A 134,012-nucleotide genomic window follows, 5' to 3' on the forward strand; every position below is an offset into this window, starting at 1 on the left:
ACAGCCCTCTCTCTGCCCTCTTCCTCCAAAATGGTTTCACGTGACCCCAATTCAAAACCAGCCTGCAGTGTACATAGCACAGGCAACTGTGCAAAACCCCTGCCCCCAAGCCTCCAGCCCAGAAAAGCTCGTGAGTTGGCGAACTGCTTGTTAGAATCCGAAGGATAAGATGAGGTCAGAGGTGGCCTGTAGAACGAGTTCAAACTGGCAGGGTCTTCCTTTGGTCTTGCATTCAGGAAGGACTCAGTACCTATTCCCAACATGGGTCACAAGAGAGGTCAAAAAGTGAGTTGCGGCGAGACCGGATGGATGGGGCTAAGGTTGTTATCATCCTTCCAAAGAAAAAGGTTGGAAACCAGAACTGAATGAGCACAACCTCATGGGACATCCTAGTACAAGTGTACAGGCTGTCTGCTTGTCTGGTGACTTAGATACACATGCTTATTGGAACTCCATTCACTGTGACCCAACGTTAAATGATCCCAAAGGAAAAAGCTGCCCGGGGTATTAGCTGATGTCCGGGCTGAGTGGTGAATCTTCTGTTCACTTGTCCAACAGAGACGTCAGGGAGCTGCTAAGCAAAATCAGGAGTGTTCACCTTCCCGCCCGCTTCCTTCTCCCTGCCCCTCGCGCACACGGGGCTTGCCATGTAACTGCACGCTGTTTGCAGATGTCACTGCTGAACTCTACCTGGAGCACGAAACCTGGATCTGACTGCTTTGTCATCTCCTGCTTGGACTTTTGGGATAGACTCTTTAGGAAGAAAAATTATACCTTTCTTGTAATGATTATAAATGCCTCACATGTGTATTGTGAATTTTAAGGGGGGACAAACTCCAACCCACAATCCTACTACCCAAGACAAGCATTATCATCCTTTGGGATATATCTTTTGGTTCTCTTTGAGATAAATGCACACATGCACATACACAGTTTGTTGTGGGGTGTTTTTTTTCTAAACAAAAACTAGAGCACATTGTATATATATATATATTTACTCTTTAATAACTTACTTTTCAAAATGTGCATATTTTAGAATATGAAATACCTACACAGACACAAAATTCAAAAATTACAAAAATCTCTATAGTAAGAAGTAAATCTCCTTCCCACCTCTCCGCCAGCATCTAGTCTCACTCCTATATCCTGTAGATCCTTCCGGAGGCATTTAAGCATTTTCAAACATATGTCCATGGTAGCATATGGACGCACGTTTTTGCACCGTGTGCTACTTCACTTATTATGTCAGGAGCATAACATCTTTACACCTTTTTTGCGTGTCTCTCGAACTTTTCAACATCATTCCCATTCTACAGATGGGCCCTTATTTGATAACCAATCTCCTAATAGTGGTTATTTCATTTGTCCCCAGTCTTCGTTGTAAATAACGTTGCAACAGACATTCTTGTAGCTAAACTGCGCACAAGGAAAAGATTGCTTGGCTATCTTTAAGAATTTTGATAGAAGCTGCCAACTGTCCTCCAGAGTTTGTACCAAAGCGCTCTCTTATCTGCCGCTTGAGAATGCCCTGTTCCCTGCACCCTCACTCGTGTTGGGTATTAGGCCTTATCACATCTTCACCAATTTGATAGAAAAATAATAGGATGTCAATATTGTTTAAACTTGCGTTTCTTTGGTTATTATTGATGAACATCTTCATATGCTTATTGATCAGTTGTACTTCTTTCTTTGTGAAATTTCTATTCATTTGATATTGGTATGTTTACCTTTCATATCAACATGTAATTTTATTACAAATATTATTTTTGTCAAGAAACACTGCAAATGGGCTTTCCAAGTGCTTTGCTTTCTAATTTTGCTTATGGTGCTTTTTGACATACATAAATTCTTAATTCTGCAATCAACTTGTTCCTCTGTTGCCAGCTTCTGCCTGTGGCTCACTCTCCCATTTCTGCCAGGTGGCCCTTCTAAAGCACACGGATGGTGTCGCTCTGTAGCTTGAACATCTGTAGTGGCTCCTCATTCACTTTAAAAGCCAAACTCCTTAGCATAACACATAAGGGCTGTCATGTGATTTCCCCCACTGGCTCTTCTGGGCTCACCTGCTGGTCTTCTCCTCAGGGGCCCTACATTCCATTGCCACACAGCTGCTTGGCATTCCCTGGACCCATGTTCGGGGTCTCTGGGCCTCTCCATGCTGTTCCCTCTGCCTAGCTGCCCATGCCTTACCCCTCCTGCTCCCTCTTTGCCTTGCTAACTCCGTTCGGACCCTAAGCATCACTCCTTGAAAGCAGTCCCTGACCCCTTAGTCTGCGCTCCTAAAGCAACGCGAGCCTACCTCTGGCCAGCATTTGCTACAGCGACTTGGAATTTCCTGTTTATGTGTGTCTCCCCCGCTACCTGGATATCAAGGCAGGCGCTGTGGTTTGTTCATTTTTGCAGCCAGAACGTCTAGCACGACGCCTTCACATAGCAAGCGCTCACTAAATGTTGAGCATGGAGCTTGGCACCGATGAATAATGGATTCAGTGGCAGATGTTACTTGAGGTAAATGCAGGGCCGGGCTGGGTCTGTGCTTCTGAGAAGTGAGGAAGTCCTAGGAGACTTGGGTTATAAGAGAAGCCAGGTGCTCCACTGCTGTGCTTTCCGAAACATCAGAATCACTTGAAGTAGCTTTTAAAAAATGCATCATCTCAGGCTCTGCCTTAGATCCACTGAATCAGACTCATGGGGATAATGCTCAGCATACGATTGTGTGTGTGTGTGTGTGTGTGTGTGTGTGTGTGAGAGAGAGAGAGAGAGAGAGAGAGAGAGAGAGAGAGAGAGAGAGAGAGAGTCCTAAAGTGTTTCTGATGACCAGCCAGGTTAAAAAGCTGCTGCTGAAGTAGTCCAGCAGATAAATCAAAGCCCCTGGCTCCACTATCTCAAATCACGTGACCTTTGCAGTGGATAGATGGAGCTTTATTCGAACACCAGCTTTGACATCTGCTGGCCGTGTGACCTCAGGGCAGTTGCATGACTTTTCAGGCCCTCATTAGCCTCACTTAAACATGAGGACAATATTATGCGCCCTTACAAGGGCGTTGGGAGGGTTAAGAACTACCTGTCTCCCAGCTCCGTGCCTAGCACAGACTAAGCATGAAACAGAACATTCATTTCCTCCCCCCCCTCCCCCCAGCCTCAGTTTCTTCATCTATAGTTTGGCCGCTAATGCCTGTATGTTTGCCTTCCGCATTCCCACACCCAACTCCAGAAGGTACAGGACCAGGACTTGGGCGATGCAGGGGGCAGAGGAAGCCCCTTCTCCCACCGCATGCTCTCTCCCAGCATAGCAGAGAATGTATAGCAACCACCTGGAATGATTCTGATGCTTTTCAGACCCAGTTGTCTTTTAGTCGCATCCAAAGATCGACACAGTTTTCTTCCTGTGGCTCCGCCCAAAGGCCAGTGGCTTTTCACCTCCAAAGTGAAGGCGATTGTCAGAAGAGAGTAGTCATTGCCTGCTCCCCTTCCCACACCCTGGGATCCTCATCCCATGCCTCAGGGCTGGAAAGACAAGACTGAATGTGAGGTCAAAATAGCTCATCTACAGCCACCTCGATCAAGATGCCCCTGGTTCCCATTCCCAATGCCTACACACTCTCGCCAGCCCGGGGCCGGCAGCCGAGGCAGGGAAAATGCCTTCAGTCCCTCAGGCCTGACAGAGTTCAAATTACCGAGTCAGCATGAAAAGTCCCACTCTAAATGGACTGAAATTGGATTCTATTAAAAACCGCACTCACTGAGGCCCTTGGCTATTAATATTTGCTCCAACATGGAGGAGCGGGAGGAGGCAGAGGCTCCTGCGAAAGGTTGGAGATTGCAGCTGTTCCGTGGAATTGCTTTTCTGGAAGCGAGCCTACATTTGAAAGCTAGATGTGCCCTGTTTTCAACCGTTCACAGAATATTAGGGCTGGAAGGAGTCCTGAAGCTCCCTCGTCTTATAGATGAGGGATCAAGTCCAGAGAAGGCAAGTGACTGATTCAAGGTCACACGGCTCGTCAGTAACAAAACCAGAACTGGAATGCATCTCAGTTTTCTGACAACGAACTTAATACTCTTTCCACTGAACCTCCAGCAGATACACTTACAAAGCATCTCTCTCTCTCTCTCTTTTTTAAATGTAATGCTGTAAAATTATTCTCTTCTAAAGAAATGTAACCTAAAAATAAAAGGCCAAAGTAAGAGGCAAAAAAGTATTTATTTGAGATAAAAAAAAGAAAATAGCTACTCAAAAAGCACTGATTCAGGAAGAAACCCTAACTCAGATTTGGGCGGAAACCCAAATCCAAACTCCTCAGCTTAGGAGACAAAAGCAAGAGGTATTTATGAAAAAGGGGACAATTCTATCGCTTGAAGGAAGGCATTTCTACTGGTGCAGATAAGCTAACAGAATGATGCTAATTCAAAACAATGTTTTAATTTTCAGTCCAGTAGTCATCAGCCCAGTAGTCATATCTGCTTCTTGTTATCCTTGCAAGCAGTTCTTTGGGACACAATGTTGTCTTAGGCCCAGTGCAAAGGTTCCTTTGCTGCTTTAACATCCAAAGATTTGAGGCATAAGACATGCAAGGAGGATCCTCTGGGATGGCAGCTCCATCTCCATTTTAAAGTGTCTCCATGTATATGATAGAAAGAAGGGACATAGTACTCATTCATTCACTCCTTCACTCGATCTTTATCATTCCAGTCACTTCGGTATGGGCGGTTCAGTGGTTAACAAGGTATTTTCTCTGCTTGACAAGCTTACAGTCTACATCAAGCATGTCAAACTCAAACGCTAACACGGGCCAAATAAACAAGGTTTAAGTTTCTGTGGGCCGCAAAAAACACACAAAAGCTTCAATTTTCATAGAAACGTAGCTTTATTTCAATAGAGACATGCTGAACACAAAGGGCTGAAATAAATGAGTAATCGTTAACATAAAATAATAGAACATTTTAAGAAAAATTAATATTTTTTCTTGAACATGAACTTACCAGACACTGAATAACTGCACAAATTAATAAGCGTAACACAAATAAACCTATTTTTCTTGTTCTCCGAAAGCAAAATATTTCCTGTTGCGCACACCAAACAAGTCAGGCCAAGACTAATGACGTGGCAACCGGCTGCTAAAACATTCGCTGCTAGCCGTAACCGGTTTGGCTCAGTGGATAGAGCGTTGGCCTGCGGACTGAAAGGTCTCAGGTTTGATTCCAGTCAAGGGCATGTACCTTGGTTGTGGGTACATCCTCAGTGGGGGGTGTGCAGGAGGCAGCTGATCAATGTTTCTGACTCTCTATCCCTCTCCCTTCCTCTCTGTAAAAAATCAATAAAGTATATATTTTAAAAAAATATGCCCTAACTGGGTTGGCTCAGTGGATAAAGCATCGGCCTGTGGACTGAAGGGTCCCAGGTTCGATTCCGGTCAAGGGCATGTACCTTGGTTGCGGGCACACCCCTAGTGGGGGGTGTGCAGGAGGCAGCTGATCGATGTTTCTCTCGCATCGATGTTTCTAACTCTCTATCCCTCTCTCTTCCTCTCTGTAAAAAGTCAATAAAATATATTTAAAAAATAAAATAAAATAAAATAAAATAAAATAAAATAAAATATTCGCTGCTAGTATTAGTGGAGAGAAATGGTGCGCCTGTGCATAAGGCGCGTAAGGGAAATGAATGCAACACGATTATAGTAATCAGTCATTAGCAAATGTTGTAGTTTGTTATTAATAATTACGTAGAACAGGATATTGTAAAAATTAAGTTACGAAATTTTTATTAAAATGTTTCTTACATACCGTTATAATGGCTGGGCCGCAAAAATATTCGTTGCGGGCCGCATGCTGCCAGCAGGTGGTGAGTTTAACATGCTTGCTCTACAGGGAAGAAAGAAAAGAAAATAGGTAACTTCAAATCTGTCTAATAAAAACACCAAGGGCACCATAGAAGTAGCATCTGTGGCCGTTCTGGAGGATTGGGGAAGATTTTCCCGAGAGAGTGCTGACTGGCGGAACAGAAGTGTGAGAGACGAATCAGCTTCAGTCCAGGGACAATGGCTGGGGTCTGCCTCTCCTTTTCCAGGTTGTAGTGTGAAAAGATTTGACAGCTTGAGATCAAGTGCTGTCTTTTCTTATCTTTTCCCTGGTTGTTCATGCCTGAGCTCAGCCGATGTCATTTGTTCTACCCTATGGACCCAAAGGTTGAGAAGTCACAGAAGACTCTGGAGGTTATATCTGATTAAATCCCCTTGGAATAGAACAGGGACAGTGGCTACATGCATTATCTCTGAGTGCAATCAGACGCTCTCCAAGACCTGTGATTTCCTTTATAAGCAAAAATTCCAGACCAGGTTTTACAAATATAGTCACAATGCCATAAGCAGCCTGAAAATCTCCTATTGTTTTATGTTCCTTTGTTTTCTCTAATTTCAGCTTTTTTATTCTAAAATTAGTGCCCCGGTGCACAGATTCGTGCACATTGGAAGGAAATTAATTAGAAGGAGGCCTGCGGGGCGGGACTAGGCGAGAAGGGCCGGACACACCCTGGAGCCAACCTCCCATTGTCCCAACCCAGCCGGCCACACCTGGGGCAGCGCCATGGCTTGAAGGGTGTCTGCAGAGTGAGCAGGGTCCCTCTGGCAGGTGGGGTCCCTCGGCCTGACCTGCGGGGATCAGGCTGAAATTGGCTCTCCAATATCCCCTGAGGGGTCCCGGATTGCGAGAGGGTGGTTCTTGGGTGACGCACGCCCCCTGGAATTGGTCTCTCTCCTCTCTGGTTCTGGGGTGCATCACCCAAGAACCGCTGCTGCCAAGTCACCGCAGCTCGGCAGCTCCTGCGTTGAGCATCTGCCCCCTAATAGTGCGCGTCATACCTACCAAACGGTTAGATGGTTGGATGGTCCAATGCAGGGGTTGTCTTTTCAACAAACTGTGCTGGGACAACTGGATAGCAGGTGAGAAAAAATGAAGTTGAACCACTACTTCACACCATATACAAAAGTTTACTCAAAACGGATTAAAGACCTAAATGTAAGAGCTAGAACTGTAAGACTCTTAGAGTGTAGGTGTAAACCTTTGTGATCTTGGTAAGTGATGGTTACCTGGATATGATACCAAAAACATAAGCAACAAAAGAAAAAAATAGATAATCTGGACTTTTTCTCTATTAAAATGGAAAACTTCTGTATTTCAAAGGACACCAACAAACAAAAAAGCAAATGACAGCCCACAGAATGGGAGAAAATTTTGCAATCACATATCTGATAAGATATTTATATCTAGAATATATAAAGAACTATCATAACTCACTAATAAAAGACATATAAATTGACCACAAAATAAGACCCAAAGCATGGAGGCATTGAACAGACTGACACACCTCGATGTGGGATTGGAGGGACGAGAAGAGATAAACCAAAGAACTCATATACTTATATGCATGGCCCATGGACACAGGCAAGAGGATAATGAAGACTTTGGTGGTGGTGGTGGTGGGGGGGGGCGGTGATATGGGAGACATATGTAATACTATCAACAATAAAAATATAAATATTAAAAATAAAATTTAAAAAGACAAATGACCCACTTTAAAAATGGACAGACTCTGAATAGACATTTTTCCAAAGAAAACATGAAAATGATCACTAAACACATTAACAGATGCCCAACATCATTAGCCACTAAAGAAATGCAAATTAAAACCACAATGAGATGCTACTTCACACCCACTAGGATGACTGTCATCAAAAACACAAAAAACGCCTGACGGTTTTCATGGCTCAGTGGTTGAACAATGACATATGAACCAGGAGGTCACAGTTCCATTCCTGGTCATGCCCAGGTTGCAGGCTTGATCCCCAGTGTGTGTGTGAAATGGGGGGTGGGGAAGGGGGTGCAGGAGGCAGCTGATCAGTGATTCTCTCTCATCATTGATGCTTCTGTTTCTCTCTCCCTCTCCATTCCTCTCTGAAATCAATAAAAATATTTTTTTTAAAAAACAAAACACAAATAACAAGTGTTGGTGATGATATAGAGAAATTGGAACCCTCATAGGCTCCTGGTGGTAATGCAATATGGTGAAGCGGCTGTGCAGAGCAGTCTGGCAGTTCCTCAAATGGTTAAACATGCAGTGATCTTATAGCCCATCTGACTAAGAATGACACACTATAAAATGCACAGATCTCCAGTGTCCATTGATACATCCTAAAAATGAACACATTCCTGCAACCAACATAACAATCATAACATAGAGCATCGCCGTCACCCTATAACAGTGATGGCGAACCTTTTGAGCTCAGCGTGTCACCATTTTGAAAAACCCTAACTTAACTCTGGTGCCGTGTCCCATATAGAAATTTTTTGATATTTGCAACCATAGTAAAACAAAGATTTATATTTTTGATATTTATTTTACATATTTAAATGCCATTTAACAAAGAAAAATCAACCCAAAAAATGAGTTCGTGTTTCACCTCTGACACGCGTGTCATAGGTTCGCCATCACTGCCCTATAAAGTTCTCTCATGCCCTTTCCAGCCAATCTCCTTTGTGAAACCCTAAAGGTAACTATTATTTTGATGTCTAGCTCCATGGAATAGTATTGCAAAAACCAAATTCATATAAATGGGATAATCTAGTATTGTGACATTGTATTTTTCTCTTAATGCACAATTGTATCCCTATTAAATTTACTCCTACTGATTTCATTCTTTCCATACAGCTTGTTGTGAGCATTTTCATCTTGATTCCATCATCCATATCCGCTAATTTCCCCAACTTCATGCCGTCTATACATTTGATAACTCTTTGTGTCCTTAATCCAACATAACACAAGAACAAAAATGGAGTCCAGCAGCGCTTAAGTAGAAACCTCCCATCCAGGTTTAGGAATGAGAAGCATGGTGGAGGCGCAGGTCAAAAGGAGGTGGGGGTGGGCGTGGGGAGAAAAGCCGTGTTGCTGGAGAGGCCTGAGTTCTGCCCGGAGTGGTTGGAAGAGGGAGCTGGTGACAGGCTGTCCAGTGGGGCTGTGTGCTGGGGAGCGGGCAGGGCGGCAGGGGAAAGGCTGAGAGTCACATGCATAGGAATGAGCACGAGGTAGAGGGAGGGGAGGAGCTCCCCTGGGAAGAACCAAGGGCCACTCAGTCACCGGCGGTGGGTAACATGAGGTAGGTAATATTATTCCCATTTTCACATGGGCAAACTGAAGCTCAGAGACTGCGTTGAACACCCAATTGGATGATTCCCTACTTTTTCTTCTCTGAGACCCCTCTACCCACCCACCAAGGTGGGCTGTGGCTGGCATGGTGGTACCCAGCATACACCACCACTCTTCGGGCCAGGGTGGAAACTGACCCTGTGCGCAAGGTTGGTGTCCGTTTCTCAGAAAAGTCGATTTGGGTCGAGAGACACTTTCCTCACTGGTAGGCCCTTCCCCAAGGTGGGACTGTACTACGGAGTGCAGCCATGGGTGCCGGGAAGGCCAGCCGAGAAAAGGGAAAGGACAGATGTGCTGAGTGAAGCAGGAGCAGAGAACTTCGCAACTTCTGAGGAGAAGAGGAAGAAAGAGGCCACACCTCGGTCCGCCGAGGCTTCTGGGTCTTCCAAGAATCTCTCCTATTCCTCCACTTACGTGCTCTATTTTGATTAAGATAAATCGAGCGGCTTTCAATGATTGGTAACCAAAGGGGCTTGACTCAGAGACGTTAAGTAACTTACCTGATGCCACGTAGCTCCAGAGGGTGGAGTTGGAGCGGCAAAGCCCGCACATTACTTAACTGCCCAACCGCTTAGACTGTGTCTTCCCCCCGGGCTGGCTGGCAGATGTAAGGCATGGCCTACAGGATCACTCCGCCTCCGTGTCCCTTCTTTCACACCCAATATGCGTTCCCAGGAAGCCCCAGGGCAGCCCCCATTGAGAAAATAAGTCACTTAATGATGAGAATGTCTAGGAGAGGCAGCACCATTTCGGTGGGTGGGAGGGGGCACCAGGGGGCAAGGTCTAGTCTTTACCAAGTCCTGGGTCTTTGCAGGAGCAGGTGGAGCCATCCCCTTTCCTCCATGAGACCCGGTTAAGCAGATGGCTCGTGCGAGGAGGGGAGCGGCCAGGAAGGAATGGGGACAGGTCATCGTTTGGAGAGGGCACTTTGTCCATGTCCCTCAGGAGAACGGAATTTAGATTTGCCCCAAATGTGCCGTCAAGCCAGGTGAAGCCCGAAGAAAAGTGGGCCAGGCCTTCCCCGGGCAGATCCATTAGAGGTAGCTGCTCCCTCGGAGCCACTTGAAGCCGCGGCTCCTGGAGCTCCGCTTATTGGCTCTGTTTATTCTCTAATTTGTCAAGTACTGTCTGCGAGCAGTGAGCTTGCCTCCTAAGTGCTCGGCTCCTACCTCGCCTTGCAGGCGTCGCCAATTTGATTAGCATACTCTGCACTCCATCTTTTGAGTCATTAATGAAAACCCTGATGAATACTGGGCATAGTCAGATCCCTGGGAGGCTTCTCCTCCTCTGCTACCTCTTCTTGCCAAGCCAACAACCTAGCAGGGATGACCCTTCTGATCAGGCCATTTTGGCCCATTGTTCAAGAATGTCTGCCCCCTCTTTTCATCCATTTATTTATTCAATCACTCATTCACTCATTGTGCTAGGGCTAGAGGTTTACCACAATCCCTGGCAAATGCAAATTCACGGAAAATGCTTTATGAATGCAAGTTATTATAACCGTGAGGTGTTGTGGGGAAGCAAAGATGCAGAGGACAGACCCCAGCCCTCAACAGTAAGTATAGGGACAAGAATAATAGCTTTGCCCAGCTGTTGTGGCTCAGTGGTTGAGCATCGACCTATGAATCAGGTCACAGTTCAATTCCCTGTCAGGGCACATGCCCAGGTTGTAGGCTCTATCCCCAGTATATGTTTCTATATCTCTCTCCCTTTCCCTTCCTCTCTGAAATCAATAAAGAAATATTTTTTTAAAAAAAGATAATAGCTTCCATTTGCCTGGGCTGGACTAAGTATTATGCAGATATTGTTCAGCCTGTGGTGGAGATTAGCCACCCGAGGGAGGCAGCTCTTGCTAACGATTAAGAGTAAGAATTCTTAAGTTTTTAGATTTGCCTTCTTGCAAACTGCTGGTGGGGATAAACTTACCTCCTAGGATTGTTATAAGGGTTTACATTATTAAATAAGTTGATATAGAAAAGGCACTTGGAGCATTTCTTAGCACATAATGAGCATTCAGTAAATGCTAGCTATTACTATTATTTCATGCAATAAATGCAACTACCCAATATGAGGTATTATTATCCATGTTTTCCAAGCAAGAAAGCAGAGGGTTAGGAGGGTAAGTAATTTGCCCAAAGTATGTCAGCCAATAATGGAACTAGGGTCCAAGACCAAGTCTGTTTGATGCCAAATCCCATTTGCTTTATTATCATAACCTCAAAAGGAAGAAAACATGCATAAATACCATTTTATAAGATAGAAAAGCAAATGAGACTGTAAAGTGCAGTATATTTTCACCTCACAGAGTAGATTCTCAACAAATTCTACCAAATGATGATGATGATGACAAAATTATAAGCACCATACTGAAGTTTTAGAAAAAAACAAAAACTGTTTTAGGGTACCAGAGGAAGGAGAGAGCATTTCTGAGCAGGGGACTAGTTGGAGACTTTCAAGGAGAAGGTACCATTGGAGTAGGCCTTAGCAGATGAGTGTGAGTTGGACTAAGGGAGAAAAGAACATGAACCCCAAGAAGCAATCTGTCGAAATGGGCTTCCTGTGGCTAACTGGGCCCAAGGTCACAACCAGAGTCTAGTGGCCATGGCTGATAGAAGCTCTCACACACTCTGCATTTCAGGAAAAGCCATGCACTGAGCTCTCAACCTCCTGTAGTTTGCTCCTGCTATCTGAGTCAATTATAAGGGAGTTCCTGGTTTTGTCATTTCACCAGTGGACTGACACCTGCCCTGTCCAATCAGAATTCACAATTACATCCTCATTTGCATCTAAATTGACCAGTCAGAACTGCTGTATAAAGACCAATTAGAACGCACAATACTGACTAATCAGAACTGCACAATTCGAGCCAATCAGAACAGTACAAACATGGAAACCACATTTGCATAAAATTGAACCAATCAGGAACCTGGGTGTGAAATTTCTCTGTAAACGGTGGCCTCCCCTTTGTCTCCGTGGAGGGCACTTTTTGTTTCCACTAAGGTTGCATTTCCCTGGTTTGCAAACTGCTGGTGGGGATGAAGTTTCTCCTTTTTCTGCATCTCTGGGAATTTTTGTCAACAAAAGAAAAAGACTCTCTTTATACAGGAAACTGCATGAGCAAAGGCATGAAGATGGGAAGGTTTAGGGTGTGTTTGAAATAAAAAGGCAACAAGAAGTTCCATTTAGATAGTATGTGATATATTTAAGGAAATAGTTGGGAATGAATTAGAAAGTATTGGTAAATGAAGTCTTGCCCAAAGCACTGGCTGACGTAGTGAGATTTCTCATACTCCAAGAGTCTCCAAAAAACACCAGGAAAGCACCATCGTAGGGCTTTGGGGCTGAGGACGGGGATTTCTCTTTAATATTCAGGCGAGAGTAATTGCCAGAACTGTGCAATGGGGCTTAAGTTTGAGGTAGGGGCAAAGCAGGGGTGACATTCAGCCGATACATGGGTGCAAAATGAGTTGTCAAAATACTAAAGTGTTTGAACCTTGAGGACATTATGCTAAGCTAAATAAGCCAGTCACAAAAGGACAAATACTGTATGCTTCCATTCATATGAAGTATCTAAAGTAGTCAACATTATAGCAACAGAAAGTAGAAAGGTTGTTGCCAAAGACTGAAGGGAGACAGAAGGGGGAATTATTGCTTAGTGGGTATAGAGTTTCAGTTTTGCAAGATGGAAAAGTCTGAGATCAATTGCACAACAATGCAAATATATTTCACACTACTGAACTAAGCTCCTAGAAATTGTTAAGATGGTGAATTTAACATTGTGTGTTTTTTACAATAAAGAAAAAGTGACCACCAATCCCCCCCGCCCCCCCAAAAAAGAAACACATTAAAGTGCTTTCCATCCGCTGGCAAATGGCACTGCCCTGGGCCACCCGAGGCCCCTTCTCCTGGACCCTGGACTCCTTGACATCCTGCTATAAAGGGATTAAAGTCTGGCACTATTTTGAAAATCGTCCCTGGGGCTTGGGGACTTGGCTGGAAGAAGCCTTTGCACAGCATTTTTCTTAAGATGGAAAAACACAACAATTGTATCAATGAAGGGGGGAGGCGGGCAGAGTGGGGGCTGAAGAGTGTTGGAAAAGCAAACAGACCCAACCACTGCACTCTGGCCTCATAGTCCTCAGGCGGGACCCCTGCAAGAGAGGAAGCATTGCGGGAACTCTTTCTGCTGAGTCACTGGACGCCGCCCTGCCCCCCATGAGACTGCTATGTGGAGTCTGGAGGTACCGACCCTGGGAGTCCCTTTCTGGCCCCCGGGGACCACAAGAGTCCATCCACATCAGGGCATCGGGCACTGCCACCACTAGGCACACACCGGGCTGCCCACTGTGTGGACGCCGGGTTTTCCTGCTGCCCTCAGCATCGGATTGCCCTAATCTCCCCACTAGCTTGGCAATGCTGTGGAAAGTGCCAGAAAAAAACAACCCTAAAGAGTTGGTTCTTGGCAGCTTTGGCTCAGTCATTTCTCTTCCTACTGAGCCAGTGGAGAGCTGGATCGCTCCTTGCCCAGCGCCCGATTCACCGTCTGTGAGGCGGTCCGGCTCCCTCCAAGTGACAGGAGGGAAGGGGAGGCGGAAGCTTGGGGCCTGCTGTCCCTTCTGCTGCCACTTTCCTCCTCCTGCCCCAGCAGTGGCCCCGCTCACCCCTGCATTTCTGCCTGATGACTCCACTCCCCATAGTCACCTCCCTCCTACCCCTGCCCTTAAGGAAAAAGTGACCGCCCTCCCAATATATTAAAGTGCTTTCCATCCAGCTGGTAATTGGCATGGCCCTGGGCCACCCAAGGCTCCTTCTCCTGGACCTTGGACTCCTTGAAGTCAGGGCCTCCCTTCCCTCCCACGTAGAGAAAACTTAGAAGACACCCGAAGCCTTTTCCAAGGGGTCTCCCCGGGCAGGGGAGAGGAGAGCCCAAGAAGGGCAGGGAGGGCCTGAGCAAGGGAGGGCGGGGAGGAGAATGTAGGGGACCGGTTGTGACGGTTAAAATGGTCTTTATTGGCATGTCAGCCCTCCACATGCAGCGAGTGGCCACCCGTCCCTAGCAGGCTCCTGAAGAAACATATGTGTCCATCTTGGCCATTTGAACGCCCCCTGCAACAGCACGTGCTCTCTGTTCTGCCCTCGCTAGCCTGGTGCTCAGCCCAGAGTCTGCCGAGGGCTGGAATGACGCCACACCTGTCTGTGTGGAGCCCACCTTTCCTCCCCTACCTCGGCGCCTCTCTCCACAGCGCTCCCAGGTCTCAGGTGGCCTGTGTTCACTTGGGAATTTGTTTCAGCCTCTCTTGGGCATCACCACCGTTGGCCTGGCCACCCGGTAGCCTGGTGACGCTGTGATGGCCCTTTAGTCAGCTTGCCATGGCTGAAAGGGGCCTCCCCTCCATGCAGAGAACTCTTAGCCACACTTCATCAGTTCATATTTACATGGATAACAACACCTAAGTTTTATAAAACGTCTCAAGTGCCATGCAGGTGTTTGTATGCGTTACTCACTTAATCCTCGCAATTCCACGAGGTCTAGGCTACTGCTCGCCCTGATCGACAGGCCCAGGAAACTGCCAGGAGGCCACCAGAGTACATAGGACTGGTACCCAGTCCTTTCCTGGAACAGGCGGTGATGGGATGGACGGAGAAGCTCATGAGGAGGGAGATACATGAAAGAGGGAGGGGAAAGAACACAGAAGGGGGACTGGAGCCAACGGCCACGGAGGGACTGGGACTCGCTCTCCGTGTTCTCCAGGAGCCGGCTCTGACAAGTGGCAGGGTGTGGGTGCGAGTGAGGAGAAGAGGAATCGAAGCAAGTGGAAAGAGAGTAAGTGAGCAGAGGCACCTAGAGGCAAGGATTGGGAGACATACAGAAGGTCAAGGAAGCACAATGGGCCCTGGCTGGGTAGCTCGGTTGGTCAGAGCATCATCCTGATAAGTCAAGGTCGTGGGTTCGATCCCTGGTCAGGGTAGATACAGTAAACAACCAATGAGTGCACGAATGAGCGGAACAACCAATCAATCTTCCTCTCTCCCTCCCGCTGAAAAACAATTTTAGAATTAAAGAAGCACAGTGGGTGGTGGAAGCAGAGAGCCGGCATCACCCTGGAGGTGCTGAGCCCGTGTCTGGATCCCTGACTCAGTGCCGACCAGGCAGTCGCCAACTTTGGCTCTAAAACCTGAGAGCAATCAGTTCATCATGGCAGGCTTCTTCTTGACCAAGGTTCCCCAAGGCATGAGATGCCAGTGGCTTCTCAACAGGGTGCCCCAGGTTCTGGGGAAGAGAGGGCTGGGGAGGCCAGGAGGGAAACCAGACACTACCTTCACCAGCAGGGCCAGAGGATGCCTGGCAATGCCATCCCCTGGCCCCGCAGGCTGCCAGGATAGGCCCAGGCCGGGCAAGGAAAGGGAGGGAAGCCACCCCAAGGCCCTGGGGACACCTTGTCAACAGGCCAGTGTTCTTTGGCAACACTCCAGACCCAACAGCAACAGTGAGACAAAGGATTTCCTTCCTCCTCTGGCGAGTCACCAATTCCCTCGGGCTCTTCCAGGAGCCACGGGTCTGTCATCATAAAGATCCTCCTCAAACTTTTTCATCCACCCTGCGAGCAGGAAAGGGGGAAGGAAGCAAGATGGAAAAGACGTGTCAGCGTCTGGCCTGTGGCTGTGGTCTTCCCAGCAGGCTAGACTTCCTTACTGAGCAGAGTGGGGTCAGGGCCACAGCCTGGAGCAAGCCCATCCAAGACCCTTCCTGCCCTGTGATGTTCTCCCACCGTCTGAGGGCTGGTAGAGCGGGGAGAGACCTCGTTGCTCATCGTACCTGTAGAACCTGGGGCCCAGGGAGGGGAAGTGATTGCCCGAGATCACACAGTAAGTTATTGGCAACAGAGGTGCCAGAGACTTCGGTCTCCAGTGAGCAAACCTACCATCTCATTGCTACATGCACCACGCTGACTCCTGAGGACATGGGACAGGGGATGCTTCCAGAATGGCAGGTTTCAGTGGGAGGGGCAGGGTCACAAGAGAGAAGGGGCAGACAGACCACAAGGGTTTTGCGCTGTGTGACTTAGCAGAGCTGTGGCTGTAGGGCCCTGTGCCCTGTGCATGTTGTCGGGGTTAAGAGTGCCAGCTCTGGGCTCAAACAAATATGGACCTGGATTTTGTGTGACCCTGGATAGGTGACTAAATTCTCTAAGCCTCAGGTTCTTCTTGTGAAAAATGAAGATGAAAAGAATCCCTCCCGGGTTTGGGGAGGGGATTAAGTAAAATGATCCACGTAAAGCACTTAGAACATTTGAAAACTGGCCCTGAGCGGGTCTGCCTAGGGCCAGCCGGGAGTGTGTGGGTTCTTGACCTCGTGCAGGAAAAATTTCACAACACGAGTCCAGGTGACTCTGCGGGAACGTTTATTAAAGCTGGGGACAGTGAAACAAGGAAGAGCTTAGCACAGAAGAAGCAACAGCAGGGAGCCTAGGCTGAGCTGCCTTAGCTCCCTGGAAGTCAGAGAAAAGGGGGCCTTGGAGACGGGTTAGCCCAGGTGAGTGGCTGCTGCCCATTGCTCCCCTGGTTGCAAGTCTCATGGGGTCCCTTAGAGTTAGGAGATGCATGCCCGGGGGGGGGGGGGGGGGGCGGGGTGGAGGTTGGGGAAGACAAAGGGAAAGGGAATGTGCAGGCTGCTCCCCAGAGGGAGAGCATGAGCTGGACTCTTTGGCTGGAGGCTTTTCTCTCTTGCAGGCGGGAATCTTCGGGGCGGCTGCAGGAGGGCTTCAGCAGAATATTCATCAGTTTTCCAGGTGTGCTCTTTCATGGTTGTGGCCTCTACTGATTGGTCAGTGCCTGGGCAGGGGGTCATCAGTCACTGCAGCTGGTCCTGGCCTTGCCCACCTGGTTTTGCTGCTTTTCTGAGCCTGGAGCTGAAATACAACTGAGGCCTAGATGTCATCTCTATGGAGGTGACCTCTGCATCTGCGGTAAATGCCAGCGTGTAGAGCTACCTGTCTCAGTTCCCCTGTTCCCCTTGTCCTGGCTGACTGGCCTGTCTATGCAGGCTCTGGGCTCAAACAAGTGTGGACTGGAATTTTGCGTGACCCTGGATAGGTGAGTCAACTTCTCTAAGCCTCAGGCTCCTCTTCTGTAAAATGAAGATAAAAAGGATACCTCCTAGGGTTTGGGAGAGGATTAAGTAAAATAATCCACATAAAGCACTTACACATCTGAAAATTGGCCCTGAATAAGCACTTGATCTATGTTGGCTCTGGTTTTTATCTACAGCAGTTATCTGATTTAATTCTCACACCTTTCTTTTAAAAAAGGGAGGATGTAGGCTCAGAAAGGCAAGTTACTTGCTCAAATTTATCTATCCATTCAGATTCCTTAAGCTCATGCCAAGAGCCAGACACTGTTCTAGACGTGGGATACAGCAGTGAGCAACGCCGGCAAAAGTCCCTGCCTTCATGGCACAAAATGTGGCCCACAGCCACCATTTCCGGGCTGGGCAGGGCTGTGGGTCGCATTTTGCGCCATGGGGTCTTGGCAGTGTTGGCTGCAATTTGGTGGGGTGTCGCTCCAGGACACTAGTGTCCCGGTGCACAGAAATTAATTAGAAGAAATATTTTAATATTGCTATTCGCCCTTTCTCTATAATAGAAGTGTCAACCAAATTCACGATCAACAATGACAGATAGAAACACACATGTGCAATTGGCACCAGCAAGAGCTTTATATGTATCATGTATGCGCGAGTCAACTTAGCCTTTTATATATATAGATAAACTTGCTTAATTAGACCTGCTTTCTGATTTAGCTACACTTTTTTCAGCCCAGTGAAGCACCCCGACTTCTCTTTCAGGTAATTGTCAGCAACACAGCAGTAAATATCAACACGAAGCACATTATTGTAGATCATGCAGGGAGAACAAAGGGTAAAATATTTACCTGCAGCAGTGTTTGACTATATTCTGTGCAGTGAGAAAACCTGTAGTCATTTTCAAGGTCCACCATTTCTTACTTCTTTTCAGTTGGGTCAAGTTTCCAAGCTTTCTAAATCTCTGTTTTCCAGCTAATAAAAAGAAAATAGGATTCCACCGAGTCTCCTATCTACCTACTCCAGGACTTCTGCGAGGATCCAATGAGATGAGGCATGGGGAAATGCTTCACAAACATTTGGTTGAACTATAAAATGTTTGCACTTGGCTATATAGCAAGTTGGGTTCCTGGGCTGAAGAAATTCCAAGGAAGCTAGTCGCTAGGGAGAGGAAGCTGGGCATTGCTACATGACGTCATTACCGGGCACCCACAGCAACTATTTCCAGGCTGGGCTGGGCTGTGGGCTGCATTTTGTGCCATGGGGTCTTGGCAGCATCGGCTGTGATTTGGTGGGGTGTCGCTCTGGGGTATTGGTGGGGCCTGTGTCCCACTTGGGGGAAGCCAAGTGTTGGTTTGTTGGCATCAGGGTCCTGGTGCCGTTTATTTTTAAATAGCCAGTGCTCATCATGGCAGCTCCTGCATTGAGCGTCTGCCCCCTGGTGGTCAGTACTCGTCATAGCTACTGGTGGGAGGGAAGGATGGACACTTAGCCTTTTATATATGTAGATAGCACAAAGACCCGCAGCTATTTTACCTTTATCCTCCTCTTCTAAGGAGCACCTGAGAAGCTCCTTCATGCCTGGCGGGGGGGAAACTGGGCCTCTTTAAAATCCTCCATCTGCTGCAGTAGCAGCGAGGTCCAAATGGGCGGGAGGGGTGGGCCCAGAGGCCTGGAGATCTGGTCCTGACTTCGGGTCACTCTCCGGAACCTCCGAGGAGCTTCATGGGCTTCCACCCCAGCTCCCCACCTCTGAGGACATTGCTAGGAGGATCAAAGAGAACCGCTTGGAAGGGCTGGCTCCCATTGCAGGTAATTGCCAGGTAAACACACAGGCCCTCGGCCTTCGGCCTCCGTGATGTAATGGGCCTGCGCTGGCAGAGCGAGGAGATGGCTCACTGTGGGGCGGGGCAGGCCCTCTTCCAGGCCATGATGGTCGGCGAAGTGAGTTGCCTTTGCCAAAGTGAAATGGTTCCCTCGTGACTTGAAAAGAGAACTGTCCTCTACTATTTCATAAAGCATTTCAGTTACCTGGGCGGCATTCCTCTTCTCTCTCCATGAAACCTCTGCGGCAGAGTTACCATACTTCTGGGAAAGCAGCGCGAATTTCAAAGAGGGTGGGAACTCATATGGAAGGTGCGGTGGGTGCAGAAGAGGCTGCTGCGTAGCTACGTGGGGACTCAGGATTTTACCCGAGAGCACCCTGTACCCAGGTTCCAGTCCTGGTCATTTCCTGATCTCACCCATCAGCTGAGCAACCTTGAGCAAGTCAGTGATGACTCTGGCCCTCACATTTAAAAAACTATTTTTTAATTGATTTTGAGAAAGAGGAAAGGAAAAGGAGAGAGAGAGAGAGAGAGAGAGAGAGAGAGAGAGAGAGAGAGAGAGAGAGAAACATCAATGTGAGAGTAGGAACATCGATCACCTGCTACTTGCACGTCCCCTGCCAGGGATCGAGCCTGCAACCTGGACACGTGCCCTGGGCGGGAATCAAACCAGCAACCTTTTGGTGCCAGCCACATCGACCAGGGCTGGCCCTCAGGTTTCTCACATATAAAATGGGGAGGTAATTGTAAAGTTCACTTTCAGCTCCAAAATTCTGTGACTCTAAGAGGAAGAGCTTGTAAATGATACAGCCAGAGCCTCAGAAAGACTGGGGGGATGCATTTGTAATGTCTGGGATGGCTCACTGATCCATCTTTGTTTTAGGCCCAGAAACCCCTTCTGAACATGATTGCTGCCGGCCAGACTGAGGCCTAGACAGGGATTTCACATAGAAAGCAAAATAACAACAACAACAAAAACAACCCCCCCCCCCCCCCACACACACACACATTAAGGGGGTGGGGGTGGGGGAGCTAGGGGTTATCATTTTCGCTTGGAGCTTGGAGGCCCAGAAAAAAAACACACAAGGTTAAGGCTAAGGACACACACACACTCAGCCCCTGACTTTTAATATCAGAAGATCACTCTCACAAGCTCCATCAACAATTCAGTAACCCACTTGGTGCCAACTAAGCCTTCTCCCTTAAGGACATGCCTAGAGCACTGCAATTTAAAACCCTGGCAGCCATGTCCTATGCCATTAAAAACACACCCACCAACACACAGGCCTGCCTTGAGCCCCTAATATTTTGTTAGCGTTTGCCCCTGCTGTTCTCCCACCCCTCCCGCCCCCCAACACAAGGCTCTTCACCAAACAGCTCCGTCCCCTGTTCCTCAATGCCTGCTCATCACTCTCCAGCCTCCGTCAGAGGCCCAAGGTCAGGTTCCATTCACATCCACAGATTTGCTGACTCCCACCCGAGTTTCCAGCTCACTGTGCTTCCACTGTTCCCCATCTAACCGCAGTGTGTGAATGTGTTTTTGTTCTTGATTGCATACTCTTATGCTCCACCAGCTTAGAGACCAAGTATGTCTTGTTCAGCTTCGTTGCCTCTGCACCTGTCACTTAGTGGGTGAATATTTATTAATAAATATTCGTGGCAATAAGAAGGGCAAGAAGGTAGGGAAGGAGGGGAGGAGAAAGGGCAGGCAGGAGGAAACAGCATCCCCACCCAATCTTTCTGTGCCTCTGGCTGTATCATTCCCGCCTTCATCTTCATATGGAAAACCTGTCATTCCACTTGGCCAATTGCACGAATAGTTTTACTAGAGAATGAGCTCAGTGAACTCTGAAACATTTAAAAAAGTCTGTGGTGAAGGGGCGGCATGAAGATGTCTAGATTTCTTCAGTATTGACCTTGCGTTTTTCAGACAAGTCCCACTGAGGGTAGGAAGCAGGTCTATTCCAGTCTCTACTGTAGACCCAGCCCCCAGGATAGTGCCCAGCACACAGATACAGGTTCCAGTGTTTGAGTGAGTGAATGACTAAATATCAGAGGGAGACACGTAAACCCCAGCCTCATTACACCCACTTCTCTAGCACCTCCTAAATCAGGGGTCCTCAAACTTTTTAAACAGGGGGCCAGTTCACTGTCCCTCAGACCGTTGGAGGGCCGGTTTAAAAAAAACCTATGAACAAATTCGTATGCACACTGCACATATCTTATTTTGAAGTAAAAAAACAAATGTTTTCGGCGGGCCGCATGTGGCCCGCGGGCCGTAGTTTGAGGACCCCTGTCCTAAATCTATTCAGAAACCCAGCCCTCACCGCCCCCCGCACACACACACACCTTTTAGGGGCTAGCTCCTTTGATTGCTGGCCCAGTAAAGACTTCACTTCTGGAAAAAGACTCCACTCCTTTGTCAGCTGTTTCATATGGCCCTTGAAGGAAAAATAAGTCTGGCTTCAAGTTTTCCCAACACCCACTTATAGTTCCTCACACATGTATACTATTTTGTCTTCTAATTCTCTCAAAGGTAACCTTCTCTCCACCCCCACCCTGACGACTCCATCCCAAGGACCTCCTCCCCCACTCAGCTTCCAGGGGCCTATGGGAGCAAGCTGCTGACTGTGAGGTTTCCACAATGCACTCCGTAATGGAATAAATCTGCCTAAATTTCACTCTTAGACCCCAGAGATTAATGTTATCTTATTAGCAACACAAAATGGAAAAGACTGAGAGCTTTCAGTTTAATCTGCTTAGTTGCCGAGGCTGCAGGGAGCTTCTCCAAGGAATGTGCTTGGCTTTTGTTAGAGGAAGGGGGGAAAGTCCAACATATTATTTGGCATAAATCTGCCGATCTAATTTAGATTGTGAAAACCCAACTGATTAAGCCCTGGGCCTGTCTTTTTTTTTTTTTTTCCTATGGAGTCTACAAATATCATTGTTATTAGGAAATCTCATACCATAAAGCTCACTATTGCAAATTTTATTCTCTCTCTCTCTCTCTCTCTCTCTCTCTCTCTCTCTCTCTCTCTCACACACACACACACACACACACACACACACACAGCTGCTCTTTATTCTCATCAGTGCCATCTGGTGGTGATTCAAATCCTCTACTTTTAAAAATATTGATACCAGAGTGCCTGTGTATGTACGCATACAAGTTGTATCTATCTTATTTATCTATTGTATTCAAAAATAAAACCCAGAAATTAAAAAAACAGATTCATTAAAAATCACCATAATAAAACCATTAAATGTTTATTAAACATTTTAATGAAAAATAACTGTATGTTCCAAAACAAAAAATATATATGAAAAAAGTGTCATTATTTTACGGTTTTGCACATCCCTTTAGTGTCTGGCTTAATAAAAGACAGCCAAATCCTCATATCTGTTTCTGCACTCAGTCTGTTTCAATATCTTGTTTTTGGTTGAAACATATGAAGAATATCTGACCTCGAGGGGTCCCTCGAGCTATAAAAGAAGAGGCGTGGCCACCTCCTCTCCCAGTGCCTCCGGATCTGTCTCTTGCTTCTCTAGTGTTTGGACAAAACAGACCCAGGGACGCCTCCTACCACCTTCCAACCTCTTTTCCAGTCACCACGTTGGGAACCACCTCAGTCATGCTCAGTGTCCGAGACCAGCCAACACCATTTTTTGAACTTAACTCCTTATTGTTGAACAACCGTGAGCTCCCAGATTCATCAGGATTATTCCTCTGACGTGGAGGCTGCTGCCAAGCGCCCGGTGAACCTGCCTCTGTGGGCCTCCAATGGCGCCCTCTCGCTGGGCTTCTGTTTCAACCGCCCGGATGTGGCACTGGAGGACCTGGGCCACCTCTTCCTCGAGCTGACAGAGAAGAGGCGTGAGGGAGCCCAGGGTCTCTTAAAGATGCAAGCATCTCCCCTGTGCCGCCCGGGCTTCGACTGCACATGTGCCTATATCTCCCCTTTCTCCCCCCAACATTCCATACCGGATGGGGGAGGGAGGGTGTTAACCCCCTAGAGAGACAACGCTGTGTGAAGCTCTAGCTTCCTGGGGACGCTTCCCAGGTGACCATGCTTACAGTGTCTGACTTTCTTTTGCTCTTTCCTTTATTCATATTAACTAGCCAATCATGACAATAACAATATCATTTGCTCCGAGATGGGGGTCAACAAAAGATCCCCATACCCAGAATCCATCCCCTACACCCTCACCCCACCTGTTATTTTCCATGGCTCAGTGTCCTTTCCTAGAAAGTCTCCCGAAAGGCACTGGTTTTGTCACCACAGAGCACACTAGGCTAACATTTATCTTTTCTCTTTCTCTCCCAGTTATCACCTAACCCTAACACTTATGAAAAAGAAAAGACTTCAAGAAAAAAGCATCCCATGAGGCGAGAAATGCAAGATAAGCAAACTGGCAGAGGGTAAAATCCCCTTGCATGGGCTGCTTGCAATACTTGGAATTCCCATAACCATGACCACCCAGTGACTGTTTCCATCTTAGTCATCTTTCAGGTCTCAACATAGACATCTTTCTTCCTTCCTTCCTTCCTTCCTTCTTTCTTTCTCTTCTTTCTTCTTTCTTTCAATTTATCTTCATCTAGATAGATAGATAGAGATAGAGATGGTGCTAGAATGGAGTCACCAGCAGAATATAGATATAGGTACATAGATACATACACACAGACAGTCTCTGGCGCCTTAATTGTCTGTTGCCTTACCTGATTTTCCCCCACTAGATGGTCAACTCCAAAAAGGCAGTAATTTTCTATCTCAATCACTCTCGGGAGTTTTAAAACTTAGGGGGGATGGTTTACGGATTGTGTGTGTGTGTGTGTGTGTGTGTGTGTGTGTGTGTGTGCATTCTTCTTTAAGCGGGTGCCTCTAAATGAGGCATGCCTCTCCATTCGCCACAGTCCCCCCTCCCCCCGCCCCCTCCTGTTGTTATAAGAATGCATCACCCATTGACCTGCCTGGCCCTGAGTGAATTGGAATTTGTCAGCCACACTGCATCCCCAACCGGAGTAGGCCCTCCATAGTTATTTATCAGGGGACTGGTTCTGTTCCTTCAGGCTGGGTAAAGCTTCTTGAGCTGGATGGGAGTCCATGCTTCTTGAACTGGCCCCCCTTCACTAACCAGGGCCCCAGGAATCCCTTTGTGCTTGGTCAACTGCTCCAGTGCATCCCAGCACAGGAGGTCTCACCAGGGAGTCTGTGACCTCGAGGGCAGAATCCAAGTCTCTCTTCCTTTCTTCTTTTTCCCTCTTTCTCTTGCCTAATTCTCCCTTGCCTTCTCCTACCTTAATTCAACCACTTAATTCTCAACCACTTAATTAGGTTACACTCAGCTTAGACACCTGGGTAAGTAGCAGAGTGTCTGCTCATAACGAGGTTGTCTGGCCGGTGTGCTCAGGAGGTCACGGTTGATTCCCAGTCAGGGCACATGCCTGGGTTTCGGGCTCCATCCCCAGGAGGGGGCGTGCAGGAGGCAGCTGGTGGATGTTTCTCTCTCCCTCACCCTCTCCCTCTCCCTTCCTCTCTCTGAAATCAATTTTAAGAAGAGAGAGAGAAGATCAGCTCTCTCAAGCCGGGGGCCTCTGCTCCTGGAAGATCAATCAGGTCTTATGGGAAATAGGAAAGTGTGCAGTCTAATGGGAGGGGAAGGGCAAGGGGGCGGGGACATTGCGGTAGGAGTTTGGGAAGGGAGGCTGGGATCTGACCAGGTTGGGCCCTCCAGGCCAGGCTAAAGAATGTGTATCTTTTCTACAGAAACTGGAGTGGCATGATCCGACCTGTGTTCCATGGGCCCATTTTCTAGGGCTAATCTTCTATCCCAACCCTTCCCTTTCCCCTCTTATCACAGAGATGTCTCCAGTGCCTCCCACGGAGACTGCGTAAGGGCCCCTCCTGATTGGGTGGCTGCAGTGTGACCGTGTGTGTGTGTGGGGGGGGGGGGGGGGAGACAGGGCAGAGCCACAGAGGCCCACCCTCACCACCACCCCACTTTCCTACGCCAAAACACCTCCAACTTGAGCTGGTCGGACTAGATTGGGTGGGGACCCGAGAAGGATTAGCACATCAGTCCCAGTCTTAAAGAGGCACATTCCATAGTCAAGTAAACAGGGTGTGAGCACGTAGGCCCCACCCCGCTCGGAGGAGAGTGAGCCTGTGTTGCCCTCTAGGAGACCTCCCTGGTACTTCCTCTCTTAGAACGTCCTCTGCCTGTGCCCTCACTAGATTCTGCTTGCATTCCGCAGGAGACTGCCCAGCACTGGGGAGGAAGAGATGAGGAAATGGGGAAAGGGGAGAGCCCATTAGGACTGGAAGCTGGACTGGCCCGGGCCCCAGTTCTACCTTCTAAGAGCGGGGCTTCTGAAGTCACTATATTGCTCAGGGCAGGGGCAGCCTCGAAGCCAGTGGCCTGGGCTTCTGGAACATCTGCAGAGGAACCTGGCATCATTGGAAAGTATCCAAACTACTGTATTCATCATTGTTTGGCTCAATGTAACAGTAACATGCATTCATTCTTTAAAAAAAAGTCTTAAAAATTCCAAAAGCAAAAAAGCATTTTTTAGATCATTCATCATACCTTTCCATAAAGATAGCAATGACTGGCTTTCTTCCTTTTTCTTATGCCTCTCAAGTGTATATTTTTTTAAAGGTGGAAAGAAAAGGAAATATGTTTTCTGCATATAATTAGGATAAAATTGTTTTTTGAATCCTGCCTTTTAACTTAGGAACATTTCCTTATTTCCTTAATTATTCTTGAACAATCTAATTCTAATGGCTATATAACACCATAGATGGTTGTATCACAAAACCAGAAATAGGAACCCAGCATGAATCATCACAGGCCATCCCCTCCAAAATAAGACAGACAAGCAGCTGAGTATGAGAGGGCGTCATCTCCTGTGTGAATGCTTTTGCGCCCCTCCATCCCTTGGGACTCAGCTCAGGTGTTGTAGCCTCCAGGCAGCCTGTGGGTCCCCGGCTCAGGCTGATGCCAGTCCATGACGCACCCTCTAGTTCCCCCATGGCACCAACCACGTTATATTAAACAGATTTCTGTATATTTCAATCTCTCCCATCAAACTGTGGGGAACTGTGAGACCTGGGCCCCATCTGAACAAGCTTTGAATCTCCAGTGTCCAGCGGGTGTGTGGCACAGAGAAGACAATAAATGCCTTGCAGAGAAGTGAAGTGTAAACCTCCTGTGGGGAGGCATTTAGAAGGTTCCTGATTTGTGAAGAGCTTCCATGCTTTCACTTTCTCAGATCCTATGTTGACTGAGGGGAGAGGGTGGAAGAAGACCCCAAAATCTCCTTTGGGTCCCTGGTAGTCACTTGAACTCTCCTGTAAGTAATGTTGGGATGGCCTGTAAATGAATCTTTGTTTGTACCCGACTCATCCTCATGATACAAGTGCAAATTCCAGCCCTGCTATTGGATAGTGTGGCCTTGGGCATGTTCCTTGACTCTAATCCTCGTTTTCCTCATATAACATGGAGATAATAATGAGATCTACTCTTAAGGATGCTGAGACGTTGTAAGTGAGATGATGTAGATCAAGTCCTAGTACATCATAGCTAGTTTTTATTACTGAATGGCATTTCTGGGCCCATGTTATAAAATGAATGCTGCATGGCCATACTGCTTTCCAGAAACATGGGACAACTTATACACAGGCATCTTCTTCAGCAAGGAGTTTGGTCAATTTTTCACCTCTGCCCAATCTGCTTTACAAAGGTTATGTGGGCCCTGGACCTACCTTGAAATTCAGCAAAAGGTCCTCTTTCTCTTCATAGTCTAAGCATCCGGCACTGTCACCCCTCCCGGGGTGCAGGGGAAAGGTATGGAGTGAAATGAGGGTGTCAATATTGAAGTTCAGAAGCCATTTTTCCACGTGCAGCTAAATGATGAAAAGGGGGACTAAAGAGGCGAAGAATGGCCCCAAACAAAATTCTTCCTGTCTGTTTTCACCCACATCCCACCCAACCCTCAGTCAAAGTTAGAGCACAACAGCTGTGCTATGATCAGCTTGCTGCAGAAGTGGCCCAAAGAGGTTAAGCATCTTGCCTAAGGTCACACAGCTCATAAGGGCCATTAAGACTATCAAGACCACAAGGAATCCATGACTCAGAGCCCACAAATCTTGTCTATAAGTGTCAAACCCCATCTGTGTTTGTCCTCTTAACCCCATTCACAACTTCACCAGCAATATCAGGGTAGAGGATGAGAGACAACACACACTTGCTAAGAGCTCTGAAAGCCAAAACCCATGACCTGTTCTAAAGTCAGTTACGAGAAGAGACTCAATCACCTGGACAGACGTCACTCAGGGCCATGCTTCAGAAAGGCCCCTGTGGTCCAGCTGGGGGTGCTAGGACCTTCAACGGGGGGGCTCCTCTCCCACCTCTTCCCTGCGCCATATCCATTTCTCTCTGGTTATTTTTTCCCTACATGTGGAAATTCCCAGAAACAGCCAGTTACTTGGACATCTTATTTAATTACAAAGAAAAGAGGGGCAAGGACAAATGTATAAAGCACCACAGTAAACCAGAAGTCATTGCTATACCAGTTTTATTCAAGTTTGTGTGTGCTCTGGTGGTGAGACCAGGCTGAGACCAGCATTGCACTGTAATACGATAAGAGGTTTAGCCATTGAACCAAGCCAGCTTGGCATCCTTAGTCAACAATTTACAGTACCTGGAAAACAAACAGCCAAAGGAAAGAACCTGAAAAGTTTCCTTCAGGACTTTTCTATTTTTAATATTGTTGACAATATTAACAATAATTTAAATCCCAAAGCAAATGGGAACTCAAGGGCACAGGGTCAGGACACACGGACAGGACACGGAGCAGAGAAGACCTAGGGATGAAAATTGGTAGCTAGTTACAGAGAGCAAAAGGAACGCGTGTGCAACCTTTCACCTTACCCAGACTCAAAGGCTCGAACGGGGAGGCGAATCCCAAAGAAAGCGAGATAAAACCCATCTTCAGCTCCTTTCCTTCATTCTCTGAAGACAGACACAGTGTCAACTAAAGGTTCGTGTAGGCAAGCGTGCATGTGTGTGTGTGTGTGTGTACAGGGTGGGTGATGAAAAAAAATCAGAGAAAGCTGACAAGTTCATCAACTCCCTTCTTTGCTACAACTGGGTACCAAGAGCACATGGATCTAAATGCAACAAAAGGCAAAAGCCTGACTTCAAGTTCCCAGTGAGGAGCTACCATAAGGTTTCCACACTCAAAAGACTAGGAGGGAGGGGAGGTGGAAGCTGTGGCTAAGAGCAGTCATGGGGCCACTGGGGCTGACAACACAGGAGCGAGGCCCACAGGCCTTCCATGGTGCGGGGAGAAGGGCTACGGGATTGATGTGTTCAACCCTTGCGTGGAACAAACCCCCGAAAAATGGTGGAAATGGTGGAGAGAGCAGCCAGGAGCAGAGAGGGAGTCGGCTGAGCTGGGAGGCTTCAGTTCCTGCTGGGTGAGCCCAGGGACGAAGGCAGACGGATTAGCCACAGGATATGCTCCCCCTTGGACACAGAGCCATCTCAAGGCTTGGGGGGCCTACACTAGGCACATCTTATCCCAGGGCTTCTCAACAGTGGCACAGCTTTGGAGCCAAGCAGTTCAGTAATGCTGCTTCCTAGCTGTGTGTGGGACCTGGGGCACGTTATAGAGTTATCTGAGCCTCAGTTTCCACATCCTCAGATGGGGGTCATACCTTCCCTCCCAGGATTATTGTGAGTCAAAATAATAATAATGGTAATAATAATACCTCTAGGACACCGCCTCCCACATAGAGGAAACGTGTGGTTTCTGATTCCTTGTTAGCCACGCAGAGACCAGGCTAAGTCTATGCTTCACTCTGACAGTGACGGAGAAAAGAGCCACAGCCAGCATGGCCCTGGCACTGGAGGTAGAGATAAATGATGAGAGTGAAACAAAGATGAGAGAATAATAACGGCAGTGAAAAGGAGATGGCTGACATGAGGAAGGCTCGCGGGGACCCAGGCACAGTGCGCTGAACACGCTCCAGGCATGCAAGGGAGTGAGGACGCCTCCACCCACCTCAGTCCTTTCTGAAATCTGGGAGAGAGAATGAGTCCGATTTATTCACATCTCTGGGAGTTCCGGGATGTCCCAAAGAGACGTTAGGTGAGAATCAAAACGGCCCTCTCTACTGTAATCGCCTACTTTGCCCCTAAAACACACACATACCTCTAAGTGGCCTCAGGGTTTGGGGGAGGCTGAAAGGAAACTGGAGAACTTCAAGGAAAAGTCACCCCCAATTGTAGGTCCAAAGATGAAATCTGCCCTAAGATGACAGTCAGCATATTCCTATTTAAACACAAATACTACCAGAAAACTCCTTACACGGGATGCAGAGCAAGGGCAACCAGGAAAAACAGAACAAATCCTAACACCAACTTCACAATTCTGCCCCAGCGGCTCAGCAGACCCAGTGAGGTACTCCCGTTGGATGGAAAATTTAAGGGGGTACCCACGACTCAGTTATCAAGATAAGTTGTATTTCAGTGCAGTATTTTAAAAAATTAAAATTAATGGGAAAAACAATCCACGTTGAGCACAATATCAGAATTTTAAATAAAGCCAGGACCTGTCCATGCAGGAGCTTAGGGATGTGGGCAACATATTCCCTCTGAAACGGAAACTTGGTCTTACCCTCCAGCAAGTGCAGGCAAGTGACAATATCCACGCCTCCCCCCCCCCCCCCCCCCCCCACACACACACCGGACTCTCCTTCATCAATCACAGCTGACCTCTGGGCTCAGAATTCCTGGATGTGAGCCTCATGTGCGATCGTAGAAAAGGGCTGGAATGTATTCCAGTGTTTTGTCCTCAAACACCCGTCTAGTTGTCAGGTCCACGCCTGCCAATCGGTCTCGTAAAACTAGGTTGTGGGTGTTTGCAGGGAGGGTGAGACCAGTCAGGAGGGAAGATGGGTCAGGAGAAAGGTGGGTGTTTCCAAGAGAAACAAAGATGTGGAAAAGCTCCTGGCTCTGAGAACCCACTGGACCCTTCTCTATTCATTGTCTGTCTGTCTGTCTGTCTGTCTCTGTGTGTGTGTGTGTGTGTGTGTGTGTGTGTGTGTGAGAGAGAGAGAGAGAGAGAGAGAGAGAGAGAGAAGAAACATTGTTTGGTTGCCTCCTATAATGCACCCCACCTGGCGGGGGAGAGAGAGAGAGAAGAAACATTGATTGGTTGCCTCCTATAACGCACCCCATCCAGAGATTGAACCCACAACCTAGGTATGTGCCCTGACCGGGAATCAAACCCTGCCACCTTTCGGTGTATGCAGCAATGCTCCAACCAACTGAACCAGGGCTCATTCTAGCTGCAGTTGTGACCTAAAGCAAGGCTCCGGGCAGGGGATGCAGGGAAGCAGGGACCAGACTCTGAGAATCAGGACGGACCAGTCCCACTGGCTCCAGATTAAGGAGGGGCCCAGCCTTTGGAAGAGCACCTGCCAGGGCTCCCTCAGAAGCCCAGAGGCCAGGCTGCTTCCAGGGCCCAAGCCTGGAAATGGACAAAGGCGGGGGTATGGCTGTCACATCTCCTCAGGACAAATGGAAAACAGTCAACAGTCTGGGCAGTCTAGGCTAGGAGGGGCTCACCTGGCCGCACAGCCAACCCGAGGCCCAGGGCTGGGTCAGGTTAATTGGGCACCTGAGCCCTGTTAATTAGCCTTCATCAGCCAGGACTCCAACGTCTGCCGCCCACCTTCCAACACAGGTGCCTGAGTTGGTGAGCTCCAGGCAGCCAGGCCAGGAACAAGCCGGGGACTGAGGAAGCAGCAGTAGGTTGTCCTCTGGTACGTGGATTTTTATTCATTTGAATTGCTGACCTAAGGAAACAATGATTCATCTGAAGGAAGAGCGGGGCATTTGGGAACGTGTGACTACAACTGTAGCTTCACAGGACACCATCCTCAGGCCTGCAGCCATGGAGCGAGGCCGATGGTCTAGCAGGTGGAAGCATATGAAATTGCTTATTTCCATATGTTTGGGGTTTTTTTTTACCTACAACCACTTCCCCTCTCCCCCAACACGTATATAATTTTCTCCAAAGAGAAGCAATCCAGCAAGGTGAGACTTATCAGCGCTGAACCGGGGGCTCCAGGACCACACAGCTTAAAGTTAGAAGGGCTTCGTGCTTCGGTAGGGGCAGCACTGTCCTCAGCTCATGGCTGGGCTGAGGCCCACGGACAGGAAGAGACATCTGCAACCTCACGCACCTAGTGTATGGGCAGCTCAGATCTCCGCATTCCTGCAGCTCCCGTGGCCTCCCTCACTTCCCATCACAACCACCTTGAGCTGCAGGCTGTTCTCACCTCTGACCCAGGGGTGCAGTCTCTGACAGAGGCCTCGGGAAAAGCCCGGCCTCCCCAGCCTTCCCTTCCGCCCCCGAAAACTTGGCACCTGCTTCTTCCCCCAATCCTTCAAGAGGCAATAATGCATAAGCCATGGAGACCGCCTGGGGGAGGGGGGGCCAGGGGCAGGTACAGGGTGAAGGGAGTCAATGGGGAAAAAAGGGGACATCTGCATACTTTCAACAATAAAGATAATTTTTTTTTTTTAAATGGCAATGGAGTGTTTCTGACCTGCCTGAGGATGCTACACACCTGAGTCAAAGGCTTAATGAAAGGAAAAGGTCCTGTTCTGCGCTGAGGGGCCTGCCAGAAGTGAACCATTCACAGCCATCCAGTCTTCAGTACCCACTGCCCTGTGAGCTGTTAACAGCAAGCTTGAAGAGTTAGGGGTGCTCAGGAGGTGTCTCCCTCCTTGCAGGGGAGGTAGGGGGGCTCAATGGGGGGGCTTTGGAGCAAGAGTGTTGACAAGAAGTCAGGCCTTGCCCAGCTGGCAGCCTAGCTCAGTGGTTGAGCATCAACTTATGAACCAGGAGGTCATGGTTCGATTCCCAGTTGGGGCACGTGCCCGGATTTTGAGCTCAATCCCCAGTGTGTGTTGTGCAGGGGGCAGCCGATCAATGATTCTCTCTCAGCACTGATGTTTCTATCTCTTTCCCTCTCCCTTCCTCTCTGAAATAAAAAAAAAAAAAAAAAAAAGAAAAATCAGGCCTCGCTGCCCTTCAGTGCCCCACCATGTCCCTGAGCAATCGTGGTCTGAGGGAAAAGGGCTGTGTGAGGAAGCCCACACCATGACACATGTCCCACAGGCCAGCTGACCTGTCCCGAAGGTTCCTCCAGGAAGTGGCCTGATTCCAGTCTCTGAACAAATAAGACTCTGGGAGGGACTCCAAGAAATCAGAGACCCCACGCTGTCATTCCGATGCTGCCCCCAGCCACTTCCTCCTCTGGAGACACTAGTGGTGGAGACGATCAGCCGGGCACGGTAAGTGGGGGAATTTGGAAGGAGGCTTGTAAACATCAGGTGCTACATAAATGCAGTAGAAGAGCACGGGCCTGACCATGGGCCCTGTTAGTCACGCAAAGCCAACCTCCAATCACTCCTCTTCCAGAAGACAAAGAAGGAGATGGCAGGCAAGTCCCTAGAAGGAAAGGGGGAGAACCACACTGCCAACCTCAGCAGTCCGTCCTCACTGACCTGCTGATCCTGTGCTCACTGCCCTTGGGAGGGAAGCGGGGACGGCGGCCTTTGCAGGAAGGAAATCTGAGAGTGAAGAGACAAGCCCGAGGTCAGACGGCAGAAGCAGAGTGAGGAACAGAGCCAACGTGTTCAGGGCTCAGAGCCTGGTGCCCGACTCAGAAATCCACCCAAGCAGCTTTTTTCATTTCTCTTCACTTGAACCTTTGTCTTCAAGCATTTCCCCTTCTCTACCAGCAAGGGCATCAAATGTAGAAGGAAAGTGATGTAATTTTGTACTAGGTCAGGAGGAAAGGTTAGCAATATTCCGAGTCATGCAAATATAAGGTAGCACCACCATCATCATCATCATCATCAACAACCACCACCAAACCCTCAGGTAACTAAAGGATGGGAAGTTAAGAGCACATACCAACGTCTCTTAGAAATAACATATGAGGATATCTAGGACATCTACTCAGCCCCAGCAGTGGCCTGGATGCCCCAGGAGGTAAATGAAGGCTAATCTGTTTAGCATCAGTGGAAGGAGCCAACAGCTCTAAGGATAAGGGGCAGAGAACAGGGTCTGTTTCCTATCAGCATCGTCCATGTAGTGAGCACCAGCCAAGAGTAAGGGGAAGTCTCTGAGGAGAGAGAAAAGGGGAAAGGGAGGCTATTGCTGTCGCAGAGGAAGCCTGGTCCCCAGGTTCAAGGCCTGAGCCTGGCCATGACCACAGAGGCCAGGGAACCTGAATAGACAGAAAGTACCTCAAACCTGCTACCCTATAGGATCCTTATCCCAGGGGCCCAGCAGAGAGAGACGGTAGCTCCTTCATCATCATGGAAACTCACGGAAGCATTTTCAGAAGAACCCCGCTGCTGCCCCTGGCAGTTACAGTGCTTTCCTCAGCAGAGACCCAGCCTCTGGCTCCCTCCTGGATGGAGAAGTAAGAGCGGGGTTCAACTGTCACTCAGTGGCAAGTGGCCGTCACTCGGTTTATGCTGTATTGGTTACACTTCCAAGAAAGATGGCTACCACCTAACAAAATGGCTAAAGGTAGAACATGAGCAAAGGAAGCATCCCTGCCTCACACCACAGAGCGCCATCCAGAGTCGGCATGGTTTGGATCACGCTGCAGGCTGCACCCACCTCCCCCCGAGAGCCGCTTTGTGGCTTACAGGTGTGTTGGTGGCTGGGACTGGAGCTATGCAGAGTTCAGGTAGGGGCAGAGAACAGACCACCTGTGTCCCTCTCCCACCAGGAATGAAGAGAAGTCCTGGCTGGACTCACAGTTTATCCCTCCTAGCTAAGGAGTGGGGAATCGGGGCAAAAATCATCTCCTACATGTAGGCTTCACTGAACAAAGACAAAGAGAGGATGAGATGCAACAACAAACCCTGGGCCACAAAACCAATAGTGCCTCCCCATCCAAGACTAGGTGGGGCCCTTGAACCAAAGTGCCAGTGGGCTCATAAAACAAGGAACGATTTGAAAGCCATCCCCACGGCAGGATGTCTGTCACAGGTGCAGAGAGAGAGCAGTGACCATATCTATCACTTGGACCTGCTTCACCGCTCTCCCTGTTCTGACATTCAGGCAGCAAGAGCAAGGAGCCTGCAGGCTGGCCACCAACATCTCCAGAGGAACGTTCCACGATAAAAGGCGGTGGAGCAACACAGAGTCTTGAGGGGGGAGGAGCAGGACCTAAGGACTCTAGTCCCAATCACGCTGTTTCCCCCACTCAGAGACAGCTGTTCCCACGGACGCAGGAGGCCTCACTGATGCAGGAGGCCTCAGAGTGAGTGGAGTAGTGAAGACACGTAAGAGAAAGCTCCAGAAGAAGCTCAACATTCAAGTCAAGGAATCAAATTCCAGAAAAGTCAGGGTTGGCCACTGTTGTCCTTCCTACCTGGCTCCAGAGTCCAGCATTGGGGCCATCTGTGCACAGAGACAAGAGCCTTGGCCAGTGGCCAGTGCCGGGACTTGGAGGTTACTGTACATTGGTGGCTCACGGAGCACCTTACAATCATCGCCGCCGCACTCATCCATTCACGGAAGGTACTACTAAGGGCTCTGTTTTGCTTCACGGGCATTTCAGAATGGATGGCCTGGCTGAGAAGGAACACCCTTGCCCAGTTCCAACCCCCAGTGTCGAGGATCCCCCACCCCCACCCCATATGCTATTCTGGTGCAATGCAGAGGTATCTACCAACCAAATACGGAACCCAAAGTCCACTATTTCCAGGGACTGGAGGAAAGCTCGCGGGAAGGGAATGACACATAAAGATCAGACAACAAAAGGGACAAACGGAGGAACTTGGTCTCTGGCATCCCAAGCAACTGGTCGTGGGATGAGCTTATGTTTGTATCGGAACCTGGCCTGACCATATGTGGACCCCAGGGAGGAGATGGGTGCCAAAAGGAACAAGGATGGACAGGCTCCGTTACCGTCTTTACTGCACCTAACTGTACTTTCCCTAACACCCTTCCTGCCCCCAGCTCTCACTGAGGCAGCTCCCCTACCACGGGCAGGCTCACATAAATAGGTGGGCACCTGGAAGTGCAGGGAGGTAGTGCCGGGTCCATCCGTCCCCCAGCTGGCATGGAAGGGCTTAGGACACAGAAAAGCTCACATCAAACAAGATTCTGATTCATGGGTGTTGGGGAAGAATGTGGAAGAGAAATAAAATCAATCACAGAACATCCAATACTGATGCTTGGGAAGGCTGAACTCAGGGCTAACAGGGCCCCCAGGACAGGCCCTGGGCATACCCAGGGGGCTGAGGAGAGGGAGCAGCAGACAGATTTGGCTGAGTGACGCCACAGGGTCACCCTAAAGGCGAGGAAGACTGTGGAGGGTGGGGGACATGCACGTACCCCCCTCCCCTACAGCCAGAGCTGATAGCCACAGCCCCTCCAGTGGACACAGGTAAAAGGCCCTGCAGGGCTAGCGACCCTCTGAAGTGGCTCTGCTTCCATCCCTTCCGTCTTCAAAGTGCATTATCAGTGCAAGAAGTGGGACTGGATCTCAGGGGTCCAACTCTGAGAAAGGGCTGTGCCAGCCAGCTCCCCCATCTCCTCCTGCGTCCCCCTTGCCCACCCTGAGCCTTCCCATGCTAAGACCAGAACTCTTGCTGGATCTCATAAGAGGCAGGCCTGTGTGCGCTCAGTTCAGCTCTACACAGTGGCACAGTGCTGTCCTGACTCTGGCCCTCGGCGTCCAGGTCCAACAGCGTCCGCTCGGTGGGGGGCAGCGGCCCCGCCTGGAACGGGAGCAGGGCGGGGAGCCCAGGCCGCTCCTCCAAAGTGCTGCTGCTGCTAGCAAGGCAGGAGTCCAGGTTGCTGGGTGTCTCTGTGCTGGAGCTGTTGGCCGGGGAGGCGCTACGGGCGTGGCTGGGGGACACAAACCACCAGGGGTCCAGCCGTTGCCGGCTGGCGGAAGGACGCGGCCGAGGCAGGAACTCCAGGGTCCTGGGTCTCTCCAAGGCGGAGTCCTGCTGTGTGTTCCAGCGCCTCGGGGTTGGGGGGAAAACTACATTGGGGTCAGGGAGACGGGGGAATTCACCTGGGTCTCGGCTGGGGCTGGGGGTTTTCAACATTCCTGGTCAAAAAGACAAAGGGAGTGGCATCAGATGAGGGTCCCTTGTTTCTGGGCCAGGTATACTCTGCTCCATCCCCACCTTGCCAAGGCCCTACTCACTTGGGATAACACAAACAACAAGTACTTAATGAGCATCTACCATGTGCCATGCAGTGTGTTGGGAGGCCCTGGAAAATACAACAGTGAACTAGAAGACCATGGTCACTATATCTGACAACAACAATGGGACAGATGGGGGTTACATCTATAATAAAATGACTTAAGGCAGATGCTGGCAAACTACAACTCGCAGGCCAGCCACCTGTGTTTGTAAATAAAGTTTTATTGGAACAGAGCCACACCTACTGCCTGCTCTCCCACTGCAGCAGCGGAGGTGAGCAGTTACAACAGACACTGTATGTCCCACCAAGCCTAAAATACTGACCGTCTGGCCCTTTACCAAAAACGTTTGCTGACCCATGACTTAAGGAAATGTCTGTTTATTCCCAGTTCATCCATTTAATAAACATGTGATGAGGACAAAGCTAGGCATCAGAAACCTAAAAAAAGGGAGTAATATAGGGAGAGGTCACATATTTATGTTTAACAAAAAAATCTTGCCCTAACCGGTTTGGCTCAGTGGATAGAGCGTCAGCCTGTAGACTCAAGGGTCCCAGGTTCGATTCCCGGTCAAGGGCATGTACCTTGGTTGCGGGCACCTCCCCAGTGGGGGGTGTGCAGGAGGCAGCTGATCAATGTTTCTCTCTCATCGATGTTTCTAACTCTCTATCCCTCTCCCTTCCTCTCTGTAAATAATCAATAAAATATATTTTAAAAAAATAAAGGATGAGTTCCTTTATAAAAAAAAAAATCTGAAGAGGGGAGAGACAGCTGAATGGGCGAATACAATGATCATTTACAGGCAAATCCCCTTGAAAAGTACTGCATCGCGTCTCCTACTGGATTAGAGGCAGCTTCCAAGTCAGACTCAGGTCTTCTGGGAGGAAGGGCTAGTGATGGGACAGACCCAGGAAGGGTGCAGGCGTGCTCAGGTGTCACCGGTGTCAGATGGAGAAGGCAGGCCCCTGCGCAAGCACAGCAATTTACCTGGACACACCTCCACTTCCGAAGAGTCAGGCATGAGTCAGGGGTGAGTGGTGAAGGGCGGCAGGCCTGGGCGGAGGCTTGCTTATGAGTGTGCCTGTACTAATGCTATAATGAGGCGAGAGCACAGCTATGCGGCAAAAAACACCCGTCCTAGTTCAGGGCAGGCTCCTTCCGGTAACTGCAATCTCTTCTGCAGGGAACAAGCAGAGCTAGGCTCCCGCCCTCCTGTACCCTGACGCTGGCCTTCTGCATCCAGGCCCAGAGCACTGCCCTGTGCTCTCCCAGGCCCAGGGCCCCAGCGTCCACAGGAGCCCAAATCCCAGCTCTGGTCCTTCCTAGAACCTGCCTCTCTTGCTCCTCAGGGAAGACCCCCTGAGGCACAGGACAGACCAGCCATCTGGACTGGCTGAGTCAGAGGAGGAATGGAGTTCACGCTAACATCCCTACCCTTGGGGAAGGCACAAAGGCAGGAAAGAGAAGAGAGGAGGGGGCAGGACTCACCTGCTCCGGGGCTGGGGCCCAGCCCGTTGCTGGAGGGGCTCCTGCTGGCCAGGAGAGCCGCTGGCTTGAGGGCCCCGTCAGAAGGGGTCCGCCGGTGACCACTGGGCTGCGTGGGGGCTGTGAGGGTGACGTGGGTGGGAGTCAGAGATTGGTGAGGGTCCCGTTTGAAGCGCTCCACTCGGATGTTGACCAAGGGGTTGTGGGTGCAAGGGGTCGGGGGTGGGGCCTCCACCGGGCTGACGGGCATCTCATACACCACGATCTCATCGCTGTCGGAACGCAGCAGGGAGCGTGTGGAGTTGCACTCGGAGATGGAGGAGAGAGACAGCAGCGTCAGGGAGGCAGAGGGGTCTCCTAGCAAGAGCATGGGCTCCTCCTTCTTGAAGAGCTTCCGGGATGGGGGGCTGGTGCTCCGTCGAGGACGACTGGCCCTCTGAAAAAGTCCCTCGCGCCTCTTCTTCTCCTCCCGGGCTGGTGGCTCAGGCTCCTCTGGGAGAGGCAGCTGGCACTTGCCAGCTTCCAGCAGGTCAAACCCTAGGCCTGTGGCTGCGAGAACAGCGCCACAGCCAAGCAGAGCCACCTCACAGCGGCGGTGGTGGGCGCCGCCCCGCTTGAGGCTGTTGGTTGGCGTCAGCTGAGGGGTACTGGTGGCTGAGTTGACTGGGGTGGGCTCCTCGTGGGCTGTGTCACTGGGGGGGCCATCCCCATCCTCTCCACGAGGGAATGGGATACAGAGGTAGGACTGGTTGGGTGAATGCTGTAGACGACTTTCCCCACTCCCTGGGCCTTCGCTGTCCTCATCCTCTGTGAAGTTGAGAGTAGACGGGAAATAGAAAATGGGAATGCAGCAGCAACAGTAAGATTCTGGTCCTTCTCCCCCACCCAGGCCTCCTGGCTCAGTGTCAGGGATGCAGAGGTCAAATAGTCAGATGGGCGAGATGGGGGACTGGGCATTGAACCAACAGGGCTTTACCCCTCCACACTCAACTGTGACCAGCGAGAAATCACTCCCCATTCCAGAGCTTGTTTCCCTACTTGCAGAAGCAGATCTGCCAATTTCCTACTTCTTTCCTAGGGACCCTCAACACAAGAAGAGCAGCGAGTTTCCTAGAACAATGGATAGACAGAAACATCCCTAATTTTTTTGCACTTTGGAATTGCAAGGGACCTTGGGTTTCTAGAATGACAGCCTAGAGATTTGTCTTAAGACTGGACTCTTGCAAAGGATTAGAATCCCCTCCATGGGTGAAGGCCAACCTTCTCTATAGACTGACCTACTATGACCTTGGGAATCTACAGAGATAAATAAGAGGCTGACTCTCTGAGAGAGAGCCTGGAGAAGACCTTACCCACTCAGTGATCTCCCTTAAGAGGAAGACTGCGGCAGCCTCTACCACCATCTCTTGTTTTATGGACATCCTACACTGAAATATGAGGAAACAGACCCAGAAAAGGGAAATGCCTGATTTAAGGCCTCACCCTTCTGCACTGCCCTAAGGAAACCCTCACTGGCCCCTTGGGACAGAAGGCCAAGGGCAGGCTCCATGGCAGCAGTAGTGATTTGGGAAGATTTAATGAAATGGGAATAGGGCAAACGAAGAGGGAAAAAGGTGGGGCGCCAGGATTTGAGTAAAAGAGGGGACGACCCCATGAAGTAATACTGAGGACCCTACACAGTCCTAGGAGCTTGGCAAGAATTCCCTGGGGGAACAGGGAAAGAGTCTAGACAAGGGCAATGCTTACCCATCTCCGTAAGGCTGGTGAACCCCGGCAGGGCCGGGCTGCTCCGAGGGCCCTTCCCCAGGTTGGGGGCACTGGACGACCACTGTTTGTATCCATCTACCAGGGACTTGAGGCTACAGAAGGGGAAAGGAGGAAGCTATTAATACTGGTTACTGCCCTTACTCCACCCTCAGCTCCATGGGCCTGTGGAAATGTGTCTCCCTTCATGACACCGGAGCCCTCTAGAGCCTTGGGGAACAGGCAACAAACCTTACTGAGCCCACCTGCTTCATTGACAAAAGCACACATGCTGCAGGGAGAGAAAAGCAGTGGCGTGACCCACCCCCTTCACATGCTGCTAAGGGCTGTGGAAGGATCTGATGGGCGGGCCGGGAAGAGGACAGAAGGAATAAGGACTGCCCAGCACCGGCCAGGATCTACCCTGAGCCCATCTTAAGGGAGAGGCCATACATCCACAGACACTGAATACCACACACGGGTGACATCAGAAACACTGCAATGCCATGCCAGCCAGGCCCTGGGCAGAGGAGCGGGCAGAGACGGCCAGGTGGCTCCACTCACATCATTTCTCAATTCCTCCTTCCAAGCTTATGGCATGCTCAGGCAACTGTCAAAGCCATTCACTTTCCAAAATCAAAAACCAACCAACACAGCTGCACCAACCCAGTGCACTTTGGGACAGACCTATGTGGGGAGGACGTAACGCTGTATGCGAGCCCTCGGTTTGTCTGGGACTGGAGAGCAAAAGGACAGGAGCTCGCTTTCATCCCTGGAATCAGCTCACACTAGCAAGCCAGCAACTCCAGACACAGACTGGGAAGCCCACCAACCCCCTGATAGGTGTGTGTGTGGTTGGGGGCGGGGTGGGGGGAGTCAGGGGCCCAGAAACACTGGCCTTTCCCTTGAGGACAATGAGAGGAAGGACAGGAATCTGCGCTGTGGTTGCCCTAGAGATACCTGTATTAGAACCTGAGGTGGCTCTCATTTTTGGGCTAGAAAGCCATTCAATGGAAGCCCACTCTTCCCAGTTTCTCTTGAGGGAGAGAGAAGAACCAAGTTTTTCCATGACTTCAGATCTGTTTCAAGTGCCATCACAAATACCAATGAACTAGAATACATTCTAGCCACCAGTGGTGTGAACCAAAATACACCACAAGAGATAAGCAAGCTGTTAGAACCCCTAGCCTGAGACTTCTGCCCGCTAACCTTAGAACAACACTGCCTCCAGCTCTGGGTCCAAGGAAATCCAGGTTAGCATAGTCAGAGCCAGTGCTGCAGACCAAAGGGTACATACTATGGTCTCCCTAAAACTAAGGGTACCAGGAGAACCCCAATAACCAGAGTGATCAGGGAAGTGAAGAACAAGGTAAAGTCAGACCAACACAGGAATTTTCCCAAGGTGCACGATGGTACTGCTTAAAATAAATAAATAAAAGGTCAGCACAGCTTGGCAATAACGAGGCTGGATTCTATGAGGTGCACTGTGAGAACAAGGAAATGGAAGGAGGGTTATTGCCAATACATTTGAAAGGGTGACGATGAGACTCACCCCAAGTGGAAATGTGGAGATTCTGATGGGGTACTTAACCCGTTAGCTTTCTCACGTCTCTGAGGGGATCTTCAATGAACACAGAGAATCAGTAGTGGGTCGAGCAGGTATATCCAGCTCAGCCTCTCCTAGAGGAGACCCCTCAAGGCTGGACTCGAGCTACGTCACCAGCCACCCTCCCCTTGTCCAGTCAGCAAAGCCCACACCATAAAAGGATCTTATGAAGAAGGCCCAGCTTGAGCTGCTACACATCAGGATCACCCAGTCCCTGGGACAAAGGTCCCTGGGCAGCCACAGCATCATTCTACGGGGCCTGCAAACTCCCCTACAAATGTGGACTATTATGTTTTTAAAATATAGAGATGCAGATTCACTTAACATTACTAAATTCAATAGAGCTTTATGCCTATATATTTTCTTTAGCTGACAGGGACCAAATTTAGAAATATTGTCATATAGAGGCTCTTAAAATTTGCTGACATTAAAGAGGTTTTTTTTATTCAAGACTGGGTAGAATCCATTTTATTTCTTAGATAGGAATTGAGAATCATGAAAAATGAAGTCACATATTTTGAACTGCTTCAAAAGTCTCGAGGGCAGCCCTGGCCGGGTAGTTCAGCTGGTCAGATCGTGCTCACCATACGCCAAGGTTACAGGTTCAGTCTCCAGTTGGGGCATATATAGGAATCAACCATTGAGTGCATAAATAAGTAGAAAGACAAACCGATGCTTCTCTCTCTTTCTCTCCCCTCCCCTCTAAAACAAAACAAAACAAAAAACTAGCCAGGTGGCTCAATTTGTTGGAGCATCATCTCACCCACCAAAAAAGTCGCAGGTTCGATTCCTGGTCAGGACACATACCTTGGTTGCAGGATCGATTACCGGTTGGGGCATGTACAGGAGGCAACTGATCAATGTTTCTCTCCACATCGATGTAACTCCCCCCCCCCCCCACTTCCTCTCTCTCAAAAATCAATGAAGGTATATCCTCGAATGAGGATTGGAAAAAAAAATAATCTTTAAAAATAAAGTTTTGTGAGCAAATGTATATAAGGAGGAAGAAAACCCCAAAGTTAACATTTTATATTGCAAAGTAAACTTAATTTATTAGCAAGACAAAAAACAAACAAACCTCTTTAAATGAAGCCAAACCACAGAAACAACTGGGATCCTTAGCCAACCTGGTAAGTCCTATCTGCAATCACACTAATGTCAGACATATCATGGGATTCAGAGTGACTGAGTTTCTTCTCTCCAGCCCAGGGCACAGAGGACAGATAAGGGCTCCTGCTCCTGTAGAACTTAGTGCAGCAAAGCAATGTGCCATCCCCAGGAGGTCTACACAGCTTAGGTAGTTTGCCCTAAATTTTCTATCCCAGGGTAGCTAGCAATCTCCAAAGCCTGGCTTCAAATAGTCAATCCTTTACGAACCAAAGTATTTTCACATTCAGCTCAGATCTGACATAGCGAGCTAGATTTTGGACACGAAATCTTCGTGTTTGGAGAAACACGAAGGCCAATTATAGGTTGAGGGCACCTAGAAGTCTGCTATTCAACCTTAGAAGCTCTTCAGAAAGCCACTAGAAAGGGTGAGGCAGGTTGCTGCTTATAGTCACACCAGGAAAAGTAAAAAAAAAAGCCATGGTTCTAGATTCTCTCACCAAGAATAAGAAGTATAAACCATTGTGTTTGTTCTTCAGGTATGAAATAGAATTGCATTAAAGCATTGGAGAAGCATAGCAAATTTTACACCTACTTACGATGAGCCAGCTAATCTTCTCTGCACTTCACAAAGATGAGCTTATTTACTCCTCCATCAACTCCATGAGACGGGTATGGATATAATCCCCATTTTATGGATAAGAAAACATAAGGTTCCACAGCTAGGCATGGTGGAGCCAAAATTCGAACCCAGGGAGCTCAGGGGCAGCATCCAAGCTCTTCACTAGTGTACTACAAATGCCTGGCCTCCGAAGGACAAGGACCGGGAGAATGTGAGTCCTAGGCCACAAGCCCACAGAGCACACACAAGCACATCTAAGGCACCAAGGCGTGCTTTGCGCTTTGCCCAGAGGGGGCGCTCACACCCATCAGAGTAGCTATGGGGTGGGGCCTAAAAGAAGTTCTAGTGGCCCTGAGTTCTACCTAACTCAGGGGTGGGCAAACTTTTTGACTCGAGGGCCACAATGGGTTCTTAAACTGGACCGGAGGGCCGGAACAAGAGCATGGATGGAGTGTTTGTGTGAACTAATATAAATTCAAAGTAAACATCATTACATAAAAGGGTACGGTCTTTTTTTTCAATAGTTTTATTCATTTCAAACGGGCCGGATCCGGCCCGCGGGCCGTAGTTTGCCCATGGCTGATAACTGCTCTACCAGGACTGGATTATTCTGCCTGCCTCAGCTTCGGGATGAGTCTCCAGTCAAGAGGGCCCCCTAATCCATATTCCTTCTTTCCTCTGAGCAGATGTGTTGGGGAAGAGCCAGGTCTAATTACAATATTCTAGCAGAACTCTGTCCACCTGGCTCAGCCTCAGGGTATTTGCTACTCTGAGTAGCACTCCTCTGGCGGTCGGTGAACTGTCACTCATGGTCTACCTCTTCTTCCCTTACGTCTCGTCCATGCTCCGTGGCTGCTTCTGCACTACCACAATAAAACTGAGCCGTTACCATAGACACCACACGGCCCACAAAGCCTAAAATATTTATTATCTGGCCCTTTATGGAAAAAGTATGCCGGCCCCTATCGTAGGCGGTTCCAGGGGAAAAGGAAATTGGCAAACTCTGTTGTAAAGATCGAGAAGCTCATAATTTCTGAGGAAGAAGTGAAACGCACAATAGAGAAAAAGGTACTTCCCACCGTAGCTTTAAAAGGTGCCCCGTCTTCAAATGAGAATCTCCCATCATCTGGCTCTTACCCTTCATCGCCCGAGGCAAGCTCCTTCTGACCCAGCGTCCCCGGCCCCCACGTCCGTCCCTTCTTCTTGGAAGCCCTCTTGTCTTCCTCCTCTCCTTCCTCCTTTGGGATGACTGAGCTCCGGCCCCAGGTTTTGCTGCTTTCACCTGGTGTCACTGTGAATAACAAAGGTTGGATGGGATCTGGAGACAGATGGACAGCGCTCCCCACCAGCCCCCTAAACCAGCCTCTACACACACACACACACACACACACACACACACACACACACACACGGAGCTCCTGGGAAGAAGTCACATTTCTTTAAAAACTCCGTGCCCACGTGGAGCCTTCCAGGAAAGTGATGGAGTTCTCAGCCCCCTCTCACTTAGCATTCCCAAAGTACCAGACGTGGGAACCCTTCCTAGGTTCTCATGAGTCCAACGAAAAGCTGGAGCGCAGGCCAGCCGGCCCTCAGCGCTCCAGACAGATCTGACGGAGGCATGTGTTTGGTTGGGTGGGACTAGAGTGTGTGTGTGCGGGGGGGGGGGGGGGGCGGGGATAAGGGGCAACGGAGGTGTGAAGCGCAGAAATTTTTGTAAGGAAAGTGGTGGAAAGGAAGCAAATGAGGGTTTCGAGGCTCTGGAAAAGGGAGTCCGGAGGAGGGGGACAGGGGAAAGGAACGGGCCTAGAGAAATAGAAGAGATAACAGGAAGAACACTCTTCTGGGCGTGGGCTGAAACCCACCTGCTTCAGAGACTTGGCTTATTCCACAAATGAGTGAAGTGAGCCAGTTGCCAAAAAATAAGCAGTTGAGGGAACTGAGGCAAAATACGGAGCACGTGGAAGCCCCCGTGGGCGCCAGCCACCTGTGGCCACCGCACAAGGGAGTCCGCTGATGTGGTCTGGTTTTTCAAGGAAAGCCAGAAATCCGGGATTTTTTTTTTAAAAATGAAATCTCTTAAATCAGGGAAACTAGTTCATTCATATACATACACACACACATGCATGTGACATGTATATGCTTTAAAACTACAAGGAGTAGTTTTAAATGGGGATGCTGCCCATCTGTCTCCAGATCCCATCCAACCTTAGAACTACGAGGAGTGTATATATCAATTCTTTTTAATAAGCACCGCCAGAAAAATGAAATCGGTCCAGATTTGGCCTATCATAAAATACTTGGCAAGTTTTCTTAGGACCTACACTTTGAAAACACCCTTCCCTGGGAAGCATGTACAAAAGAAAAACAACGACGCTTCAAATACGGCAGAGCGCACAAGGTGCCCAGGCCACGGTACCAACCTGTATCTACATCACACACCAAAACGCTCTGTACCCACAGAACCCTTTGCAGGTATCTGACTACGAGGAAGAGGAAGAGGAGGCAGCAGTAAAGCTAATGGAGGGAGACCAGGGGAGGCTGAGGTTCGCGTACATATGTGCATGTATATACACATTGTCAAGGAGAAGTGGCAGGAGCTATGGATGGTGCAAGCCTGGACCAGTCGGTGGCTGGACAGAGTCGGGGACAGGTGCCCCCGAGGTCTGGCCCCAAGTAATCTGGGAAACAGTCTCACACTGGATGGCTCGAAGGCGAGGGATGATGGTGGGGCTTGCAGGAGGGCTGGAGCGGCTGCTGCTGAGGCTCTTCCTTTTATCCATGGTGGGGGAGGCCTGCACCGTGAACTTGTGCTGGAAATCTGCTTGGAGAAAGATAAACACACGTGCATTAGAATGTTCCCACAACCCAGTTCCTCCTAGAAAACACACACTTCCTGGCAGGCTTGAGGGACAGGCCTGTTTCCTAAGAAACTCCTTGTTCATCTGGGAAATGTTCTCTTTCAGAATCATCTCTTTTCCCCCCAAAAGATGGCAGGATGGCAGGATGGACATACAAGGAGAAGGAAAACTCCTTATCCCAGTGGAAGTCACGAGACAGTTTTCATAAACGGACACAGGTGTGGCAATTACATATTTAGAATAGTCCTTTTTGGATCCTGAGAGTTGGTGATTATCCTAGGAAGTCTAACTTTAAATTCTCCGTTTCATATAATCTATTAGTGCACACCCATCTTCGCAGAGACCCCAGCAGGCAGACTAATGCTTCTCACCACGTGCAGGCAGAGCAGGGGAATAAGAACGAACCCTTGGTGGGAACCTAGGGAAGTGAGGGCCATGGAGCTAATGGTCCAAACTCTGATGCATTTCAAAGGCAGTTAGGCTCGGCCTAAGCCATGGAAAGCGTACAGCTCTGAATTTCTGAGTGTTACTCTCATCGACCAAAGAGGTACAATAATCACAGCTGCACGCTGACACCTAAGTCTGCCCCCCGGACTGTGACCTCCCTGAGGTGGGAACGATTGCGAGTCTCTGCTTCCCCAGCATGCAGCAGTCTGTGGGCACATGCTGGAGGCTCAGAGATGCTTAGGGACTGTGTTGCCTGAAGAGGAAACAAATGCTCAACAAGGAAACCAGTAGGCAGGCCCCATGAACACATTCACTGGCTTTCACTAAACGAATTCCCTTGCCTCTGCTTGCGCCACCATCCTTGTGCTCCAGACCACCCACTCCTGCTCCTACTGGGCCATATTCCCCACGTTCCCTAACTTCTAATAAGCTTGCTTCCTGGGGCCTTAAGGACTCGGAATACAGTGAACCTTTTCATCTACATAAACACACACTTGAGCGTTCACCTCCCTCCATGGGTACAGTGCCCCCCACAAGATTCTAATGCCTAGTTTCATATTTCTTCGCATTTTCCCGAGGTTGTGCATACCACAAAGGTACCTGTACTCGGCCAATGCGTTTCTGAAAGGATATGTGTAAATCAGATTCGTATATATTAGTCCTAATCGCAACTGCACGCAGTGAACTAATTATTTAAAGCAGTGGTTCTCAACCCTCCTAATGCCGCGACCCTTTAATACAGTTCCTCATGTTGTGGTGACCCCCAACCATAAAATTATTTTCGTTGCTACTTCGTAACTGTAATTTTGCTACTGTTATGAATCGTAATGTAAATATCTGATATGCAGGATGTATTTTCATTGTTACAAATTGAACATAATGAAAGCATAGTGATTCAGCACAAAAACAATATGCAATTATATATGTGTTTTCCAATGGTCTTAGGCGACCCCTGTGAAAGGGTCGTTCGACCCCCAAAGGGGTCGCGACCCACAGGCTGAGAACCGCTGATTTAAAGGAACCCTGAGATGAGACAAGAGTTCTTTTTCTCACACATACATGCTCTGGAATCTCTATTCCCCACAATGACACGCTTCCTTCGCCAGATGTGCCTAAGGTAGGATGTGCTTACATGAGTGACCATGCTTCTAGCAGCCAGACCGGGCTTGCCCGTCAGGACCACCGCCAGTGTGTCTTCCCTTCATATCCTGTGTTTAGTCACCCTCATGAAGTGCCCTGGGGTGGAGTCCCTTTTCAGCAGGCCAGTCCAACCAGTGAACGGAATGGCCCATTCCAGGCCGGCTCCATGTTGAGACTCAGCTGCCATGTGTCCAGCTCAGCCCCTGGCTCCCGCCCACCCCCGGCCACCCCAGCCCCTCGCCCAGTGCCCAAGTCCCAGTGGGTCCCCGGCCACTAACCCGAAGGGAGGCTGATGCGGTTCCCGTCCTTGAGCTTCAGCCGGCTCTTGCGGAACTTGCCCTTGCGTTTCTTCACCCGCGGCTTCTCCTGGCACAGCTGGTGGATGATGATGTTGAGCTCGCGTCCCAGGATGTCGATCTCCCGCTCGGCCAGCTCCTGCTCGCGGCGTCGCAGCAGCTCCTCCTGGTTCTTCTGCTGCAGCGCAGCCCGCGTCAGCTCCTCCTCCCATGTGCGGAGCTCCTGGGGGCGGCAGGACCCAGAACCATGAGTAGGAGTGGGTGTCAGTGCAGAGAGGTGAGGCCTGAGGGCCCGGAGGCTGGTGCTCAGGGCCACCTGGAGAGCTCCCCTTTAACACCCCCTACATCCAGTCCCCAGCAGAGACAGCAGCACCATAGTTAGCTGGTGAATGAACACCTGCCCACCTGGATGGTGGAGAAAGGCAGGCTCAGAACAGTCACACTGAGGATACAGCTAGAGGAGCCAGAGGTCAAGCCCCGGACTGAGAGCTCCCAGTGGTTCCTTGATTATTGATGAAAATTGCTTATGAGTCAGGAAAAAAAATGGAGGGTTGGGTAGAAAATATAATATGTACTTATATTTTGCAGATGTGATTCTACTTTAAATTTTCCCATCACGTAAAAATGTTAGTTTTTTTTTTTAAACCAGAGCCAACTTAACGTGATCTGCCTTAAAATGTGCCCACTATAAATGAATCACCCTGCCGGCATCACCTAAAACATTCAAATAAAAAACAGCCCCTAGCCAGTTTGGCTCAGTGAATAGAGTGTTGGTCTGCGGACTGAAGGGTCCCAGGTTCAGTTCCGGTCAGGGGCACCTGCCTGGGTTGTGGGCTCAATCTCCAGTGGTGGTGGTGCGGGGGGCGGGGTTTGCAGGAGGCAGCCAATCAATGATTCTCTCTCATGATTGATGTTTCTCTCTCTCCCTTTTTCCTTCCTCTCGGAAATCAATTTTTATTTTTTTTTTTTATTTTTTTTTTTTAAATTAAATCTTTATTGTTCAGATTATTACATTTGTTCCTCTTTTTATTCCCCCCATAACTCCCCTCCTCCCAGTTCCCGCCCCACCCTCCGCCCTCACTCCCCACCCACTGTCCTCATCCATATGTGCACGATTTTTGTCCAGTCTCTTCCCGCATCTCCCACACCCTTTCCCCCCCAAGAATAGTAGTCCATTCCCTTTCTATGTCCCTGATTCTATTATGATCACCAGATTATTTATTCACTTGATTCTTAGATTCACTTGTTGATAGATGCATATTTGTTGTTCATAATTTGTATCTTTACCTTTTTCTTCCTCTTCCTCTTCTTAAAGGATACCTTTCAGCATTTCATATAATCCTGGTTTGGTGGTGATGAACTCCTTTAGCTTTTCCTTATCTGTGAAGCTCTTTATCTGACCTTCAATTCTGAATGATAGCTTTGCTGGATAAAGTAATCTTGGTTGTAGGTTCTTGGTATTCATCACTTTGAATATTTCTTGCCACTCCCTTCTGGCCTGCAAAGTTTCTGTTGAGAAATCAGCTGACAGTCGTATGGGTATTCCCTTGTAGGTAACTGAGTTTCTTTCTCTTGCTGTTTTTAAGATTCTCTCTTTATCTTTTGCTCTTGGCATTTTAATGATGATGTGTCTTGGTGTGGTCCTCTTTGGATTCCTTTTGTTTGGGGTTCTCCGCGCTTCTTGGACCTGTAAGTCCATTTCTTTCACCAGGTGGGGGAAGTTTTCTGTCATTATTTCTTCAAATAGGTTTTCAATATCTTGCTCTCTCTCATCTTCTGGCACCCCTATAATTCTGATGTTGGTACGCTTGAAGCTGTCCCAGAGGCTCCTTACACTATCCTCGCATTTTTGGATTCTTTTTTCATTTTGCTTTTCCGGTTGGGTGTTTTTTGCTTCCTCGCATTTCAAATCATTGACTTGATTCTTGCGCTCCTCTGGTCTGCTGTTGGGAGTCTGTATAATATTCGTTATTTCAGTCTGTGTATGCTTAATTTCTAGTTGGTTCCCCAATATAAGATCGAGGGTCTTATTAGTTTTCTTGTAGATCTCATTAAGTTTATCGGCGGCTTCTAAACAGTTCTTGAGAGACCTTAAAAGTGTGGTTCTGAACTCTATATCTTCCATTGACAATTTTGTCCTGTTTCTTTGTCTCCGCATTTTGTTATGCTTCCTTGGTGCACCCCCTAGTGGTCTTTGTTCGCAGTCTTATAGTTAAATCTTGATTGTTGTAGCTAATTCCAGGGAGGGTTTGACCTCCAGGCCAAGTGGCTATGAGAATCAGCTGTGTCAGCAGTGAGAGAACTTCTGTCCTCTAGGGAGGTGCTAATCTGGCGTTTGCCTGAGGCTATCCGGCAAATGCCTCAGTGCAGGGCTTGGGCGGGGCAGGTCGCACAGGATCAACAGGGTGGGCCAGAGAGAGCAGTTATGGCGGCTCTCAGTCCTGTCCCCAGGGGCTCTGCCTCTCTGAGTCCCAGCGCCCGCTGCAAAGCTCAGAGAGAAAGCTGCACTCGCTCTGACCGAAGTCAGACAGTCCCGCTTCTCCCGTTTGAGTCTGGGTCCCTAAAGACTCGCCTGGATCTGGAGCTCAGATTCTGCTACTCCCTCCCGATTGAAAACGCCAACCGCGCCCTCCGCCGCCAGCCCGCTCGCGCACTCCGCACCTCAGAATTTGACTTCAGCACTGCGCCTCCTCTGAGTGTCCGTATGCGTTTCTCTTTCCTCCTAGTTGTAGGACTTCCACTCAGCCAGCGTTCCTGTGGTTCTGGGTGATGTCCCTTCCGTTTTTTGGTTTCACTTTTGAAGTAGTTGTTCAAAGCAGCAAACTCCGGCGTTAACCTATGCCGCCATCTTGGTTCCGGAAATCAATTTTTAAAAAAATATTTTTAAAAAACACACAGATTTCCAGAGTGGCTGTTGCAGAGGTAGGGGAGGCATGCTCGCCTGGTGAGGGAGTCCGCTGAGGCATGTGGTCGGAACTCTCTTCTTATCTTTATTTTTTTTTAAAATGTATTTTATTGATTTTTTACAGAGAGGAAGGGAGAGGGATAGAGAGTTAGAAACACTGATCAGCTGCCTCCTGCACACTCCCTACTGGGGATGTGCCCGCAACCAAGGTACAGGCCCTTGACCAGAATCAAACCTGGGACCCTTCAGTCCACAGGCCGACGCTCTATCCACTGAGCCAAACCGGTTAGGGCTCTTCTTATTTTAAAGGACAGCCATTTGCTCTGGAAGGATGGCGACGATGCAGCCAAGAGAAGAGAGAACATTTCCTGAAATCTTTGCCAGGCACTTGCTCTAGAGCCGCTGCCACATTAGGTGGGCAGAACCCCCTTTTCCTTTTGCATGAATTTATCAATGAACCCAGCACAGAGTCCTGGGAAGAGGTGGGAGACATGGAATCAGGAAATAGGAGAGAAAATAGGAAAGAGAACAAAGCATGTGTATAAAATTTTTAAATATGGAACCTAAACTTTTAACACTGGATACTCCAGGCCTAGGACTGAAGGGGGTGGGGATAAGGGGAAATTTAAGAAAGCTCTCATGTCAATAACCTAGGAGAACCATGTTTAAAAAGTGGAATGTTTCTTTAATAAAGAAGCCAGAGCAACACTTCTGTGGTCGAAACTTAAAATTCTCAATGACATGCTCCACTAGAAGGGGTCATTCTGGACAAAACCAAAATACTATAGATAAGAAACTTAGAGCTTTTTTAAAAAGCAAGTATGAGAGCACATATTGGGAAAGCTGAGCAGCAGGTAGAAAGCAGAAGAGAAAACAGAGATGGGAATTAAAATGTTCTGGTGGTAGGAGCTTTTTGTCTGACTAATCTTCCATTTCCAAGAGAATATCAAAATAACCATAAAAGGAGTAGAATGAGAAACAAGAAGAGGATTAGCACCTAGGAAATTGTCTGGTATATGGTAGGTGCTCAATAACTGCTGAGTCCATGAATGAATGAGTGAATGAGAAAGGAGGAGGTAGAAGACACTTTTATAAATGCAATCCTCCTTTATGGAACATAGATTCATCATAAGTATCTACGAGATGAGCTTGAACTTTTGAGCTTCTACTTTGATGAAATAAGCTCCAAAGAGATCAATGGTGCACCTTCCAAGTCTTTGGCTTCCCTGTCCCATGACTTAGCTTTCACCATCAGGAAAACACAAACACATGGACGAATCAGAAAAATTGTTACTGGTTGGTTGTAATAATTTACCATTTGCTGCTAAGTGGGAGCGCTGAACAGTTCAAGCTAATACCAGCCTGTCTAAGTCCTCTCTCCCGAATACTCTTGTGTAAGGGATGGTTTGAGGCTAAGCTCCTTCCTTTTAGGGAACCCCAACCCCAGTCCAGAGACCAAGTCAGGTCACAATACCTAGAAGCAGTAGGTTGAGCCAACCTAAAGAATAAGCTGAATCACATAGGAAACCAAGACATTCACAGAGTACTAACTAGCCTAGGGCACTATATACCCGGAAGAATCTCAAACATGGTAAGTCCCCTTCTTGTGAAACACCTATGGGGGGTCAACCTCATAGTGTGCCAATCATATTGTCTACCTTCAATAATGTAAGAGGAATCACTCCAGAGACAAAGCTCATTATTCATCTTACCCTCACTCGCCCAACTACAAGCCTTATGTGGAGAGGCATCACAGCGTGGTGGTTAAGAGCGAGGACTGGCCCTAACCGGTTTGGCTCAGTGGATAGAGCGTCGGCTTGCTGACTCAAGGGTCCCAGGTTCGATTCCGGTCAAGGGCATGTACCTTGTTTGCAGGCACATCCCCAGTAAGGAGTGTGCAGGCGGCAGCTGATCGATGTTTCTCTCTCATCGATATTTCTAACTCTCTATCCTCTCCCTTCCTCTCTAAAAAACCAATAAAATATATTTTAAAAAAAGAAAAGAAAAAAAGAGCGAGGACTGAACAAACTGCCTGAACTGTGTGGCCTTGGGCAATTTGATAGGGGCCTCATCTGTGATAGGGAGTCAATAGCACCAACATCACAGGGTTGTATAACATAAGATAATTATTATCTCATTACGTATGATTATGTAAGAATTCACATAAATAAATAACAGACCACAGCACATAGTACCTGCTCTATGAATGTTAGCTATTGTGAGAATGGGTTTGACTTTTCCTAGTAACTACTTATTGACAAAATCCAACTTTCATTTTTTTATTGGCTGGTACCCTTATAATTTCATTAACCAAAAGAAATAACTGAGAGTCAGTGATTAGCAATCTAGCAAAAGGCCAGCAACTCTGCAGTTTTTCTAGTTGGAACAGTTTTTTAATCATTCTGCTCAGTGGTCAGTGCAGGTCTCTCCCCCTTCCCCCTGAGATCCTTAAAGATTCGTCGTCAGCTCACTCCATTCCCCTGCAGAATGCTCGCTGACTCGACAAACAGTACCAAGTTTAGGATTGCTCTGTTGAATAAAAAGAATTTAATCTTGTTACATCAGCTCTGGAAATGATGTTGAAGTCATTTGTTTAGGGAACAATAATGATACCGCGAAGAGGATGATTTGGGAATCCGAAGACCCAGGTTGAAGTTTCTGGTTCCCTGCTTACCTACACAAGTCACTGACCCTCAGTTCTGAGAAGAAAAAGATAATGACACCTGCCCTACATGCTGGTGGCAGGGGCATAAGACTCCACGATAAAAAGGATGAGAAGGTCTTAGCAGACCTTTCAAGTGGAAGAACTGGGAAGTCATAAAGATACGTGTAATTTTAGCTGCTATTATTATCATGTTGCTTCCCAAATTCCCATGGTGGGGAGTGAGAAGGGAAAGAGAAATTAACCAAGTCTATATATAGACCTCCCTCCGGGCCCTCGCTATAGCCCTTAGATTTAGTTCTGTCCCTGCAGTATAAAGCAACCCAGCTGCTTTGATTAACTTTACCTGTGGGGACACTGACTGCACCAAGGGCATAGAGAGGGGACATTTACAGAACGGCCTCAAAACAGGAAGATGGATCTCTACCTGGCTAAGTCTCTGAACTCCCTGGTTGGTTTGGACTGTCAGCCCTTTTCACAAAAACATGAAAAATGCCCAACAATTTCAGATTCATAGTATTTTTAGCCCACATGCTATTTCTGATTCTGATACCAGAAGACACTGGCAAGGTGTTCCGATAACTGTTCTCCATGTTGAAGTATCCTTGGAATCAAGCTACCCCTCGAAAAGTCCATTGCAGAGCCAAGAAACCTTTGGAGAACTCTTTTGCACTTTCAGCTGGCAGGTGAGACACCACGTTGGTACTTGCCCAATGGTGTGATCCCTCAGTTTGGACAATGAAGTAGATAGGCTCAAGGAGAGCTTTGGCTCCGACGCCCCCTGCTTATTCCCTCCATATTTCCAAAAGAAGAAAAAGCCTATACCATTTCAGGTCATACCTGAGGCCTGGAGCATTCTTTCCATGCAAAGCAGAGAAGGAAAGAGCTGCCCCGTTATTGCAAACCAAGCAGGAAGGTGGTCGTGTCAGGATCTGCCCAGAGGCTCCAGCAGAGAAGGCTCACTGATCCAATGCACGACTTTATCTTTTTCCTCTTACCTTTTCTTTGGCCCTGAGTTGGTCAAACATCTCCTGAATCTCATGTTTCCAGTCATCCTGCAGGCAGTGGAAGGAGTCCTTGGGCATTTCAAAGAAACCAGACTCCTCTATGGTAGTTAGCTGGTCCAGGATATTTGTGAAGGGTGGTCGTGAATGGGGGTCAGGATTCCAGCAATCTTCACGGAGCACAGGAGCAGACAAAAAGCATGAATGGATAGAGGCAAATGTTAGACTTAGGATATGATGACCTCATTTACCAGACAACTACCTCTCATTTCTCCTTTCAGAAACAGAGACTGGGATTTAGGTCCACAAACAGGGCTTAGGAAGTAAAGCCAGGTGCCCAGCATCACAATCAAAGAGGGTGAACTTGGAAAGAAAATGCTGCACTTGTGCACCCATCCAATGGTGACTATTGATTCAGCACAAGAAAGGCAAGTCCAAAGAGTTCCCTTGTGTGAAGTACACTACCACACTTGATCCAGCTACTCACGATTCCAGTCCTACAGTGAGTAACTACACCTTGGGCCTCAATTTTCCAAAAACCAATGAGCTACCCTCCCCGACCTCAATGGGCAATTGAGAAGGCAAGGATCAACAACACTGGAGTGGGAGTCAGGAAAAATGAATTCTTTCTACTTGCAACTCAGCTCTTACTAATGGAGCGGCCACCCATCCACTTAGCTTTTCTCAGCTTTGGATTTCTCACAAAATTGTAGGATTTGACCAGATGACTTTGAGAGTTCCTTTCTTCTCAGGTGCTCTTTATTTCTACATGTAAGACACGCAGAGGTCCTAAAATAAAAGCTATTATACCTTCTTCATTTGAGTTAATAATATAATGAAGAACTGGATAGCAGGCTTTAGTTACTAAGTTAAGATCTACAGTCACTGGAGAAGGACAGAAGGGACAGCTGTGACATCTACTATCAGGGTGCTAATATCATCTTGAAGTAGCTCTTCCAACCACCCATAGGATTCCTCCTTGGGTGACTAATACTTCATCTCCTTTTTCAGTAACTGATCCTGCAGAATTGGCCAAAATCTATCAAGTGCTGATAGGAAGGTGAACCGTCTCCAGTTTTGTCCTGGCCAGGGATCACTTACCTTCCATGAGTTTGGCAAAAGGTTCTGGGCATGTAGAAGGGATGGGGAGGGCGAGTTTGTTCATGGCCACTCCATAAGCGACTGCCAGGCCATCGATCCCTCGGAAGGGCACCTCACCAGTCAGTAGCTCCCAAAGCAGCACCCCGTAGCTAGGGAGGAGGAGAAGACGTGATAACCACGGGTACAACTGCACTGAAGTAGCTCATTCATGCGTGCTTGCTGAGCATGCCGCGTTCTCTCCAGCACGTAGGGAGACGAACAAAATGGATGTAGTAACGTAATATAAAAGGGGGACCATAAGGCCTTCTGGCGGGAAGCAAAACCTCTGGAGTCAAGCACCCTTGGTTTCAAAGTCTGCTCCTCAAATTCCTCACCTGTAAAGGGCAAATAACACTAGCACTCTCTCAAGACTCACGATATTAAATGAGCTCCTCTAGTGTTTAAATCAGTGCTCAAGGGCCATAGCTATTTTGTTGTTGTTATTGTTAGTGTAATAAACTGGGAGAAGGGGCAGCCTCCCCAAAATACCTGTTTTTCTGTTTTAAAAAAATTTCGGCTTTAGTCACAAATATAAATATATATATAATATATATTTTTTAGCTTTGGAAACACAGAAAGCTGACTACTCCAAACAAACAGATTTTTCCCCCTAAAATCTTTAAAAAGGTTTCTTTAACGCCCACTAGGTTGAATAGATTCCTGCCCCCATCAGTGTGAGCCCTTAATGGACACCGCTAATTCCAAGGGGACGTTTCGCCAGGGTAGCCTGCACCAGCCGAGCACAGCAGATCACCAGCGGTGAGGACATCAGAGCTCCCTCCCTACCTTGCAAGTCTACATGAAGAATTTCTTCTCACAGGTCCTGGAAGCCAGAGAATGAGGAGCACAGAGCTTAGCAGAATAACTATTCTACGAGTTCACAATCAGAACTAGACAAAATACAGCGAGTTTAATCCTTCCAGGAATGAGTCAGGACAAGAAAACGTAAGACCATGAACGGTTGGAACAGTGGCTCTTTTTATATTTTCAACACAAACCTCGAATTTTTTAATATTCATCAGTAGTTTACAAACAACAAAAAGTTGTATTAATTTAAAAGAAAGAAAGAACCCAGTATCTATTTTATCGTGGTACCTTGCATGTGCAGGGTGCTATGACATTTACAAACACCATCTTGAATCCCTACAACAAACCTGCAAGGTAAGTTTCATCATCATTTTGCAGATGAGGAAGCAAGCTCTAGAAAGGTTGAGCAGCATATATTAAGGGCATATAGGTACATGAAGTAAGTCATGGTGGACCCTGCACCACCTTTCCATTCTTTCTCTCTAGAATGTCCTTCTACCATGTCTCTGCCTGGGAAACTCTAACAGTCTTTCAAGATCCGATTCAAGTGCACCACCATTTATTAATTCATTTTAAACATCTGTTAAATCTTTATTATGCATCAAGTTCAATGCCACACACTAGGATACAGGATAAAAGATACAGATCTTGCCCTGGCTGGTGTGGCTCAGTTGGTTAAGCTGAAAGGTCTTGGGTTTGATTCCCGGTCAGGGCACATACTCGGGTTGCAGGTTCAGATCCCCAGATAGGGTGAGTATGGGAGGCAACCGGTCAATGTTTCTTCTCTCACACATCAATTTTTTTCTCTCTCTCCCTCTCCCTTCAATAAAAACATATCCTCGGGTAAGGATTAAAAAAAAAAAAAAGATACAGATCTTATCCACGAAGAGATTAATGAGAGGAACAGAAAGGCCTTCAATTAGAATATGGAGAAATGAGTCACCACAGAGATACTATGAGAGCACAAAGGAGGGTCGCCCAAACCAGACCAGGATGGGATGGGAGATTGCTAAACCTGGAGCTAGACCTCGAATGCTGAGTGAAGGAAGAGCTAGTGCTCCAGAGACAGGGATCAGCACGTACAAACACATGAACTTGTCTTTCAAGAAGCCCAAGTGGCCTGGCATGGCCCCAAAGAGCAACAATGTGCCAACCCATGAGCCAGGGCAGCCAGGGGATCCCTACACATGGACCCTCAGAGTGGCCTGGCCAGTCTCCTAAGACAATGGCTTTACCCCAGTGACCTCTCCAAACACTTGATATATCTTGACAGGAAAAAGCCTGGTAGACAGTTCCAAAGTCTTGTCTGGACAAGGTGCTGGATTTTTAGACTGAGGCTGATGGGAACAACTGGACACGTTAGGGAGCCTTGCCTAACACCTCCAGGTGTTACGCAGCCTTTGTTTGGGCTGCCACATACTGTAGTTGATTGTTCACCAGCCTATGGGCTCCTAGAGGGCAGGGATAGTAGTGTTTAATCTGCGTTCTCAGGGCCTGGCTCAGGCTCTGGTACATAGTAGGCACTCATTTAGTGAGTGAGTTGGTGGAGAGGTGTGGGAGTGAGTGCCTGGTGAGATGGTCCTGCAGGGTGCACTGGGTAACCCTGAGTAAGGCCTGAAAACCACCAAGAACTGCACTGTTATACTTCCTACCAGACCTTTAATGTGGCCCCCAGACAGAGCTCATGCTGGGCAGCTTTTACCACATAAACTCTCAGCACTGCTGGCTGTATTCCTAGGTTAGAGCGACTTTCCTCTTGCCTGCCCTTGGCATTACTGCCCACCTCCACCCCAAGGAAGGAACACTCACGGTCCCAAAGAACTTCTTTCTCCCATCCAGGCAAAGACAAATGGTGTCTGAACCCTAACCACCTGGAAAGACAGTAGAGTTTCAAAGATCCAAACATGCATCCTCTTTGTGTCCTAGCATCCCCCGTGTGACGGTTCTCGTGCGGAGCCCTAGGTGACCCATGGAGAAGTCTCAAGCCACCTGGAAAAGGGAGGAGCCAGGCACCTCTCGGCTGCAACAAGAGCAGCTCTGCTCATACCTGGCTGGCTTCTTTGGGCATCAGCATTCCATTCCATTTGAAGGGCTCTACAACTAAGTGAAATGGGAGGACTACTCCCCAAGAAAGATCGAGATAGACTTCAGTCAAATGCCTGCTTTACCACTTACCAGCCATATGACCTTGGAAAGCAAGTTCATGGCTCCAGACCTGTTCCCTCACCTGTACAAAGACGGCCTCCCCCCTACACCTCGCAGAGCAGAGAATAACAACTGCTCCTCATCCAGAAGTCACCACCCGTGGCCAGCAAACATCGGTGCTGCCCTTGGAGAGGGCCTGACGTGACAGTGGCTGGTGGGAGCTGGGGAGAGCCCTCCGTGTGTGGGGAGGGCCTTGTTGAAGGACACCTGCCTTCTGGAAGAAGCCTTTCCGGGATGACTCAACCAGTCCGAGTTTCCCTCTGCCAATGTTCCTGTTTATTTTTGTAACAGAAGGTGGGTGATATAAAGGAAGTCTTGGTGTTCCTTTCACAGCAATAGAGTCCAAGAAAGAAACTGGAGAAATACACGTTAGTAGGGTCTGAGGCCCAGGGAGAGGCGGGCAGAAGCCCACTGATTTACCTCAAGTTTAGTTTAATTTGTTGCCCTCCTGGGATTGACAGGGAAGGTCAAGAGATCCTTCCAAGACCATTTACAAGCAGCCTGGAAGCACCCACCTAAACACTGCCTGGGACTCCCTCCCCCACAGAGAACCGCCAGCTCCCACAGTGCTGCCCTCTGGGAACTCACCCGATGTCATTAATTAGCCACCTCCCGAGGTGTGGTAACCTTCCCCCGTTGGGTATGGTCAAAGGTGGGGGAGGGGTGTTTTATTTTTTTCAACTTGAAGAAAAGCATGGGAGTGGATAGCAATCCTTCCCGACCAAAGGCACAGCAATTCCGCACCTGAACTGGACCAGGACTGTTTTTCTTCTTAACCTGTGTTACCTCTAAATTAGGGCTAACCTGTTTATTAGGGATAACTGTCAACTCAGGGGTCCATGCCCTAAAGGGAGAGGTGCCCCCTGAATGGGCTCTTGCACTTGGTAATCAGCTGTGACCCCACATTCAGGAACCTCACTGACTGTTTACTAATCTTTGGCAAAAACAACTGAACTTAAAATATGTGAAAACACTTTGTAAATTGTAAAGTAGCATATAATTCTTCTTGTTGTTAGCTGGGTCCTCATTCAAAATGATAACATATTTACTAACAAATTTATGTAACATATACATTGATATTTTTATTGGCAATACATACTTCTTGATATGCTCATGCAATGTTATATTTAAAAAGTAGCTTAACTGTGTCACTTGCCGAAACCGGTTTGGCTCAGTGGATAGAGCGTCGGCCTGCGGACTGAAAGGTCCCAGGTTCGATTCCGGTCAAGGGCATATACCTGGGTTGCGGGCATATCCCCAGTAGGAGATGTGCAGGAGGCAGCTGATCGATGTTTCTCTCTCATCGATGTTTCTAACTCTCTATCTCTCTCCCTTCCTCTCTGTAAAAAATCAATAAAATATATTTTTTTAAAAAAAGTAGCTTAAAAAACAGAATGACCCTATTTTAAGGGATGGGTGGATGAGCATGTAAACAGGAATGAGTACACCAAAATATTAATATAGGTTATCTTTGGAAGTAAGTTGTGGGTGACTTTCTTTTTTCTTTGTTTATCCATATTTTCTAATTTTTTCTATAGTGAACACGTTTTACTACTGTAACTTTAGAAACTTACAATGATCAATAAAATACCTCCATTTCATCCCACACATGAGATAAACGATGTACGGCATTCAGTATAGAGCCTGGCCTGTAAGCATTTGTAGGCGGTAAATGCTGCTACCAGTGTATGTGTGCTGTATGAAGAGCAATGGGCACGTGTTTTCTTCTGGTAAAGATGCAAGATCATTTGGAGCCACTTAGATGAGCAGGCTTAAAGAGAAAGAGATAAAAGGCTCATTTAATGGGTTCAGTAGATGGTGTCCTAGAAAGAAATACTGAAGCATGGAAGCTAAGGAAGCTAGAAAGAAATAGGGTGAATTATGTTTTCAAACCACATTCATCAACCACGCTGAGTCAGGAGGCTTGAGCCCCGGGAACAGTCCCAATCCAGAGAGCCACTGGCAGAGCAGACGATGAGACAAATTCCAAGACACCTCATCCAAAGTGCAGTTGATTTGAAGTTTACCTCCCAGCTACTCCCTTCAGGTAGTAGAACAACATTATCAGATGCCTCTCACCAGAGGCTCCTCAAGCCTGCTTTCAGGGCAAATCCTGGAGCTTAGTCTTGGAACAAGGACACTTTGGGTAAAAGCTGAAAGGTTCTGCCTTGTTACTTCCCTGATGGACAGAGCCCTGCAATGGCCTTGCCCTTCCTTGCCTGGATTTCTATCACTATGAGAAGATCTGACATTAGGCATCTGGGTTTGCTCTTCCCGCTAAGAATGAACCTGGTATCCAGAGGCAACTCTGCCGAAATCATTGCAGCAACAGAAATCTTGGGAATGTGACAATTAATCCTGAGTGATTTGGGGCCAGGCTGGGAGAAGAGGCTAGCAGGAATGTAGAAAGTAGAAAACAATCATGCTACTGAGAAGTCCTGTTGTCCCATGAAGAACGTTAAGATGAGGTTGAGTGTGGCAAGTGGTTGATTGTCCCCCAGAATCCATTCTCTCCTTCTTCCATAATAAGAGTTTTAGCTGGGCACATGGTTGTCCAGCCTACAGCTGTCTGCCTCCCTTGGGGCCAGGTGTGCATACATAACCTAGAGCAGGCAATGAGGTGTGCACAGAGGAGATGTGCACAACTTCTGGGTCATCTCCAAATGAAAGACAAACTGCTTGCCACGGATAAGCTCTCATTCCCCTTCTCTGCAGACTGTAATGCAGAAGCAACAGTCAACTCAGATGTAACCATTCAGGCAAGAACAATGCACTGAGAGGCCTGAAAGAACCTGGGTTCCTGAATGATCTCATAGGGCACACCAGTCTGGACTAACTGGACTACTCCTTAAAAGAAATACACTTCTAGCAGCACAATTTACAACAGCTAAGATTTGGAAACAGCCTAAGTGCCCATCAGCAGATGAGTGGATTAAAAAACTGTGGTACATCTACACAATGGAATACTACACTGCTGTATAAAAGAAAGAACTTTTACCATTTGCAACAGCATGGAGAGCATTATGCTAAGTGAAATAAGCCAGTCAGAGAAAGATAAATATCTTGGGGGTTCCTCAAAAAGTTAAACATAGAATTACCACGTGACTCAGCAATTTCGCTCCTCAGTATATACCCAAGAGAACTGATAACATATATGTTCACACAAAAACTTGTATACAGATGTCCATAGCAGCACTGAGCAAAAAAGTGGAAACAACCCAAATGTCCATCAACTGATGAACAATGGATAAACAAACTGTGGTATATCCATAAATGGAATATTATTCAGCTATTAGAGGAATGAAGTTCTGACGCATGCTAACACATGGATACACCTTGAAAACATTATGCTAAATGAAAGACGCCAGTCACAAAAGACCATATATGATATGATTCCATTTGTATGAAATGTCTGGAATAGCCCCCTAAAGACAGAAAGTAAGTTTGCGGTTGCCAGGGCAGATTAGGAAATGACTGCTAAGGGGTATCAGGTTTCTTTTTTGGGTAATAAAAATATTCTGAAAATAGATAGTGGTTATAGTAGGTTGAATGGTGGCCCGAAAAAGTTATGTCCATGTCTTCATACCCAAAAGCCTTATTTGGAACAGAATCTCCCCTAGAGTCTCTGGAAGGGGTGTGGCCCTAGGGCCACTAACTGTAGACTTCTGGTCCCCAAACTATACATTTCTTTGGTTTTACGACACCAGGTTTGTGGTAATTTGTTATAGCAGCCCTAGGAAACTAATAACAATGGTGACTGGTATAACACTTTGTAAATTTACTAAAAACCACTGTCATACTTTTTAAAGGGTAAATGTGACTATCTCAATAATGCTGTTATTAAAAATACACACACATACATACAAACACATAAGCTCACTTTACCACACATCAGGAAGCAACGACTTCACAGACTGAGGTACAACGATAACCTATCGTCCTTTCTTTTGCGTACCAAGGTGATGCCCAGTCTCACAGCCACGGGCTGCATGCTCTGTAGATGCTCCTCCTCTTGTCCTCCCATCAGTGGGGACAAGAGTTTTAGATCCATATGTTCACACAAAACCTGTATTCCTCTTAAAAGGAATACAAAAGTGACCTCGTGGGCTGATATTTATTAGGCAGATGGCTGGTCCAATCTGTGACCATGCATTTCTGGGCCATGCCTAGACTTCTTTTCCTACTCCTTATCCACATTCAACAGATAGACTAAAAAGGTTAACCGGATAACTGGAAAGGATAATTTCCAGCCATCAGAAAAAAGAGACAGCACGGTGAATACTTATCATCCCAGGAGCTTATAGTGGGGACAAGTCCAGCAGTAAGAGCACTGTCGCTAAGCAAGCCAGGGTGACCGTGGTGAAGGTCTCCAGGAGTGACGGAGTGCCCTCACCCCCTACAGTCAGCGATGGGAGTACACACTGCCCCTGACCTTCCATAGGGAGCAATCACCGACAGAGAGGGGCCGGCATAGATGTGCATTTGCCACAGCACTGGAGGGACTTCTGGCAGATGAAGGCACTGGAAACTGTCCCTGGCAACTCGGGAATTAGTGTAGATTTCTCTGAAGGGGTCACTTAGACCTACTTGGGGTTCCTGGGCATCTATGCAACCTCAGTTCTCCAAGTCTCGAAGTGTGTGTGCAGCCAACACAGACCCAGGGGACACTGACCTTGCACCCTTGAGCCTTACCTCCACACATCGCTGCCTTTGGAAAACATGGAGGCACGAATGACTTCAGGGGCCATCCAAGCATATGTCCCTGCCGCGCTCATCTTGGTGGTTCGGTGCCACTCCCGAGCCAGGCCGAAGTCAGTGATCTTCAGGATCTTGTTGCTCAGGTCTCCATTCTCCACCTTCTGGAGGATCAATACTGGGCCAGGAAAGGAATACAAAGAAACCAGAGAGTCTGCATTAGTCACAGGGCAACCACCAAATGCAGAGCCCTCGGGGACCCACTGTCCTCTCCTGTGCAGGCTCCATCATGCAGCTACCAAGGACTGACTGATGGTCGGAGCCGTCACTCCTACGAGGCACCATTTTTATGCCACGTCTTTTATCAGCATTATCTCCAAACCACACACAGCCTTACGAGGTGGGTACTACTGCCACCTCTGTTTCACAGAGGAAACTGAGGTGAGGAAACTGAACTATGGCACCATTAAATTTTCCAAGGCCACCCACCAAATAAGTGAGGACTGAAACTCAGGCAGCCTGACTCAAGAGCCTTCTCTCTCTCTCTCTCTTTTTTTTTTTTTTAAACATATTTTTTATTGATTTTTTACAGAGAGGAAGGGAGAGAGATAGAGAGTTAGAAACATCGATGAGAGAGAAACATCGATCAGCTGCCTCCTGCACATCTCCCACTGGGGATGTGCCCGCAACCCAGGTACATGCCCTTGACCGGAATCGAACCTGGGACCCTTCAGTCCGCAGGCTAACGAAGAGCCTTCTCTCTTAATCTTATAACACACGGCCCATTCACCCCCTAAGGAAGGCGCTGAGGTCACAGCTGACCCCTCTGAGGAGGGGATACTTGGGCTTTCTGTTGGCCAGGGCACTGCTGGGCTATAGCCTAAACTTCATGGTACATGAAGAATATCTAAATAACACTATCATTGAAAATACACACACATACTAGTACATACAAACGCATAAGCTCACTTTACAACACATCAGGAAGCAACGGCTTCACAGACTGAGGTACAAGGATAACCCAGAGTCCTTTCCCGGCCCACAAGGAATGGACGTGCATGTTGGATTTCCAAGGTTTCGTGTCTGGACAGTCTCCATGAACCAATTCAAGGTACTTTACTTAAGCTCATAAGGAAACACATTTTGGGACACAGAGATTTCTCCTTATTCCAGGAACTCACCCCCTCCCCATTGGGAAGTGGCTGCCAGGATCAGAGGGTACACACGCGTTCACACCCATGATGTTCTCTATAAGGAAGAACTGGTGGCTGAACTGGTTATACGGGGCCGTCTCCCAGGTTTAACGCCAAAGCATCGCGGTGTGGGAGCCATCCTGCCGTTCCTCGGACAGCAGCTGAGGCAGCCACCTCACGCACAGGACGATTCAGCGATAAGTGTGCCCTGTGGGAGCCAATCTCCCCCAAAAGAGCAACAACGCTAATTGACTGCAGTGCTGTAAGCTGAGCCAAGGAACTCTGCCGGAGGGGGCAGCGAGTGAACGCCCTGGATCTGTGAAGGGCAAGCCTCCATTTTCCAAGTGTGGATGGTTCCGCAGGCCCGGAGCAAACACAACCACTCGGGGGCCAGACACTGACCACGTGGAATTCAGAGTTCTGAACACAGGATTCCAGGGAAGGAGGAAGGCTTCCCTGCCGCTCAGGCTGGGGAGGTGTAGGGCAAGGGCCTTAGGCAGGTCCTGCAGGCATACAACTGTACTTTTCCTGCCATGCTACCCACTCCCAGCCAATGTCCAACTGTTACCACATGGAAAGGATGGGGCCAACAATCTCCAAGCCCTATGTGGTTCTCAGAAAATCATCAGTAAAGAGGGTTTAGAAGCAGCCACGGAGCTGGAGGCACAAAAGAAAACCGTGCCAGCCACTCCCTGAACCTAATGCGCTAAGTCTCCTTCCTCCACACCCTCTCCCCTGACACGGCCCTCCCCACTCCCTGCTTCCAGCAGCCTGAAAGGGCCCAGGCCTCTGAGTGCTGGGCAGATAAAAAACAGAAAACAAAAAAAAACCTTTCTTCATGTCATCTACTAAAAATCTTTCCAGACCCTAGCCGGTTTGGCTCAGTGGATAGAGCGTCGGCCTGCGGACTGAAGGGCCCCAGGTTCAATTCCGGTCAAGGGCATGTACTTTGGTTGCGGGCACATCCCCGGTGGGGGGTATGCAGGAGGCAGCTGATCAATGTTTCTAACTCTCTATCCCTCTCCCTTCCTCTCTGTAAAAAATCAATAAAATATATTTTTAAAAAATCTTTCCAGGTTCTTCTATGCCTCTCTCTCTCTCTCTCTCTCTCTCTCTCTCTCACGAATGTGCACTCAGGTTGCGGGCACTAAAGGAAGTGACAGTACAGAAGCCCACTGAACCTCCAAAGAGGGGCCACCAGCTGCTGGCCGTTTCTCCGGAGCCATCCTTAAATCAAAAGTTCAGAGAGATCCCCCCTTTTCATAGGCAATGGGGTTTAGTCCTGTTACCCCAAATCTCCAGGTGGCTGGCCCAAGGCACAGTGGGGAGGAGGGTAAGAGTTTCATGGTACATGCCCAGCCAGTGTGGCTCAGTGGTTGAACTTCAACCTATGAAGCAGGAGGTCAAGGTTGGATTCCTGGTCAGGGCACATGCCCAGGTTGCAGGCTGGAGTTCCAACTGGGGGTGTGCAGGAGGCAGCTGATCAATGATTCTCTATCATGATTGATGTTTCTCTCTCTCTCTGCCCCTCTCCCTTCCTCTCTGAAATCAATAAAAATATTTTTTTTAAAAAGAGTTTCACGGTACATATGCACATGGAACCAGCTAAACTTCCTCATACTCTCTGCTGGAAGGGGAAGCAGAGAAGTTTGGGTTCTGTTACAGGAAAAGGGTTTTTAGCCACTGAATGGCATACTGAAGACGATGTATAAAACAGCCTAGTCTGTCAGTTGGTTTAGGAGGGATGGCAATGATGGAGATGGGGCAAGAATCAGCCCGGAGAGAGACGGTCTGCCTCTGAATGCCTACAGGTAGTGCAGGTCCAGCCCCATCTCCCACAATCCCCACTGCTCCCTGCTGCCTCACACCCAGCTGACCTCAAATATTTATCCCAACAGGTTGGGCCCTGAAGGCATCTGAGTTAGAAATCCCTGGTGTCCTGCCCTCAGCCACAAGGAGAAGTGTAATTAGAAGCCAGTTAATAAACCTGGCAGATGGTTACAGGCAAGGATTCTCACCGTGTCCTGACATACTGGTATCAACAAGTCTCTATTACTGGTAATAATTATGGTTACAAAGTTTGTAAAAGCTTTACCTTTTTCTGGAGTTTTAAAAAAATTGAAATAAATTCACATAACATAAAATTAAAACTTTTAACGTGAACAATGCAATGGTACTTAGTACATTCACAATGTTGTACAACCACCAGGTCTATCTAGTTCCAAAATATTTTCATCACTCTTCCAAGGAAACCCCATACTTATTAAGAAATTGTTTCCCATTCTCCCCTCCTCCTAGCCCAGTGCGATGGTGAACCTTTTGAGCTCGGCGTGTCAGCATTTTGAAAAACCCTAACTTAACTCTGGTGCCGTGTCACATATAGAAATTTTTTGATATTTGCAACCATAGTAAAACAAAGATTTATATATTTTATATTTATTTTATATATTTAAATGCCATTTAACAAAGAAAAATCAACCAAAAAAATGAGTTGGTGTGTCACCTCTGACACGTGTGTCATAGGTTCGCCATCACTGTCCTAGCCCCTGGCAACCACCAATCTGCTTTCTATCTCTGTGGATTTCCTATTCTGGAGACTTCACATAAATGGAGTTCTATAATATGTGGCACACATGGTTACTGCACTTAGCATGTTTTCAAGGTTCATCCACATTACAGCTTGTGCCAGTGCTTCATTCCTGTTATGGCTGAATAATATTCCATTGTATGGATGTACCACAATGGAATATTACCCATCTGTCCATTAATAGGCATTGGGGTTGTTTCCATCTTTTGATGATTGTGAATAGTGCTATGAACATGTGTGTACATATATTTTTTGAGTACCTGTTTTTAATACTTTGGGGTATATACCTAGGGGTAGAATTACTAGATTATATATAACTACAGGCCTGGTGCACAAAATTCTGCATTGGGGGGGAGGGGTCCCTCAGCCTGGATTGCGAGAGGGCACAGGCCAGGCTGAGGGACCCTGCCAGTTCACGATCGGGGCTGAAGAGGGACACAGGAGGTTGGCCACTAGGGAGGGATTGCAGGAGGGGTCCAGGATGTATCCGGCCCATCTTGCTCAGTCCCAATCGGCCAGACCCGAGCAGCAAGCTAACCTACCAGTCGGAGTGTCTGCCCCCTGGTGGTCAGTGCACGTCATAGTGACTGGTCGACCGGTTGACTGTCTGCCCCCTGGTGGTCGGTGCACATCATAGCGAGCAGTTGAGCGGCCTTAACATATCATTAGCATATTATGCTTTGACTGGTTGAATGGCCAACCAGATGACTGGACACTTAGCATATTAGGCTTTTATTATATAGGATTCTATGTTAAACTTTTTGAGGAGTACCTGTGCATCATTCACAGACTCCCCACTGCCCCATCCTATTGTAGCTGGGTGCTGGGGGCGTCTTCCCATTGTTACCTATCCCTGGGGAACTAAGGAGAGCCAAGTGTATAGCAGGGAGGATAAGGACACTGGGGAAAGAGGAACCCCTCAGCCAGGTTCACTAGTGACTAACACGTCCAGCTGTGCTGGTGCTGGTGCTGGTGGGGGACACAGGAAAGATAAGCCAGTCTTCCTTATCTGTCAAGGGCCACCCAAAAGCTGCACGGAGAGATACATGAAAAAACTGAACATCAGGTCAGGACAAAGCGTACACCAATAAGCGCTCAGGTTTTGCTACAGTCTCTAAGATAATCATAGTTTTCCAAACCTCAGTAACTCAAGAACATTACCTATATACCATTGACCTAATATTTTTATTTTATCTTATTTAAAATTGATTTCAGAGAGGAAGTGAGAGGGAGAGAGAGCTAGAAACATCAATGATGAAAGAGAATCATTGATTGGTTGCCTTCTGCACGCCCCCTACTGGGGATCAAGCCCGCAATCCAGGCATGTGCCCTTGACCGGAATCAAACCTGGGACCCTTCAGACCACAGACCGAGGCTCTATCCACTGAGCCAAACCAGCTAGAGCTTAATGTTTTTCTTTAATTACTTAAAGAAAAAATTTTGTATCATAACAAATGGAAAAAATATTCTAAATATTAGGTACAAATAAATAAAATTAAAATAACTTATTAGTTTCAGCAGATCCTGCTACTGGTCAAAGTTCTGAGCCTAAGGCCTGTTTCTTGGTTAGAAAGAAAAGATTAGACATGTTAGAGAGGAATAAAGGCCAACTAGCACTAGAATGAATGATATTGAGCGGTTGAGTGACTTTCTATGGGAGCCAACAGTATTTAATACAAACCATCTAAAAGGGCCTCAAGGCCATCCTCAGCTAGGATAGCAGGGGGAGAAATGAGCCGGGTGGGATGGGGACAAAGGCTTTGTGCAATGATCTCCTATCATTTAGCTGGAGGCCAGGCCCTCAAAATTCAGCAAAATTGAGGAGACTCCCCCATATCTGAATGGCAAATGATGACTTACCATTTTGAGATTTCTTATTTATTATTCACCTTCATTAGCACAAGGGGCTCGGATTTGCTAAATGCTCAGCTTGGCACTGATGCTCCCATCCCCATTTGGTTCAAATGATTCCCTATCACCTCTCCCAGATTAAGCAATTGGTCTAACTCTGTTTAGAGTTATGTTTTGCTTGGTTTGGTTTTTTTTTTATCTTAAGTTATTGTCAAATATGTATACATATAGAAGAGTGTATATAAAACATGTACTAGTATTATGGTTTAAAAAAATAAGATGAAACCCATTCATTCTCATAGAAGCTCCATGTGTTACAACCCCTTCCCTCTCCCCAGATGTCACAAAGTCTTCTGCTATTCATTCCTTTACTTCTCTTCGTAATATTGCATCGTATGTCTATATCCCTAAATAAGATATTGTTTAGTTTTGAAAAAAGTGAGACAAGCACAAATGTAGCTTTGTGTACTAGTTTCCTAGGGCCACCAGAAGAAATTAACACAAAATTGGTGGCTTAAACAAAGAAACTTATTCTCTCTCAGTCTGGAGGCTAGACTTCTAGTCCAAAATCAAGGTGTGGACAGGGCCACGCTCCCTCCAAGACTCCAGGGAAGATCCCTCCTTGCCTCTCCTAGCTTGTGGTAGCTGCCAGCAATTCTTGGCATTCCTTGGCTTAGGGTGGCATGACTCCAATCTCCTCATGTGGCCCTCTGCCCTCTGTGTGTCTGACTGTGTCTTCACATGGCATTCTCATCTCTGTGTGTCCATGTCCATGTCCCTCTTCTTATAAATACACCAGTCATTGGAGTGAGGCCATCCTCGCCCAGCATGACCTCATCTTCACTTGACTGCGTCTACAAAGACCCTGTGTCCTATAAAGGTCACATTCACAGGACAGGCCACCAACATATCTCGTTTAGGGGACACAATTCTACCCGCAATACTGTACAACAGGAAGAATACTGCCTGTGCTAGAGGAAGCCTCCCAGAAGGTAATTAGCTAAACAGAGAGTTTGGTTGTGGTCCCAGAGAATTGCCAAGAACCCTTCCAGGGAAAGCTGATGAGCAAGATCGTAAGTGAGTCCCAACAATGTTGGGTAGGTGGCCACAGCGGGGACATCTGGCAGTGCGGTCATGGGGGAAGGTGCAGATACTGGACATCCCTCGGGACTATGGTTGCAGGAGTGAGCTCTTCTGATGTTCTGTTTCTAAATTCACTGGGGCCTCCTCTGGTTCTCGGGATCAGGGAAAGAATACACTCTGTCTCTCTGGTCAGCAGAGCAAGGAGAGGTGAGCAGGAGCTTACTCGGCACATGAGCAAGACAGCCAAGTGCAGACAGGAATCCGGACCAGGCTCCCCCAGGGAGTCAGCCTCAGGCTAAAGAGATGGAACACGGGCAGTAGGTAAGTAGGTAACGACAGCCCCTTGCCCACTGTCCATCCTCTTTGTCAAATGCACAACCGTTCTCCTGGGATCGCCCTTCCCAGTCCTCGGGGATTTCCCTGCGCCTCTCTCCTGTGTTATTTCCTGTGCCCTACACCCCACTTTCTCCTTTGGCTGGTTTCTCCTCTTGTTTTGGTGGTGTGTGTTCTCCTTAGAAAGAGGAAAGTACTTTTTTTGTTAGAAAATTATCTATTCCATCCCCATACTTGGTATAACAAGGACTGGAGACTTTCCTTCATAAATCTGAAGGCATCATGCATTATATTCTTGCTCCTAGCACTGCTGTTAAGAAGCCCGCAGCCATGTTGCTTCCCGATGCTCTCTGTATGCGATGTGTCTTTTTCTTCCCGGAAATTGTTAGTCTCTTCTGATTCCGCCTTCTGAAATCTCAGAGGGTGGGAATTTAGTGAATACTTTCAAACCTGAACACTCGTGTCCTTCAGCTACAGGGAATTTTCTTGAAGCATTTTACTGTTAATTTCCTCCCCTACTTATTTCCTCTTTCTCTACAACCTCTAACCAGATAGTGGGCTTTTTAAGCTGCTCCTCCAATTTTCTTATCTCTCTCTTCTACTTTTTCCAGTTTTCTTTCTTTTTCCTCTTTTTTCTGAGGCATCGTCACTTTATCCTCTAACCCTTCCATTGGGTTTGTCCTATCATGGTTCTAATTTCTAAGAGAGAGCTTTTTGGTTCACTGAATTTTTTAAAAATTGAGTGGCAAGCACAAATGTAGCTGTGTGACAGCTGTTTAATATGGGCACAATACCTTTTCTTTTACCTGCGTGTATTACTGATGGTTCTTTTTAATTTCTCTGTTTTTTCCCAATGTTGTTTGTTCCAGTTACTTTTTCTCCTTGGGCTTTGGTCTCTAATGTACTTTTGTTCAGAGCTGTAGTAATCTTTAGTTGTCTGTTCATGATTAAGAACCAAATTGTGCTTAGATTTTAAAGGTATATACTGAAATATTTACCAAATTTTTTTTTTCAGGATTTCCCTCAAAATAATCAAGGGTGGGGAATGAGTGGAGTGACAGAAGATATAAGATTACCCACGAGTTGATCATTGCTAAAACTGTTTGAGTACAGGGGAGTTCATTATGTCATTGCCCTTACTGGTGTATATGTTGTCCATAATAATAAGGGGGGCGGGGGAGAGTTTCAAAAGCTGGGTAGAACCTCTAAGCACACAGGAGGAATCTGTCAGCTTTGAACTTCACTGTAGGGAGGTCCAGATGAGCCTAGACAAGAATATCTGAGGTCATTTCTCTTGAGCTGGTCAGCTCCCAGAGGGTAGTACTATTCCAAACTGCTAGGAAAACAAAGGTCTGGCTGCCAGTGAGCTGGGAATCAAGTCACGAAGAGGGCGAGGTGGTCTCAGAAGACAGGCTTCTGTACAGAAACAGTGACTTCATCTTCATCCCCTTTTTTTATTTTTTTTAAAAATATATATTTATGGATTTCAGAGAGGAAGAGAGGGGGAGAAACATCAATGATGAGAGTGAATCATTGATCAGCTGCCTCCTGCACACCCCTTACTAGGGATCGAGTCAGCAACCCGGGCATGTGCCATGACCTCCTGGTTCATAGGTCTACACTCAACCACTTAGCCACATTGGCCGGCTCCTCTTTCCATTTTTCAGAATAAAGTATCCACACTCTCCATATACTTAGTGTCCCCAGTCCAGAAACTGCTTCAACCCTACCACAAGGAAAGGCAGTCAGGTGGCTGAATGGGGTGCAAAAGGAAGCGGTCCATGGACCCAAATGCATTTCTTACAATGGATACCCAATCCTTTTTATTTTAGCAACCTCTCCTCCCCCAGTTCACCCCAGTTCCTGGGGTACCTGGTCCTGGTAGCTCCTAGACTTTTAAGGAATCTGTGATATAAACAGATTGGTCCTTTGCTTTCCTCACTGTCAGCTTAAAATTATCTCTCTCAAATGTGCTGTCAATTACCACTCATCCACCTGTTTCCCAGCTTCCGAAAGTTTACTGCTGTTATCTCCTCTCCTGTTCGCCTTGTGAGTTCCTGGAGTTTCAGTGTGGGAAACTGATATAGGGTTGAGCCTTGGACTGACCTGTTGCCAAAGTCACAAACAAGTCCCAGCTTAGAGGGCTCAGTCCTCTTAGCATAATTAGGCTTGACCTTATAACACTCCCCAAATCTTACCTGGGAAGCTAATGGGCTGAGGGAAGTGCAGGGAGTATAAACAGATCAAAACAGGTAAACTCAAAAGAACTGTAACTTTGGTAACCACTGCATTGTTTACCTCAGACTATAAAAGGTCGGTGCAGACTGAGCACGGGTGGAAGTCCTTCCTCTTGAGTTGGACTTACCCGCCTGGTCCCCCAATATTTCCAAATTATCTCTTGTATTTTCTATTTCATTTGTGTGCGGCTTCTCTTCCAGATATTGGACCCTGAACCACGCGGGGCGTGGAGGGAAACATTTACGACATTTCAGCTGGGTTTCAAGAGAGCACAAACAGCTGTAGTATTTGTATGTATTCAACCTGCCTCCTTAGCCTGGAACCGCCCTTGGTTTGTTGTTTTCTTGGGTAGGGAGCAGGACCGAGTACAGTCTGTATCCAGAGGTGCCCTGCAAGGGCTTCCCACTTTCCTTGTCTGGGTTCTTCCATCCCCCAATATGCAAATTCTGTATTCCTGCTTGTTCCTGCCAAAGCTCAGATCAGCCTCCATGTCACGGCATCCCCTCCCACCTCAATAAGAACAATTTCTGAGGTCCAGCAAAGAGGGAAGAAAAGAGCAACAGATGAAGACCCAGAATGTCTGGTTCTGGCTCCACCACTGTGTGATCTCCACCAGAATCCCGTTCCCCCACCTCTGACCTTCTCTGTAATTCCCAGAAAGCAGTGTCAGTATTTCCTGGGCCCAGCCAAGCTCCACCACCCATTTGAGTTGCAGAACAGCTCAACTCAAGGGCAAAGAGAAGTTAGGTAGAGGATTCTACCACAGAGAAAAGCTCCGTAGACACAGCCAGGCCGTAGGAGCCTGAGTCAGCACTGGAGACTTTAGCCTCCTACAGCTCGTCCTCACCAGTGGAAGAAGAAAGACCTCGGGCTCCAGCCCCACAGGCCGGACTCCCCATTGTGCTGACTCAGCAAGAGCCACATGGAAGAGCCTGTCTCATGGACCACTACCATGCAGTGAAGACACGGCCAGCAGGCATCCCCCAGCCTCTCTTGGCCCCTGACCCTCAGCTCACTCTGTCCCTCCCTGCAAGGCCAAGAGAGGCCAGACTTGCTTACAGAGGCAAATGATTCACCACCTAGACTCCCTGACTCTCTGCCTCAGCAAAGGTGTGGTGCTGCCTGGAGACAGCAGGGAGATGCCAGCAGCCACCAAGGCCCCAGCTGGGTTCAGCAATGTCAGCAGAGCTGCACCAAGTCCACTGGCACAGCCAGCGAGGCTGTGCTTCCCAACAAACACTTGGGCCCAGGCAGCTAGCAGGCCCTGTGGGAAGATCTACAGACGAGTAGAGAAAACTGGGTCTTTGAGGACTTTGGATCTACCTCCTCTTCTATAGAAGAGGAAACTATTGGATGTGTGCAGTGCAGTCCTGGAAAAGCCAGAGGACACTCAGCACAGTGACCTTGTCCTGTGACCAGAGCTAGAACAAAGCTGAATTACAATGGCCTCCCTTCCTATACCTGTTACCTGAAGAGGCATATAGGTGCTCAATAAAGATATCTTGAATGAATGAATGAATGAGTGAATAAATACATATCATCCCAAAGGTTTCTGATTGAATCAGCTAAGGCAGTGGTCCCCAAATACCTATCTGAGGGCTGGCTACATCAGAATCACCAAAGAAACTATAGCAATGATGCCTAACCTTTTAAAATATGTCCTTTCATCCTTAAACAATGCTATTATGATGGCAAATGTACTTTAGTGTGTGTCAATTAAGAAGAAAACAATAACCAGGGCTAATGTTTATGAGGGCCTTAATGTGTGCTGTGCACTGGACCAAGTGATTCACCCATAATCTTACTTCTCCCAGCAATTCTGGAAAGCACTTTGAGATGTGGAAACTGCAGTCCAGAGAGACTGGTCCACAAGTGGGAGGAGGCAGTGCCAGGACATAACCCAGGTCTGAATGAAATCACAGTCGGGGCCACAGGTCACCAACCAAATTAAACCCCAATAACAAAAGCACTTTTAAATGTATTTGTATTTATGAACACAGCAGCACCTACACACGTGTGAAAAACAGAAATATGAATATTTGCACTTTCTATGAACATGTTTAGATTTAAAGACACCTTGCAGTAATCCCCTCCTCAGGGGTCGATAGCCCATCACTGGGAACCACTGAGCTCAGTGCCTAGAAGCCCATTATGCAGAACGCAGCAGGATACTGCCTCCAGGAGAGGATCTACCTGTCTATCCTCACCTCACATCCAAGCAGGTGTCACCAAGCCTCCAACTCCAGAGGAGTGGATGGGAGAGAATCTCCAAGGAAGGGTTAAAACAGAAGGACAGAGTCAGCAAGTTCATGAGAAAGACAAAACAAGTTGAAAACACAGCAGAAATGAACTGCTACATTAGCAATCCTGACAACATATTGTGGAAGGACTAACGGGGATTAATGATAGGAAGAGAGCCTGAAATCTGTGACCCAGACTGTTAGTCGCCCTTCAATGGTTATTCTCCCCTCCTCCCATAGTAACAGAACCCGCAATTTCAAGATGGGCATCTGGCCACCTCTAACACCCATTAAATTTCTCTTGTTCCTAGTATAGCCAGGTGACTAAGATGTATCCTGTGGCTGCTTTCTATAACATTGTCTTAAAAATGCCAGCTCCAGGCCTTTGGCCCTGCTTCTTCATCCCTTCTTACCTTGCGCTGCCTGAAACATGAATGTGATAGATGGAAGACTAGCTACCAGTTGGGACCATGAGGGTGAGATCATGCCCAAAAGTTGGCATAGCTGTGAACGAGAAGTGTAGGGCTTGTAGAACAGAGATGCCATGCCAACCATGGACTGTTTTGCCAGACTTTTATGTACCAAAGAACCAGACTTCTTATTTCAGCCACTAGAGACTGTGAGTGTCCACTCCTGACAGCTAACTTATACAAAGTCAAATTCCACTCCTACAAAATCTCTATAGCCCTGGCTGGTGTGGCTCAGTTGGTTAAGCATCACCCCATGAAGCAAAGGCTGCCAGTTCAATTCCAGGTCTGGGCTCGTGCCCAGGTTGGGGGCTTGATCCCAGGAGGGAGTGTGCAGGAGGCAAGTGATTGATGTTTCCATCTCATTGATGTTTATGTTTCTTTCTCTTTCTCTCTCTCTCTCTCTCTCTCTCTCTCTCTCTCTCTCTCCCCCCCCCTTCTCCCTCTCCCTCTCCCTTCCTCACTCTCTAAAATCAATAAAAAGATATTTTTTAAAAAAAAATCTCTTTACAGCAAAACAGCAATCCAAAATTGAAAATATAAACCAAAAGCAACATTCCAGCCAATAAAATCTCCAAGCAATAGAGCCAAAGATTTGGATGGCCTCTCCAAGCTGTTATAAAATGAATCAACTTGAAACATGTTTCAACTGCATATTTTTAAAGTAGTATAGTATGTCATGTTTTATAATAAGTGTTGGCTTAAATATTTCAAAAACAAAAGGCCGCATGTATGGAGGGCCTACAGGCAGTGCGCTAAGTACAGGGTGTTCAAATATAAATTAAACCAGTACCTCCCCTTAGGAAGATCACTAGCTAGGAGGAAAGCTCAGGGAGTAAGAAAGGATAGAGCAGGAGACCTTTGATTTTTGTTATAAACCCTGTGATATAACTTGGCTTCTAGACTAAACATTATACATATGTGACTTTAAAATTACACATCAAAAAGATGTAGCAGGCAATTTAATAATATAGGACTATATTAAAATAAAACATTAGTATAAAAAAAGACATAACTTGATCGCATTTTTTTTGTTGAGAATATGCTGTCCATCTATCTATCTGTCATATAGGAAACACCTGGAGGTATATACCTACACCTAATTGCTAACAGCAGTTATCTCTGGCTACCAGGATTTGAGGTGACAAATTTTTTATACTCATCTACATTGGTGAAATCATCTAAAACAAACGTGTATTTTTGTTAATATAAATAATAGGTCCCCTTTTCCCTCCTGTTGACCTCTTCTAGCCCAAGCTCCTTCCACTATCCCACACTGTCCCCTCTACTTGGGGTTCAAATGTTTAGCAATTACATCTCCACAAGACCTTGCACATCTCTACACTACATCTCCCCTAAGCCACAGTCCACATCTTCATGTTTTTTGTTGTCTTGGGATGGGTTCATATCATAAGTTAACTGGGCAGGCACCTCACTTAATCCTACACCCTGTATGGACAGAGCTGCCGCTGAGAATGGTTTCCTCAGAGCACTGTCAAGTTGGTGATGGCTACTTCTCACTGGCCAGGACGAGGAGGGATGGCTGTCTAGAACAAAAGGGAACTGAAGAGAAGCCACCAAAGCTCAGAGTAAAACCTAATTCTACCTGAGCCCACTGTCCTTCCCACTAGAACTCTGGGGGCCTCTGAAACCAAACTACTAGAGGATTGCTCTGTATCTTTCTAGGGAAGGGAACCAACCTTTTATAATTAAACTAGAGGCCCGATGCACAAAATTCATGCAAGAGTAGGCCTTCCATCCCCCGGCTGCCGGCACCAGCTTCTCTCCGGCATCCAGGACCCCAGCTTCCCTCGCAGAGGGAGGCCCCACCTACCCGCAGCAGCCCGTGGGTCAGTGGCCTGGGCCTCCCTCTTTGGGGCAATCATGGAGTCCCCTGATTGATTGCCCTGCTGGCCTATGGCCTGGGCCTCCCTCTGCGGGCCTATGGCCTGGGCCTCCCTCTGCGGGCGATCATGGGATGATGGCCGGGCCTCCAACCAATCTCATCGTACCCGCCTTGGCTGGCCTGGTACCAGTGGGTGTCATAGCATGTTCCCAGATGGTCATCCAAGTGGTCAGTCCACTGTTCAGCTATTCGGTCGATTTGCATATTATGCTTTTATTATATAGGATAGGAGTGCTTTAGAAGTGAAGATTGTAAATATCTGGGAAGATCAGACACTGAAACTAGGGCATCTCTGGCAAGGTGTGATGGGCAAGAGCTTGCTGGTAGGCAGTGTCTCACTGGGTGTAATTTAGAGCAAATGTGTGCCATAAGCACCATGGCTGAGATAGTACATTAGCTTGGGAGTTGGGGAAAGAAAGTGTTTATGGACAGGCATGTAACCCTGCTACAATCTAGTCTGACACCATTGTAGGGGCTTTGATTCATACATGCTAGACCCTGTAAACTCAATACCACCAATCGTCTTTAAGTTACACCCCTCCAGATGGCATATCTATTCTAGACCATCAGTAAGGTCAGTGGAGAGCTGAGCAGAGAAAACTTACACGTTCAAAAGTTCGAGGATAAAAACTAAGAAAGCAGAGGAATCCTGGGATCTTGAAGTTCTGATATCACCATTAGACCACCATCCTTAAGATAAGTATGAATTTGGTGCTGAGCAGTAGTAGGCCCAATACAGATGCTTAGCAAAACCCAAAACAAAATGTTCTCAATCCAGGATCTCTACTTGGATTTAGGAAATCCTCTTCCATCATCCCTTCAGTCACCAGGCTGTAAGAACTATGAACAATCTTTGACTGGCTGATCTCTAACTTTCCACCCATCTCTAGGACCCTGTTGCTTGGTCCAATGCCTAGCTCACTATCCTCTTCACCGGGAATCTTCATTCCTGTCCCACCCCTACCAAGTCACCATCCATGTCTCTTTGTCCTTTCCTATAATGTGTGCCCTACCCAGAGATTCATCCCCAGACCAGCAGAAAGGGCCTTCAGAGAGTGACAAGAAAGGCAAAGAATAAGTGTAAATTCCGAAACAGCCACAGTCGACCATGGGAGAAACATTACACACTGTTCATTCACCTAAAAAAGAATCATTGTCCAGCCCTAGCCAGTTTGGTTCAGTGGATAGAGCATTGGCCTGGGAACCGAAGGGTCCTGGGTTCAATTCTAGTCAAGGGCACGTATCCTGGTTGCAGGCTCCTCCCCATCCCAGGCCCTGGTCAAGGTGCGTGCAGGAGGCAACCAATTGATGTGTTTCTCTCACATTGATATTTCTCTTTGTCTTTTCCTATCTCTTCCACTCTCTAAAAATCAATGGGAAAATATCCTTGGGTGAAGATTAAAAAAAAAAGAAGAAGAAGAAGAAAAGAAACATTGTCCATATTCAAAAATGGAGGGGAAGTTATTTTAGAAAGGAGCCTTCTCCTTGCTCCATCAGTAAGTCTCTGGGGTCAGTAAGTCTCCCCTACAAGACCAGGCTGGTGCTACTAAAAGTGGTCAGCACTGGGTGGAGTCTGAAACACAAGGGTCAGGACCTCACCAGAGAGTCACATGCCCCAGCAAGTCAACTCTTGAGATGCCAGTTTTGTCCTCGAACCACGAGGCCACACCCTGACAAACTGCAGCAAACACTCTCCTCTCTGGGAAAGAGGCATCACTACCATGGTGATGGAAAGGGAGCTGGAGTCAATAAGTTTTTTAGTTTTGTTATTTTTAAATCCTAAGTCAAGGACATGCTTATTGATTTTAGAGAGTAGGGAAGATAGAGAGAGAGAGAGGGAGAGAGAAAGAGAGAGAGAGACATATCAATCAGTTGCCTCCCAACACTCCAACCAAAGCCTCTAAAATACAACCGACATCCAGGATCAGACCTATAGCCAGGAGAGAATCCAGGTTGTTACTCCAAGAGATCAAGAGTCCTCCTTGCTAATATTCCTGCCTGAGAATCTACTGACTTTGGCCAAGAAGAGATATCAACTGCTTTGGTTATTGGACAAGGTCAGCGATCACCTACATTCACAAAAGGAAGAGAAAGAGAGAGAAATAAAGAGTTGATTCTATAAAGAAAAATAGGATGGAACCTCCCTCATTCTCACATCTCTACTCCCATTCATTCTGGCCATAAGTCAGCACCTATAACCATTACCATCACCATTGCAAGTACTTACGGAGCACTTACTATATGCCAGGCACTGAGCTAAGTATTTTACATGCACTATCTTACTTTAAAACCTCATGAGATGGGTACTGTTTTCATCTCTGTTTACAGATGAAGATGCTGTGGCTGAGCGAAGGGAGAATACTCCTCAAAGTTACATAGCCAGTCAGTGGTGCAGCTGGGACTGGCGTCAAGCTCCCATGCTCTTAATGATGACCTTATTCTACCCCGTCTTACTGCAACACCTACTGCGGAGCACTCTGAAAGTAACAGATGTAGAGACAAGGGAACGTCTCAGACGGGGTCACAGAATAAACAGCTGCTCTCAGAGTTGTAAAGAAGGGACAGGGCTTAGTCCAGGGACAGGCTCAGGAGGAGGCCACTCTTTGTAGGGGGAATAAGGTTATTTCAGGCCAAAGGGAATAAAAACCCCGACACACCTTAGCAAACTAGTCCCTGGTAGCTGGAGCAGAACCTTCGTGACGGGAAAGGGGAGAAGGTGGAGCTGGAGCAAAGGGTTGGGGCAGGACTGAAAGACTACAGGCCACTCGGAGGAGCTGGGACTCCATCCTGGAGTCAATAAGTTTTTTAGTTTTGTTATTTTTAAATCCTACGTCAAGGACATGCTTATTGATTTGAGAGAGAGAGAGAGAGATCAGATGCCTCCCATACGCCACCCAACCAGGGATCAAACCTGCTGCCTAGGTATGTGCCCTGGCCCTGACCGGAATCAAGCCCACAACCTTTCAGTGCACGGGACAACACTCCAACCAACTGAGTCACTGGGTCAGGGCTCACAGGCAGTTTTTAAGCAAGGAAGTGGTATGATCAGATTTGTGTTTTAGCAAAACATCGTGGTTGCAGTGAGATTGACAGCAAGAACAAACGGGCGGCAAGGACACAATCACCTATTGCCATTATCCAGGGGAAGGTGGTACAGAACAAACTAAGGTACCGGAGATGGGGACACATGATCAAGAGATGAAGTAATTGCCAAAATCTGTTTGGCTCAGTGAATAGAGCGTCGGTCTGTGGACTGAGGGGTCCCAGGTTCGATTCCGGTAAGGGCATGTACCTTGGTTGCAGGCATATCCCCAGTAGGAGATGTGCAGGAGGCAGCTGATCAATGTTTCTCTCTCATCGATGTTTCTAACTCTCTATCTCTCTCCCTTCCTCTCTGTAAAAAATCAATAAAATATATTAAAAAAAAAAAAAAAAAAGAGCCCTGACCAGTTTGGCTCAGTGGGTAGAGCGTCGGCCTGCAGACTCAAGGGTCCCAGGTTCGATTCCGGTCAAGGGCATGTACCTTGGTTGCGGGCACGTCCCCAGTGGGTGGTGTGCAGGAGGCAGCTGATCGATGTTTCTAACTCTCTATCCCTCTCCCTTCCTCTCTGTAAAAAATCAATAAACCATATTAAAAAAAAAGAGAGAGATGAAGTAATTAATTACATGTACAGGGAGCAGGAGTGGCCAATGAGCCCTAGGAACTCTCCTGGCTTCACATCCCTCATCTTCTCCGGCTGGTACCTGTATGTCACCAATCTTAGGGGAAGGTATGAGGGTTCAGTGAGTACAGGGGCTTTTAGAGGGCCCATCCTCACCCTCCCACCCCCGACTCTGCACCAACATCCACCCACCCACTCTTCCTTTCCAACAGGGACTGAAGCTTCCCATCCCCCCTCTACGTGCTCACAACCACCTAGGCACACGGTTCCTCTGTTCCAGTTGTAACCACCAACTCTCCCGTTACTAACTGCTGCCCTCTGGACCATGTGCGGTCCCATAGTCCTGCCGCGCTGACACTATTTGCCAAAGCAGCTCAGTCCTGCGTTCATCAGGAACAATGGACTGAGCTTCACAATGTCAGCCAAGGGCATGCAATAGAGAGCTCAGGGAACAGCACAACCGAGCATGAGGCCAGAGGGGACGGAACTGAAACATGAGCCAGTGCTCAGACTGGCACCTGGGCCCTAAGCACAGCATTCAGACATGGCAGTTAGTTAACAGGACTGTGCAACTGTTCAAACCCAGAGCATGGCCAGGGTTTCAGGCCACCCCCAACTCTGGCTGGCCACGGGAGGGTCAGACGCATTTAAATGGAGCAGCCTTCCTTATGTGCCCACATCTGTGTCTGCAACATGATTCGACAGCATGAGGGTGGTTTTCTGCTGCTTGTTGGGCTGGAGCCTAGAAGGGGGCATGGTAGGGAAATACAGTGCTGACAGAATAACAGCGGCTGGTCTCACGCTGGCATAGCACAAGTTACCAGACTTTTTCAAGCTATTTTCAATGACCCTTTTAACCAGCCCCAGCTTTCCATGGGGCCTTCACTTTCATCTCTACCCTGGATGCTACAACCCCTTTCCCATCTCTCTCATGCTGTGCATAAAGGTTTTCTTACAGACAAGCGTATTGTGATTCAAACAGAAATCTCAGTGCCATCTCCCCGGCCAAGCCTCCCAGCATGCATTTGCAGGACACCTTGCTCTCTCCAACATCCTAAAATATGACTATTTCAAAAGGTGTCAACGTGGGTACCCACGGCTACTGCCATCTTGTGCAAATTAAGCCCAGATAACACAGCGGGCACCCTCCCCTGTGCTGGCCCAGACACAGATGTCACCAGCGGGCAACAGAAAGGCAGGGCAGAGCTTTTGTGCAGCCAGTTTCCTCATGAGAGAACATCTCCTCAAACACCTGTTTGCCCTGAATATCCCCACCTTCCCGGCTCAGACGGGCTGAGCAGAGATGCCAGGTCCCTGTTGTGCCTTGGAAGCAAGCTACCAGCTGGATAGAAATAATAAAAACAGGGGTGGCACAGCAGACCTTTGACAATGCTGTCAACAAAAAGTCATGCTTCTTTCTTGGCATGTGGGCATGGGGTGCTGCTGGAGCACAGGCTCTCAGGGCCTCTAGCCCAAGCCTGCCCACTAGAGCTCCCTTAGCAGGCATGGCAGGTGGCCTTTTCCTAAGGGCACAGCATCTCCTGTCTTCTATGCTTTTCTCCAATGTGACTGGACAATCCTCCCGCTGAGAGGCGGGTCTCTGTCCCCTCTGCTTGAGTCTGCATGGGCCGGGACTCACTTTGACGACTACTGCCTGACCTCTAAGCCAGATCAGAAAACAAGTTGCAGTGTCTGCCCTGTTCGCTTGTGCTTGAAGCCTTGAGCCGCCACGTGAGAAGGCCAAAAGCCCTGAGACAGTGGCGCCCATGGAGGGGTTAGAGGTGGGCACCCCCATCAGCAGTCCCAGCCTTCCAGTCCTCCCAGCCCAGGCAACGAGCCTTTCCGATGATTCCTCCCTCCATCTCTGGCCTCATCCTGAGCCTTCAAATCTTCCCAGCTGAGGCCCTGGAAACTGAGGAGCAAGAACAGCCACTCCTGCGAAGCCCTTTCCAAATTCCTGACCCAAAGTCTCCATGAGATAACGAAACGGTTCTCGTTCCGAAGCAACAGTAATGGAAACAGTTGGTGACTCATTTGTCGGTCGATTCTCACATCTGCTGCTACCAGAGAAGCAAACAGTATTTTTTTTTTTTAAAAGCTCCCTTTTATTGAGCACTTACTTTGTGCAAGGATTTATGCTAAGGGCTGACACACATAATTGCACTCAATGCTCATTACAATGCTATACGTAAATACGAAGATTACCCCCATTTTACAAAATGGAGATGGGCTCGGAGGTTGAGGACCTTGCCCAGATGTCCTGACTGACAGCCCATAACCCTGACCCACGATCTACTCTCCAGCCACTTGGACATGAGCTGCTTCTGTATGGAAGACTCAGCTACTTGGGAGCACGGGCTTCCTGTCCAATAGCCCAGGTCTGGGAATCTCCTCAAGAACCCAGGAGACAGGGGCACAGCAGCGACAAACACTTGGCCTAGACCAGTGGTCGGCAAACTGCGGCTCGCGAGCCACATGCGGCTCTTTGGCACCTTGAGTGTGGCCCTTCCACAAAATACCAACTTCTGCGCATGGGCCACGAAGTTTCAATCGCACGGTACCTGCGCGCCCGCACGTGGTATTTTGTAGAAGAGCCACACTCAAGGGGCCAAAGAGCCGCATGTGGCTCGCGAGCCGCAGTTTGCCGACCACTGGCCTAGTCTAAGCTGGGGCAGAACCCCCTGCCTAGAAAGTCCCTGCTATGGCCCATCACTCTATTTTCAACTCCCCCTGAATCCCACTCCTTCTTTAAGGCCTAAGTCCTCCACCCAGGCCTCCCAGAGAATGCTGCCTTCTCTGCACACCCTCTCACATATGTTGGGCACACCATTCCATACTGCCTCCTCATGCTCCGGTTGCCTGGCTCCCGAGGATGGAAGGAATGTGGTGGAAGTGACGTCAAAGGTATGCACGTGACAGTGACCTAACCTGCAGCACCTATACAACAGCAGGCACGTCAGCTTCTCACAAGGAGCTGGTAGGCTGCGAACCACAACCCACACACAACACAAACATCCCAGGCTCTGTGGCCTGCACTTCACCACGGGCATCACAGAGGGCGGCGGAGGAAGCAGCTTGACCCACCACAGACACCCCTCACCATCACCTGGCAGGCAAGGAAGCCCCGACCACGGAGGCTCGACACAAAGGTCCAGGAGTTGCCATTTTGAACCTCAAGTCCTTAATAGTCCTGGAAAGCTGAGAAACACTGACTGAAGTTTCCTGTGAGTCACCCCTCTACCTCCCCACTAAGAGCAAGGAGGGACCAGCCCCGAGGACCTCCTCAGGCTACGACTAACTTTGCTCTGACTCACTGTCCTCCTGTCTGTGCTGTGGACGCCTTTCCTACCACCTTCCTTCCACCTCCACACCCACTGGGATGGGCGAGACAAGGTTTGTGCCTATACCTTCCCGGTCTACCTCCAAAAATTACTCCACATAGCCCAGTCCCCATGGGGTGGAGCTGAGGATCTTACTATGCTTGGGCAACTAAAACCACATGGACTCTCAAGGTGGTACATCTCAGTTTCCAGGGCGAAGCCAATCTGTTCCTTCCTTGCTACCTGGGAATGTAGGCGTAATGAGCACACCCAGAAACTGCCGGGAAAATATTCCAATGCCTGATTTCCTCCCTCGGGGAACTTCCCTGTGAGGAAAGATCTTAGAATATCTCATTTTTCCTCAACAGGGACTTTTTTTTTTTTTTTAATATATTTTTATTGATTTCAGAGAGGAAGGGAGAGGGAGAGAGAGATAGAAATATCAATGATGAGAATCATTGATTGTTTGCCTCCTGCATGTCCCCCACTGGGGATCAAGCCCACAACCCAGGCATGTGCCCTTGACTGGAATCAAATCTGGAACCCTTCAGTCCGCAGGCCAACGCTCTATCCACTGAACCAAACCAGCCAGGGCAACAGGGATGTTCTTATTCTTTCCAGTGACCTTGCCATTCCTATGCCTTCTCTGGCATATACTACATATGTAATATACTACATATCAAATCAGGCACCAAAAAGCTTAGAGGAGCCTGAAATTGACCAGATTCATGGTCCATGCCACCCAGAGCCACCATGCATGTAAAGCCAGACTCATAGGTTATAATCACAGGGCAAGATGTACCCAGTGGGGGGAGGGGGCAGCATCCTAAAGGAAATTAGAAGTTAGTTGGACCGTTTCCTTATTTTGTCAGGTATCAGGGGGTTCATATGGTCCACAGAAATGCTCTTCAAATCCCCCCTTTCCTCCCTCTCATTGCCCTTACACAAAGAAGCTCACAAATTTCCTGCTTAAAATTCCTTTTTAAGTAATGTTTCTGTCCTGCTGAATTGAAGGATTCTAGTCCTCGTCCCCTTTCTCTCCCTCACATCACACCAGCTCAAAAGCAGTAGTAGCAACAAAGTCAAATTCTCTACAGTGAGGTGGGAGAAGGAACAGTGGGGAAGGTTCACTCATAACAGTTTGGGGCTCTTCCACCAGCAACTGATCCAAACTGAAGCATTAAAGAATGAATGGTGGAAAATCAACTTTCTCATTCACGATATTAGTCTGAAACTGTAAGTGGCACCACAAAGCATGCCTCGTTCTCTTCCACGGGGTGCAGAATCGCCATGCTGGTCCAACATGGTTCTTCTGGTTGCAAGCTCAACTGCAAAGGCAATACGTGGGGGAGGGGGCCAGCTCATCGCCAAGAAGACACAGAGCTAAAAACCACGGCATCTGAATAGCCACATGGGGCTCTGTCATCTACAGATGTGTCCATACGTTTTTGAATGTTTACATTACTTTTCTGGTTAAAAATGTTTAAATGCCATAAAGGAGCACCAGTGAATTTATCTGAAATTTATACATACTTCCCTGGTTTATACAAAAACAAAACCACAACATGAACATAAACAAAAACAAGAGTCCCATAGAGGGGAAACTTCGGTTATGGCCCAACTTTTGGGCAGCTGTATGCAAGCATCACTGTGGATCAGGACCAACACTAACAAAAAGCAAAACGGAGGCCACGGAATGAAAGCTGAGGTGCATATTGTGCTTTTGGAGGGGCCCTGGGGAAGGGGAAAATGAGAAACTAACTTGCAGCAACTTGCATTTTAGGACCATCAGGTCCAGAGGTGTCAGAGGCCCCTGGGTTGGAGTGAAGGATCTGCTCCCTGAAATTCCAGATGTGGGATGATCTGCTCCGCAAGACCAGGTTTAAAGTCGGGGACTAGCCTCATCACACCCAGACTCTGGTGGGTCACACGGGCCATCCCACAGAACAAGTTGCTACAAGAGGGTCTCCTAAGGCAGTCTGTTTCCAAAGAACAGAGCAGAAAGATCAGCACACGAGCACTCAAGAGCCTGGGGTTCAAGCTCAGGCTCCATCATTCTCTAGCTATGTGTTTTAGGCAAGACATTAAATCTCTCTGAGCCTCAGTTTTCTCCACTGTAAAATGGGGCTAGCATCACCTCCGCCTGGAATACATTAGATAGATATTCTTTCAAATGAAATTCTACAGCACCAAATACAAATATGATTATTCTTCATCCCATCTCTAGAAATATGAGGTGGGGGTAAGGGGGAATGAAGGTTGACTTATTGCTGTCACCATGAATAACAGACTAAGGAAAAAAATCATATAAGGTCACATTGACACTAATAATCTTAAATCATTGAAAAAAGCTTGTGGGAAAATTTTTAGAAGGTTTTTCCATTGCCATCCATGGAACTTGATGGTGCATCTTTCCTTATCACCAGCTGCCACACACTAGGGATAGACAAGCTAATTTTATTATTAATTTGATCCAAATAATTAGAGTGGGTAGCTCTCCTATGGAAGGAGAAGGGGGAACTACCAATGGCAGAGAGATTGCTACTGATCCACCCCAGGATTCCTATCCCTAAGCACAGCTACCAGGACTCGACTGCTTAAGAAATAAAAATGTTTTCGATTCGAATGAAAAATGGGCAGAAGACCAGAACAGACATTTTTCTAAAGAAGACTTACATAAAAAGATACTCAACATCCCTAATCATGAGGGAAATGCAAATGAAAACCACAATGAGCTATCACCTCATACCTGTCAGAATGGCTACTGTCAACAAGACAAGTGGTAACAAGGTTGGTGAGGATATGGAGAAAAAGACAACCCTTGAATACCATTGGCGGGAATGTAAATTGGTGTAGTCACTCTGGAAAACAAGTAGAACTACCACATGATCCAGCAATCCCACTTCTGGGTACATAGCCAAAGGAAATAAAATCACTATCTAAAAGTGGTATCTGCACTCCCGTCCTCACTGCAGCATTACTCACATAGTTAAGATAAAGAAATAATCTAAATGTCATCTACAGATGAGTGGCTAAGGAAGATGTGGTATATGTATACAATGCAATATCCTGCCACTTGTGACAACATGGATGAACCTTGAGGGCATTATGCTAAGAGATAAGTCAGACAGAGAAAGACAAATACCCTATGATATCACTTATATGTGGAATCTAAAAAAGCCCAATTTGCAGAAATAGAGTAGAATGGTGGTTGCCAAGGGCTGGGGCGGGGGGGGGGGGGGGGGGGGGGAAGAAATGGAGAGATATTGGTCAAAGGTTACAACTTTCCAGTTATAAGATGAATAAGTTCTGAGGATCTGATGTACAACAGGATGACTATAGTTAACGAAACTGTACTCTATACTTGAAAGTTGCTAAGAGAAGAGACGTTAAATGGTCTCACCACAAAGAAGGTAACAGTGTGAGTTGATGGCGGTGTTAGCCCTACTGTGGTGATCATTTTGCAATACATATGTGTATCAAATCATCATCTGTGTACTTTAAATTTATACTGTGTTATGTGTCAATTACATCTCAACAAAGCTGCGGGGGGGGGGGGGGGATAAACATGTTTTTACTGTTTTTTTCTTCCTGAAAATTAAACCAACTAGAAGAGCCGTGAACATTCTTATCCTTCTACCTAACAGAAAAGAAAATTATTGAGCTCATGTTGGTGAGCAGCTTTGACCCAGGGTCTTATCAGCAAGTCATCCCCATTCCTCAGATGATGTATAGAGCCTCATTCCACCACTGTCCACAGCGCTCTGACCTGGCTGGAAAGCCTGGCAGAAGAACAGGCCCTGCTGTCAGGGGCTGGGGGAGGCTGGGAGAAAGAATACTGTCTTGAGTCTCGGGAATGTCAACAGCACGACTTTCGGCAAGTCACCCAGCTTCTCAGAGTCAGAACCCTAAGGTTCCTTTAAGCTCTGACCTTACAGATAGACACAAAAGAAAGTTAAGCCCTGGCCAGTGTGGCTCAGTTGGTCAGGTACCATCCCATGCATCGAAAGGTTGTCAGTTGGATTCCTAGTCAGGGCACATGCCCAGGTTTTGGGTTCGATCCCCCAGTAGAGGGCATGCAGGAGGCAGCTGATCCATGTTTCCCTCTCACATTGATGTTTTTTCTCTTTCTCCTTCCGCTTTCTCTAAAAATCAATAAAAAATCTTTAAAAAAAAAAGAATGTTAAGGATGACTGGAAACTGCAACGACCACTGCTTTCCCTAACCACAGTGCTTTTTTCCTTCCTCTTGTGTTTTGAAGGTTAACAGAATGCAGAAACCAAATCCTACATAATAAAAGGCTAATATGCAAATTGTCCCCTCGACCAGGAGTTCGACCAGGAGTTTGACCAAGGGGCGGGGCCGGCCAGGGGGAGGTCCATGGGCGGTTGAGGGGGCGGGGCTGGCCAACCGCCCATGGACCTCCCCCGAGCCAGCCGCCCCGCCATCGAGCGCCCCCCACCCCCACCCCGCTCAATCGGCCAACCACCCACGGCCCCTCCCCCTAGCTGCCTGACCTGATCAGCAGGATTGGGGCGGGCCGGCTGGACCCCACCTGTGCATAAATTTGTGCACCAGGCCTCTAGTAATATAATAAGTATCTGGACAGTAGGTACACTATGACTAAAATGGCAGAAGATGAGCTAAGTAGACAAAAATAGGCAAATCATATATAATAATAAAAACAGTCACATTTTACACAGTGAAATCTGGGATAATTTTTCCTTCTTCAATGATACTTTTTTCCTGTTACACTGCCTTATCAGGTACACCAAGCTGCAAACAGTCACACGAATTTGCAGGGAAAGGTCTTAGTTACAATACCCATCATTGCCAGGACCCTGTAGCTGCACTGGTGTGGCCACAGCCCCCCACCTCTACCCACCCCCAACCCACAGGGATGCGAAGAAAGAGCCTTTCCAGGTGGGCAACTCCAGAGGCAAACATTTGGCTTCTGACTCTGCTTAACTCCAGGGAACACCTTCCCTGAGGATTACAAGCTCCTAAAGTTTATGAAATGGATACATAAAAGCAAGGGCTTGATGGAAGCAAACACAGTTCACTCAGTAAAGGAGTTTGAGTCCATCCGGAGAGGAACTAGGCACAGGAAAGGCAAGACTTTGTAGCAAAATTGGAACTGCTGCTCAGCATCTGGACTGCCATATGCAAATCCTATGTTGGCATCATTCGAGGGAGGGGGACAGGGAGGAGGGGAGGATGGAAGAAGGAGCACAACACCTCTGCTGTCAGGAATCCTATTGGGGTTCCTGTTTTCATAGGAAAAAATTATCAAAGAAAACCCAAAGAACCTTAATTCCATTGGTTTCTAAGAAGTAAACTTTAGGGTAGGAAGGAGACTCACTGTTCTTTGTATTTCAATTGTGCACTATTTTGACTTTTTGAATTTTAAAAACCCATTGTGCAATTGAAGCGAATATGACTAAAATACTGAAAATGCAGGTACAAGACAAATTGTACTCCAAAGTACAAGATCCCAAATTGTGGACCTAAATACTGAGGGAATAAGTGCAGTTGCTGGATTTACAACAATAATGTCAGTATATGGAGTTCTTACTGCATGCCAGGCACTGCTAAGAGCGCCACTTAGATTATTTGATGTACACGTCTACCCTGCAAAATGAGATTGGTGGGGTTATAATTATCCCCATTTCACATTTATAGAAGCTACGGCACAGAGATTCTCAAGGTCCCAGCTCACAAGCAACAGAGCCAGGGCTCACACCCAGTCTCACCCAGAGCTCACGCCGGCTCATCTCCAATGGAAAGGGGGTTACATCCTAAATGTGGGCTCTGTAGGAGGGGGTTCTGGCATTGTTTGGAGAATTCCTTCAGGCGGGTAGTTAGTACATGGAAAAGGGCACAGCGCCGGAAGCTGTGATGATCAAAAGCACAAACATTTCTTGAGGACCTCCTACGTGCTACAGTCCTCTCACCCAGATGCTCGATTAAAGCAGTTCTGTCACAGTGTTGATTCATAACGTTATCTGAGTCTTGGACCGGTAAAAGCTGTAACCCTTTCCCCCCAGATGCAGATTCCCCACCAGGAGCTTGGCACAACCGGATCTGGAAAAGCAGTAGGAAGTCAGAGCTGCTATACAGAGATGGAAAAGGAGTAATCACGCTCCATTCTCCTTCCGAAAGAAGACCACAATACTCAAAATAAAATCTCTCCCGCCCACCCTGAACATTCCAGTCTTAAAGGAGACGAGGCGACAAGAATGCTACAGTTGATTTGGGAAGGCTGGGAGGAGGGTTTGAAAAAAGGCATCTATTCCCTCTGACCTCAGCCGCAAAGTGGGGCAGCAGAGAAGGGAGAGGGAGAGAAATATATGGCCTTCCTCCGAGGGCAAAAGCATTTTAATGATCAGCCGAGAGGCCAGCCGAGCCATAAAACTGGCCGGCTGTCCCTTTCAATCAGGCCAAAGGCCATAACGAGGCGAGGCAGCATTTCTCAGGGGGCCTAGCACTGCGAGTTAAGCTGGGTCCACAGAGGCTCCGGCAGTTGGAAGGGGCTGGCAGGGACCAATCTCTGCAGCTTCAGCGGAAATAAATCTGCCCATTTCAGTGGAAGCGGTAAAACTACACCTGGCTGGCTTGAGAGACGGCAGCTTAGGGCTGCTGAAAGTCCTCATAATAAAAAGAAAAACCCGATTCTATCCTGTGCACACCAAACAGCAAGGAAGAGAAAGAAGGTTCTCCTACTCCTTGGGAAGAGGGAAGAAAGTGCAGGGCCACTGCTGGCTGTGGTTTGTGCATGACACACCATCTTGGGACAACCCTGCTCCTTTCTGTACTGTCCACATCAGGGGTCCTCAAACTATGGCCCGGCCCGCCGAAAACATTTATCCGGCCCGCCGGGTGTTTTTGCCGCCACTGTGTGCATAGGAATTTGTTCATAGTTTTTTTTTTTAAACTATAGTCCAGCCCTCCAACGGTCTGAGGGACAGTGAACTGGCCCCCTGTTTAAAAAGTTTGAGGACCCCTGGCCATTGTACAGACGAAAATCCTAGCCACAGGCCCAGGGTCAGGGGCTTAAGAAATAGCTTGAATCCAAGTCGCTCTGACGCCCAAGCCAGTGCCCCTTCCATTAGAGCACAGTGATTCCAAAAAGCAAGCTTAAGGGGGAAATACTTTCTTCTCATATGAAAACCTTCAAATTTCCTACAGAGAATAAAAACCCCAGGGAAGACCGGAAGGGAAGGGCTGTGTAATCCACAGCTTTCATATGTCTCATTTCTGTAGCTCACTGTCACGGCCTAATGGCCTACAGAGCAAAGTGTTCCTGCAGTTGTATTGGTGAGTGGAGCACAGAAGCACACGATTAAAACCATCGAAATGGTCTTGAGCCCCATCTGCAAAAGCCTTATGTCTGTTCAGAAAAGTGGATGGGAAGCCAGTAAGCAAAGCCCCGAGACACTAGGATGTCCGTCACCCAGCTCCAAGGACAGGAGAGTGGACTGTGTCCTGATTGTGGATGCAGGCTGCCCTTGGTTTATTGTAAATCCCAATTATGATTCATGTGACCAGAGCATCTTCTCTCTGCAAGGCCATCTGTCATGCCCTGGGCAGCAAAGGGGGAAGGGAGCACCTGTGGGCTCCTGTCAGCTGTCTTCTCGCTTGGCGAAGATTCCCCATCAGGAGCCTGGCCTCTGCAACAAGAAGCTGGAAAGAGGGGGAACCTGGGCATGCAGGAGCCTCACACAGATTCAGACAGACCATGCAGTCCTCACCTACTCCCAAAACACACCCGTTCACACTTACGTCACATGTCAGTCCTGGGAGGGCCCGCAGAGACCATCTCATCCAAACCTCTCATTTCACAAACGAGGACCCTGAGGCCCAGAGAAAGCACAAGATGTACCCAGGGCCACCCAGCCAGTCAGCGCCACTGGGCAGGTGTCCCTTCCACTGCACCAGTCCTCTTACCCAGATGCTCACAGAAATTCTCTATAACAGAGCTGAATCCTAACTTTCTCTCAGTCTTGGACAGGTGAAAGCTATAAAACCCTTTCCCCAAATGAACCCGCACACATTTTGCATAGATCCAGGGGTTCAAGGTTAACAGCCCTTCCTAGTTAAGAACAAGTGTGGTTCTACAAGAAGCCAACAGGGCATTGAAAGAGACTCCAAGGGCAACCTGGGGGAGAAGCTACATTTTTCTCTTGACTCAGACCACTGACGTCACCACTTTATGTCTCAGTGCCCATATCCATTCCGATCCTGAGCTACCTCATGGGAATGAGGCGAAGCACCAAGTCAGGAATGGAAAACTTCCCACCACGGAGGAAAGGAGAGACCGGCTACGAAGCACAAATCTTGACCCTGAGCGATGGCAGCGCCACAGGCCACCTGTGAAAGGGGGGTCACTACTTAGCTGTTACCAGGTTTGCTTGAGGTTGAGAACTAAGGAAGAGAAGACATGATAGTTTATTTGACTTTCAAGGCAACAGTGGCTCAAACCAGCAGAAACAGAAACAGGGGTAAAGGAGATGAGACAAAAGAAATACAGGGTGAGGCAAAAGTAGGTTTACTGTTGTTTATAAGTATGTGAAACAGAGTTTATTTTTGCATTATTATTTATCAATTATTACGTTATTTTCCATATGAACACTGGTGCCCCACCCTATATTTAGAAACCAGAGCCCATACACCTTTCAAAACCCTTCTTGCTCTGAGCCCACCCAACCCTTCCTTCAACCGAGGCCATTTCCCCCACGATCACAGCTCAATCATAGTCCAGAAATATCTACCAAAACCCTGCACACAACACAATTTTCTGCTCCAACTCCAGTGCAGGCTTTGTTAGTGCCTAAATATTGCCCAGGGTCCCAAGCCACTCCAGCCCCACTGAGTAAGCTACAGAGAAGCCCTCAGGGTCAGCAAAGAGGAAGGGAAAGAGGGTGACTTCCAGAGCAAACTTGGGGGGAAAAGGGGAAACAATCCACAAAGAAGCCCCTCCAGCCACAGGAAAAGACTGAGGCTAAAAAATCCACAAGGAATGTCAAGGGCACCATTTGCTACCCTCCTCCCCACAGAAGGCCATGCTCTCACTGGGCGTTTGTGTCTGCTGGTCTCCCAGCCTGGAACCTCCCAGCCCCACCTACCCTCTACACTTTGTCCATTAAATCCTCTTCTCTCTTCAGACCACATCCTCGCAAACCCTCGGGTATGTCCCCGTGTTAGTCACTCTCATGTCACCTGCACCTTCCCTCTACTGTGCTCACCAGTCATGATAGCATCTGTTTCTGCTTACTGATACATTCCCAGCACCACACACTCAAACTCACGCACCACCAGAATCACCTTTGTGCGGAAGCAGCGAGGTTCCCAGACAAGTTAAAGAAGTGAAGACACAATGAGACCCGCAGGTCAGACCTCTTGGCCTCGCTGGGGTCTTCTGCTGAGACGTGTCACCTGGCTGGTGGCTTGCTTCATTTCAGCTTTATTCACTTATGTATTCATTTTAACTTGCAGAACAGGTCTCTGTATTCATGGAAAATGCAACCCATTAACTGACCACAACGTTCTGGGACATGCCTGAGGGCTGCTAGCTGACTGCAGGTACAGTCTCCTGCACTCAAAGGAGAAATCCAATTCGTTGAGCACTTATACACTTTTGCCTGGAAAAGTCCTCAAGACACATCTGTCATCCTCCAACTCTCTGTAAAAGGGAACTTGTAGCAAAGCACCCCGAAGACTAGAAATGGGGAGAATAACAGGGAAAAAGATTCAGAAATACCAGAGCCAGGTACTGCTGGAGATGTGTTCACGAGTTATAGAAAAAGTCATTTATGAACCTCTCCAAAAGACTAAGAATTGGGTTCTCTATAGCTGGTATTTGACTGCCTCCCAGATCTACCCTGAGAATGTTCTAGTTTATTCTCCTATAGCGGGGGTGGGGAACATTTTTTTCTGACAAGGGCCATTTGGATATTTGTAATATCATTCGCAGGCCCTACAAAATTATCAACTCAAAAATTAGCTTGCTCTATTTGGTAAACATTTAATTAACTCACCCCTAATGCCTTGGCAGGGCCAGACCAAATGATTTCACAGGCCTTCTGGAAAGCTATGTTTATGGCTACTCCTCATCCTTTCCTAGGCAGCTCCTTTCTGCCACATTGCTGCTGGCCAGGAGGCCACTGCCTCAATGGCTTCATCCCTAAGGCAGGAATGTGCTCCACCTCAGGGGGAATGTGTGCAGGAACAAGGACACTAGAGAGTGGAATCCAGTGGGTCACGAGGTTCCACAAGCCTCGAGGCCAGCAAGCTCGCAGCCTGGGGAAAGCCTACACAGGGAGCACAGTCAGGGGCTGAGGCCAGAGTCCAGTCCAGGAGTGCGCCAGGGCTTCGACCAGTGATGGCGAACCTATGGCACGCGTGTCAGAGGTGACACGCGAACTCATTTTTTTGGTTGATTGTTCTTTGCTAAATGGCATTTAAATATATAAAATAAATGTCAAAAATATAAGTCTTTGTTTGACTATGGTTGCAAATATCAAAAAATTTCTATATGTGACACGGCACCAGAGTTAAGTTAGAGTTTTTCAAAATGCTGACACGCCGAGCTCAAAAGGTTCGCCATCACTGGCTTAGACTTAGAGCCAGCCTGAGGAGAAGGGCAAGGTGGAAGCTCCTCCCACTGTAGAAAAGCAGGTCTTCCTCTTTCTTGCCTTGTGAACTCCGAGAGAAGGCTGGAGACAGGCACAAAGCATTGTGAGCACAGAACTGGGAGGGAGGGCCTCCGGTTGCAAAGGAGCAGCCAATCAAACAACTCAACAAAACTGGACCGCACACCCTGAGGAGCACGACAGGGCTTCACAAGCTGGGACTAAAGGAACGCCGAGGGTGGATGAGACAGGCTGGCAGTGGACCCAGCAGCACCTGGCAGCTGCAACTGGCTGCTATGGAGACACTGGCCAGTGAGTCACTGGGAGCGAGCGCCTGGGAAGAGTGCAGAGAAAGAAGAGGTCAAAGCGCTAGAGGTTACTAATGAATATGTTGTAAAAATGCCACACGCGGCACCCAGGACAGGTCGATGAACTCAGATGTTAGCAAGGATCAAGGGCCTGGAGATTACAATGAGAACACAATGCAACTTCCATGCAAATAAGGCATGAGGGACCTCCGACAAGAAAACGGGAATTTTTACATTTTGAGATCCTGCAAGTAGACCAGTTCAAGTGCTACTTTATTCACTCATTCATTCATTCATTCATTCATTCAAGTGCCTGAAAATTAAAGACAAAATCTATTTAGAGACATAGGGGATGCTCCTGAGATCAGAGCCAACGAAAACAGGAGGCCAGGGATGCAGTTTCGCAGCCCGCTGCAGGCCAGCACAGTGTTTTTGCTTTGTTTTCCAATGGCCTGCGTTGGGTGGAGCAGACATGCCCTTCGCCATCATTCCCACCAAGCCCTACACCATCACACCAGCCGACTGGAAAGCATCTGAGTTTGCAACCACTGGCCTAGCAAATCTAGTCCCCTGTTCTTTCATATTCTTCTACCTGCCATCGGGTTAACATGTTTAGCATCAAACAACTATTCAGCATTAACTACAGTGAGGGGCTGTGGGGCAGGAGAAGCAGCCAGCTTTGAGCTGAGCACAGGAAACTGGGTGGGGTTTGGCTAGGCAGAGAGATGAGGTGAGAGCACCCTGAAAGCAAGATTATTCCCACACCAAGGGTCAGTGTGATGAGGGTGCAGTGGTTGAAAAGTACAGGATGTGTCCCAGGGGAAAGAGGAAACCAGCTTGGCTTAAGGGGCAAGTACCTTTGAGGAAAAGAGGGAAATAAAGCAGCAAAAAAGCCTCATGAGAAGAATAAGTTGACATCCAAAAACAGGAAGGCAGGTGTGGCTAGTCCCAAACCAAATACCGTTCACCACTCACCTGTTCTTTCAACTAGGACATCAAGAATAAGGTGATGGACCGTACATTAATGAAATATGGGTGCCATGGTTCTGTGAGCAGAGTAGCATCACTTCTAATTACACAAAACTGAAGTACGAGAGGGCCACAGAAATAATGCAGTGAAGCACCCCCGCTGCCCAACAGCAGTGCGCCAATGATGGCAGAGGATTAGGAACACAAGCTGAGGAGTCAGGCCTGAGCTCAAAGCCTAGTCTAAGGACTGGCAGTGAGAGCCTAGTCTAAGGACTGGAGAAGTGGCTGGCCCCTTCCGAGCCTCAGTTAGCTCATCTGTAAAGACACTCATAGCCTTTACCCGGTAGGGTCCTGAGAGAATTAAGAGAGAATCTACATAAAATGCTTAGACAGTGCCTGACTTAAAGGGAGCACTCAATAAGCATTAGTCATTGTTATTAATATTATTATTAGATAGGGGTTTGACTGTTAATACAGGATGGTGTATCTAAATGGTAAAATACTGCGCAACCTTTAAATATCTAGTAGTAAAAGAATATTTACTTATATGAGAAAGTGGCTACAATACACTGACAAGTGTGTGTGGAGGGGGGAATGCATGCTACAAGCAATGTTTATTAAGATTTTCTGTGCATGACTTGGGAGTGAGAACAAATATGCACAAATGCAAAATTTGGTAAAACACATATAGCTTTTGCCTGTATGGTTCTTCCATGTGTCCTAAGAGAAGGAAATAAGTTATCCTATATAATAAAAGGCTAATATGCAAATGGTCATGATGCCCTCACACCGTAACGACCGATCAGCAGGAGGCAGCATGCGCAGCAGACGCGGGTGGGCAGGGCTGTGTGTGCGGCAAGGCAGGGGGACATGAGGCTGCATTCTCCGCCCAGTGCCAGCCGGGGAACATGAGGTTGTGTCCCCCGCCCGGCACCAGCCGGGAGACATGACACTGTTATTGTTTAATAAATTGATATATTATTTTCATATACATTTTACTAATTTTCTTTCATCTCTGACACTTCTATTATAGAGAAAGGGCAAAAAGCAATATAAAATATTTCCTCTAATTAATTCCCTTTTAATGTGCATGAATTTTGTGCACCGGGCCACTAGTTTAATAATAAAAGAACACTGGGGTAGGGGAGGCCAGGGGACTGTCAAGGGCAGGGGGGAAAAAAAGGACACATATGTAATACCCTTTGTAATACTTTAAGCAATAAAAAAATAAAAATAAATAAAAGAACACTGTCTTTACTTTGGGTGAGGCTTTCTCTTTTCCAAAGCTTTTTCATATGGTCTCATTTTTACACTAATTTAATTTTTATGGCTACTGTTAAACTGCAATTCTGCCAAATGCCTGTAAGTCAAAACCCTGAAATCCATCTACCTACCCCCAAAAGGACAATCTTTCCTCTGAAAGACCACTGATCACTAACACTGTTGCTAACAATCAGGTTTTTCCCTGTCTGATGGAGCAGAGCCACATAAATCCATTTTTATAGCCAGCACTTTTACAAGCAGTTTCAAGAAGTGATGTTTAAGTTAACGATGCAATGTGGTAAAGTAATATAAACCATTAGCTAAATCAGGGGTCTGAGCCACACAGCCCAGGTCCTGTCTAGCCTTGTTTGGCTGTATGATGCTAAGTATCTGAGATAACAGTTCTTCCCAATGTATGTCCCACATTGAGATTCCATGGTAAGACTGCCAGCTGCTCTCCACCAGCATGCTCTCCCTGTTCCTTGGTGATACACCCGGATTATTAGCTGCACCCACTGCACCCAAAACAAAGTCCTCCATCTCCCAGCCTCTCCTGTACTAGCCATGGCTATGTGATTTCATTCTGACCAAATAATGCAAGCAGATGTGTTATGCTGGACTTCTGAGAGATCCATGGGAGACAACTTCTGTGCTTCTGCTTTCCTCCTCCTCCAGGCTTGTGACTTAGGCCAAATAATAGCATCCTGAACTATAAGGCGACCCCTGAGGATACTAGCCATGTGCTGGGATAATGGAGTGAAAAATAGGAGCCTGGGTCCCTGAGGACACTGTGCAGATGCCCTAAAACCACCCAGACTTCCTTTCAAAGACAAATGAAGGCATACCTTGTTTTGGCTAATGTTACCTTGTTTTGTTCTTTTTAGGTTATGTACAGTCAAGCCTAAGCTTACTGAAGATTATATATCAACATAGGATGCTGCCCTGACCAGTTTGGCTCAGTGGATAGAGTGTCGGTCTGTGGACTCAAGGGTCCCGGGTTTGATTCCAGTCAAAGGCATGTACCTTGGTTGTGGGCACATCCCCAGTGGGGAGTGTGCAGGAGGCAGCTGATCAATGTTTCTCTCTCATCGATGTTTCTGACTTTCTATCCCTTTCCCTTCCTCTCTGTAAAAAATCAATAAAATATATTTAAAAAAAAAAATAGGATGCTATATGCTATTCACATTTCACCGCCACTAAACAGCTTATACTTTTCAAAGTAGGTGATCAGGATGATATAACATTTTAATAAATCACTTTTTTGCCCAGCTGGTGTGGTTCAGTGGTTGAGAGTTGACCCATGAGCCAGGAGGTCACTGTTTGATTCCTGGTCGGGGCACGTGCCCCTGTTGCAGGCTTGATCTCCAGTTGGGAGCATGCAGGGAGCAGCCCATCGATCATTCTCTCTGACCACTGATGTTTCTATCTTTCTCCATTTCCCTTCCTCTCTCTGAAATCAATAAAAATATATTTTAAAAAATCACTTTTTGCTGAACCTTTTGTAATAGATGTTTATGATCAATTACTTTCTTTTTTCCCCAACAAGGACATTCTCAATATATGCATATTCTTTTCTCTAGAGGTTCAAAGTCAACTAATACATATAATTTGCAGAATTCTGCCCTCACATGACAGTGACCCAAATCTAACTCTCTGGAACCCCTAATGAAAACCAAGGAAGACAGGTCAATATCCCCAGGTCTGCAAAGTACAAAGAAGTTGTGACTCTTCAACTGAAGACAAAGAAGTGGCATAACATTTTAAAAACGATTTCCAAGTCATGTACACACAGCAATGAAGTAAGAACAGTGTCCTGAAGCCTCCTGTTGGATATGCTGTATACAATCCCAGGCAAACAGCCAAGGAGGTAAATGCCAAGGAGGTGCCCCACCTCACCTGTGAGATTTATGGGGGCATCAACATCAACACCAACCATGCAGAACAATGAACCTTACTCACTTCTGGACATTAATTATCTCCTGCCACAATACACTGCACTGAAGGTCCCACCTTGGCAATCCTTGTGGGAGGCCAGCACAGCCATGGCATACTCAGCCCCACACTGGGCGCCTTATGTGCCGTGCCAGATCAGCCAGGTTCAGTGACCCTGAGAGGGGGCGGTGAAGGATGGAGAAAAGACAGACAAGAGAATGAAGCTGAGTATGGGTGGGACACTCTCCTCTCTGATGGAGAGCTAGCGACAGTGCCACGGACTACAAGCCGTGTCTTTATTTCATAGCCAGATTCCACGAGGCAAAGTAAGGGCGTGGTCAAGATGTTTACAACATTCTCGTGGGTTTTGATCCTACTCAATTACATGCACCTGAACTCTATCAAGCCCACATCACTCAGACACGTGGGGCCATGTGTTCGAACCATAGGGTCAAGCTTACAACTTTAGCTGCTGGCTATGATTGTGCTGGGAGGGCTCTGCCCTCCAAGCTGGGACTTGCACGTGGCCACGAGAGGACTGTGCCCTCTCATTAGTCCAAGGCTTGAACCTGTCCAAACACTGTAGCTGCTCTCCACAAATCCTAAAATTCACTTAAGGACAAAGAAAGGACCAGGGCTTTGTCTCCTGGATGATAGAATGACATTCAGGTCTCTTGCCATCTCCTGCAAACACAGCAAAACCTTGACAATTTAGCTTTTCCTTCGCAAGAACCTAGACTTACAAACACAAATCTCATAAGGTAAAACCTTGTATTTACAGCTTGAAATTATACCCAAATTTAAAACTTCATAGAAGAAATTATTAACTTTCACAATTCCATCATCTTAGCCCAAATTTTTAAATGGGCTCAATTATGTAAGGTTAAAGCACTTTGCTTAATTCTCCCAGCATGATCCTATCTAATATAGAGGGAATATGCTAATTGACCATCACACCATCACAAAGATGGTGGCACTCACAGCCAATAAGGAGGGGGTATGCTAATTGACTGCCCCACCCTCAAAGATGGCGGCACTCACAGCCAATAAGGAGAGAATATGCTAATTGACTGCCCCATCCTCAAAGATGGCAGCGCCCACAGCCACAAGATGGCTGGCAGGAGAGGGCAGTTGGGGGCAATCGGGCTGGCAGGGGAGCAGTTAGGTGTCGATCAGGATGGCAGGGGAGTGGTTAGGGGTGATCAGGCTGGCAGGCAGAAGCAGTTAGGGGCAATCAGGAAGGCAGGCAAGCAAGCGGTTGGGAGCCAGCAGTCTTGGATTGTGAGAGGGACGTCCGACTGCTGGTTTAGGCCTAATCCCTGTAGGATTGGGTCTAAACCGGCAGTCAGACATCCCCCGAGGGGTCCCAGATTGGAGAGGGTGCAGGCTGGGCTGAGGGACAACCCCCCCCCCCTGCACAAATTTCATGCACCGGGCCCCTAGTAAGGATATAAGAAAAAATAAAATAAAGAAAATTCAGCTTCTTTATCATTTGTTTGTACCAACACATCTGCTTATTCTTATCCCATCATCCAAAGCAATCTCTAGGTAGAAATCACTTTGAAAAAGGGTCACCAAAAGTTTTAATTTTTTTAATACATTTAAAGAACAGAATTTTGAAAGTCCATATGAGAGTAATCATATGGTAAAGAGACAGAATAATGGCAGAAGGAAAAGAGAAATCAGGTTTTATTTTATGGAACTTAAATCCTTCACATGCATTATATCTAAAATACATACCCAATGTTTCATACTCTCACAAGAATGAATTTTCTATTATTAAAGGGGAAGAGGGTGCAGGTGGAAGAGGTAAGTAAGGGTAATAAAGGCTATTTACCGGGGGTTAGGGGGGTCAATCGGGAAAAAAGGAAACATGTAATACTTTAAACAAACAAACAAACAAAAATAGTCGGTTTGGCTCAGTGGATAGAGCACCAACCTGTGGACTGAGGGGTCCCAGGTTCGATTCCGGTCAAGGGCACATGCCCAGGTTGCGGGCTCGATCCCCAGTTGGGTGTGTGCAGGAGGCAGCCAAGCAATGATTCTTTATCTTCATTGATGTTTCTATCTCTCTCTCCCTTTCCCTTTCTCTCTGAAATCAATAAAAATATATTTCAATAAATAAAATAAATAAATAAAGGCTCCTTAATGTAAATTGGAAAGTATATAAACCATATATGCTCTGGAAATGTCTGCGAGAAATGCCAGATGTAATAGTTATATTCCCTGAAAGAAAACATTATGGGTTTCTTTCAGTACAAGGGCCGACACACTATCCACCCTCTATCCACCAAGTCAAACTGGCCCAGGCTAAAATGCATTACCTTAAACAGATTCACAAAAGCATCAAAAGAAAAGTAAGCTACCTCTAGAACAGCCCAGAACAAAACAAAGCCTGAAGGCTTTCTGGGCTCAAAGCTGAAGGATACAGAGAGCATGAAGTTCCTGGGCCCACCTCACCCCCAAAGTCCTCCTAAGACCCTCCTCCCTGGACAGGGTGCTCACAATGACCATTTAGCACCCTGGATCCTCTTTCCCTCACAGTTTAGGCAACAGAGAACACACATGACCACAAAGAAGAAGCATATTCCCAGTACCTGAGGATTCAGCCAAGGAAAGAGACTCAAGTGTCTACCGACTCACCATTTTATTATGTCTAACACTTGCTTTATGATCCAGTTTATGGATTCTGGGTGGTTAATAAAGTTGCCTCTCAGTTCCCTGCTATTAAACACTAGGAAGTTATACCAATTAATTAACACTGCCCCTAGGCTATCAGGAGGTCTGGAAGCCGACCAGCCAGGTCCTGCTCTCCAAGTTGACACTGAACCTGAATGGGCCTCACAGCTTACACCACATGCCTCCTCTTCCTCAGAGCCCCTTCTCTGGTGGGTGCCTCAAGCTGGCTGTCTAGACAGAAATGCAAACAGGTGGTATAGGTTTGCTTTACCTGATGTTCCACGAAAGAGGAAAAGCCCTTTTGTGGTTACAGACACACTTCCCTCAAGTGGAAAAGTAAATCTATGTCGTCGTTGCTTTTTGCCTGGTACATCAGAATTACACATTGCCAAACTTACCTGCTAATGGGAGCCCAGAAGTGTCCCAACCCCTCAGGCACCTTATTCTTCTCGTCCTAAACCAATTTTCCTGGCACTCATCACCGCCCTCCATCTCAACTCCAGGATGGAATGGTTTTAAGCAAGCAGTTTTGACTGCCCGCTAGGGTTCTTTTAGGAATCCACGTCAACTGATGCCCTGGACTGAGTCTGAACGTGCTCTCAAGCCCTCCAGCCCCATCCCTTCATACTCACTGTTGCTGGACTTAAGGTCGCGGTGGATGATGGGGACAATCGCCTCATCGTGTAAGTAGTTCATCCCTCTGGCAATCTGCACAGCCCAGTTAACCAGGATGTCGGGAGGAATCCTCTTCCCAGATAGCACTCTGTTCAAAGGTCCTCCACGAGCGAACTCCATGACCAAGCAGAGGTTGGGTTCCTTCAGACACACCCCCCTGAGAGCAATGATGTTGGGGTGCTTCAGCATGGCGAAGAGCTTGGCCTCCTGGCGAACATTCTCTATGGTCTGGCTGATGTCCTCATCGGGGTCGTGGCGAGCTGCTTTCACGGCGACCTCATCCCCTATCCAGAAAGCACGATAGACCTTCCCAAAGCCCCCGATGCCAATAATCTCTTCCAGGGTTAGCTCCGCAAAGTCAATCTCTAACACTGGGAAAGAGGAGGGAGAGAGAGGCAAATCAAAAACATTCCAGAAACACCATTTAATCACCCATTTACCCGGATGCGTGAACGCAGCGTTGTCTCTTCATTCGGCTTTTCTGTCTTCCTATTATAAAGTCAACTGCATAAGGGCAGGAAATGTGATTAACTTATGCTTTGCGGCCTTATGCTTTGTAACTGGCACACAAATCTTGGGCTGGACATGGTGCTGCTATATGAGCAAAGAGCTATTGTATGTGTTTTTGTTTTTTTTCATGAAAACCTGTTCTATCTTCTCAGTCTCATCATCTTTACCTGGATTATTCATACTCATCTCTCAGCTTAGTAATTTGGCTAAAAAAAAAAAAAAAAAACCCCAACAGACAGACAGACACACACACACACACACACACACACACAAACTTTGCTAAAAAACTAAGAAAACAAAAATGTATTTCTGAACTTTTGGCAAGACCAAAAGAGGAACTGCCCACTGCTTCCTTCCACAGGCAGCCCCATGATGCCACCATTCTCCACTCAGATGCTGGTGGTGCTCCAAACTCTGTTCTTGCTTAATTATAGTGTTTCTATTCCATCTGGGGCTGATATTCACTTGTATTTTGTAATGCAAGTGGCAGTCTGCACAAAGGAAACTCTTAGGAAAAGTTAGCTGTTTTTTGGTATACAAAAAGTATGGCCCATCTTGACTCCAAATGTTCCAAGTGTTCAGGCTTATCACCTCATCGGGCGCTCTCCCCAAAGAATATACGGTGCGGCAGGTCCTGCAGACTAGCAATCAGCATCCATTCTAAAATCCCTCCAGCAGGCCTCTCAGTTCTACAAAAGCCAGACAGCTGAAAACTACATTTCCCAGACCCCCTGACAGCTAGAGTTCTGGATGCAGATCAGGTTCTGCGTTAGATGCAGAAGATTTAGAAGGCAGAAATGAAATGGAGGCCGTCTTCTTGCTGCGTCTCCTGGCAAGCAAGGCTGTGGAGAGGTGGCGTTTTTCTGCAACAGCGAGTCAGTGTCCAATCATTCACTCTGTGGATGAGGAGAGGCATGTTGCAAGGCCAAGTGGTTGCCTAATCCTGGACTGCAATAACAACCAGGCGTTCTTGAACTCCACCGCTTCAATGACAGCTCCTGATTCTGTGTCTTCCCACTGAGAGAAGTAGCAGCCTACCTGGTGGGCCGGGTCTGCAATGTTCTTGGAGTTTTTCCGACAGGTCCACCTGAGAGTCCCTTCTCCCTACCGTCCCAATCATTCTGTAAGCACCTAACTTCCTGTGCTAGAGCACTTTCTACTTAAAATAGCTTGAGTGTTTCTAGGTCCTAAAATAAAACCTGGCATTACTAATGTTTGCCTTATCTCATCTATATGAATGGGGGGGGGGGGGATGCCTATGTTAAAGAGAGATTAGAAACCCTTTTGGAGAAACATATAAGTTATGTTAGGAGTCTCCTGGGTCATGGAGGGAAGGAAAGTTCATTGTTTTCTACCAGTTTTTATGCTGATGAAAAGATATGGGCCTATTTAACAAATTTGTGTTTACACATCTTATTTCTTTAGCGGAGTATCTGAATTCTCCTTAAGGGAATGAACTGTTGTATTTTCTCTTCTACCTGCCTTCTTCCCTGGGACTGAAGCATGGTTGTGAACACACAGGAGGTGTTAAATATTTATTTAAATGTATGAGGGTTTTAAAGATGTGATTCTGAACTAGGGTGCTGAAAGGACAGCTCCACGGGTGATGTTTTGCAGAAGACAGAAAACCTCTGTGGGGAAGGCCAAGCAATAAATAGTCTTGCTCTGGGTAGGACATAAACTGTCAGGTTCTTGCTATTTAGTTAAGAAAATATTACGACCAAACTTAAAGAAAAGTATAGAACACAGCTTACAAGCAGATAGAAGAAAGAACAGAGGGGGATGGGGGCAAGGGAGGAAGGTACTTCTTTTCCCTTCCCTTGGAAGTAAGAAGTTTCTTGGAGTAAGAACTAGACCAGCGGTTTTCAACCTGTAGGTCGCGACCCCTTTGGGGGGGTCGAACGACCCTTTCACAGGGGTCACCTACATCGGAAAACACATATATAATTACATATTGTTTTTGTGATGAATCACTATGCTTTAATTATGTTCAATTTATAACAATGAAAATACATCCTGCATATCAGATATTTACATTACAATTCATAACAGTAGCAAAATTACAGTTATGAAGTAGCAACGAAAATAATAACATGAGGAACTGTATTAAAGGGTCTCGGCATTAGGAAGGTTGAGAACCACTGAACTAGACCTTCAGTTGCGCTGAGAGAATGTGGGGCTCTCCTTCCATTCTCTGCTCCAGTCAAGACCTGGTTTTAAGTAAGAATCAGGTCAAGTCGCACCCAACACATTTTTTAGTTTCTTTGGAAGGACATATCCAGGAATACCAGGAACAAAACCTTATTTCTTTCATTTTTGGAGTCAAGATGTTCTTCGCTTTCAATTGTATCCTTGAAAATGAAATGTATAGGCACATTCTGGTGGGTTTTGGCAAGTGAATGGTACGTATCTCACTCATTTAAAAATCTTAAGTACATATGAAAATGCATCCTTATAAGAAAAATAAAGTAAATTAGTCAGACAGAACCTTAATTTATGCCCTACTTGAAAACAGACACAACCTCCTGTAGGAGAAACGTTTTTAAATGCCTACATATCTCCCAAGATAAAACATATGGAACTACATCTTTTCATCTTTTACTAAAATAAGGAAGATGAGAGACCTCCTTGGTGATTTTTATTTCTCAGTTCCATGACGAGCTATACGCTAATATCTACATTGGCGGGGATAGAAGAACTATTACATTTTTCTTTGTCATAAGATTTAGTAATTTCCACCTTTTTTTTTTTTTACCTCTTTTGTTTTGAGTAAAGTTTGAAACAGAATTTTCCCTCTGAAGCAATATTTAAAACGAAAACAGGTCATTATTAGTGTCTTCTATTCGCAGTCTAACATCACAATCCATGCCCCAGGTGGGAAGTTCAAAAGGGTAACAGGGAAAAGTTGTCAGTGGCTCAACTTCATTCCAAATCTTTGGAGAAAAGTTGTCAATCACCTTTTATTTCTGAGTGACACTACCTGAACTGGTGGACATTAGCCTACAGGTAGGAAGCACACCTGTCAGCAACTTGCCCTGTTCATCTTTACCAAAGCGCTGTAGTGAAATTATTTACATCACCAATCTCCCTCATGTGTGACGTACAAGCACCTCTTTATCGTTTCCTTATCCCTGGATATTTAACACAGTAGCCGTTCTCCACGGGGCCCTCTAATTGCTTTGTGACTGGAATTACATTTTCTGAATTATCAAGAATTAATTCCAGCCCTAACCAGTTTGGCTCAGTGGATAGAGCGTAGGCCTGCAGACTGAAGGGTCCCGGGTTCGATTCCGGTCAAGGGCATGTGCCTTGGTTGCGGGCACATCCCCGGTGGGGGGTGTGCAGGAGGCAGCTGATCGATGTTTGTAACTCTCTATCCCCCTCCCTTCCTCTCTATAAAAAATCAATAAAATATATTTTTTTAAAAAAAGAATTAATTCCAGGCAAGATCAGAACTCCTGATGACGCTAAATAAAATAACTTATCAGGACCTTTCAAATACCATGTTCTTCAAGTCAATTCTTTCAATAAGCACAAGGGACTGCCTACTTTCTCACCATCTGGGTTCTAGATATAAGAATCTAGTCTATGCAAGGTTACTTTTGTTACAATAAGATTAAGTCCTGGGCACCTAACGAAGAAGGAGTTTCTACAGTGGCCCAGTGGACATGTCTGGCTCTCTGGGGATGGGCGCTTCCAGCCTAAGTCTCATTCACTCCTGACTGCTCTGACAGCGTGGAGCACAAGACAGTAAAGAAACTGTGTTCCAGCTCATAAGCCTCACACAACCCTTCGGCTCTGACCAAACTTAAAGAAAAGTATAGAACACAGCTTACATAATTAGCTGTTGCTGGAAAAAAAAAAATCACAAACTTTACCCACAAAGAACCTCGAAATCTGACTTACGTTTAAAACCACAGTTTTCTAATACACCAGACCATTCTTCCAATATTTATCCCAATGTGTGACCAAGTTCATCTTCAACACTATTTCAGACACTAGCCTTCATCTTCCCAATACTAGTGCCAAAAAGATATAATGCCTAGAAACAGCATAAAGTACTTTGTTGCCACTAAGTACTATCAGATGCAGAAACAGGAAGTTTTTTATTGAATGAGAGGGAGAGGGAAACAAAGGTAACTAAAGATTTGAACATCAATTGATAGTCAAACCACCGATACAAAAAGAGAAAGGAGAAAAACAGGGTAAGAGATTATGACTTTGATACTAAGTGGTGGTATTTAACAAATATCTTAAGATAATAACACAGTTGTTCAGGCGAAAATAAGTTACAGGGCCAGAAAATAACTTGTCACCAATGACATTTAAAACTGTTTAAAACATTTAAAAATGTTTAAAGTTGGAGATTGGTGATGATTTTTTAAAAATCAGCGCTATGATGCAAAGTGTACAAAATATGGAATGAGGAATGCTCAATATGCATCAACAATATTTTTCTTAACAGGAAGGAAATTATGGAATCCCTCAAATACAAATATAGTGTAACATCTTTCTACTAAAACCACCTAGCATCATTGATTGAGGGATTTTCATGGCAGCTTAAGTCCTTTGCAAAAAAACAAAGGAAATTTCATTACAGGGTGTGGAACAGGGGACTCCTGGGAAACTGGTAAAAACCAGGACACTGGAAGGAAGGAAGGGCCTGGGAGGGACCTATGGGCATGGTCCCCCTGAGATTTAGCAAATACCAAATATAGGCAAGGATCTAGGATGAGAAGAAAGAAGAAAATGTATTGTCTTAGCATCCTAGGTGTCAAGGGACTGGGATTTAGCCACTGTGCCCTGACCTCCTGATCTCTCATGGGAGAATGACTTACTTTTGCCTCTCTCATCATTTCCCCGCCCATCACCTGCCCATCCACACAACACACACCCTTCTCAGCACATTAGTATTCAGTGAGACTCCTGAAGGTACAACTTCTGAGTTACAAGATTAGCATCCAAGAAATCAACACGACATTTCAAAGACACTTCAGCCCTGAGTTCACACAGGCTTCCGGGACGTGTGAGCCAGCCCAGCCCTGCGGGAGACAACCCCCAACTCCTTCAAAGCAAATGCCTTTAAGGGGCGGGGACAGAGGATACCAGGGGCCGGGAAGTCTTAGACATGGGGACTAGGGTTACGACAGAAACCACCAGCTAGCTTGCCTGAAATCCTTCCAGATATTTTTTGAGGGGAGCGGGGATTGAAGGGGGGTACGGAGAGAGAGATTGGGGGGAGGGAGGCGGGGGGGGAGTGGGAAATGGGGAGATTCTCATGCTGAGGCTTCAGGAAGTGCAATCAGGGGTTGCTGCTGAGGTGGTCAGATGAAGGCTGAGAAGCCCAAACGCCGGAGGTTCCAGGCAAGGCCTGCGGCGTCTCCATGGTACACACAGCACCCACCAAAGCCCTGCGGCCCGAGCGCGCGCGCCCACACCCAGCCCCAGGTCAGCCACCCCCCACACTCAACCATCCCCCCCACACCTAACGTAACCCTCGAGGGGGGCTCCCGTCTCTCCGCGATCACCCCCAGGCTCCAACGCCCCCCCTCTCCCGCCCTCCCCGCCGGGGTCCCGGGCCCTGCCTTCGCCTTACACTGAATGGGCGGGTAGCAACTGGGGTCCTCGCCGCCGGGCTGGCAGCGGCTGGAGAAGGCGCTGCGCGGGGTCACGTAGTTGCTGGGGAAGATGCCCACCCGCTGGTTCAGCTGCCCGGTCCACCAGCCCTCGTCGCCGGACACCTGCGAGTCCTTGGACAGCACCTCCACCACGTCGCCCAGCCGCAGGGTCAGTTCGTCCTCGCCCGCCGCCTCGTACTCGAACACGGCGGTCCAGTAGGGCAGCGGCGCGTCGGAGCCCAGCTCCCCGGGGGCCGCCGCCGCCTCCTCCTCCTCTTCCTCCTCCTCCTCGGCCCCGGCCCCCGCTCCATCCTCCCCCGGCGGGGCTGCAGCGGCGGCGCTCGCCAGGCAGCCGAGAAGCGCTCTGGAGGGCTCCATGGAGCGGCCGATCCATAGGGTGCGGGGCCGCCGCCACCCGCAGGAGCCGCCGCCGCCTATTGTTCATGCGGCTCCGCAGAGCTGGGGGACCCCCTCCCCCGACAGTGGCCGCAGGTAGGGCCCGGGCTGGCGGGGCGGAGAGAGCTGGCTGCTTGCTGCTGGCGCGGCGAGTGCCAGGAGCTCGAGTGCTCACCGCAGCCTGGGGGCGCGGCGGACAGGGGCCCCCGCCTGTGCGCTCGCCCCCTGGGGGCGGCCCGGCCACCTCCGCCGCGCTACCTGCTCACTCAGCCGGTGCCCGCCGCCGCCGCCTGCGGCCGCTCCCCTCCCGGCGCCGCGCCCCGCCCCAGCCCCGCCAGCCCGCCCGGGACCACCTGACGCGGCCTGGCTCCGCCCCAGCCCTGCGGACCCGAGGGGGCGGGCTGCCCGGCACCCGGCCCGCCCCTGCGCCAACCCGCCTTCCTATTGGATGCTGCCGACCGGCCCGCAGGTTCCCCCCGCCGCGGTTGGAGCACCCCGCCAAGGACCCGGCCCGCCTCCCTCCGCCCCCGGCGCCCCGGTCAAAGGCCCCCTCGTTCCCGCCCTCTTTTGCGGGCTCCCACATTCTCAAACCCCAGGTCACGCCGTTCTCTCTCCCATTGGCCCGCCGCAGCTCCAACCATTGGCCCGAGGTACCTGTCCATTTCCTGGGAGAGTGCCACACCTCCGGGCTGGGGAGGCCGCGGCCTCATTGGGTCTGTGGGGAGGGATGGGTGGATCCTAAAAAGTAAAGCCCAGACTTCATTCAGGGCAAAAAGGCTGGAGGGGGCCCTTCCCTTTGTTTGCGGTGGGTGGGTAGGGGTTCTGTTGGGCAGTACCGGGGTTCCTCCTCCTACAGGGAGCTTTTGAAAATGAGCAGAGGAGAAGGGAGCTGGGTTGCGCCCCCTGGGAGAGCGTTTTCCCCTCCATCTACCTCTGACATTTTGGATTCTCCCCTCTTGGATCTGCCTTTGCCGTGGTCCAACCAGTTGGATTGGCTCCACCCCACCTCCATCACCTCTCATTTCCTATTTAAGGCCTGCAGGCCCATTGAAATGGTCTTTAGAAAAACTCCTACTACGACAGTGCCCGCCTTTACAAAGAGTGCACACAGCTTTCCTTTTCCTGGGTTCCTGTAAGAAGAGATTCCAATACAGTGGTTTTTAGAATTCAGAAAGAGAGACCACGTTACAGGGGCTTCCAACTGAGGCTGGAAAAACTGTGGCGAAGTGGGCTTGGTCTCTGAAGAGACAACTTTCTTACAGTCGTGCATTTCTTTCACCTGGGTGAACTGCACCTCTGGTCACGGTGACATATATAAAAATTAGGTTAAGAACTAAAGTAGAGCCCAGCCGGCGTGGCTCAGTGGTTGAGCCTTGACCGATGAACCAGGAGGACACAGTTCGATTCCTGATCAGGGCACATGCTCAGGTTGCCGGCTGGATTCCCAGTGTGGGGCATGCAGAAGGCAGTTAATCAATGCCTCTCTGTCACCATTGATGTTTCTATCTCTCTCTCCCTTCCTCTCTGAAAGGAGAAGGAAGAGGAGAAGGAGGAGGAGGAGGAGGAGGAGGAGGAGGAGGAGGAGGAGGAGGAGGAGGAGGAAGAACAGGAAGAAGGAGAAATATATAGAAGATGATGCTGCAGTTCATGATCAAGGGCTGGCCATTTTCTACATCCTTTTGTTATCCTCCGTTTCTCAAGCATTAAGAACGAATGAGATAGGTCAGTGGTATGCAAACCGCAGCTCGCGAGCCACATGCGGCTCTTTGGCCCCTTGAGGATGGCTCTTCCACAAAATACCACGTGCGGGCCGTATGCGCGTACAGGGAACGTTGTGGAGTGAAAGAAGATGTAGTGTTGAGGATTGAGAAAGGTATGTTGAGATGGTTTGGACTTATAGAGAGGATGAACGAAAGGAGATACACAAAACAAGTATACAAGACGAGTGTGGATGGGAGAGTTGGAAGGGGTCGACCTCAGCGAACATACCTCAATCAGACTGAGGACGTTTTTAGCAAAGGCCAGTTTAGGAGTACCCTAATTAAGTTAATAACAATGTACCTACCTATATAGTTTAAGTTTAAAAAATTTGGCTCTCAAAAGAAATTGCAATCGTTGTACTGTTGACGTTTGGCTCTGTTGACTAATGAGTTTGCCGACCACTGAGATAGGTGGTTCCTACTATTTCTTTTGGGCTTTAATCCCATCAGAGCAATGAAAATTTCCAATGAGGTTTTCTGGCGTTGCAAAACAACCAAATGCTGAAAGATCTAGCCCAGTCTTTACCAAACTGCCTTACTTTTTCCCCTTTAGTGGTAAGAATAGATACAATTTATTTAGCAAGAGTTAGTGCTTCACTGGGTATTTCTTGTTTAATGTTAGTTTGGGGTTCATTGCTGGACAAACTGGAGACAGTGGGGTAATTGGGAAAGATAAGCAGCAACTGCATGATCTTGGGGAAGTACTTAACATTGCAGTGCAGTGTGTTCATCCATAAAGTGAGGGGGTGGACTGGAAGATCTCCTGTGTTCTTGTAGGCCCAGCATCCTGTGGTTTACACACGCATATGGCTACACAGTATACCCACACAACCAAGGTCTTGAAGAAGAGATATTTGAGTGCTGCCCTGAAGAGCGTCCAGAGGAGGTCTTGAGAAAGGACTTCTGAGTAGATGCCCTAAAACAATGTTCAGATTCTTCTTGTACATAGGATCAGTGAACTGGAAAAGATATGGAGGAGTCTTGGAGTCAATTCTCTAGGTTTTGTTTAAGATAAACTATCTGACCCCCAAGCAAAAGAGAGCAGGATAATGGAGATAGAGAGGTCCTTTGTGTTTTTAAAAAGACCATAAGGAAAAAAAGGTTTTCTTGAGAAAAATTTATTTTGGAGGAAAATGGCATAGACATACACAGAGAGACACAGAAAAAGAAAACCACTAGAAAGATACAGAGAAAACCATCCGTGGTGGGTCTTTCAAGTAGCAGGATTATGAGTCATTGGACAATTTTTGTCATTTTGCTTCTCAGTAATTTTTTGTATGTGCTACTATATCGCTTTGTGACTCTTCACTTCTCCCCCACCCAGAGGAGAAGGGGAAAATATTCCAGATCCCTCTAACTCCCTATATAATTTAAGTATGTAATACCATAGCATGTGTTTAGCACCTCCTGAAGAGTCATTCATCAAACATTCCAAGAAGTCATTCTGTAAATATTTGTTGAATGGGTAAGTGATAGGAATTCAAATGAGGGAAGATCCTTCCAGCTAAGTTTGCCTAGCAGGGTTTCATGGGAGAGGCAGAACCAAAGCTGGTCCTGGATGGGTATGGGGTGGAGCCAGGAAGAACCTGTGTTCAGGAAAGGAAGGAGGATATGGGCACAGCCACTGAGGTGGGAAAGCTTGAGTAAGCCCATCTGGATGGGATAAAAGGATGAGAAAGAACTCTGAAAAACAGGTTGAGACCAGATTGTACAGGGCCTTGTAATCACTTGATTCACACTAATAATTAATTATTTGTAATGATTTAATGTCTAGTTTGTTTACTGCACTGGCAGGGACCTGGTTCTTTACAGGTCTCCCAGCACCTAGAGAGCGCATAAATCACTCTCAGTATGTATTTGTGACTGAATGGCTGGCGGGAGTACCCAGCTAAGAAGCATGGGCTTTGTTTAGCAGATAAAAGGTTATCATTGAAGGCTTTAGAGCAGGGCTGTGAGGGGATCAAATGTTACTGTCACTGTGGACTGGAGTAGATGAGAAATGCTTAAGTTGGGCATTGAAGAATGTGCACAACTTGATTAGTAGAGAACAGAAAGGTGGAGCTGGAAATTAATGTAATGGGTAGCAACAATAGGAACACCAGCCTGAGAAGAGGAGAGAGTACAAAATGGGAGTGATGGGGAATAAAATGGACTAAATAAAAGAAGGGCAGATTGCAAAAGACTTTGAAAGCCAGGTGGAATTACCAAGATTTCACCACTATTAATTTCTTGAGCAGGGGCTGACACATGTCACCCCAAAAAAGGACCATTTTCTCTACCCCACTGAAAAGTATAGCATAAGGCAGGGAGAGTACAATAGCAGTCAGTGATGCAGCTTGGCACTACTAGGCTCACTTCAGAAGATCATGATTTCTTGTGGGTCTGTCCATTAAAAACCATGTGGCTCTGAGCAGGGCACCTGGTTGAACCTGTTTCCTCATTTTTTTTTTTTAAGAAGTTTTTTTGTTTTGTTTAATTTTTGTTTTGTTTTTTACAGAAAGGAAGGGAGAGGCATAGAGAGTTAGAAACATCGATGAGAGAGAAACATCGATCAGCTGCCTCCTGCCCACCCCCTACTGGGGATGTGCCCACAACCAAGGTACATGCCCTTTGACCAGAATCGAACCTGGGACCTTTCATTCCCCAGGCCGACACTCTATCCACTGAGCCAAAACAGTTAGGGCTCATTTTTTAAAATTTTAAACTAGAGGCCCAGTGCACAAAATTTATGCACAGGTAGGGTCCCTAGGCCTGGCCAGCGATCAGGGTCGATCAGGGTCAATCGGCCTTCCAACTGCCGGCCAGGGCCTTCCTTCATTCCGCGCTGTCTCCTGGTGGTCAGCGCATGTCATAGTGAGCAATTGAACTCCTGGTCAAACTTCCAAGAGGACACTTTGCATATTAGCCTTTTATATATATAGACTAGAGGCCCGGTGCACAAAAATTTGTGCACTCAGCGGGAAGGGGGGGCCCCTCAGCCCGGCCTGTGCCCTCTCGCAGTCTGGGACCCCTCAGGAGATAACGACCTGCTGGCTTAGGCCTGCTCCCGGGTGGCAGAGGGCAGGCCCAATCCCTAGGTGCAGCCCCTGGTCGGGCTCGGAGCAGGGCCGATTGGGGAGTTGGGGCGCCGCCCCCTGTTATGCACAGAGCAGGGCGGATTGGGAGGTTGCGATGCCACCTTCAGTCACGCTCAGGGTAGGGCCGATTGAGGGATTGGGGCACCGCCCCCTGTCACACTCAAGGCAGGGTCAATGGGCAGGTTGCGGCGCCACCCCCTGTCATGCACAGAGCAGGGCCAATCAGGGGGTTGGGGAGCTCCCCCCTGTCACGCATAGAGCAGGGCCCATCAGGGGGTTGGGGAGCTCCCCCCTGTCACGCACAGAGCAGGGCCGATCAGGGGGTTGAGGAGCTCCCCCCTGTCACTCACAGAGTAGGGCCGGTAGGGGAGTTGGGGCCCCACCCCCTGTCACACACAGAGCAGGGCAGATCAGGGGGTTAGGGCGCCGCCACTCTCACACTCAGGGCAGGGCCGATGGGGAGGTTATGGCTCTACCCCGTCACACACAGAGCAGGGCCTGTGGGGGTGGGGGGGTTGGGGTGCGGCACCGTGTCACACACAGAGTAGGGCCAATCAGGGGGTTGGGGAGCTCCCCCTATCAGGCACAGAGCAGGGCTGATCAGGGGTTGGGGCACCTTCCCTTGTCACGAACAGTGCAGGGTGGATAGGGAGGTTGTGGCCCCGCCCCCTGTCACACACAGAGCCGCAGGGTGATCAGGGGGTTTGGGCGCTGCCCCCATCACACTGATCCCGGTGCCGGGAGGCCTCTCAGCTCCGCTGATCCCAGTGCTGGGAGGCATATTACTCTTTTACTATATAGAATAGAGGCCTGGTGCATAGTGGGGGCTGGCTGGTTTGCCCTGAAGGGTGTCCTGGATCAGGGTGGGGGTCCCCACTGGGGTGCCTGGCCAGCCTGGGTGAGGGGCTGATGGCTGTTTGCAGCTGGTCACACACCCTTCAGGGTGGGGGTCCCCACTGGGGTGCCTGGCCAGTCTGGGTGAGGGGCTGAGGGCTGTTTTCAGGCTGGCGGGTGACTGAAGCTCCCAACCGCTCCTTTTTTTTTCTTTTTTCTTTTTTTTTATTCTGGGCCAGCTTTAGCTCTGAGGCTTGGCTCCAGCTCTTCGGCCTCGGCTGCTGAGAGCAGGTATCTGGTTTGTTTGGGTTCTATAATCGAAACACTGTTTCAACTCCAGCTCTGAGAACCCGACTGGCTGAAAGCAGGTTTCTGGGGTTTTGTTTAGCTTCTATATTTGTAACAATGTTTCAAACTGCAAGCTCAGAGGCCGGCAGCGGCAGGCGGGGAACGTTGGAGTCCTCCGTCACTGAAGCAAGCAAGCCTCATGTTCACCTCAAGCTGCCTGGCTTCCGGCCGCCATCTTGGCTGGCAGTTAATTTGCATATTGCCCTGATTAGCCAATGGGAAGGGTAGCGGAGGTACAGCTAATTACCATGTTTCTCTTTTATTAGATAGGATAGGTATAAAATAGAAACTGCTTCTTCTAGAGGTTTATAGATTAAATGATACAAAATCTCTTAGTGTGCTGCTTAGCATCTACTGACAACTCAACATATTTACTTCCTTCTTTCCTCTGCCCATCACCTTCAGAAATATGCTTTACTTGCACCCAAGAAAACCAAAGGCTTCTTGACTGCAAGTTGAACTAGGTTCCCCCCACCCTTTTTTTTTTAAAGAAGGGATGGGAAAGGGGGAATAAAAGAGAGAAAGAAGAAAAACATGAAGAAAGGGAGGAAGGTTGATGGGATTAGGAGTGACTTTTTTTTTTTATCCTATACTGTTCAGTATTTTCTACCAACAAAATGTACCGATTTTCTAATCAGGAAGTATGTTATGGTTAATGTTGATCATGAAAAATTTTATTGAGTCCTAGCAGGTTTGGCTCAATGGATAGAGCATCGACCTATGGACTAAAGGGGCCTAGGTTGATTCTGGTCAAGGGCATGTGCCTTGGTTTCAGGCTTGATCCCTGCCTTGGTTGGTTGTGTGCAAGAGGTAACCAATCCATGTGTCTCTCTCACATCAATGTTTCCCTCTCTCTGCCTCTCCCTGTCCCTTCCACTCTCTCTAAAAATCAATGGAAATAAATCCTCGGGTATAAGTGCAAACAAACAACAATTTTAATTATATGGAAATGTGCATAATATGATTAATGAAAAAATAGTGAAAAAAAAAACACCTTTATACAATACTAGAGGCCTGGTGCATGAATTCATGCACAGGTGGAGTCTGTCCGCCTGGTCAGCGATTGGGTCATCTTGCCCAGTCCTGATCGGGGCTGATCGGGGCCGGCCAACTAGGGGGAGAACCGCAGGAGGTTGGCTGTGGGAGCGCACTGACCACCAGGAGGCAACTCCTGCCTTGAGCATCATAGCGACCTGTTGTAATGGTCACTTGGGCTTCTATATATATAGATGATCAGAAATTGAGGGCTTACTGGATGCCATGATCAGAAATGTGTGAGTGCATGTTTGTACAGTATCAAAATCTTTTTTTAACATTTTTATTGATTTTATAGAGAGAGGCAAGGAGAGAGAAAGATAGAAACATCGATGAGAACATCAATTGGCTGCCTCCTGCATGCTCCCTGCTGGGGATTGAGCCCAAAACCTGGGTGTGTGTCCTGACCAGAAATGGAACCAAACTGGCAACCTTTTGGTACATGGGACTACGCCCAATCCACTGAGTCACACTGGCCAGAGCTCAAAATCTTTTTATTTCATTAGTTATTTCTGAGCTGAGTGGTGAAATATGGATAATTTGTATTGCCTTCATTTCATTTTTAAAAAAATTTCCATGTAGCTAAAATAACCATTGTAATTAAAATAAATAGCCACAAATCATTTTTATTTTGTATAATAATAAAATAAATTTCAAGCAGAAAGCCTTATTGTTAGCTGGGAAGATGATGGAGGAGAGAAAAAAATTAGAAAGGAAGTATGACAATAATAATATTAATAACAATAATGATAATGGTTGCTATGAATTGAAGGCTTCCTGGATGCCATGTACTGTCCACAATATTTTCTCTTTATTAGAGTCTTCAACAGCCTAAAAGCAAATAAAAGGTCCTGGAATTTAAACAGTTCATTCTGCCCCTATCCTTCCTGCCTCTTAGAGGTAACATTCATGGTTATGTGCAGACAGATATGTGTCTGCATACGTTAGAACTAATGTAATGTAGCTGTGGCCTCACTCGCTTAACACTAGCACAAACTTGTCTTATTCTTTAGCTTTTCAAAGCTTGATCTTTAAACCATGTTGTGACAAAGATTTACTTAAAACTTCAGCTCACTGTTTTGCTTTTGAGATTTATGAATTCTAATAGAAAAAAAATACATTTAAAGACTCTTGTTGTCTTATTTAAACAAACCAGTAATATCTGATGAGAGCAACTCACAGTGAAAAATCCTTTCCAAGAGCCAAAGCTGTTTGGGTAAGGACTTGACACAGCAATGTCCAGAGACAATAGTAGACAACTATGCCACCCTGCGGTATTGAGGGGGTATAGCAACCTTTTTTTTTAATGATTTTTTTTTTTTAGGTTTTTTTTTTTTTTTTTTTTTTAAATATATTTTATTGATTTTTTACAGAGAGGAAGGGAGAGAGATAGAGAGTTAGAAACATCGATGAGAGAGAAACATCGATCAGCTGCCTCCTGCACATCTCCTACTGGGGATATGCCCGCAACCCAGGTACATGCCCTTGACCAGAATCGAACCCGGGACCTTTCAGTCCACAGGCCGACGCTCTATCCACTGAGCCAAACCGGTTTCGGCAAGGTTTTTTTTTTTTTTTTTTTTTTTAGTTTTACTCTTTTAGTGCTGAAAGAAACCACAGTGGTCGCTGGGTGGAGCCCTTTCAATTTGTTGTGGAAACCAAGACCCAGACAAGTGCTATCTATCACTAGAGCTTGAACCCAAATCTTAAGATGGACCCTCTTCAGACCCTTTCTAGCCACACACCTGCTCCAATTCTTCAACTTAAATCAAGGCTATCTGCCTGTCAGCTGCAGGGAACCTAAGAACTAGCTAATGCAAAAAGTCAATTTTACATCCAAGAAAACCGAGTCTTAGAGAAGATACATGATTTGCTAAAGTGTCCACAGCTCATTTTGAATCCCCTTTTCTTGCCTTTATTCATTTACTCACTAAGTATTCATACATGTGTCTACTCTGTGTCAGGTGCTGTTCAAGGCAATGAACATACAAAAGTAACATAATAGACAAAAATTCCTTCATAAATCTCATCTTCTAATGGGGGAGACAGAGCAATAAGATAAGCACGTAAAATACATAATATCATATCATATCATATAATAATATAATATTAAAGAGATAAGTGCTAAAAAGAAAAAAAGGTGGGATGAGGGAGATGAATGCTAGGAGGGGTTATGTTTCAGCGTGGCCAGAGACCTCCTTAACAAGGTGACTTTTTTTAAAAAAAATACATTTTATTGATTTTTTTACAGAGAGGAAGGGAGAGGGATAGAGAGTTAGAAACATCGATGGGAGAGAAACATCGATCAGCTGTCTCCTGCACATCTCCTACTGGGGATGTGCCCGCAACCCAGGTACATGCCCTTAACCGGAATCGAACCTGGGACCTTTCAGTCCGCAGGCCGACGCTCTATCCACTGAGCCAAACTGGTTTCGGCAACAAGGTGACTTTTGAAATAAAGATCTGGAAGAACTGAGGAAACTAGCCACACAGAAATGGAGGAAGAGCATGCAGGCAGAGGAAACAGCAGCGCACAGGCCCCGAGGCAGAGCAGTGCCTGTGTATTCAAGAAAAGAGCAAGGAGGCCAATCCAGCAGGAATGAGAGTTCCCGGGCAGTAAGAGGTAGGAGAGGTAATGGGGCCCAGATCATGCGGGACTTTCAGGTCAAAGGAGGGCTGTGGCTTTTACTTTGAATGAGATGGGAGTCATTTAGGAGTTTTCTGTCGAGGCGTGGTGTGGTCAGACTGACTTCATAAAACCCAGGCCAGTGTGGCTCCATGCTTGAGTCTTAACCCATGAACCAGGAGATCACGGTTGGATTCCCCGTCAGGGCACATGCCCAGGTTGTGGACTCAGTAGGGCACCGGCAGGAGGCAGCCTATCAGTGATTCTCGTCATTGATGTTTCTATCTCTCCCTCTGCCTGTCTCTCTGGGAGGAGAAAAAGGTGGTCTTAAGGAGTAGGTGAGGTAATACACTAAGAACAGTGTCTGCAACATAGCGAGCCCTCAGTCAGGCAGAAGCGATTGTATTACTCCGGGCCCTCAGGAAACTGAGGCTCCCAGAGGCTGTCAGTGGGACAACACAGTGAGAAGTAGCACAGGCACTAGACCCAGTCACTAGGGCTGCCTTCAATTCCCAAGCTTTTCCCACGTGGTGTCCTTTCCGGCCAGGAGTGTTGGGTTTGTGTTAAACACACCGAACTTTCTCACCTGGTCTCCTGGTGTCTGCTGGCTTTGTCTTTGTGCGGGACACGCAGGGATTGCGGGGGAATCACCCCCAAAAATAAGCGATTCTTCTTGGTCACATCGGGGTGTCAGGCCTGGGCCAACGAGGCACCTCTGGCGCTACTCCCATTTCGTCTTCACCGAAACCCTACGTGCGAGGTCCTTTTAATAAGCCCTTTGCGTAAAAACAGGGGCCTGGAGCCTCGAAGTTACAGGGGTGGTGTGAGTTGGCGCAGAATCCCGGGGTCCGCCCCATTCCTGCGTCCAGCAAGCTATGTATGTGCCAAAGGCACTGCGCCCTGGCGGCACCCTTTCTGGGCTGCAATAGGACTGGGGGAGGCAGATTGTCCCTCCTCCCACCCCACTCCCCCCTCCTTGACAACCCACCCGGGGCCTAGCCGGCGGCTGCCAGGCTACCAACGTGTGACACCTGGGGCAGCCCCGCCCAGCGTTCGACCGCCCTTCCCTTCCTCCTCCTAAACCCAGACGGGCTGCGCGAGCTGGGAGCCCTCCAAACCCCCGCCCCCTCCAGCTCGGAGACTCCCTAGGCCAGAGGCTCTCTCCCAGCGCGGAGGACGGACTGGGGGCGTCTGTTTGGGCCCCAGAGGGCAGAGGAAGTCTGAGGTGGGGACTGAACGCCACACCCATGCGTCACTATTCCTGACCGGGAACTCGCACCCCTGCGCGCCACCCTCTGCAGCAACATCGGGAGTCTGCATTCCTTCCTTCCTTCCTTGCCGCTTGGTGTTCAGGTTGCCCTGCTCCACTGCTGGGCCTCCAGCATGTCCTAACTGGAACTCCTCTCGGGGTTGAAGGGAACCATTTCCCTACTCAGACCTGAGGCTGGATGTGGGAGATTGCAAAACCTCTGAGAGGCTTGGCCTGAGCTGAGCATCCCACTTTCTCTCTCCCTCTCCCTCTCCCTCTCCCTCTCCCTCTCCCTCTCCCATCTCCCATCTCCCATCTCCCATCTCCCATCTCCCATCTCCCATCTCCCATCTCCCATCTCCCATCATCTCCCATCTCCCATCTCCCATCTCCCATCTCCCATCTCTATCTCTATCTCTATCTCTATCTCTATCTCTATCTCTATCTATCTCTATCTCTCTCCATCTCTCTCTCTCTCTCACCTCTCTTCTTCTTCTTCTTCTTCTTCTTCTTCTTCTTCTTCTTCTTCTTCTTCTTCTTCTTCTTCTTCTTCTTCTTCTTCTTCTCTCTCTCTCTCTCTCTCTCTCTCTCTCTCTCTCTCTCTCTCTCTCTCTCTCTCTCTCATTTTTTCCTTCCTTCTTTGCAAAGAGAATGGTGCACCAAAGGGCAAAATTGCAGCATACACTTGAGCAAGCACCAAAGATCTCCCTCGGAAGGCAGCCTGCACACTAACCTGTATTAACTGGGTGGGCTGGGTTCATGTCAGCCACTGTGAATGCTTCAGGTGTCTCTGGTATGGGGGTGTGGATTTGGCTAGGTGTGACTGTTCTAATTTAAGCCACTGGTTGTAAATATATGTCCTGGTGCCTATTAATAACCCACAGTCAGCACATTTGTCTCCTGTCACTCCAGTCACTCCAACAGTGACCCCTCTCTCCCCTGCCCTCCTCCCACAGCTCTACGTGCACTACCCAAGCCATCTGTGGACCCTGAGAGCTACAGGGTCTGCATATGTATTGCAGTTTCTCCCCCTTCCTCCCCACCCACATTCCCCCTCACTTGCAGGCTCTTTTCTCCAGGCTGTTACTCTCTTTAATGGCCCTGATACTAGGTCATTAATAGGGGTAGGTGAGGAGGAAGGACAGAAGAAAATAAAAGAGTAACAATTTATTCGGATAAACCCTTAACATTACATGTCTGGGTTCCTTCCGGTCCTTGGCTATGAAAATATTGGTTCTTCTTCTCAGAGCTCTCGAGGTCTGTGGTTTGGACAAGGAGCCTTTCCACTGGTTAGATTGCTGCAGATGTTGAGTCCACGAACAGCCAAGGAAGTTTCTCTTCTTGTTGATGAAGCCTTCAGCCTCTCTATTCTGTTTGCTTCCTCCCTGTCTCAACTGATCTCCTTTTATAACCTTCTTCCAAGAAAAGACTTGAAACTTGAAGTATAAGTGAGCAATACCTCAAGTATTACCTGAAATGGGGATTTCAAACTTAAAAGGGACCAAAGAAGCAGCTTGATAGAGGAGAACAAGAACTCTAGGAATCCCCTGTTAACAATGGGGCTCTCACCCGTAGTTGCCTCTATGAAATGGGGATACCCATCCATAGGTACCTTGGTGCAGAGGATGGCACCAGGTTTCTCAAGATCCCTTCTAGCTTGAAGAAATGGAGCTGAAGAGAGGAATGGATGCTCCCCGCAAGTCAGGAAGAAGGAATCTTAAGATATCAAAGAGCCTTCTTGATTGGTCCCCTGAGATCAGATGGCCACGTGTGGCCTATCCAGCATAAATATGAAGGCTCTGCCCTAGCTGGTTTGGCTTAGTGGATAGAACACTGGCCTGCGCGAACTGAAGGGTCCCCTGGTTTGATTCCAGTCACGGGCACATGCCCAGGTTTTGGGTTCATGCCCAGGTTTCTGGCTCGATCCCCAGTAGGGGGCATGCAGAAGGCAGCCAATCAATGATTCTCTCGCATCATTGATGTTACTATCTCTCTCCCTCTTCCTTCCTCTCTGAAATCAATAATAATAAAAAAAACAAATTAAAAATAAATAAATAAATAAATATGAAGGCTCTGACAATAGCTGACAGCAGCAATAGCATCCTCAGGCCTCTTTGTAATTCCCTCCCTTTGTCATCACCCTGTTATAACTCTACCATTTCTTACAAATATAACTTCTCTGATCAGTGAATTCTTACCCACCCTGTAAGACTGCACTCTCTGGGACAGTTCTGCACCCTGACCCCTTTCCTGACAATCCTAAAGATTTCCTCTCTGGGTCACACGGGCCTGACCCACATGTAGAGCCCTCTCCACTTTACATGGCCACCTGCTCCCCTCCCTTAGCCATCAGATCTTTGAGGAAAGGGACTTGGCCTTCCTCATCTATACCTGGCACAATTCCTGTTGGTCCTACTTTGAATGGAGTGAGATAACAGTACTTATAGAATGATCCACCATCTATAAAGGTCTCTCCCCTATATTCTCTCATTTAGCCCTCACATAGCCCTAGGACAGTGATGGCGAACCTATGACACGCATGTCAGAAGTGACATGTGAACTCATTTTTTGGTTGATTTTTCTTTGTTAAATGGCATTTAAATATATAAAATAAATATCAAAAACATAAGTCTTTGTTTTACTATGGTTGTAAATATCAAAAAATTTCTATATGTGACACAGCACCAGAGTTAAGTTAGGGTTTTTCAAAATGCTGACATGCCGTCACTGCCCTAGGATGATGGACACAGAGAGGTGAAATGACTTGCCCAGGTTATTGGGTAAGGGGCAGAACTGGAAGATGTAACCCAGTTCCGAGACCACACACCCCAGCTCGCAGGTGTCCCTGACTGCCTTCTGCCATGTAGTAGAAAGCTTCTCCAAAAGGCAGTGTCCCCCTTCATTCCTTTCTCTCCCACCAAGTTCAAATGTCAGGCAACCAAGATAAATTGAGTCAACTCTCAAGGAAATGGAAGTCCAGTCTAAGAAAAAGTCTTATAAGATTTTATTTGAGTCAAACTGACAATTGCTAGGAAGCAAAATCTCAACAGGTTGAGAATATGCTCTGGAGAATGGCAGTTTGGCAGTGTATTGTATTCATTAGGATCAAAGGAAGAGATGTAAAGAGGGTTACATGAAATTTATTGATGGTAGATTAGGGAGCTGGGAGAAAGCAAAATAGGGAAATTTCTGAGATTGGATAAAAAGTAAAACAGAGAGACACATCTTTTACATTGGTGGGTACAGAATAGTTAACATTTACAGCACATAGAGTTGGTAGGCAGGGAGGTTATGCCCTGAGGGGTCTGGAAAAGGGGATTACTCTGACATACCAAGGGTATGTTATTTTAGGTGCAAAAAGACAATGGACAGGCTCACTTAAGGCAAAGACTGAGTTTGTCAAGGGATCTACTGGCCTAGGACTTGACTACCTGCCATGACCCACTTTTAAAATACATATATTTTTATTTCAGAGAGAAAGGGAGAGGGAGAGATATATAGAAACATCAACGATGAAAGAAAATCATTGATCGGCTGCCTTCTGCATGCTCTACACTGAGGATCAAGTTTGCAACCCGGGCATGTGCCCCGACTGGGAATCTAACCGTGACCCCTGGTTCATAGGTCGAAGCCCAACCATTGAGCCATGCCAGCTGGGCCATGACCCACTTTTAATTGGGAATTTTTATGTTCAGACCAACCTATGTGGTTACTTTTGGTGTTTGAGTTTGTAAGGCTCACCATGCAGGCCTCCCCTGAGCTTGTCAGGGTCAGTGTGTGGCCCCTTTTGTCCACATCATCTGCGTCCTCTAGCAAAGACCTTGGACGGCGGAGACTGTCCTCTTGGAGGCTACCAGACTTCAGGCTTCTAACATTCTGTGTGTCCTGGAGCAAGCCATTCAATACTCTGGACCTCAGTTTTCTCATCTGTAAAATAGAAATTCCGTGTTATAAATAACCATTAGATGCCACCGCATACACAGCCCAGAGCTAGGTACTTGATATATAGATGCAAAAATAAACAGAACCTAATATCTACTCACAATAAATGTAGTCAAACAGGAGAGACCGGAATGAAAATATAAACCTCATGGCAGAATGAAATAACGTAGGTATGGAAGAAAGACTATTAATACCTGATTTGCTTATCTCATGGGGTTGTGCCAAGAATCAAATGGGGTCATAAATATCAAGTATTCTTAAAGCACTATGCACATATTGTTCTTTGGCTTCTGTAGGAGACATCAATTGGGCTGTCTGCTTAAATCTCCCTTCTTTTCCAAGAACTGCTCCTGTAGTCAAATCCATGTGGTAAGAGAAGTGTCCCCTCCCAAGCACCCTTTGGCCATTTTGGTTGATTGAGTCAAGCTGGGCCATGGAGAGTCCTGGGAATGGAGGAAACTCAGTCTCATCCACCCTGGGCTCTTGATTGTTTTTTTAAATCCTCACCTGAGGATATTTTTTCATTGATTTTAGAGAGAGTGGAAGAGATAAAGAAAGACAGAAATATTGATGTTAGAGAAACACATCTATTGGTTGCCTCCTCTCCTGCACGTGCCCCGGCCAGGGACCTGGGCTCGGAAGGAGCCTGCAACCAAGGTACGTGCCCTTGACTGGAATGGAACCCGGGACCCTTCAGTTCTCGGGCTGACATTCTATCCACTGAGCAAAACTGGCCAGGGCCACCTTGGGCTCTTGAACAGAGGAGATACAAATCCTGGAGGCATGATTTTCTGACAAGGTGGACTGAAAATTAAACAATAGAATAGAACAGACATTCAAAGAGAAGGAAACACAAGAGGCAGAGGTCTTGGTTGAAGTCTGTCCCTGCCTGCCAGGAATGACACCCCAGCCAGGACCATATTTTGCTAAAGATAGCGTGGGTAAGCTTCAACACTTGCAGCTAAAAGATTCATAATTAAACACTGTCTAGATTAATATAATTGTGGCTAATGTAGAAAGGAAATCTTTTCTTAGCCCATATAAGAGCTGTCACTCCATTCATTCAGTCATTCATTTGTTCATTCGTTCATTCATTCAAGCAGTCAGACCACCAGTCAATGAATATTATTGAATGCCAAATATTTACAAGGCTCCTAAGAAGAAAAACGTTGGCTGAACCCTCTATGACAGTGGTCCTCAACCTTGGCTGCACATTAGAATCACCTGGGAATCTTTTTAAAATCCTGATTTCTGGGCCTCATTCCGGAGGATTTTAAAAACATTCCCAAGTGATTCTAATGTGCAGCCAAGGTTGAGAACCACTGCTCTATGACACAAACCAGCCACTGGGTGTCAGCCTTTTAGCCAGCCAGCCCTAAAAGCTCTTGAAAATACTGAGTTATGCAGTGGGAACATCACTTTTAATACAGGAACTTGCTGTCACTTAGAGTTATTCCTGAGAAATTCTGGAGCCTTAGGCACTATGACATTTATCTGCCTATTCCCTCTCCCCTTTCTGGTAGCATAAACTAGACCCACTCCTACCACACACATACTTTGGGGGGGCTGCCCTATTCCATTCCATGCTCCTCTGGTGAGACTATTAATCACAGGACCCTTCCCTTGACCACAGGGTGGACAAGGGGCTTAAGCTGGGCAGTCAGAATCTCTTTCTGGAGAACCTGAATTTTGAGCTGAGACAAATACAGAGAGTTATCTCACAGCTGCACCACATATAAAAAAGATCCCCAGGCGCCCTGATGAAGTTGCTTTGTGTACCCTACCCAAGCCTCCAGTCCAAGCCTAGATCCTATTTTTTCTTTCTTTATTGATTAAGGTATAACATATGTGTCCTTATCCCCCCAATGCCCCTTCACCCCCCAGCTCATACCCTCACCCCCCTGGTGTCTATGTCCATTGGTTATGCTTATATGCATGCATACAAGTCCTTTGGTTGGTCTCTTCCCCTTCCCCTCACCCTCCCTAGATCCTATTTTGAAGAACCTTTAATGAATCTGTATTTACCATGAGGTTTTTGTGTGTGTTTCTTTCTTTTTTTTTAATGGAAATCTACACGTGATTTGACTGAAGACTGAAGCTTATTTTGGGAAAGCAAGTCTGTCATTTTTTCCAAAGCCCCTATTAGCTCCTTCCATACCTAGTCTCCCTTCTGCCAAGCCATCTAGGGCTCGTTTTCAAAGACAAAAGTACGAAGACCCAGATTCTAGAGTAGGAAGCCAGTGGTATTTAAAGAAACAGGCCTGTAATTTTTGTCATAAATTTTCTTGATGGACATATTATTCTTTTTAGTCAACACAGATCTCTCATGAAAATGCATTCCTAATCTCTTAAAGCTTGCCTCCCAACTTAACACTCACAGAATCCCAAGTAATGGACCATGAATCCAGCCCCTCATTTCATAAATAAGGAGCAGAGAAATGAAATGGCACCCTTGCTAACACTCAGTAACTCACTAATAATACTCAATGAGCAACAGCAGACCTAGGACCAAAACTCAGGTCTTCTTAACACTGGGTTAGAGTTCTTCCCAGTGTTTCACGCCTCCTTGGTGTTATAATGGTCTTACCAACCTGTGAAGGCCTGGGTGCCTAAAGTTTCACCTGTGTGCTTTTCACGTTCACACAGTTGTTTCCTAGCTCACTCCAAGTGCTAGGTGACTAGGTCAGGAAGAGTTTCCAGCCTTAGACCCGTTCTTCCCATACCAGGCTTTCCAATAAAACTATCTCAATGCTGGTGTGGAGTCCAACGGGCCATTCCAGGCTTCCCTCACTGTCGATTTAAGCTGCCCCTTGGAGAGCCCTGATGCCCTTGCTGCCTGCTGATCTTAGCTGGAACCATCTCAGGCATCAGAGGTGTAGAACCGTGTTAAACCCCAAGACAGAAGTAGTCTGAGTGTTAGATCCCTTTCATTCGAGTAGGGTCCTTGGCCCCCCAATGCGTATTTTTCTAACCTCTGCCACACAGTCAACCACCTACCTGGGATTAGACCAAACTTTAGCCATGAAACTCACCCTATTTGCTTCCTTCCTCCAGGACAATGGGCCCCCCGCTGGCTTTGTTTTGCATAACCAGAGAGCCAGCTCAGACAATTCCTGCAAAACAGAATCTACCCCAGGTCCTTTGTTGTACCCATCCTAGACCCAGGCTTCAGCGGGTGCCTCCTTTAGGGGTCAGCTTCTCTCTCTAATGAAATAATCGTTTACCTTCCTTGGGTCCTTCTGCCCAAGTATTGGGAGCTTAATAGTATCACCACTGAACAAATACTGAGCCCCTACTACCTGTAGATCACTCTGCCAGGAGCAAGTGGTAGAAATCAGACACAGGCTTTCCTAAATGAAACAGATCAAAGGTATGCAAGGCTGCAATATCCATATCAGGTCTCCTGCACCAAAGACGACAGAAAGGGCCCAGGGAGAGGAAAAGAAGGGGAGTGGTAGAAGACAAGAAGGAAGAGGCAGTAATCAGTATTTTGAAGACTGTTTGCTAGTAAAACCAGAACAGCCTGACATAAAGGCTATTTAAGGACAACCTCAAGAGAGAAACAGTATTAGCCCAAACTATCAAAATAAATCCATTTTCTAAATATGTAGCTAACGTTTCACTCCCCCACAACTGCATATAGAAACATCCTACGAGAATAAATTTTTTCAACACACATGAGGGAATTCATGATGTTTCTGTTTGAAAAGTAAAATAATTGAGGTGGAGGTGGCAAATGATTTGCCCACTATTGTACCGCAAGGCAGTGAAAATACTAGAAACTGGTTCTCAGGAGCTTACTGGGAACTGTCTCAGACTTCACAAATGGCTGGCTATTGGGTGAGCATTGCAGGTATCTATTACTGCATGACAAGCCACCCCAAAACGTAGTCACTTACAACAATGACCATCTATTTGTGCATGATTCTGCAGTTGGGACTGGGCTTAGCTGGGTGGTTCTTCAGATCTCACCTGGGATCACTCATGAGCTTGTAATCTTCAGATGGGTTGACTGGAGCAGGATGATCTAATATTAATGACCACACTTACAGGACTGGGGATTTGGTGCTTAGCTGTCAGATTTTCCTCTCCAGCTGATGTCATTCATTTGTCTGGCGCAGGCTTACACAACTGCAGGAGTGTGCCAAGACTGCCACCAGGGAGATGCAGTACAGTACTTCTTAGGCCTAGGTTCTGGACTTGCATAATGTCAATTTGGCTGCATCCCATTGGTCAGAGCAAGTCACAAGTCCAGCCCAAATTTAAGGAGTGGGGAAATAGACTCCACCTCCTGATGGCAGGAGTTGCAAAGTACTGTGGCCATGTTTTTTCACAGTGAGAGCTAGCTCATTTTTACCAGTCCACACACACTGGCTATTATTGTTATTACTAGCCAGGAACCGGCCAGCATCTGCCAGCTCTGCTGCCTATGGGGATGGTGGCAAAACATCTGCATTGGAGCTTGGGAGCTTGGAGACTTAGCCTAGCTCCTAGATGATACCCAAACTCCTTGGACATTATCCCAAATACATGCTGAAATTATAAATGCAATTGCAGACCATCAGTCACTGTGTAGACGCATTAGGTAATTGCGGCCTATGCATTCATACACAAGTGCACAGACCAGACACCATACATTTATGGACATGTGATTTCTCAGGTGATACTCTGGCATCTCCAGGTGGGCACGTCATTTCTTCCAAGACCATTACTATAGAAGAATAAGTAAAGCCATAGAAAGTAATGTAATAATTTTCTTCAGATTTTAAAATATGTTTTAGAAGAAAATGCCTTTCTAGCATTTTTTGCTGTTTGTCTTTATAGGCCGACCTCTCAATATTTGGTGGAACACAAGAAAATCCTGACTCAGACAAGGAGGCCAGTAAGTGAGGAAAGAGCCGGAAATGGCTCTATACAAGATACCTAAGGGAAGTCAGTGTTGCTAAAAATGAGTAGAATCTGTCCAGGGGAAGGTTAATTAAATGCAAGTTATTTTTCAGCTTCATTGAGGTATAAGTGACACAATAAGCTGTACATATATACAGTAGATAATATGATAATGAAGCCATTACCTATGAAACCAATACAATTAAGATAATAAATATATTCACCAACCCCATAAATTTTTCTGTAATCACTTTGTAATCCCTCCCTCCTGACCTTCTCCCCTTTCTCCATCCTCAGGCCATCACTAATCTGCTTTCTTTCTTTTTTAAAAAAATATATCTGTTTTATTGTTGATAGTATTACAGATGTCTACCATTCCCCCTCTTCTACCTCTCCCCACAATCCCTTTCCACCCCCTCCCCATGTCTTCACCACCCTATTGCCCGTGTTCATGAGCTATGCATATAAGTATATTAGGAGCCCAATGCACGAATTTGTGCACCTTGAAAGGAACTGTGGGCCATGAGGCTGTGGTGGGCACAGGAGTAAGTCTTGGCCCATCCTCTGTGCCCCCACCTGGTCCCTCCTGCCACAGCCCCAGTCCCCTGTCTGCCTGCAGCCCCAGTCCCACTGTCTCTGCTCTCACATGCTGATGGCGCTGGCCCTGCTCGCACCCGCTGACAGCACCGAGCAATTGGGGCCAGCACCAGCAGCAGGTGCGAGCGGGGTCGGTGCCATCAGCGGGTGCAATCAGCAGCTGCTGCCCTGATCGCCCTTCAGGAGCAGGGGAAGGTGTAAAAGCCCTCAGGGGTGATTGGGGCCGGCAGCCTCCAATTGCACCTGCTGACAGCTTCAATCTGTTCTACATCTCCATGCTTCAGCTCTTATTTTGTTGATCAGTTCATTTTGTTCATTACATTCCACAAATAAGTGAGATCATGTGATATTTATCTTTCTCAGATTGGCTTATTTCACTTAGCATAATAGTCTCCAGGTCCATCCATGCTGTCTCAAAGGGTAAGAAGAGAGCCTTCTTTTTACCAATATGCTTTCCTGTTGCTAATGATGGCTTTGCATTTCTAAGATTTTTTTTTTCCATTGATTTTTTACAGAGAGGAAGGGAGAGAGATAGAGAGCTAGAAACATCGACGAGAGAGAAACATCGATCAGCCGCCTCCTGCACATCTCCCACTGGGGACGTGCCCGCAACCCAGGCACATGCCCTTGACCGGAATCGAACCTAGGACCCTTCAGTCCGCAGGCCGACGCTCCATCCACTGAACCAAACCGGTTTCGGCTCTAAGATTTTTTATAAGTGGGATCACCTAGTACAGTGGTCAGCAAACTCATTAGTCAACAGAGCCAAATATCAACAGTACAACGATTGAAATTTCTTTTGAGAGCCAAATTTTTTAAACTTAAACTATATAGGTAGGTACATTGTTATTAACTTAATTAGGGTACTCCTGAGGCTTAGGAAGAGCCACACTCAAGGGGCCAAAGAGCCGCATGTGGCTCGTGAGCCGCAGTTCGCCGACCACGGACCTAGTATGTACTCTCTTTATTGTCTGGCTTCTTTCACTCTCAAAATTGAGTTTTACTCATAGTGTTGAATACAGCAATAGTTTATTCCTTTTAATTGCTGAGTAGTTTATGCCATATGTCACTCTTGCCTGAAGAAGTTTGCCAAGTGTGTAGGCAAAGACAGAGACACCCATGAGAAGTGTCTATTAAGATTTGGCCCAGAGTCTAGACTGGGAGCAGAGTTGAGAAACCCAGGAGAAGTACCTAGATAAGATTTGGCCTGGAGTCTAGTCTGGGGGCAGAGCTGAAAACAAAATAGCATTGAAATCACCTTCCACTAAAACTGAAGACCTTGGGAAGGAGAAATGAAGGGAAAGGACTGAGGGAAGATAGGAGCCAATACATTCAGTAACAGTTGGTGCTTTGATTAAGGACAGTGTGTTCAGCAATAGATAACTCCGTGTGGGAAAGAGATAAGTGGGAGAGAATCCAGGAGAGAGCAGAATAAATGATTAAGACACAGAGAAGCTGATTTATGAGGCTGACTTAATAGAGCTCACTGAAGCTAGTTCATTTGACAAAATGTAACTGAAGCTAATTTTCCATCAGAGCCTGAAAGGCAGATAGAAAAGATTAGGAAAATAGCAAATGTCAGAGTTGGCTTGTCTAGCAAACCCATTAAGTAAAATGAAAACAATTTCTGCATTAAGCAGACCAGTTCCTGACCTAAACATGTCCTCTCTGGGTCTGACAAGCAGCTCATTGACATTCTCTCATTCTCTTCCACATTTCTTCTTATTCTCTCTCTCTCTTTCTGTCTGTCTGTAAATGTTGTAATTATACAACAAAAACCCTAGCTCTGGGAATTCTTATTTCTTTACCTTTTAGGGGAATCTTCCTGGTTGGCTCCTGTCTATGGACCCACCCATCCATATCTGTATTCTTTTGGTTCCACTCAGTTGTCCTAAACTAAGGTTTATCCTCATCTCTTATCTCCTATCCCAATTCCTGTTTCACTTGGGACTTTCCTCAAGTCAGGAGCCCAGGAAAAGATAATAAATGATCCTTGCCCAGCTGGCGTGGCTCAGTGGTTGAGCATCGACCTATGAACCAAGAAGTTATGGTTCGATTCCCATCAGGGCATATGCCTGGGTTGCAGGCTCAATCCCTGCTGTAGGATGTGCAGGAGGCAGCTAATCAATGATTCTCTCTCATCATTGATGTTTCTAGCTCTCTCTTCCTCTCTGAATCAATAAAATTATATTTCAAAAATATAATAAATGTTCCTTAATTCCACCATCCTAACACAATCACATAGCATTTTGGAGAACTTCCTTGTAACCATTTTTCTTCTGTACTGCAACCACTCAGGTGGAACCACATTGTCTCAGTGTATAGTATTATATTGGAGACTAGAGGCCCGGTGCACAAATTCGTGCACCAGAGGGGTCCCTGGGCCTGGCCTGTGGGATTGAGCCAAAACTGGCTTTTCAACATCCCCCAAGGGGTCCCAGATTGCAAGAGAGCACAGGCTAGGCCGAGGGACCCCACTGGTGCATGATTGGGGCCGGGGAGGGACACAGGAGGTTGGCCAGCTGGGGAGGGACCACGGGAGGGCTTGAGGGCATGTCCGGCCTGTCTCACTTAGTCCTGATTGGCCAAACCCCAGCAACAAGCTAACCTACTGGTTGGAGCGTCTGCCCCCTGGTGGTCAGTGCACATCATAGTGAGCAGTTGAGCAGTCTTAGCATATCATTGGCACATTATGCTTTGATTAGTTGAATGGCTGACTGGATGACTGGACACTTAGCATATTAGGCTTTTATTATATAGGACTAGAGGCCCAATGCATGAAATTCGTGCACAGGGGAGGTTCTCTCAGCCCAGCCTGCACCCTCTCCCACAGGGATCGGGCATAAACCGGCAGTCAGACATCCCTCACACAATCTGGGACTGCAGGTTCCTAACCGCTCGCCTGCCTGCCTGTCTGATAGCCCCTAACCACTCTGCCTGCCTTCCTGATTGCCCCTAACCCCTCTGCATGCCTGCCTGCCTGATCACGCCTAACCTCTCTGCCTGCCTTCCTGATTGCCCCTAACCACCTCTGCCTGACTGCCTGATTACCCCTAACTGCTCCCCTGCTGGCCTGATTGCTCCCAACTGCTCTCCCTTGCCGGCCTGGTCTCCCCTAACTGCCCTCCCTTGCTGGCCTGATTGGCCCCAACTGCTCTTCCCTGCCAGCCTTGTTGCCTCCAACTTCCCCCCCTCCCGCCAGCCTGGTTGCCCCTAACTGCTCTCCCCTGCCAATCTGATCACCCCCAACTGCCCTCCCCTGCAGGCCTGGTCACTCCCAACTGCCCTCCCTTGCCGGCCTGATCTCACCCCCAATTGCCCTCCCCTGCTGGCCTGGTCTCGGCCCCAACTGCTCTCCCCTGCCAGCCTGATCGCCCTTAACTGCCTCTGCCTTGGCCCCCACCACCATGGCTTTGTCTGGAAGGAAGTTGGACATCCGGAAGATGGCTGGTTGACCCGGTCTAATTAGCATATTACCCTTTTATTAGTATAGATAGCTTATATAGGATAGGATTGCTTAAATGGGAGGCGGGGGCTGGGGGAGAAACCTTTTTCAGCAGGAGGAGATGCTCTTTGCAGACAAAAATACATAATCCCTATATCTGGACTGAGAGCCAGCCATATGCACTATACTACCAAACCGGTTATTAAAAAATTGAACCACTTTCTTACACCTTACACCAAACAGCTGTTGCCCTTAAAACCCCTCCTCAGCCCCCACCTTAGGTTCTGCCTTTGCAGTTCACCCAAATTAGATTCTGATTGGTGGATTTCTATGCCAGTCAGTGTCAAAAGCTCCACCTCCTAGGCAGCCATTGGCTTTTCTGGGAATCCAGAACTGCTGCTGACAGCTGTCTCCCCCCCCCCCCCACCCCTGCCGCCCACCCCCCGGCCTTTCTCTCCCGGCCTATCTCTAGACCTGATCCGCACCTTGCCACACCTGCCTCGCCCTGCCCCCCACACCTCCCCCCCCCCCCCCCCCCCCCGCCACCCTGCTGGCCTGCCACCAGCCTTGTGGGCCATGGGGGAGGGACTGAGAGGTGCTCCATACACTTCCTGGTGACCGGTCATCCATCTGGTTGTTTAGGTCATGAGGGCCCTAGGCCAGTGATGGTGAACCTTTTGAGCTCGGCGTGTCAGCATTTTGAAAAACCCTAACTTAACTCTGGTGCCATGTCACATATAGAAATTTTTTGATATTTGCAACCATAGTAAAACAAAGACTTATATTTTTGATATTTATTTTATATATTTAAATGCCGTTTAACAAAGAAAAATCAACCAAAAAAATGAGTTCGCGTGTCACCTCTGACACACATGTCATAGGTTCGCCATCACTGCCCTAGGCTATTATTAGCATAGATAATCATTGCCACATCACTATCACTAGTGATGGTGCTAACACTTATAATTCTAACCATAGGCTTCTTCAATTAAGAATCCAGCCTGGGGAGAAACCAAGATGGCGGCATAGGTTAACGCCGGAGATCGCTGCCTCAAACAACCACTTCAGAGATATAACTAAAGGACAGAACGGACATCACCCAGAACCACGGGAAGGCTGGCTGAGTGGAAATTCTACAACTAGGAGGAAAGAGAATATCATACCCAGACTCAGAGGAGGCGCAGTGCTGAAGTGAAATACTCAGGTGCGGAGTGTGCGCGCGGAGCGGGCTGGCGGCGGAGGGCGCGGTTGTTGTTTTCAATC

At 47.5% G+C, this 134,012-nt stretch overlaps 1 protein-coding gene across 1 annotated transcript; it reads right to left on the reverse strand.

Annotated features, from left to right (window-relative positions):
• Window positions 1-31,686: 31,686 nt before the first annotated feature.
• MAP3K9 (mitogen-activated protein kinase kinase kinase 9) lies at window positions 31,687-109,277 on the reverse strand. Its single transcript, XM_036311522.1, has 12 exons — window positions 108,532-109,277; window positions 102,383-102,796; window positions 63,086-63,266; window positions 55,343-55,491; window positions 54,236-54,411; window positions 47,653-47,893; window positions 45,625-45,747; window positions 44,067-44,220; window positions 41,147-41,215; window positions 39,598-39,710; window positions 37,855-38,658; window positions 31,687-36,267 (listed from the first exon to the last, which is right to left on the reverse strand). The coding sequence occupies exons 1-12, from the start codon at window positions 108,929-108,931 to the stop codon at window positions 35,783-35,785; spliced, it is 3,309 nt and encodes a 1,102-aa protein (XP_036167415.1). The 5' UTR covers window positions 108,932-109,277; the 3' UTR covers window positions 31,687-35,782.
• Window positions 109,278-134,012: the final 24,735 nt, after the last annotated feature.

Source organism: Myotis myotis, unplaced genomic scaffold (assembly GCF_014108235.1).
Source record: "Myotis myotis isolate mMyoMyo1 unplaced genomic scaffold, mMyoMyo1.p scaffold_m19_p_1, whole genome shotgun sequence".
Classification (NCBI taxonomy): Eukaryota; Metazoa; Chordata; class Mammalia; order Chiroptera; family Vespertilionidae; genus Myotis; species Myotis myotis.

Bases quoted from the DNA above. Each gene is read 5' to 3' on its own strand.
- MAP3K9 (XM_036311522.1), bottom strand. From the start codon at position 108,931: ATGGAGCCCTCCAGAGCGCTTCTCGGCTGCCTGGCGAGCGCCGCCGCT. The intron at 63,267-102,382 runs GTGAGTATGAAG...TTCCTGGCCCAG, and splicing joins CGACCTTAAGTCCAGCAACA to TATTGATCCTCCAGAAGGTG. The intron at 39,711-41,146 runs GTGAGTCTCATC...CCCCTTCTGTAG, and splicing joins TCTCCACATTTCCACTTGGG to CCTCAAGTCCCTGGTAGATG.